The sequence below is a fragment of the Amblyomma americanum genome, chromosome 7 (assembly GCF_052857255.1).
Source record: "Amblyomma americanum isolate KBUSLIRL-KWMA chromosome 7, ASM5285725v1, whole genome shotgun sequence".
In the NCBI taxonomy this organism is placed as follows: Eukaryota; Metazoa; Arthropoda; class Arachnida; order Ixodida; family Ixodidae; genus Amblyomma; species Amblyomma americanum.
Window position 1 is genome coordinate 93,373,958 of NC_135503.1, and position 144,179 is coordinate 93,518,136.

Here is a 144,179-nt window from a genome sequence, read left to right on the forward strand (position 1 = left end):
TCTCTAATTGAAGACAAGGGGTGAGGGAAAGATATTTATGCCGACTAGTGCAGGCCTTCGCGCTATGCAGGATACTCTATGCCACCCTTTATCTCAAATTTCCGAAAGCAGAAAAGGACAAACTGGATAACATGATACGGCAGGCCTACAAAGCTGCTTTAGGACTCCCACTAAATACCTCTACCGAAAGGCTTATGCTGTTAGGAATGCACAACACCTACAATGAAACGAAAGAAGCACATTTAATGGCTCAAACGGCGAGATTCGCCAATTCCAGAACTGGCAGGAGTATTCTTACCAGGCTTGAAATTAACTTTCAACCTACGAATAAAGACGCTAAAGTAGACCTGCCCCGCGACTATAGGACGGCCCTACTAACCAAACCACTTCCCAAAAACATGCACCCTCTACACCATGCAGGTAGAAGACAAGCACGAGCCAAAGCCTTACATAATAAATACGGACAGTGCGCTGGAACAATTTATGTAGATGTGGCAGAATACAAACATACGAATGCCTTTGCAATTGTAGCTGTGAACGAGAATGGTGACCACACCGTCTCGGCAACAATCAAAACGAAATCCTCTGAAACGGCATAAGAGGCGGCTATAGCCCTCGCCCTAGCGCATATTCAAGAAAGCATCATTCCCAGCGACTCAAAATGGCTACCAATAATTTCGCAAAACGACGAACTACAAACACCCCCCTTATAATCCTTAACACCACCCAAATTACTCCCAACTGATTTCGTTCACAGCCCATTCGGGGAATCCGGGGAACGAGGCAGTCGACCGGGCAGTGGATGAGTCTGGCTCCGTAAATTGCACGAAGGACTCCATGATCACATATCATGATCAAACCAATCATTTTAAAACTAGAGAGGAGAACTGTCCCCCCTCCGGACAAAAGCCTGCCTAAAGAACAAGAGGTTACGTGGCGTCGTCTACAAAAGAAATCGATACGCACCCCATCACTCCTCGCGCACATTTATCCAGATCTATACAACCCGAACTGTAAACACTGTGGCGAACGAGCCAACTACGATCACACACTGTGGGATTGTAAAATAGAGCCCCCTCCGGGTGGTCCAGTTACTGCTCCTCTCTCGAGCGGTGGTAGGCCGTGCTGGCTAGCTCTGACCCCAGAACGCAAGTTCTGGCGGTGGGATGGGCTAAAAAAAGTCGTCGAGGGCTGTGTACTCTCGACCACTTAACGCGACCTCTTACCGAGCTCTTTCCGACGAATAAAATGTTTTGCAATCAATCACAGAGCACTAGACCAAAATGAATTTAAGCAAGCTGGCCGCCTTTCCTACGGGCTTCAAGAAACATTCGCCGACCGTGATGCATGTAACGCCAGTAAGTGCGCACTGTTAAAACTACTCTCGACGCAGTTAATCCGCTATAGCATCTTGCTTCTATGTAATGCTTACATAATAAATTTAAATCACGCGCACGCGCTGCCTTCTAAGATCACTGGAGTGTTGACTACTGGTGAACTCCAGTCCCCTTAAAGAAATTTTTAGGTCCTTAACCAAGCGCTGAGTAGGTTCCGCCTTTTTCACAAGATTTGGCGCCTTCTGGTGTGCGGCGAAAATTCGTCCACTATTGGTTGGAAACAAAACAAACCGATGTGGAAGACGCAGGCGCGAAGTGGGCTTCCGAGGTGGCAAGTGTGCGTGCGTGCGTGTCTGTGCATGTGTGTGTGCGTGCGCGCGCGCGCGCGCGCGTGTGTGTGTGTGTGTGTGTGTGTGTGTGTGTGTGTGTGTGTGTGTGTGTGTGTGTGTGTGTGTGTGTGTGTGTGTGTGTGTGTGTGTGTGTGTGTGTGTGTGTGTGTGTGTGTGTGTGTGTGTGTGTGTGTGTGTGTGTGTGTGTGTGTGTGTGTGTGTGTGTGTGTGTGTGTGTGTGTGTGTGTGTGTGTGTGTGTGTGTGTGTGTGTGTGTGTGCGTGCGTGCGTGCGCGCGTGTAAGTTCTTTCTTGACAGCTGCCACCATCTGTCGCATGCGTCTGTCACTAATATAAGCTTCGCAAGCGCAGTGTGAGCTGGCGGTTTGTTTTCAACCAAATCCGCTGGAGGAGAAAGGGTGCACATGTGCAGAGCGGCCGTGTGCAGCAGGCGGATTGCAGCTACATGTAGTCGGCCAAACATGGAGGAAGGAAAGCTTAGAAGAGGCCCTCGCTTTCCAGCTGCACGCTAAAAAGTTCGCCGCAAATCATGTGTTCCCGCAAGAAATACTGGCAACCAGTAGCAGCGTTGGGCGCAGCGGCGTCGTCTGCTGCATTCTGATGCGCATGCGCAAACGCGCTGAGATGGCGGCGAACCTTGCGAGGCAAGGCCTCAAGTCCGCCTTCCGAAAATGCAATGTTACGGCCTCTCCTAAATTCTTTCCTTCCACCATGTGGCCAAACAAAAATGTAGGAAACAAAAAAAAACGCGCTGTTCCACATTCGCGTTGACACACAACACTAAACTGATGACAAGCTCGCTCTTTCAGCCGGTTTTATCAGAGGATTTCTGTACACATTAAGACAGGACAGCGCAGTCAGTTACACCGAAATGACCACTTCATTGAAAAAAAATAACATGCATTAGCTCAGCTAATCCAGGATATACAAAGCGAACGCGAGATTGAGGTCTCCACTGACCCACGGAGCCGGTTGAACGCCTTTGCTTTCGTGAAAATGAACGGCCTTTGCAAAGTTGTCAACGTCAATGAACTCTATGAACGCCGTCGGCTCACTTGTTTTGTTAGGTTTTTGAGGAAAGCAAATGGCACAGTAACCGTCTCACATATCTCGGTGGACACCCGAACCGAGCCGTAAAAGAAGGGATAAAGGAGGGAGGGAAAGAAGAAAGAGAAAACTGAAAATTGAAAGTTGCATTTTGAGGAAAGGCGCGGCGCTGCGCAGCGGCGGAACACCTGTGGCTCGGTGCCACTAGTTGCGCATGCGCAGTTGTGACTAGGGAGCGAGAGAGAGAGAGAGACAGAGAGAGAGATATAGAAAGAGTTGGCGGCAGCCACCTGCGCCGTACGTGATGTCACTCGTGCTCCGACATACGCCGGCTCGCGCGAAGCGCGGTGTTGACTAGCGTAGTGAAGCTTTTCGCTTCAAAACCGCCTGATTTTACGTCGCCCTCTGTTGCTTATAATGCGAGGCTGATTCCAAAGCAGCATTACCCCGCCCATACCACGCACCAGATCTCTCCTAATAGGGCCCGTGAATCAAAACCTTGAACATTGAGTAGGCCGATATACAGAGGCTAGACACTTGTGAGATTAAGCCGAGCTCCCCAGAGCTGCTAAAAATTAAAGAATGCAGAGAAACAAAACAATGAGCGGCTTCGGAAATGGTTGGCGGCCAAGGTCGTAGGTGGCGCCACCCTATACTTCCTTCCGTGAAGTGGACGCCGGGATGACAAATAACAACTGTCTAAAGCAACCTGATGGCATCAGCACGGACGCTGCTACACATCACTTCCGCTCCCACCTGTATAAAGCTAGCATTGAGCAGCACGTGAACGTGCAGGTTAGCGGTGACTCAACGAAGTTATATGCTAGAACTTCTGAAGCGGAAGCGAGGAGTGACGGTGGCATCCGTCATCCTGCAAAGAAATGAAAGGGCCTTTAACTCATGGATATTTCCTTCTAAAGCCTTCCAGATGTGGCGCTCGACTAAATCCTCTGAAAATTTTTATGCTATTTGGTTTACGGGCAAAATATTAGTTCACACCATTGCTAGCAAGAATAATATTTTTTCCTTGGTTGAGCATTTAGAAAAGCTTGCGGTCTAATAAAATAAGTTATGCAAAATCAGGTGTTTCATGGGCACTACAATGTTTTTGTTTATATGTACACAAATTCTAAAAATATTGTGGGATAAAATACGAAGCCAATCGCTTTTCGTTTGTTGGTAGTTAATATTCACACAAATAACGTTAAATTGTTGCTGATCTGGGAATTTCAAGAATATACCATTATCTTCGTGACTTATTGCACTATAATGCAAAAGCTCGCAGGGTGAAGCGGCACTAAGAGAAATTAATCTCCCTGCCTGTATGATGGCATCTTTCCAGGTAAAAAAAGAATAATTACACGAAAAACGCCCATGTCTAATTGTGCAGTTGTAAGGAAATCGCCTGGCGGCATATGCAAAGTGGTATTAAAAACATAACGAACATTATTCGCATCTGAATTCACGTTATTTCTCAATTTTCTCAGATAGAGCAGAAAAGAAAATTCGATGGATGCGCCAAACACCTGATCTCCTAGAAACGTTTATACTGGTGCGCCCCTCCCTCAACCTTTAAAGTCACTCAATAGACTAGGACATTTCTTTTTTAAGAAAAATTCAGGGGGGCACTTTGTTGACCTAAAGTGAGGTCAGGCGAAAACCTTTAGTGCGGTGTTGCTGCTTCTGTCACTGATGTGTGGTTAAGATGTTGATTAAATGCAGAATTGTTTGTGAACCTTAAATGCTGGAGACACTGGAGGGCGTTTGGGAAGCATCCGTCTGATTCGACGCCTTTCCGCAAACACTCTCCAGCGTCCTCGACAAGGAGAACTACATATGCGCTGGCAGGAGGTAGCGTGGTCTTTAGCACGCTCGGTTGCGGAACGGAAAGATGGCGGTTGGAATCCCATTGTGCACATAGATTTATTTTCTTTATCGAGTTCGTGAAGAGCGTGACATCGGACGGACAGGCTCGTGGCCGCGTAGATGAGCCATAAAGGCTTTCGTCTTAATATTTTGTCAAAGTATTATATTTTGTGCACCAAAGGAGCACACTTTTTTTAACAGATCGAGTGCAACACCTGAAACATTTGAATAAAATGAGCCCGACTCGACTTTCCCTCCAGAAAGTGCAGAAGTAAAATGAATTGTTGATACGAAGCGAAGTTCCTACTTCCCGAATCACTTCACTTGGGGAAAAGGTTTATCCAAATGAGATAAGCAGCTTTGCTCAGACTAAAGGCCTGTTCATGGAAACGGCTTTAGCTGGTTTTATAAGAATGACGGCTACTCACGTTTATATTATCTGACAACGTGGAAATATAACCGCATTTTAGAAAAATGCTTGCATCTTCCAGTGTTTTTTTATCTACACGCGTGGGCTTAATTGTGCTGATTGTTCCATACCATTTGCAGGCGCTCGCGTCTGTTTTCTTCGCAAGTGTTTACTGAATGGCACATTTTCCACAAGACAAGCTATTGTGGTGAAGCGCGTTTTGTATGCTTCGCATGGGTTAATGGGTTACCCGTACGATTGTGCACAGCCGCAACGTAGACAGCAATAAATAGGCGTCGAAAGAGGCGTTCGGCCACATCCTGGCTCTCTAACGACCAGGCGCAGACTTCGGTTGTCGAACTATTGTTTACCAAATGCACTGCAGCCGAGCACCACCATAACGAAGTTCGGTAAGGACAAAATTTTTGGGACGACAAAGTATTTTTGCTTCCCACGCAAAATACCGTACGATTCAATGAGTGTAATCCATGTGGGCTTGTGAAGAAGCGGTGTGCAATTTCTCCTTGTGCCTGAGTGTAACAAATGGACAAAGCGCTGGAAGCGTGCTTGTGTACCAGGTGCGTCAGGGAAGGCCGTCAGGGATTTTTAAAATATGGTTTTGTGAGGTAATTACGAGCTTTTCGCGGCATACTAATACAAGTGTTATCGGATATCAGAAAACAGGCGTATCGTGTTAACTATAGTGTGGTGGGTAACAAAATTTCAAAATTTTTAATAAATTATATTAAATTTATAGCTGTTACAGATAGGCACCTGATGGCAATCATAGATTTTTAGCCGGCCCTAAGTAATAGCCATATCAATTTTTAGAATTCTGAAAATGCGATTAGCTCGCCGCTGTGACCCAACAAATTAAATCGCGCAATTCGAATATCAGGCGGGAACTGTCTTAGGCCCCTGATAGTTTAACTTGCTATTCTGATTTCGACAGTATGCTTTCAACCTAAATTCGCTGCGTCATGAATTAAATGGCGCGAGCAAATACGTGCTCTTGCGACATTTAGCAACTGTTTATCAACTTTTCCTTTCCTTTGGCCTTATATCCGCTGTTCATATATGTGATATATGTTCGTGATGCTTAACCGTCCTACTCTTGCCTGTCGTTCTTTTTCCTTCATTTTTTTTTACTCCAGCCACTACGCTTCTTCCGGAACCGACTACGTGAAGCGAAACAAAAATAAGTGCTGACTGATTGTAGTGTTCAGTTTATTCCTTGCTGGAGTAACACAAGCCTGCGTTGAAGACGGGGCTCTTGCAACGGCTTTGCACTGCTTCCTCAGTTCAGTATAGTAAAAGCGTGACGAATGAAACAGCGCTATAACGCAACATAACAAAGGCACCATGCAACATACAAACGAGCGTTGCCGCCTTGCCATAGTTCTTTGTGGCGGCAGTTCTGAGCTGTTAACGATTTATTTGAGCGCTGTGAGCCATCTGCGTTAATGTGAACGTCAAAATGCCGGTGATTTCTGTCCCTAGTCGTTGCCACCACCATCATCAACACCGCTCACGTCCACTGCAAGACAAAGGCCTCACACTCGTCCGATTTACCACGTCATGCGCCAGTCGCGGCCTCGTTATGGCAGTAAACTTCCTAATTTAATCGGCATGTTCAAATCTATGCAGTGCTCGGCCTATTCCTCAATTCCCTTGGAAATTGTTCGTTACATGTATTACATTACGTTGATGACATTCTCCCCCCCCCCCCCCCCATGTCCGATTTCTCCTCTTTATTTTCGCTAATATATCATTAGAGAAACCTTGTTCCATAATCCACACTTGTTTCTGCCTCTTAGTGCTAGCCATGCAATTATCTTTTTGATAGCTCTCTATGCTGTCCCCAAAAGCCTTAATTATAAAACTTAATTATAAGGGTTTTGGTTAGCCTTCACGTTTCAGCACTTTATATAAGTACTGGCAAGTTATAACCGTTTCATGTTGTTCTCTTGAATGATACAGGTGCGCGCCAAATTAATAGCACCCCCTTATTATTCCCCTAGTCATATCACCGTAAGGTTCGAATCCTCAACCACTACCTGGTCTAGATAGACGTAGCTCCTTACTTCTGCCTGTGATCTTGCGTTTCGTCTTCGTCTTGTTTCAAGCTGAACTTCCCAAGCTTGCATCCACTCCAACTCACCTAATTCAGCATCGCCGTACGTAGTCTGTCACTACTTTCAATACCTCAGTAATGAAATTTTGTCTCCTTGCCACCATTACCCTTCTTTTCTTACTTTGGCTCCTTAGGCGTGTTTTTGTACCCTTGATATACGTCTTTTCCCCCTGTGTAGTGCCTTCTGTTAGTACAACAACCTTCGTTACTCCCTCCTGTTGTCAGTGGCGCATTGCCTTGCTACGACTCGCCATTCGCGTAAATTGTGTTGTTTGCCACTGTGGGGTCATTCCTGCCTCATGTCAGCGAGGCTCAGCCAGGTCAAAGAGGATGCATGCTTCATTTCGGGTCTAATGTCCTCAAACTTCATTTTTTTCCTCTGCTCTTAACTTCAAGAATGCGTACCTTGGTATTTTGGCAGTCTTTAGTTGCATTAGTTTGAAATTCAATTGAAAAGTCGAAAGGCCAAAACGCCTTGCCTCGCACACAACACTGTAAAAGAAGCGGTCATTTCAATGCGTATGCTATTAGTCGGCAACCGTACGTCGGAGAATGTTTATGGGTTTATGGGTTTATGGGTTTATGGGGGGGTTTAACGTCGTAAGGTAACTCAGGCTATGAGGGACGCAGCAGTGAAGACCTCCAGAAATTTCGACCACCTGGAGTTTTTAACGCGCACTGACACCTTTATTCAGGGAGAAAGTTCACCGCAATCCAGACATACACCACGCACGAAATATCTCTATAGCGGTGAACTTTTTGTACATGAAGTTTTCGACGAAAGTGCACACTAGAAGAGAACATTTCGCGCGAAATTTAATTACTCGAAGAACTTCTGCTTAAGGTGTCAGCGCTTTTTATTGTGTACTTTACGCTTTATTGCAAGCATGCTACAAAGATCACCATAGGTCTCTGTGTGCAGCTCTTATCCCATGTTCTGTCTTCCTGACAGCAATGAAGTCTCTATCGTGCAATGCATCGGTGCCTTATCAATCACCATCTATCACGCTAACAAGAAGTTTCTGTTGTCTCCAGTCGGTGTAGTATCAGGTCCTAGTGACTTTGCATTATGCAGGCTGTATGCAGTGCTTAAGAGTGCCGACTCCAATGTACGTTACTATGTACTGCTACGGTGATCATAACCGCGCATGAATTCATCTCTTCAGCAGCCAGCCGCTGCTTGCTGCGCTGCTGATAGCCTGACGGTGAATTGAGACACGTGTCCACATAAAACACAGTAAACGTTTGAAACTGAAGAAGACCTATAAAATTTATTTTGTGGAGTTTATTTATACCTGGAAAAAAGCAGTCATCGCGAAATCAGACAATATTTCAGTGTGCACTTCGTAGTAAAGGATGGAAGTCTTTTTCGAAAGGGTAACCCCACATCCCATATGTTTGTGACCTGAGAGTTTTTCACAATTGAGAGCGACAAGCCCGCATGAAATTTCCTGACGGGCCATCAGCCACTTCACTACGCTCTCACGCAGCCCGATGACCGCTACGTGTAGGTTCGAGGACTGGCAACATTTACTTCGTCTTTCCCATTGTCTGCTTTCTTTTGTTTCGTTCCCGTAGTTGCAGGAACCCGGAATTGCCGTCAACGTGGACAAATGGAGAACTTCACCGAGGAAGGGAGAAAGGAGAGCTTTCTTCGCCGCTGACATAGAAGCCCCCTCACGTCTCCCGAAGCCCGCATAGCTTCGTATCGCAGTGCACGAACAGGGATGCAACCGGCGTAGAGCATTTTTCGAGACCGGAGTGGTCGGGTCGAACATCTCGGGCAGCTCAGGTAAGACTCAGCGGGTTTCTGTATGCGCCAGACAGGCGGGAGACAGCGAGTTACAGCCAGCTTGTCTTCGAAAAACCGTGGTTGCAACTTCCTTCAGTCTAGGTTTAGGTTTTTGTAGCGGGCCACACATGACGCAGGGTGCAGTTGCTACTCCAACGCTCGTCAGCTGGTACATGAGATTGCTATCCATGCGATCCTATCACTGCCTAGTAAAGCTCTCTTTGTCACTCCTTCACACCGGGGAATAAGCTGAGAGATTGTTCCTACATCGCTCAACCTAAAAGCAAAATACAGAGAACCTGTCGGAATTTCAAAATACGCTAGGCTGAAGCTAAGCATTGGCTATTATATTGTTACGAGGGGCAAGCCAAGGAAAGCACGACATGACGACAGAATTAAGATATGATTTAATGGCTCAAGGGCCTAGCGCGAGCACTCCGTCCCGCGCCACTGCCCTCTTCTTCGTCTTCATAACAATATGTAACTGTATTCACTTTTCCTGCAGATGCGTTATTTTAGGTAGCTTCTCCTTAAAGGACAGTCGAGAACAAATTGAAGTTGGCCTTATTCGAAAGATCGTCGTGCTTTAACGAAAGAGAGGCGATCTTCACTGAAAACGAAGCTTTTATAAGCTAGGAAAGACGAGAAACAGGTGTCGCCACTACCAACTTATTTTGCAAGCAAACCACGGTGGCGTCAAGAAAGGGCTTTTGCTCAGATCGCTGAGGCCAGGCTACACCATGGTTCAGTTCGATACGGTGATCACGGAGGTCATTCACGCACTGTCTCGACGTAGCGAGTTTCATTCGAGCAGTAGGGAAAAGTTTCTACTTTACTCAGAAATGAATTCATCTGTTCGGGCTGAGCATAAGTCAATATAGCAAGAAAGACGCATACAGTCGATTTTTATTGAAATCAAAAATGGCACGGAGGTGTCCTCAGTGTTTCTTTCAAGGACCAATAAAGCTCTAGCTAATATGAGTGCAATGAACCGCGGCTGGGTGAGCCCCGTTTTTCTTGAACAGGAGACACAGCTCTGTTGACCACTGAGGAGATTGAATTCAAATAACACCACAAAAAGAAAACAGCACACATGTCTTTTTGTTCCGTGCTCCAGTACATAAAGTGAAGGAAAGTTAGGCAAAATAAGTAAAAAACTCAAATCCAGGATCCTTGGAAATTACTTACTGTTGAGTATTGTAAGGTACTGTTGCAGAAATGTTGAAGGTAATGGCGCATTGTTCCAATCTGCAGCAAAACCTTTCTTTTAAAGTTTTTCCATTGCTCGCATCGAGTAGTTAAGACCGCCATAGAAAACAAACTGGGAACGCTTTTGACGACAGCAAAAACGTTAATAGCAAAAAAACTCAAGCCCGCCGAGGGACAATCTGAGGATATATTGATTGTTATAGTTGAATCTTCCGATATATGAAAAAACGGCGTGAGAAGGTCGTCGGTGTTTTGCATCTGGTTGCCTCTCCGAGCAGCAGTGAGATTTTCCGAAAGTTGTTGGGGTGGGGACGCCGCCGTCGAACGTTACATAACAGAAGATTTTCTCAGCAAGCAAGTGCAGCTCTCGTCCTGTCGTGCTGGCTCACTATCCTAGTCCCCGTCTGGTTCGTGCTGCGAAATTCTTATATTATTCATCAACACCAACTGGCACTAAAATCGGGGCTTCGTCAGACGTTACTTGGCTTATTTCGGGATTCCCCTTGTGTCTTCAGTTAATTCCTTTCTGCCGAAAGCCATGATGCTGCAGTAAAAATTCAATAGCCATTGAACAACGGGCGACACGAAAAACGAGCGCTAGCTGGCATGCGATAACGAACACGCACATAACGATGCAACCCAAGCGGGATCCATGTCCCGCTGCCCGAGGTCACACTCTGCCGCACGAACGCTTTTTGGCCATACTACTACTACTACTACTACTACTACTACTACTACTACTACTACTAGCTACTACTACTACTACTACTACTACTACCATTACTACTACTACTATACTACTACTACTACAACTACAACTACTACTACTAATACTACTACTACAACTACTACTACTACTGCGATCATAACTAGAAGCGCACTTTTTCCTGAGGTCAACAACGACAGTAACCTTCGCTTTAACAGCTAAGGCTTTAACAAATTTCCTTCGGAAGGAAATTTCACCGGCGGTCACCTTTCACAGACCCACCACTGTAGCTCAGTGTATTTGGCGTTCAGCTGAGGCTGCGACATTTGCATGGGGGGGGGGGGGGGGGGGGCAGAAACGGACATGCGCTGTGCGATGTCAGTACACGTTGAACATTTCCAGGTGGTCCAAATTAATCCGGAGCTCTACACTACGGCGGCCCCCGTAGCACAAGCGGAGTTTCATAATCATCATGAAGCTTATAGCGCGTAACGAAAAACGCAGAGAATAAACACGACGGACAGAGACACAGCGCTGTATCGTCCAGCACAGTGACAGAAACTCACTGAGATAGTGGAGTGACCAGCGTACTAATCGGAACACTCCGGGGTGGTATTCGAATGCATCCATTTAAGTACAAGTAGCTGTGCCCCCAAAGAGCTGTTCGCGCAGAACAAACAGGGAGGTTAGTCTATCTGGTCCAACCAATTCCAACGGGAGGCCCAGTTACTCTACTTCGCATTGGGTCTCCTGTGTGGGTCTCCTCTTCTGCCATCAAGAGAGGAAGAAAAGTCAAAGATCCGCTTCTGCCTTTATTTTCTTTCAGAAAGTGGGCAATGCGTCCGACTCTGATCACTGCCGTGGTGGTCCTGCTGCGCCTTGCGGAGGCGCAGCTCTCCTACTGGCACGTGCCGGCCCGCTCCGACAGGCCTCAGTTCCGCGACGTCGATGAGGTGATGAACACGCTGTCCAACCGGGGCTACGCTGCCCTGGTGGATGACGACGAAGAGGACACCCCCATTGGCCGTCTCCATCGGAAACAAGCCCTGCTGTACGTCGCCCAACTGAACTGGAGTGTCATCAACATCGAGGCGGTGAGTGTGCGTTGCGTCGCGCGCTTCTTTGACTGCGACTGTTCTTCTGCCGTCTAGTACAGGTAGACCAAAATTTTCACCTTCCTGCTTTCGCACATTTTTGTCAGCCGGCGGTTGCACACCTCACATTCATAATAGTAAGCTCATTGGATTGCGGCTCGTGTTAAAGCTCACCCCCTGTCGAAAAATACGACACAATTTTTCGCCGTCACAACAGATTTTTTGTAGTAGCAACAGCACTATATAACATACTACAGAAAGATACAAGAGTGCTACCAAAAAATATGCAAAAGTACAGAAAAATCATTTTGACGTGTTTTTTTCTACTGGGAGGCCTGAATAACATATAGAGCATGTCGTTGTAAGCATCCACTGCATAGTATATGGCCACGTAAAGCGTACAATTTATTCATGGCCTCCTATAGGTAGAAGTATTTCTTATCCGGTGAAGCTTGCGACAGCGCCGAATGCCTTACAGGTACTGAAGGCAATGAATTCCCGCTAGAGACCGAGTGACAGTATTTTTGGTTACTTTTAACTGCTTAGTTCTCTCTTAGTTTTTACTGCCTAGGAGCAGTTCCAGATGTGACTGCTCTATACTCCACCTAATGCTGAACTGGTGTCTTTTGATCTCAAGGGTGGGTGCAAAACCTGCAAGAGGGCAGGCAAGGGAGTCGGAATTTAGTTTTCTCTCTTCTTAACCGTAGCTTTAGATCTCAACCGTAAAAAAAAAAATTCTTGCTATTCCCAATCTCCATTTTTTCTTCGCTACCGTTGTCAAATTCGATGAAAGAGAAACAAAATGCTTCATTGAAAACCAACAATTTTTCACAGCCTCCAAAAATGCTTTTTCGGAGGGGGGGGGGGGGAAGAGGCGGAGATGGTTTAGGAAAATATAGAGATTGAAAATATGAAATAAGGATATTTAGAAGGAAATTTTAGAAAACGAAGATTAGAAGTAATGAAATTTTGTGCCATAGCAATTTTCATGCTGGTGTGCGTAAATTTTTAGATGGGACCGGTTCCTTTTCCTCTTGCCTCCTCTGGCTGTTGGTGCTGTTGGTGATTATGCCGCGAAATTCGTGACTCAGCGACACGTCTGCCTTCTACTACACATTAGGAGCGGGAGACCTCCGTCAGCCTTGCTTCTCACCAAGTACAATAACTAGCGTATTTTGGGGGGACTAACCATTTTAAACTTAGAAAATTAGGAACTGTGTCTGATTTATTTCTTCAGTGTATGGCTTCCGAGGAAGATATTTGTTTGTTTGGTACTGAGAAATGTCATTTTTTAGCACAAAGTGTTCTAGCCTGTCGCCGTACGGTCCTAGGAGGGGCTTGGTGTAGATATGTGGATCTGCCCAGTTTGTTAGAGCTCGGGCTATATCATTCGCTACCTCATTTCCATCTAGGCCCTCGTGTTCAGTCGTCCATGTTCTTCTGTGCCTTTGGGAAAGTGTATTTAATATAGTGCTCGCAATTCCGCGAGGTTCTCCAGGAAGGTTGTCCCTGCAGGCTTGTTGGCAGTCCGTAACTCCCATCACTTCGCGCAATGGCTTCCCACGATGGCTTTGAGTCCTGATAGGGACAGCTATGGCCGGTGATTCCGATTCCGCAGGATACTTGGCGTAGATCAAAGCCCTGATAATTGGCCTCTTCTGGTTGTCGACCAAAGCTATCGTGCATTTTCCTCGGTTGGCATAGGCATCGATGTCCACGTCGACCGCTTCCAGGTCTTTAATAGTTGTTTTGCCGGGGCTTGGACTCTGGCTTTACTTCTACCCGTTCTGCCACTCGTGGTGCATGTGTCTTAGTATCGGGTTTACCTCAATCCTCTCTCTTGCGGGTGTCGAAATTTGGGACTAGCTCTCACCAGTCCTTAGTGCAAGTCATAGCTCCAGTCTCAACAGGATTTCCTTACCCGTCTGTCTTGTTGTTCGGAGTTGTTTTGTTGTCTGCGAGGTTCAGGGCCATATTTAGGTCACCTTATTATGGTGTCAATGGCCCTTCTATCAGCGATTCCTATCTCTTTATAGGGAAGCCCGTAGGTAATTCCGCTTACGACAAGGCGCCCTTCTATCAGCGATTCCAATCCCGTGATATGGGAGCCCGTAGGTAATTCTGCTTACGGCTAGGCGAAGTGTGTCTTCCTCCTTCATCCATTTCCTTTGCCAGGTTGCCCTTCTAATAATTCTTGAAATGTGGTTGACTGTGGCTTTGAGAGTCTTAATTCTATGATACGCTCTCAATCGCAACCCAAAAAATAAAATCTTGTCTTTTTTAATTTTTGGTCTCGGAGGTAGAGTTCAACTTCTCCCGAGGACTTGTAACTTTTTCTGCACAGCCTGATAAGTTCAATTTTCTCTGGGGACAATTGAAGACCGCTCTCTTCGGCGAATTCCTCGCCCAAGTCTGTACCTGCTTGCAGAGCTTCTTCCATCTGCGCGAAGGATCCCTGTTTAGCCCATATGGTGATGTCTTCGGCGCAGAAGGTGAAGCTGACACCTTCGCGTGTTAAAAGATTTTTGGCTACGTTTAGCACTGCTGTTGTAAAAAGCAATCGAGAGACTACGGAGCTCTGCGGCGTCGGTTTGTTGGGCATGGGTACCGTGGATGACCGGATCTCCCCAGTCCCTATGGTGGCTGTTCACTCATCCCGTTTCTTGGAGGCAGGTGGCGTCAGGTGGTACGGTTTGATTTGGAATTAACCTTTGCAGGGAGCCGCTTTTCCTCCGGAAGGAGCGACAGTTGCAGTGCCAAATTTGTAAGTACTGAGACCGCAGTCGTGGCCTAGTGGTCTGGGCGTCCGCCTCGGCTGCGGGAGGTCGTTGGTTCGAAACCCACCGCCGGACACCCACCGGTAAAAATGGGTACAAGCCACCCCCGGCCCGGCGCCCGGCTTCTTCAGGGGTGTGTGCTTGGAGGAGGCTCCTCAAACCCCGCTGCGCCCCTTCGGGGGCAAACTCAGTTTCGAACAACTCAGCCTGCAAAGGTGGTTCGTGTTTCACTCCCCAGTGAAGAGTTCGACTCAAGACTCGTACGCTCTAACCAGCGTCAAGGTTCATGGTCCCTTCGTCAGAAGCAATTCAGAGTATCACTACGGTCATGGGCTAGTCCGGCTTTTCGGCTGTCCGACTTTGTGAGAGAAAAAAAGGTGTAGTTGCAAATTAGGGGACGTGGTCGTCAGCGTTGCTCATCACTGGTTTGCATGCGCTGAGATCTGTTTTGCCAGCGAACCTTCGGGGGGGCCTGTGGGGGGGGGGGGGGGGGGGGGGATTTGCGGTGATTCCCAGGCGTTTTTGTACCACCTGAGTTATTATCTAGAATTTCGAATAGAATTCTTCTCAGACTGCTGCAAATTCTGAATAGCCAGTGTGGCCGTCTGTTGGGCTTTGAGCTGTAGGGTTAGTTACTCTGTCTTGTCCTGTCGCATTTGATTGATAATCTGCATGACCTGAGTGAGAATGTTTTGTGTGTTTTTCTAAGTTGGAAATGCTGGTGTTAAGATTGGCGGTTTCTGCTGTTGCATTTGGATTACAACGGCCTGTTGAGGCGGGGCGTGTAGATTTTGACATTGTTTTTATTGGTTTTGGATTTACGAATACTACTATTGGTCAGGGTGCGGGTTTAGTCTTCTTCGGACCCGCTTGTAAGAGATGTTGTAGTTCTACCTTATTAAGGCGTTTCTGTTATGATAGTTTGGTTTCTAGTTGTCGATTTTGCTCTTCGAGCCTAGCGCAATCCTGACATGGGCCATACTCGTTTAAGCAGCGGGAAAGACAGCCTGAGCCCAGCTTACCCTTTTGTCACCTTGCCGCTGCTACCCTGGCATCGCCCATCGGGAGGTTGGTGGTCCCTGGTTGTCGGGCTTAATTTGTTGTTTCTTTTGTTGAGGGTGGAAGGCTGGCAGGTACTCCTGCCCCCTCGGGCCTCTGGAGTTGGATCTTCCCGTGGGCCTGAGCCTGGATCTAGACCGGGACGGGAGTCCTGGTTGCCCGGTCAGCTGCCGCTCCTCCCCCTCCGTCGCGAAGCAACGGTACTCCATCAGCTTGGTCTGCCGATCTCTTCTGCTGACGTCTTGCTTGGGAGGCTTCTGTTGTTAGTTGTTGTTTTCGTTGGCTGTGTTGCTGTTGTTGGGTCCGTGCCTGTCTCGAAGTGTTGCTTGCCGGCCCTGTCTCCTGTGGGTGGCTTCCCTGGCAGGCCACGCACTTGGCTTCACAGTCGTGGTTTTCCTCCGGCTCCTGAACGCCGCACTTGCGACACACGTTAACATTCGGGGTTGCGCAGACGTCTGCTCTGTGGCCTTCATTGATACTGACTTGGCAGATCTGCTGGGTCGGTCTAAATGGGTAGCACGTCGTCTCCCCCCGTAGTAGATCATGTAGCGGAGGAGGATGGAGCCCAGTAAGGTTAGTCCTGCCATGCTAGACGTTCCCAGCATGCGCGCTTGAACGATCCCGACCTCCTGGGTGCGCAGTTGTAGGTTGGATAGGAACTCTTTGATAATGTTTGGATCCTCACCGTGAATGACTCCCTTGATGACGACCTCGAGCACATAGGCGTTTGCTGAGCAAGGCTTTCCTTCCAAAAACAGACTCGTGATGGCGCCCGGCGTCTTTCCGTAGGGAGTGCTGACTATGATACTGTTGGATCCTGTGCGGCGTCTCATGGAGATGTCGCACGACGTTTGGTTGTTGCAGACGGCCACGATGGCTCTTCAGAATTGGGTGGGCACACATTTCTTGGCTTTCATGCTCTTCCTGGGCCTCATAGTTACGCTGTTGTCGGTTTCCGGAAAGGACGGTAGTTTCCTCTTCTTCTGAAACTTCTGATTCATTGCCGGCAGGGCTGGCGATGCAGTCGGTTTCTTCGGTATTACGGCGGTCTTAAGTAGGTGCGTCGTGGGAGCATACATCGCTCCTGTGACCACGACCTGCTCTCCCTTTGCTAACCTTGGATGATCCTTCTTGCATATTTTTAGGCGCCAGCCGGAATGAAGGTCGTTCGGTGTCAGGGTACAGCCTTCTACCGCTTCCTGAAAACTCGGGACTTGGGCGTCTAATTTCCTTGCCTGAGGGTCCAGACAGTTAGCTGGATTAGCGGTTGGTAAATACAGACCACTAGGACGCGCCCCGGCTTGTTTTGAGGTATTCATGCTAACTCAGTCGGCTCCCCTAGGCCTCGCCACGCCTAGCGTTGACGCCACCGCCTCGAAATTTAAAATACCCGTAAAAATGTCATAAAAACACTCTCTGCCTTAAAAAGGACCTCGATGAATACCACATGACTTCATAAAGCTCTTCGGAACACCATTTCCGGAGAGTGATGGACTTTTCGCAGTAATTACACTCTTGTTGACGGAGCCCGTGCGAACCGCATCCGCTCCCGTCGGCTGTTCCGTTCATATTGAAGATTTCTCACAACACAGCAGCCAAAACTCCGCAAAACATAAAAAGATACTTTCATCAAGCTTTTGTGACCTAAATTAAAATAAAATATTAAAATTCGACAAAAATTATTGCCACACTTTTAAATCTGGGTTTCAGAAGGATAATGAGCCACTTGGTTCTTGAGACAGACTATTGTCTTTTGATGGCAACTTCATGAGAAGACAGGAAGTCTGTAAGTTGTCAGGGTGAAGAAAATTGGAAGCTCAACTTTAATTCGACGCGTCGAATTGTGTCGGCGCCTGTAGGAGCAGCGGGGCAATCTTCCAAGCAGTAATTAGTATATAAATTGCTATCTGCGGCCCCCGATCATAAGGCTTCTTTTTTATGTGGAGGCTAAGATGCCGGACAGAGAGCCACTTTGTACATACGCTAACCTTGGTCACTGTACATAGTGTACATAGTGTTTTTTTGCGTAAGCCAGAACATAAGTGGAAAACAAAAATTATCTTAGCAATAATCGAGTCCCCACACCAAAGTTCGTGTTCAGCTCTTAATTTCAACAGCGCTAAGTGGAGTAAACATACTATGTAGGTTTCCACATACTCCTCCTGAGGCCGAAATTTCGCGCCCTGGACAGCAACTATCATGCACAAAACCTTCGAATCTTGGCAACAAATTGGCAACGAATCTTGACCACGAGCGTTTGATCATGAACTGAAACAAAAAAAAACGCACGCAGAATGCTGTCCGGTTAGTCGAAACATTCGGGCCGATCCGCTAAATCAGAAGGCGACATGTCAATCAGGCGGTTGAGTCAAACCTTCTGTATAACAGAGCCAATACATCACCTGCGTATTCGTACAACGCTCCTGTGTCACCTGTCACTTCGTTATCTCCTGCAAAATCTGTGGCGGCACTTTTAAGCAGCTCCCTAGCGCGGCTGCAGCCATCGAACGAGAATTTCTCATGGATGAAAATCAAGGCGAGGTGACGTGAACAAAGATAGCGGCGCCAGTGTTCTCCCCCGTAAAGTGCGTATATACGCAGCGCACTGCACAAAAGCACGTTAGACTGTTTCAAGCAAGAAAAAGTTGGGCTGAGGCTTAGCTAAAGTGCTGAGCCTGGATATCTCTAAGCGAAAAGCTTCGTGGCGATGCTCGTGGTTTAGCTTAAGGTTTCATACATAGGGTTACAATTTGGGTATACCTTTCTAGCTTTTCCAAAACGTGTTGTCTTAGGTGTACAAAGCTTGTACAATCGTTATGCAAGGCTCCCACGCTACCACTTCTGGGTCTTCTTCTCCTCCTTCCATGGCGAAAGGTCAGACGAAGGAGGCAGCGCGCGGCGACGACGACGGCTGCGGCAGCAGCGGCCACCTGCGCTCCGCGTGACGTCACTCGGTTTCACGGTCAGACGACGGAGTCGGCGCGCGGTGGCTACGACGGCTGCGGCAGCAGGGACCACCTGCGCTCCGCGTGACGTCACTCGGTTTCGCGCATGCGCAGCTGTGGCAAATCTGTAGTGTGGCTCACGCGAAGCCCGGTGTTGACGAGCCTAGTGAAGCTTTTCGCTTCAAAAACGCAGCCGCCATATTACTGGTTGTCGTGGCAGTGTAACACTTAAATCGAATTTGATTTTATCATGAGTGTAAATTCAACCAAGACGACGCAACGTTTATGCCCATAAACAGATGACTTTGATAGACGCCTGCTGCCTCCTTTAGACCTCTTATAAAGCACGGTGCACTGAGAGGACCACATGCTGAAGGAGCTCGCCTAGCCCAGCGGCGATGCGAGGCGCCAGGAGCCGTCGTCGCAAAGCACGTCATTTCCAAAGAGAACGAAATTTTTACTTTTCTGCGCACGCCTGCTGCACATTCGCGATTCGCTTTTTAGGATTTAGCGGCATACGACGTGTATCCACTCCAAATGAAGTGGTATTAAACAATGCGCTCTGGTTGGGGACTACGCAAACATCCGATAAAGTTATAATTTGAATACAGCGAATTCACTTTAATTTTTTTTTGTAAGGTATTATTATCAGGGTGTAAAATTTTCATCCAGGTATTACTGCCATCTAAGAGCAAAAAAACGAAATCCCGCACGCCGCTCTAAGCCAGCTCGAACCTTTTTTTATTATTTTGTCCAGAATTTTGACGCTAGCCCTTTACATCTTTACAACGTACTTTAACAGGATAATCTTCGCGCCGCGACCTCTGACACTTGCAGGTCAATGAGACGTTCAGGACGGGGATAACGACGCCGGAGACGTGCACTTCTTGCGAGTTCGTGATGGATATCCTCAAGAAGAACTCCGGCACGTTCTCGAGGCCTCTTTTCGTGGCCTTCCTGTGGGCCCTGTGCTACATGCAGACCTTCACCACCACCGAAGTGTGCACGGGAATCGTCAAAACCTACAATGTGAGCGTAGCTCTGGCTAAAAACGGCTGACACCTCCCCCAGATCACTGCCAACAGGAATTTCTGTTGCGATTCCCACTATAGAAACACAACAAAGAAATTTCTGTCGTTAAAACAGAGTTTCTCCACGGGCATCGTCAAAATCTACAAGATGACGCATCTCTGGCGTGAAAACGGCTGACACCTCCCCCGGATGCCTGCCAACAGGAATATCTGTTGCGATTCCCAGTCGAAAAACACAACAGGAAAATTTCTGTCGTCAAAACAAATTTTCTGTAATGTTTTTGACTAAATCTTGCAGTACCATGAAATTTTTCTATTACCAGCAGGATTTTGTGTAGTTATTACAGAAAAGCACTACAGAAGAAACTACAGCACTACTGAAGAATACTAAAAAAAAACAACGCAAAATTCCGTGCTATCGACCAAACTACAAAATATTTTGCCGTATTTTTTACATGCATGTGTCGTTTTTTTTCCTTTAATTGGGTTGCAATTCGCATCCACTCATTCAAGTTGCTAAAGCGGGACAGAAGTGTTACCACTTATTTTTCCGACATAGCCGTGTTCATGACTGCCTTCCGTGGAAACGGCGTCGGATCGTGCTCTGCAGAAAGTTAGTTAAGGCCAGCTCTTTGAGAAAACATTGTTTCTTTATCTGTAAATACAAGAGCGCACCTCGGGCCGCATTGGCATGAAGAGTTAGCCCACAACAGCTTCATGGAAAGTTACAAAAAAGCAGTGTGACATTCCTTGTGTGCTACGAGGTACATTCCTTGTGTGTGCTACGAGGTTCCACGTTCGACGGCGCGGCGTAGACGGAGACCCAGATGACAGGCATCATCAGTTACCCAGCCATGCTCGTTGAGAGTGACAACCAGAACGAAGGGGTTTAAGCCCAACCGGACCCAACCGGATCCGCCGCCGCCGCCGCGGGGAAACAGGCTTTATCCTCCCCAATTGGCGTGGCGGTTCCAGGGGCGGCCCTTCCGAGCACATTCCAGGACAAGGGAACTGTCAGCAAGCCAGAGCGCGCCTTACCACAGCCGACGCTATGCGCTACCTCGAAGACAACATTCTTTCCCGCGGACTCAACACGTGAGGGGGGCGAGACCACGATGCGGTGGTATGTTTGTGCGCCCAAGTGAAAGCCCTAGCCCCCCCTCCTTCCCCTTCGGCGTGGGCGTCCTCACCCTAGGGAGTGTGGAGAAGAGGATATAAAAATCGAGAAGCAGTACGGAAGAGGCACGCTCAGGACGAGATCGTTCGCCAAGAGGGCCTTCAGCGCGGAAGCCCGACGGCGTGCAGCTTCTGCCAGCAACCGCTCGAGCCCAACTCCGGAGCCACTCCATCGCCCCCATGAAGTCGTCGGCACGTAAGCTCGGACGCCCCAGCCTCTGATGTATAATCTTAATCATGTGTAATTATTGAATATACCTGTTTGTTTAAACTGAGCCATACGGTGTCTCTTTGCCTCTCCGTCCCGTGTGGACCTGCGCATTATGGGGGTCATCACACTGGTGTCAGAAGTGGGGTCTCAAAAGCAAATGTCCTCTGAATGCTGTGACATTCATGACTTCAAAATTGTTATCAAAAGGGAATCACGGGACTGATTGTGGGACTTTTACCCCCATTTGAGAGGCTTGAGGCACTGGAGGGCTTGAGAAAAAAAAAATGTCTGTATCTGAGGGAGCTCCCACTCCACAGCCGTCGCTAGGAGCAAGCATGCTGGCATTAGGAAGCGTCATTCCGACGTTTACGGGAGATAAGACAGGGGTTCCAATCTGCGATTTCTTTTCCATGCTAGAAGAGATTGGGAAAATGGGGGGATGGTCCGATGCTCAAATGCTGGGAATGGCGAGGTGTAAGATGGCAGGAGCTGCTCATGATTTTGCATGGCGAGACGAAAAAGTAAAATCCACAAAATCATTTGCGGAATTTAAGAAGGTTGCGTTTGAGCATTTCGACACTGAACCACGTCACGTGCGGGTACAGAGGTTCCGTGACGCCGGACAGATGGTAGGGGAGGACGTGCGTACATTTGCGTCGCGGCTTCAGCGCCTAGCACGCGATACGTTAAGCAGGGAGGAGGAAGGAGACCAGCTAAGGAAGAAATACGCGGAGGATCTACTTAAAGAGGAAATGACCGCTTTGTTCGTGGCTGGTCTGCAAGACCCCGTGCGCCGGTTCGTGCTCTCGCGCAAGCCGAGCAATTTCGACCAAGCCGTGGAGGCCGCATTGGATGAGGAACAAAATGAGGCGTTAACGACAGCCGCAGCGAGAGTACGCGTCATAGAGAGAGCGGTGCTCAACCCTGAGGTTGCTCTCTTGACAGAGCGGTTAGATCGCTTAGAACAGCTGCTATCTCAGCAGGTAGAATGCCAGGTTGAAGCGCGCGCTCAACAGCGCCCATTCGCTGGAAACCGGAGACCGCCACAAAGCTACAGGCGCGGTATGCGAGATTTTGAAGAAATCGTATGCTTCGCTTGCCAGGGTCGCGGACACATCGCCAGGTTCTGCCAAAACGTGCGCCGTGGGGAGCCACAAAGAGAAGCAGGCGAGACACGCCCTAAGCAAGCCTACAGCGGGGCTCCAGATACCGAGACAAAAAACTAGTTAGTCCTCCCCAGCCTGAGGAGCGTGGGGAGGGAGCAGTAGATGATGAGGTGGTGGTAGTTTGTGTGGCCGACGAGGCATGCCCTGTTGTGCGTTGCAAGTTAAATGGTTGTTGTATGGAATTGTTGATAGATACGGGGTCAAAGGTGACATTGCTTAAGGAGAGCAGTTTTAACACGCTTCGAAGGAAGGGGGACCGCGAGGTGTTGGAAGCGTCTGGTGGTATGGCAACCAAATTTGTAGGCATAACGGGGGATCCTCTTGGCATAAGTGGACTCTACCGGTTACACTTCTCTCTCGGCGGAATTGCATTGGAGCACCCCTGCTACGTATGCCCGGACACGGTGTCTCTGCCAAACGGAGTGTCAGGTATATTAGGGCAGGATTTTTTGAGAAAAGGGAAGGTAGTAGTCTCATTCTCTGAGGAAGAGGTTAATGCGGGCGGCTCAAAAGTTACGTTTTTGAACAGGAGAGGGGCTGAGATTCGCATTACCGATATTGACACCCGTCAAACAGTGGGATCATTGGAGAAGGTATATTCGCGGGTTGCCGTCCGGCTGGTCGAGGAGGCGGTCGTCCTTCCTTGGTCGGAGCACATTTTGTACGCGTTTGTGCCTTCAGATGTAGAGAGCGGCGCCGTGGGAGTGCTTGAGCCGGTCGACTCTCTCAGCAATGGCCTGAAGGCAGCCGCGTGCCTCGTGACAGTTAATGACGCCCACAGAGTGCCCCTACGGGTGGTTAACTGTAGCCAGCAGCCACTGAGCCTTCCCAAGAACAAAACATTGGCTTTCTTCACCTCTGCGATAGAGCAACGTGAGCCCACCGATACGGTACTCGCAACTGTAGAGCATGCTAGTCCTTCGGCTGCTCCAAAGGTGTCGTTCGATCTTTCTCACGTAAAATCCAGGGAGAGGGAAGCTCTGGCTGGTTTGCTGAACGACTACTCGGAGGTATTCGCCGCGTCCAACCTGGATTTGGGCTGCTGTGGCGTTATAAAGCACAGGATAGAAACCGGCACTTCATCGCCCGTTTACCAGCGTGCGTACAGGATTCCTTACTCCCAACGTGAGGAGATGGAGCGGCAGGTGCAGGACCTGATTGATCGCGGCATTGTCGAACACTCAAAGTCACCCTGGGGAGCACCAGCACTATTGGTGGAAAAGCCAGATGGCTCGTATCGATTGGTAGTGGACTACCGCAAACTAAATGCCGTAACTCGCATCGATCCATACCCCATCCCCAATATACAGGAGACGCTTTCTATGCTGGGCTCTGCCAGATACTTCACGGTAGTGGACATGGCGGCGGGATTCTGGCAGATAGCAATGGATCCGGCAGATGCCGAGAAAACGGCATTCAACACGCCCTCAGGTCACTATGAATGGAAAAGAATGCCGATGGGTCTGGCCAACAGCCCTGCTGTCTGGCAGAGAACCGCTGATGTTATCCTGGCAGGTCTTCTGGGGAGGCTGTGCTTCGTGTATATGGATGACATTATCATATACAGTGACAGTTTTGAGAACCATTTGCGCGATATTGAGCAGGTTTTGGTGCGACTAAGAGGAGCGGGTCTCAAGCTGAAGCCCTCTAAGTGCCAATTCCTCAAAAACGAGGTGAAATACCTCGGGCACGTTGTTTCAGCTGACGGCGTGCGACCGGACCCTGAGAAACTAAGGTGTGTCTCGGATTTTCCATCCCCGACTAGCGTCCGCCAGGTCCGGCAGTTTCTCGGCCTGATCGGTTACTACCGAAGGCACATAGAGGAGTTCGCCAAGCTCGCTAAGCCGCTCACCGCCTTAACAGCCAAAAATGTCGCCTTTCGCTGGGACGAAAACGCGGAGAATGCTTTTGGGGCCCTGAAAAGGAAGCTAATGAGTGCACCGCTGTTGCGCCACCCGGATTTTAGTTTGCCCTTCGTTATGGCCACAGATGCGTCAAAGTTCGCAGTTGGTGCCGTGCTATCTCAGGTTATCGAGGGCAAAGAACATCCCGTTGCTTTTGCTAGCCGACAGCTGAGCCCCACAGAGCAAAAGTACGGAGCTACGGAAAGGGAGTGCCTCGCCGTTGTCTGGGCAGTAAAACACTTAAGATGCTACCTTTACGGCCGCAAATTCAAGCTAGTCACAGACTGCCATCCTCTGAAATGGGTGATGAGTGTCAGGGACCCTAGCTCGCGACTCGCTAGATGGAATCTACACCTGCAGGAATACTGCTTTGAAGTTGAACACAAGTCAGGAAAGACACATCTGAATGCTGATGCACTCAGCCGCACAGCTGCCGTGGCAGCTATAGATGAGTTTGTCCCCGTAGTCGACCCCGCCGAATTACGCACAGAGCAGTGCAAAGATCCTGACCTGAAGCGAATAATCGAAAGCTTAGAGGGCGCACCGTCTCACCCCGAACAGCTAGGTTATTTCATTGGCAAAGACGGCACCCTGTGTCGGCGCACGAGGCCAACCAGGAAAGGGAGACCAGAGAAAACCGCTTGGGAGAGAGTCGTCATACCTCGGTCGTGGACAGAAAGGGTTCTTCGCGCGTTTCACGATGCGCCATGCGCCGGTCATTTTGGCGTAGCGAAGACACGCAGGCGTGTGGAGCGTTTGTACTTTTGGAGTGGCATGCGACAGGATGTTAGAGACTACTGTGCGAAGTGTCATTCCTGTCTCGAAAGAAAAACCCCCAAGGGACGAAGACCAGCTCCAATTCAGCCGTTCTCTGAGGTTTCGGCTCCCTTCGAGCGGACAGGTATGGACATAATGGGCCCATTGCCCACGACCACTTCCGGAAACAAGTACATTTTAGTATTTGTCGATCACCTTTCAAAATACGCGGAAGCGGTAGCACTCCCAGATCAGAAGGCAGACACGGTTGCAAGAGCATTTGTCGAACAGATCGTGCTCCGACATGGACCCCCGAGGCAACTCTTGACAGATCGGGGAACGAACTTCGTGTCGCAGCTAATGAGGAGAGTTTGCGAGCTGCTTAAGATCGCTAAGAGGCAGACAACACCGTACCATCCGGCTTGCAACGGCGCGGTGGAGCGACTGAACCAAACCGTGGCCGGGTTCCTGTCGCATTTTGTTTCGCGCGACCAGCGGGACTGGGACTTGTGGCTCCCGTATGCAATGTTTGCCTACAATTCCGCAGCACACGAGAGCACGGGCGAATCGCCATTCTTTCTTCTCTACGGCCGAGACCCGGACCAGCCTAGTGAAGTGCCAGAGGGCCCCCGTCGTGTCCCATACGCTTCACTGGACGACTATAAGGTGGAGCTAGAATCGCGCTTGCAAGTGGCGAGGGACATCGCAAAGGAGGCCTTAAAGAAAGCGGCGAAGCGCAGGAAGGAGGTGCACGATCGCAGTGCTAGAGACGCGCCGTTTAATGTGGGGGACAGCGTGTACATTGAAAACTGCCAAAGGCAGATTGGGCTAGCTCGTAAGTTCCAGACGAAGTGGAGAGGACCGTGCGAGGTTGTCGAGAAGCTTTCTCCGGTAAACTTCAGAGTCCGAGACGTGAACCGGCGCTTGATAAGGATACACGCAAATCGCCTCATGTCGGCACCGGTTCAGTATTCACGAAATGAGGAAAGGGAAAGCGCGGATTTTGATGGGGACAGAAGTGAAGCGGAGCGCGCAGATAGTTCGCAAGAAACGCCCTCTCCTGCATTTGTTCGGCAGGCGCCAGAGGTGACGGCCAGAATGCCACCGGATTTACTTCATGCATTGCTAGAAGAAGAAGCGCGCGAGGTTGCCGCGCAGATAACGCCAGGAGAGGCTCCTGCCACGAGCCCTCGCGAGTCCCAAAGCAGACAAAGGGTCACAGACTTACTTAGTATGACTCATGAAGGCCGATATCTGCTGCGAAATCGGAAAGCTAAGTCGGACTAATGGTGTAAACAGAGCGGAGTTTTGAACTGGTTAGAATTGTGTAATGCCACAGCTCATAACATTGCTATGTGCTTATGTGTTAAGTTATCGGAGTTGGTAGTTAAACCTTTCTGTCATTAAGTAACACCTTCACAGGGGAGCATGCGGAGCGCATGCAGAACCTGCCCTGCTTCCTTTCGTTATCTATATTTTTGTCTGTGCCGGGATCGTGCTAGAAGTGGGAGCTCCTTTGTAACTGTGGTAAATTTATTTCGTCCAGTTTGGACTAGAAAGGAGAGGCTTGGGTGCTGAGTTTCATGTTTATCTGTAAAAGAAGATCAGTGCTGCCCCTGGAGACGCCAGTTATGACAGCGGAGGCATATGGTGTTGTGCAGTGGTGTTGAGTGCAGCGAAAAGTGTTTTGTCGGACGCACTGTGCGAGGCGATTCAGAAAGACAAGGGGAGCTGCAGGGACTCAAATGTTCGGAGAACATTCTTCTGGAGGGTGAGCGAGTGTGACATTCCTTGTGTGCTACGAGGTACATTCCTTGTGTGTGCTACGAGGTTCCACGTTCGACGGCGCGGCGTAGACGGAGACCCAGATGACAGGCATCATCAATTACCCAGCCATGCTCGTTGAGAGTGACAACCAGAACGAAGGGGTTTAAGCCCAACCGGACCCAACCGGACCCGCCGCCGCCGCCGCGGGGAAACAGGCTTTATCCTCCCCAATTGGCGTGGCGGTTCCAGGGGCGGCCCTTCCGAGCACATTCCAGGACAAGGGAACTGTCAGCAAGCCAGAGCGCGCCTTACCACAGCCGACGCTATACGCTACCTCGAAGACAACATTCTTTCCCGCGGACTCAACACGTGAGGGGGGCGAGACCACGATGCGGTGGTATGTTTGTGCGCCCAAGTGAAAGCCCTAGCCCCCCCTCCTTCCCCTCCGGCGTGGGCGTCCTCACCCTAGGGAGTGTGGAGAAGAGGATATAAAAATCGAGAAGCAGTACGGAAGAGGCACGCTCAGGACGAGATCGTTCGCCAAGAGGGCCTTCAGCGCGGAAGCCCGACGGCGTGCAGCTTCTGCCAGCAACCGCTCGAGCCCAACTCCGGAGCCACTCCATCGCCCCCATGAAGTCGTCGGCACGTAAGCTCGGACGCCCCAGCCTCTGATGTATAATCTTAATCATGTGTAATTATTGAATATACCTGTTTGTTTAAACTGAGCCATACGGTGTCTCTTTGCCTCTCCGTCCCGTGTGGACCTGCGCATTATGGGGGTCATCACAGCAGAGTTTCTTGGCATTGCAAGCATGCTGTGCCGAATTGAAAGGTGTTCTTTACAATACCCTCCGCAACCTGCCCCGTGTGCCCCTCAGTGCCTCATCGCGTTCCTGAAATTCAGATTTTCTTAGCTTCGCCGCTCCGCCAACTTTTGTGGACACCTGTACATCTCACGACAACTTCGACATTAAGAAACAGGGAGTATCTTAAAATATCTCTGATACCAAACGGAAGCTTGCGTGTATTGATAGGATATAGGATTCTAATCAAAAGGAGGCCATGTACTCTCATCGAAAGCGTAGCTTTTAAAGGCTAGAAAACATCAAAAAGCAAAATGCAGTTGCCGCCATCACCGGCAGATTTCGCAACTAAAATGCGTGTGTCTACAGTTTCGCGTGGATCTCAGAGGGTACGCTACATCGCTATTCGCTTCATCACGGTGGCAACCCGTCCTTTTCGGTAAGGACGTCATGAGTTTGAATCGAATGGAGAGAAAATTTTCAAATCCAATTTTCTCGCCGATAACTGTGTCTTTCGCTGCCGGAAAATAGTCGACACAGGCAGTACGACGAGAGAATCAATTTTTACACAGAACAATAATTAGATGTAGTAGTTCAATGTGTCCCTTTCAAGCTTGTCATAACCCTTTAAAGCCTGTAGCTTTATAGCTTTAAGCAATTCTGTGCACCGTCCGTGTTCCATCGCACACCAATTGTTTGACCATAATAACGTCAGATATTTAATAGCTATACTGAAAATAGTAATATATCACGGCACTCATGGTGCAGCTATGCATGTATACGAAGATGCGGCAGGTGCTCAACAACGACCAGATGTGAACAGTATCCACAGGTTCGGCTCTTTCACCTTTCTTGATTGCTTCCAGTGGCAGTGGATTACCACTGTCGGCGGAGTAGGACAGCCGGCGCTGCGAGTGACAAGAAGGGGACTTTTGATAGTGATAATTGGCATTATAGTTACTTTACTTTTACTTGTATTTTCGTCATACACGTATCGTTTTGTTTTGTTTTTTTATTGCGTATACAGTTTGATGTCCTGGTGCCGTGGCGTTCCATAATACAGTTAAACTGCGTTAATTCTGCCGCCGTTTTCAATGCGGCTCGCCCTCTATTTGTGATGCTTTCAAATTTTACTTCTATTCTCTCTCTCTCTTCAAGGACGACGTGGGCTACGTGATGAGGACCACTAGGTCTTCTCCAAACGAGCTCTGCACGCTGATGTTTGGCAGGACGTGCGGCAATCTTACGTCGCCGGAACACGTGTGGGAAGTCACGGTCCCAGAGAGACCTGCTGCGTCCAGGTCGGCCACCAAGGAACGTCCATCTTCTCTGCTTTCTCCATGGCTGGTAATGCTATGGCATCAATCACGATTGTCTGGAAATGGCGCTATTCATTCTTGAATTGAAAGAGGATAATCTTACGCGAAAGAGACAACGCCGTGGACCATAGGCGAGCGGACTGGCGTGGCACCGAGGCGACCTGTTTATTGGGCTGGCATCCACACAATTCTTCCAAACGACGATTGAAAAATAGGCAGTGATATGACAAGCGTGTTCGGTTGTCGTCGAAGAGCACAATCACCGCCACTGTCAGCCGCTGTAATTTTAAAATTGATGAGGAACCTTACATACAAGGCGCAGAAAGCAACCACGACAATCTCGAACCAAGTAGAAGCGGTGCCGCGTGGCTGTTATCTGGTTGCATCTGCGTCGCACCTCGCGTAACAAATGAAGTGATAAAGCAGACTTTTTGTGGCACTGAGCGTAAAAAAGTGGACATAACAAAGTTAGGGTGGGTGGGTGGGGGGGGGGGGGGGGGGCTTAAGTTTTTTTTTTAAAGGAGCATGGGCCCGATGACTTACAGAGAAGCGAAACCCAGGTAAGAAGACCTAAACTTTGAGAATGCAAATAAAGCGATGGTTAGAGGACGAAGGACACTGATCGCAGCTCTTGTGTTTCGCGTCAATGTATATGGAAACGACTTGTTCGAGTCCTTTGTTCAAGCGTTCCGTAAGGTGCTTGGTCTGCGGGTAATACGTGGGTGTTAACCGTTGGTTTGTATGAATGCAGCGTAAAATGGCTTGGGTAAGGTCGGCCATGACTGTTGTCCTCTATCTGTGATGAGAACTTCGGACGTGTCATGGCGCAGAAGTATCCTGTTCGACCAAAATATTAGCGACTTCTGCTGCAGTACCGCTCGGCAGGGCTTTTTCTCGGCGTAGCGGGTCAAATTGCCGGTCTCGCTGATGATCTACTTGTTGGCACATGTTGACGTTCGACTTAGACGCTTCGTTCCAGTCTGTTAGAAAGGCTGTGCAAGGGTTCCAACTGGCCTTTTCGGTGGCGTCTTTCGTGGCTGACAATCAACGGAAGTTTTCATATGACGCGCGGCGGGTTACCATGTCCAGTACTGCCTGTTTTGAATTCGACGCAGCGTGCGAGTTAACTTTAGGTGCCCGGTTGCCGGCCCGTATTGTGAAACCTGCATAATACTTCTCGAAGACTTTACGCGCAACAAGCAGGTAGTGGGTCTTGTTAGATACGAAGTTTTTTCTCTAAAACGACGTTATTTTGTAGGCAGAAAGATGGGGCGTGAAGAAGCCTTGCCTTCTGAGTACTCAACGAGCTGTTGTAGGTCAGGGTGTGAGTGTTGCTGCTGCGCGGAAGTTGTGCTCCTGACAGTTCCAAGAAAGGCGTCGTCACCGTCATCTTTCTGCGGTACTGCGACCGGGGCCAGTCATAGGCAGTCGACGAAGGAGTGCTTGCGTCCAGACTTGTAAACCACGGTGACGTGAAACTCTCAGAGTCGTAAGCTCAAGCGAGCGAAACAGCCAAAGGAGTACTTCAAGCTAGCACCCCAGCATAACTCGTAATGGTCGCTAACAACTTGGACTGGCCTCCTACACAGGTAGGGGCGGAATTTTGATGTCGCCCGCATAATCACCAAGCATTCTTTTTCCTTTCTTTCAATTGCTAGCCTCTACCTTTGACAGCAAGGGGCTCGCGTAGGTGATTACTCGCTCTATGCCGTTTTTTTTTGAACAAGCACAGCGCCGGGGCCCGAACTGCTTGCGTCGATAAGGACCTTAGTTTAGGCCATTCATCTAAGTGTACGAGGACTGGTGGCTCTTGCAAACGGCGTTGAAGTTCTCTGAAAACTTCCAGCTCCGGCTTCTCCCACTGGAACAGCATGTTGGCCTTCCTCGAACTCGCCAAGGGCTTGGCAATGCGCGAGAAGTTCTTTACAAACCGGCGATAGTATGGCATGATCCAAAAAAGCTGCGGAGCGCCTTCTTGTCAGCAAGTTGTGAGAACACTGCGATAGTTGCTGTCTTTTCCAAATCGGGCTGCACTTTGTCCTTGCCAACGACGTAGCGGAGAAACAAAAAGAACCGGCTAAGCTAAGCAACGGCTTAGTTAAACAAGTTCCTGAGCCGGCGGCTGGGCGGCGGTAGGGCCGGATGCTTCGCGCTGGCGTTTCCTACGCTCTCGCTCCAGCGCCACCCTCCTACCACGAACCTCGCCAGAGACTGCAGTTCCGGAAGCAGTCAGCTTTTCTGTGCATCGTCCCGATGGCGCAATAAGATGGCCATCAGCGATTCATATTTACAGGCCGTCTGAAGTGGCTGCCGCTGCTTGAGTTACGTTGCGTGCGTTCCACTCATCTCAGAATAGTCTGCTCCGACGTTAACAGAAGCAGTAACTTTTCGGCTCTCAGTAACCACTTCAAGATCGGAGGTTCATGCTCTCGAGTTGCATGTCGGTCTCGTTATGGGATCCCTGCTTCGGCGGTTGTTGGTCTTGCGGCTGCGGCGCGTCGTTGTCGTTGTGCACGGCAGCGTCGTCACCTCGGTGTTGTTTCGCGTCACCATACGCATAAATTCTGGGCAAGAGAAACAGAGAAACTTTATCTGAAAGTTTCTATTAAAGCGATTTTATTCATATATCGTAAGGAAGCTCTATAAAAATAATATGTCCGCAGATCTTCCCTCGAGAGGCTTGAATTCTTTTTTTTTTTTGCTGTTAAGGTTTTTTCGGTCGTCAAAAACGTTCCCCAGTGACTTTCTGATAGTCTTAACTACTCAATGCGGGCGACATACAAGATTTGAAAGAAATATTTCGCAACGCATGAGAAGAATGGACCATTACCTTCAGTATGGACCATTACCTTCAGAGTATGTTATAATATTCCAGAGTTGCCTCACAATTAAATTTCATGTCCAAGAATCCTGCACTTGTGAGGCTAAGCTTCGTTTACGCGTCGTCCTAGTGGATGCGGCGTGGCCTTGCGTCGTTAGTGTTGGAGGATATTCGTCGTTTCGTCGGCTAGCAATCTGCAAAGGTTGCTTTCTTCAGTGTACCCTGCTTGGGCTGGGGAGCGTTCCTCTCATGCTTGATGCGTAGTTACGACTTGGCGATGGTAAATGGGACAGGCGGTTCGGTACAAACTCCACGCAGGTAGTCGCCGATCTCCTGCGGGCGCTGGCCTGGGTGTGGTAGGGGTGCGTCAGAAGAAAAACCATGAAGTACCATTCACCTGTATGGCCAGTGTCGAAGACTGTGCCTTGCCTCACCGCAATGAAGGCAGAGTAGAAAGCTGTAGGTCGTCCTCCACTCGTCGCGTTTACTTGTGCCTCGTCGTCTTCCGTAGTGTAGGCGAGCGGTAGTCTGGCATTGCACTCCCGGTACGTAAGGCTCTGGGCGAAGGCTGACAGGAAAGCTTTTGACTGCGAACCGCGGCGGTGCAGTTCATGGCCTGTGGTTGTGATGTGGCCGTCAGTTTCTGGTTCTCAAGCGCCTGCTGGGCACTTCCTCGCGCACTGCATCGATGAAAGTGGTTGTCTGAAGCTGAGAAGAGGCAGAGTGAAGTGGCGCAGGAAATAACACTTTATTGGGCTTACTTGCGTCCACAAAGAGGTTAACAGTTTGGTAGCGGCAATAGCAACAAATGTGCTCGGCGGCCATCGGAAAACCGAATCTCTACCTCTGTCGGCTGCGCTCAGTTGAAGGCTGGCAAAGAACTTTCGAGATGAGGCGCCAAAAGCACCTATGATAATCTCATACAACGTAGAAACAGTTGCGCATGTTTCAATCATTCGAGATAAATCTGGAGTCGCTCCGGCCGTAAACAAAGTGGTAAAGGCGCGTGACAGGGGCTTCGAGCATAAACGAACAAACATTGCAAAGCTTCGCGCCATAGAACTACTTCCGGCTTTTCAACTGCAGCCGCGTCCTCTTATATTGCCTGAGTCAAGGGCTTTGCCACAGCCGCAGGCAGGCAGCAGTGGCTGCAAGCCTTCAATGTTTCCAAGCATTCCACACCCTCAACCGCTCATGAAGCAGGACACGCTGAGGTGGGAGGTCGAGTGTCCTTGCGGGGAGAGCTTTTGTACTACACAAAATAGTGTCCGGTGATAATAATAATAATAATAATAATAATAATAATAATAATTGGTTTTGGGGGAAAGGAAATGGCGCAGTATCTGTCTCATATATCGGCGGACATCTCAACCACGCCGTAAGAAAAGGGATAAAGGAGGGAGTGAAAGAAGAAAGGAAGAAAGAGGTGCCGTAGTCGAGGGCTCTGGAATAATTTCGACCGCCTGGGTATCTTTAACGTGCACTGACATCACACAGCACACGGGCGCCTTACAGTTTTGCCTCCATAAAAATGCAGCCGCCGCGGTCGGGTTCGAACCCGGGAACTGCGGATCAGTAGCCGAGCGCCCTAACCACTGAGCCACCACGGCGGGTAGCGTCAGGTGCCATGTGCGGATTTCAGCAGTGCTGGCAGGTCTATATATCACCCGTCCCACCGCTCGTCCCTTGACTACAAGGCTTTGGAGTCCCCAGTGGATCATACGCGCATTTTAGTGCATGAGGAATAGGCAAGACTTTGAGGTGCAACACGAAAGTTCCGCTGAAGAACCTAGTGCACAAGGTCACAAGGTTTCAACCGGTTTGTGGACCCGTGCCACAAGTCCTAAGTGAACTATGTCATTTGATCGATCTCGCAAATCTTCGATATCCCCTACTTCAAGACGGCATATTGATGGGCGAGTTCATGGTCCATCGTTATCATGTAAACTACGCGAAAAAAAAGACACGCATTAAACTTAGTGCGGGACTAGTGGTCCTGTCTCTTAACCTGTCCCTACGCGCCCTCTTTTTTTCGCGAAGTTTCTTTGGTACCCCTTCCTTCCCTTTGACAGCCAACTCGCTCGGAGATATCACCAGGATAGCAACGTCCTTGGTAAATTCTAGATACTATACACTCCGTCATGCGGCAATCATTAGCCTAATAGTATAGAACTGACAGTGTTTGCTTCAGACACTCTGACACTGTCCTGAAGCCTTCGGTTTTCATTTTTTTGTAACGGCCCTTGCATAACTGTGATTCGGTCTACATTCAGTTTTGCCATTACTGGCGTGCTTTCTCACGAACTGAATTGATCACTGCGTGCTGTTTAATATGTTGTCAGCTCTTGTGGAACATTTCCCTCCGCGAAAAAGACTGTCCGGTGATAATATCAACAGCACCCTAAAAATGCATGCATCTAAAAAAACATGCATCTCAATAAAAATAGGAGCGTGATAGCCATTGGTCTAATCTAGTGAAAACATATTGGTTCCAGGAAAATCCACTGTAAGTAGTTTATATAACGCGATTTTGGCAATTAAATTCAATTTCTGTGTATCCAGGATGCATTGCTCGAGATTTATTAGTGAACTATGTAAATCACACACAAATAATTCTAAGTAGCTGCAAAAATGACGATATAATTGATGTTTTACTGCGATAGCAGTTAAACGCATGATTCCTGCTTCTTTGGTGTTGGCGTCGATGACGTTGTCAGCGTGACACCGCGCCACTCTCATTGTTCAGGTGCAATTTCGGCATGCATAATGTCAGTGCAACGTGCCACGGTGATTATTCCCCATGCAGTAACATTAGTGTGGAGTGACTCAGTGTTGCGAACAAAATGACATCACGAGTGATAACACAGTGACATCGCACACAGAGTGCCAGAGAAGAAGACAAATAATAACGAATAAGCGATATGATAATCACCACCGTGAAAGCTTGTCGCTGTTCCTTACGATATACAGTGCTAATTCTCCTGTGATTTTGTTCTGATACTGTGTCTCAAATTTTCCCGGGTATTGTCCGTCCCCAGTTCTGTCCGATACCTACCGGTTACACATTTGGGGAACAAGCTTTCCATTTGCCCATTGTTCGGCTACTCTGGGGTGAATGCTTGACACCCCTTTGTGCAGTGCAAAATACATTTTTCAGTGGCGGTCCTTGGCCAAGCTGTCCTTGCGTCGTAAAAATTCACCATCGTCACCATTTTTTCAAAGCATACCGCGACGAGTGCCGCCATTGGTAATATGGTCAACTCACGAATAAGCGTACCTAGTGTAAAAGCTGATGCTAACTGCATCCTCTTTTAGTTTTGTTGCTCTAACACTTCCTTGAAAGACCACTTGGTGACTCTTTTTTTGTATGGGCATTTTAACTCATATACGGACACCTTTTTCTTCTGTATACCTCTTACACTTCTCCTTGCGCATAACGAGCTTCAGCTCATAATGACCGAGCAATGGTTATTCTTACTCGGAATAGGCGCCGGAAGCCCGCAAAAAGAGTAACTCAGGGCTAATTCCACGTATACCTGTAACAGACAACAACGTCAACCTGATCTCCATTAGAGGTTTTTACTATGTAATTGATATTTGCTCCAAAGTACAATGAACGACATCCGAAGCATTTTTAACCAACTGTTATCGCTATATACTGACTGTTCAGCGCGAAACACACCCAGAACGTGTTCTAGACATGCGTTTTGCCCTCTGTTCGAGTACTACCTTCTGCATGTTTTGTATCACGCATTAGCCGAATATTAAATTGTAGTTCCGCTATTGCAGCTGACAGTTACATTTGCGAGAATAAACTGTTCTACAGTTGAAATGTCGCAGAGCGACAATCCAAACGATCCATGCTGCTTCCAGGGGCGTCAAGGGTCCCAGAATCCCAGAGGAGACGCCACCATGTGCAAACGTCGCATGCAAAACATTCCGTGCTAAGCTCCGCGCTGTTGCAGGCGCACGGGAGAGCAGGCCCCAAATCGTTCCGCGTGCTGCACCTGTCGGACACGCACTACGACCCGGAGTATGCCCAGGACAGCCTGGCGTCGTGCAATGAGCCGCTCTGCTGCCGGCTACGGTCCGGCGAGGTGCACAACGACAGCGACCGCGCGGGCCGCTGGGGGGACCTGCGCTACTGCGACCTGCCCTTCCGCACGCTGGATAACATGCTGGAGAACATCGGCCGCCAGAGACACGAGGCGAGATATGCTTTTTATTTTCCTTCGACACCGCTTCCATTATGCCTGTGAGAGTGCTTCGTCCGGGTGCCCCATCTATGGCCTTGAGCTTGTTACTACGCTGTCTATCATTATGTCATCTTACCAAGTAGCCACAGCGAGGAGATAGGATTCATTAAAAGAATTGAGGAATTGGCTTGGTTAACAAAGGTCTCACATAGCGCTACACATACGAGAAGGGAACGAGGACAATCGTGAGGCACATGAAAACGAAGGTAACGCAGTGGAGAAAGAGAGAGAGAGAGAGAGAACACACATTATTTGGTGACTTGTGATACGCGGGTGGTTCACCCAGGTCTGGAAAACCATTGTTGCAGACAGCCATTTAGGCCTGGCCGATCAGTTACCACTGAAGTGGAAGCTTTGTGTGAGCCAGCCTCATCTCACACTGTTCCTGGCTGATTTCATCGCTGTCGTGTTCTCTAAATTGTTCGGGGAAGCTCCAGACCATGTACGAGTAGGTGAGGTCGCAGACCTTCCCGCAGGCTGAGCATGCGTTAGTCGGGTATTGTACTGGCGAGATTTTGTTTCTCCATACTGGATTTGGAAGCGTGCGTGCTTTTATGGTTTTCTACATTGTGGCTTCTTGCCTTGTGAGTTCTTTGTCTGGTTCGCCGCACTTCTTTCTGCTTAGTCGGTGGTGGTCTATGATCTCGCCGTATGCAGGTACACACGACAACACACACGATGAGCAGAGGCGTTCCTAATAGCCAGAAGAGCAGCTTGGGCTGGTTGGTTTTCCATCCTGATGGTAACAGCGCAGAACGTAGACGACACACGAGAAGAGAAGCACAGACAACGAGCGCTGACTTTCAACAACGTTTAATTAGAAAGGACACAGATTCTTACACTCGCACAGAAAGCACACGTGTCACACACGCCATTTTACACCATGATACACACGTAGTCCTGCACACTCAGAGCAAGATTACTGCACGCCCAACAGCTGAAGCTCCTTTTTTGTTAACAATATGGACGGCTTGCTTACGCATGGCTCCCTTCGTTTGGCTATCTCGGCGGCCTCAATAGTATCGCGGACCAACTGTTCACTGTGTTTGTTCAGCACTTGACATCGCTTGAATTACGCGCCACATGTTTTGGAAATGCAATCCCTGACATGTATACCAAAATGCCTGCAGCCTTGATCAACGTTAATTTTGTGCTCCTTTAATCTTTCGTTGGTGCACCTGCCCGTCTTCCCAAAATACTTTTTCCCACGTTTTAAAAGTATCGAATACACCATGGCTTCCGCGTATTCCACGAAGCGATTCTGGTGATTTGTTGTGCACCCTTGCTGTGCAAGGTGGTGCACCCTTGTGCAGCTCATGGTGCCACTCGTGGTGCCGCTCATGATGCCGACAACAGAACCGGGTCGTACTACGGCCCACGTACTCTCTCGCGGCCACGTCGCCTGAGATCAGAAGACGGTGTGAGGGGCTCAATTATGTAGTTCACTGAAAATTTGTGCTCCAGGACATGGTAGGGGCCATGGTATTTCAGAAGAAGTTTCTATGAGAGGCCGGGAGCAGTGGAAGGGATCCACAGCCAGACGAGTGAAACGGGTGGGAAAGCCGGGTCAAGCTGACCTTCGTCATGGCGGTGTTTTTGGCGCCTCTGAGTGCCTGCCGTGAGCGACCAATCAATCTGACGGCAGTCTTCTGTGTGCAGGGCAGCTTCGCAAACATTTGTACATTCGGATGTGGCATGGCGGTAGGGGAGATCTGTGCCGATGGGAGCGGATGGATGCCGGCGATAGAGCAGAAAAAATGGGGAGAAACCGGTCGTGGACTGGGTAGCAGTGCTGTAGGCGTACGCAATATAGGGCAGAACGAGGTCCCAGTTCGTGTGATTGGCAGCACGTACATAGCCAGCATATCGCCCAGAGTGAGATTAAATCGTTCGGTTAGACTTTGTTTGCGGATGGTAGGCTGTACAACTCCGATGAAGTATATTGCACTCGGCGAGCAGAGCTTTAACGACGTCATACAAGAAGATGCGTCCACTGTAACTGAGGATCACGAGGAGCACCGTGGCGAAGTATAAAGCGCTCCAAAATGAAGGACGCCACATCACAAGCTGTTGCAGCCGGGAGCGCCGCGGTTTCGGCATACCGACCAGGTTATCAATGACAGCAATGACCCAGCGGTTGTCAGCAGCGTTCTATGGCAGAGGGCCGTATAAATCTATGCCAACACGGTCTAAGGGGCGAAGCGGACATTGTAGGGGCTGCAACTCTCTATAATCGTGATGAGGCAGTTGCTTACGGCGTTGGCAGGACGGGCAGGAGCGGACGTACTTGAGGATGAAGTTATACGTGCCGCACCAGTAGTACCGGAGACGGATGCGAGTGTATACGTTTTGAATACTCCCGCGTGGTCGCATTGCGGGTCACCGCGGAAATAGGTGCAGATTTGGGACCGGAGATGTCGGGGAATGACGAGAAGCCATTTCCGCCCACCAGAGTTATAGTTGCACCGATAAAGTAGATTATCACAAATTGGAAAATGTGAAGCTTGGCGACGAAGAGCGCGGGACGCTGGAGCCGTAGATGAGTTGGAGAAAAAGTCAAGAAGAGAGACAATCCATTGGTCTTTATGCTGCTCGGAAAGCATGTCGCAGGTGGCGAGCGAAGGCGCAGCGGATCCGAGTGCGGAGAAGCTGGCAATCTCGGCCGGTAGCGGGGAACGGGACATGGCATCAGCGTCCTGATGATCGCGGCCCCACCGATGTACGACACGTATGTTATATTCTTGTAGACGGAGAGCCCATCGAGCCAGGCGACCGGAGGGGTCTTTTAGCGAAGAAAGCCAATATAGAGTGTGCTGGTCGGTGACCACGTCAAAAGGACGACCATAGAGATAAGGTCAAAACTTGCAGTTGAGTTCCTCCTTCAGGTGGTGATGGGAGGAAACACCTTGTTGATGATGAAATCGGGTTTCTTGATGACCCGGTGGTTCTAACTCGCAAACATTCACGTTACTCGAAGAAAGGAGAAGGTTGACTATTTATTTAAAACATAAATAAAACAAGAAGAAACAAATCAAAGAGAACACTATTTACATAACTAAGGCCCCGCCGCGGTGGCTCAGTGGTTAGGGCGCTCGACTACTGATCCGGAGTTCCCGGGTTCGAACCCGACCGCGGCGGCTGCGTTTTTATGGAGGAAAAACGCTAAGGCGCCCGTGTGTTGTGCGATGTCAGTGCACGTTAAAGATCCCCAGGTGGTCGAAATTATTCCGGAGACCTCCACTACGGCACCTATTCTTCCTTTCTTCTTTAACTCCCTCCTTTATCCCTTCCCTTACGGCGCGGTTCAGGTGTCCAAAGATATATGAGACAGATACTGCGCCATTTCCTTTCCCCAAAAAACCAATTATTATTATTATTATTATTATTATTATTATTATTATTATTATTATTATTATTATTATTATTATTATTATTATTATTACATAACTAAGCCGTTGATCAGACGAATTCAGCCCTCGTTCAACCCAGAGCGCTTGCTTTTAAACCCTCCATATCCGCCCTTAGCGGGGACAACAGCCATTAAGATTACAAGCGACTCACCTCACCAATCAGTGGTTAGGGAAAGGAAAATAAGGTTTCCGCCAACTAATCACAGATTGGGGAAAGGGTACTGATTAAACATTTGCGAAAGGAGAGGTTGCAATCAAATACACAAACAGCACAAACGCGACCATCCTTTCCCACGGTACCCACGGCACCGCCGTTACTACTTTCCTAACATTGTCATTTGTTGTTGTTTTTTCGCACACGCGATAAACATATGCCGCGAGACGATCACTCAAGTTGTTTACAGAACATCGAAAGAGAAAAAGACAGTCGTTACGGGAATAATGGGTTTCATGGTCACTCGGCTCCTACCCAGCCGTATCTCCTTCATTCCCGAAGCCTCGGCAAGCCCTTGGCAACTCACAGATGTCAACAGCTGCACCTGGTTAGGGTTCTTTCCGGCCAGTTATGCCCGTGACGGCGCGGAGTAAACAAGGTCGTCCGCCGCAAGCAGGGGATGTTGGGACGGGACGGGTTGGCGACTTCCGAGCGCCTCCCTTGCCAACACAAGACCAACAAGTTTGCGGAAAGGTCAGCGAACTCCACACTTGCCAAGGGCCCAGACAATGGCCAAGCACTCTTTTTCCGTCACGGAGTAGTTTGATATGGCTTTAGTGAGAGCGCGGCTGGCGTAAGCAACCACATATTCCTTGAATCCAGATTTGCGTTGGGCGAGCACAGCCCCGAGGCCAGTGCCACTTGCATCCGTGTGTACTTCGGTTGGTGCTTGCGGGTCGAAGTGCCGCAAGATCAGTTGTGCCGTGAGGAGACTGCGCAAGGTGTTGTAGGCGTCGTCCCAGGCAGGCGACCAACTCGAAAAATCCACATTGCTGCCGAGAAGCTGAGTTAAAGGGGCAGCAATGGCCGCAAAGTTGCGAATAAAACGTCGGAAATAGGAACAGAGGCCTAGGAAGCTGCGCAGTTCCTTAATGCAAGTACGTTTTGGAAACGCAGTCACAGCACGAAGTTTGGCGGTGTCGGGGCGGACTCCCTCCTTTGATACAACGCTGCCTAAAACTGTCAGTTGACGAGCAGCAAATCAACACTTTTTTAATTTAAGCTGAAGGTCGGCGTCCGTAAGGCAGGTTAAGACGTGCCTCAGCCGGGATAGATGAGTGGAAAAGTCGGGCGAAAAGATCAAGATGTCGTCGAGATAACAGAGGCATGACTCTCGATTCAGGCAGCGCAGAATGGCGTCCGTCATGTGTTCGAAAGTAGCCGGAGCATTAGAGAAGCCGAAAGGCGTGACCTTAAACTCATACAGGCGAACAGGGGTCACAAATGCGGTTTTAGGGCGGTCGTCGGCTACCATGGCGACGTGCCAGTACCCAGAGCGTAAGTCGAGAGAAGAGAAGAGTTCCGCTCCTTGAAGGGAGTCCAGAGCATCATCAATATGGGGAAGAGGGTAGCCATCCTTTCGCAGCATCTTATTCAGGCGGCGGAAATCAACGCAGAAACCAACAGAGCCATCTACTTCACAAGTAACACGGGTGAGGCCCAGGGACTTTGTGAGACCAGAATTACGCCGCGGCGAAGCATGGTGCCAACCTGTTCTTGAATAACTTGGCGCTCACTGGCAGAGACAGGATATGGGCACTGACACAGAGGGGCGTGGTCACCGGTGTCGATGTGGTGGGCGATAGTCGACGTGCGCGTCGAAGAAGGTTGGCGTGAATCGAAGGATGAACGATATTGATGAAGCAGCGCGAGAAGTTGAGTGCGTTGAGGTACAGGGAGAGAGGCGTCGATTGAGTGAAAGAAAGCGTCTGGAGGCGAAGTGTCGAGTGCAGGAACTGGCGGGCTGAGGGCATCTATGTCGGGAGACGGCGAATCGTCAGTCTCATCGCGATAGAGAATGTAATCAATGATCTGGACGGTACCGATGCACTCACCGCGACGCACAGCGGAAGGATATGTAAACGGATTGGTCACGAACAACGCGGTAACGTCAGTTGACAGAGTGAGGACGGCGTAAGGTATGGGCAAGTGCTTGCGGCACAGAAAGAGGGGCGATGGTGTAAAAAGTACGTTGCCGTAGCGAAACAGTCAGAAGTGACGGGGACAAGAACAGAAGAGCACGCAGGCAGGTCAGCCTCTTCGGCAACGACGGCATTGACAGAAGCAGCACAATCTATAACTGTGTTATGGCGCGAAAGAAAGTCCCAAGCCAAGATGATTTCATGAGAACAGGTTGACAAAATGATGAATTCAATTACGTAGAAAATCTCATGAATAACGATGCGAGCCGTGCACGTCGCTAACAGAGCAATAACCTGCGCGCTTGTGGTGCGCACCGAGAATCCAGAAAATGGGGTCGTCCTCACTTTTCGCAAGGACCGGCAAAAGTTGGCGGCCATGGAAGAAACAGCAGCACCGGTGTCAACAAGAGCCAGAACAGAAACACCAGGCTCTACGGAAACGGCGATCAGATTTGCGGGAGATCAGGGTCGGATTAAGAAAAATGGGGGCCCTGGGCTAATGCGCATGCAGGCCCCTTTCCCTATGCTGACACCCCCCCCCCCCCTATGTCGTTTGCTACGCTACTGGAAATGTGCCATGTGTCATTTTAATTGTACCAAATTGAAAAGAACGAAGTGCGATCAACGGGATTATTATTATTGCCATTATATTAACGATAACCACAAAACTTGCTTGAAACGCGTGCTGTTGTAAACACCAACACATATGTTCACTATACGATTAATCTGCATTCTGTTTTCAGCAAAAGCCAGGCTTTAAGGAAAAGTTTAGCGCACTCAAGACGAACAAGAACGTAGAAAAGACAACACAGCTCAGATGTCGATCCTTCTGAAGCTAGGCTTTGTTTGCACCACTAAGTTTAATCCCGTGAGGAGACGCATGGTTGTATCCAAAGCATTCTTTATTAAAATTCAAGCATCAGACTGCAGTAATTGTTGTACACGTTACTCTATAAATATGCAATAGATATATTAATACTTAAGGCAATACAAACACCGTAAGAATGCCCTAGAATACAGATTAAAATTACCAACTGTAATTACAAAACATTATTTGAAAATATTTTCGTTAAAGGTAAGACAAGCAAGAACGACACCAAAAAACGTGGCACTATCAAAAACAACAAAAATGCAGTTCTTTATAAGCACGCTAAATATCCCAAGAAGAACTAACAAGAAACGAACAACGAAGAGGTGCATGTCTTGAATTACACCGCTCAGCGTTTCTTTGGCAACATGGAGGCTGGGAGGCAACACAACGAACTTATTGGAACTATTCATGTATAGCGCAAACAGTCCTCTTTTAAAATAGCATCTTTCGCGCCTTGGCTTTGGCGAAATCAGATTTAGTCTGTTCGAAGGATAGATCGCGGAGGAGGTCACTTTCAATGGACATGATAGGAAGCGAGTTCACCTTGTCGTCAAGGTGGGTCGAACAAAGGCGATTTTTTATCAACGACAACTTCGAAAACGAACGTTCTGTCTCACAGTTTGCCACGGGTATGCTTAAGTACATTCGCAAAGAAATAGAAAGGTTCGGAAACACATCAATAAGCTTTTTTTCGTGCATCATCTTCATTATTCCCAGGGGACTCGTGTCCTGGCACATAGAGTTGTGCAGAAAGTTCGCAAACTGAACGATTTTAGTGGAAAATGCTGGCTCCAGATCATATTTGTACGTTTTCACCAACTTCTCAGCCTGCTGTACCAGAGAGGCCTCGCTCCCAAATTCTGTCCGCAATTTTAAGAATCCGAACCTTTCGCAGAGTTCAGTGTAGGCAGCCTTTCGCACTCGCAAAGTAGAGCCTAGACTGTCAAGTACAACACTGTAGGCCTCTACGATAAACTTTTTCTACCTTGTAGCGCACTATCGCTTTTTCCGCCCGGGTGCTTACTTAAAGCGATGCGTTTGCCCTCATTCTGATAACATTGATTGGTACTTAGAGTTCGTGCTCTCTCTTCGAAGGTAGCAAAGAGAGGTCGCAAAGAATTAACAAAGCCTTCTGAGATCTCAGCAGGTCTACAGCAGTTGAAATGTCTAGGCCTGGTTTCTGAAGTGCTACGCTCGTTTTGTCAAAACGCTCCAAGATTTCACTCGAGATAATCGCCATGAATGCAGTCTCTAGTTTTGTCATTTTCTTGAAGAGAGAGTGCGCTTCGTTCTTAGTGTCACCGTTTTCTTCCTCGTTCATTGATATAGCTTCAAGGCAACACAAGACTGCATTGAAATTTTTCAGAATGGCCTTACATAACTCAGCGTGACCTGGTCTCAGAGAGACTTTTCAAAACAAGGTGCTGGCCAGTTCCGCCCATGCTGACCAAAAGATACCTCCATCGCTTAGGTGAGGCAGCAAAGAACGCATGCAGTCTCTGAGTTACAGTGAAAAATTTGACTGCCTCAAGGCAACTGTCAACGCTACACGCGCCAACTAAGTTCAGTGAGTGACCAGCACACGGGACGTAGACTGCCAATTCGTTCAGGTATTTGATTTGAGCTTGCAGTCCTTTGTATTTTCCTGACATATTACTCGCATTATCATAAGCTTGGCCCCTACAATAATCAACTGAGATGCCATTGGTCGTCAAGAGGGACATCACGGTATCGAAAAGATACAAGCCAGTATGCGATTCGATTGGAACAAATCCAAGAAAGCGTTCGCACATTTTCCCATTTAAATAGTGTCGTAAAACAACTGACAGCTGGTCAACGTTAGTTAGGTTTGGAGTCGAATCAACAACTAAAGAGAAGTATTTTGCACGTTTCACTTCGTCAACGAGACGTTCCTTGACAGACTTTGCCATATGCTCGATAAATTCATCACATATGGTTTTTGACAGATACGATGGGTGACCTTTTCCTTAGTTCCCGTAGCGCTTGATGTGTTCCTCTAGAAAGGGATCAAACTTGGCAATGGCCTCAAGCACTCCCATATTATTGCCATTTCTCGATTAACCAAAAATTTCCTCACTGCCCCTAAACGCTAGGTTGCGCTCAGCTAGAAACTTAACTACAACGACTACGTGCTTCAACACCTCTGTCCAATAAGCGGTCTCGGTGACAAGATGCTTAGCCAGCTCCTTGTCAATTGTGCTGCTCGAGTTAGAGCGGGCGAGCCATGCTGCCACGCAGTACCGGTGCTCGACGCTATCTTCATGTGCGCAAACCTTTTCTTCTGCTCTTTTCCAATCAGAAAAGCCGTGCGTGATGAAAGCACTGGGGTTGCTTGAAATCGAAAATAGTTTGCAAATGAAACAGTAAACGGAACCTTTGGACTCCTAGTACTTTAATCAGTGTCGCTCGTACGCCTCCCCTTTACAGCCTTTCGCACGAAAAGAGTGTCTCAGTGGTTAAGGCGCTCGACTACTGATCCGGACTTCCCGGGTTCGAACCCGACAGCGGCGGCTGCGTTTTTTAGAGGAAAAACGCTAAGGCGCCCGTGTGCTGTGCGATGTCAGTGCACGTTAAAGATCCCCAGGTGGTCGAAATTATTCCGGAGCCCTCCACTACGGCACCTCTCTCTCTTCCTTTCTTCTTTGACTCCCTCCTTTACCCTTCCCTTACGGCGCGGTTCAGGTGTCCAACGATATATGAGACAGATACTGCGCCATTTCCTTTCCCCCCAAAACCAATTATTATTCGCACGAAAAGATGAGGTGACATATAGTAATAATAATAATAATTGGTTTTTGGGGAAAGGAAATGGCGCAGTATCTGTCTCATATATCGTTGGACACCTGAACCGCGCCGTATGGGAAGGAGGGACTGAAAGAAGAAAGGAAGAAATAGCTGCCGTAGTGGAGGGCTCCGGAATAATTTCGACCACCTGGGGATCTTTAACGTGCACTGACATCGCACAGCCCACGGGCGCCTTAGCGTTTTTCCACCATAAAAACGCAGCCGCCGCGGTCGGGTTCGAACCCGGGAACTCCGGCTCAGTATTCGAGCGCCCTAAACACTGAGCCACCGCGGCGGGCGGGACATATAGCGTTTCTGAGTTTTGTATTGCCTCAGGTTTCGGAAACCGGAAGATTTTCTCCCTGATTTTGAAAATAGAATAGCCCTTTTTCAAGGCATACACTCCGAAAGCTGTAAGTAATAACGTCCAGCCACTTAGCAGGGTCACTTCGGAGAATCTCGCAACGTACCTCTTGCTGCGGGGGTATCTGTACTTCTCTGTTGTCGCAACGAGAAGCCGTCTCATTCGCCCTTCGAGGCACACTTTGTGGGTGGGAACATGATTATTTGAAGCCAAACTAACAGCAAACAAGTGAGTCGGTTCTTGGAGTGTTGTTTCCTGGCGCTCGTCAGTAGAAGGAGGCTCATCGGGGAGGTTTGGCACGTGCTGGTCAGCAGTAGTAGAAATCGGGCGTGGCAGACCGGACACCTTGAGCTCTGTGGCAGGGGCCCGGCCGAGTAGCATAGACGTTGCTGACTCAGGAACAGGACAGGGCTCTGTTAGCGTCGGTTGCTCAGAAATATGGACGACCGAGGTTGACACCGTTTTCACAGGATCCAGACAACCAAGATGAGTCAGACCTTGCTTCTTGCCAGGAAACCGTGGTTATGAATTTGGCAATTCCTCCACAGAAAAACAGTCGGTACTATTGGGAGTTTCACACGGACTCTGGGTAGAGAGATCATTCTGCTCCTCGGAAGCTGCATTCAGCAGGTACTTTGTCATCTTTGGCAGCTTCTTTTCACGCTCTTCTCTTTCTAACTTCAACGCCGCCGCGGTGGCTGAGTGGTAATGGTGCTCGGCTGCTGGCCCGAAAGACGAGGGTCCGATCCCGGCCGGGGCGGTCGAATTTCGACGGAGGCGAAATTCTAGAGGCCCGTGTACTGTGCGATGTCATTGCACGTTAAAGAACCCCAGGTGGTCGAAATTGCCGGAGCCCTTCACTACGGCGTCTCTAATAGCCTGAGTCGCTTTGGGACGTTAAACCCCTCTAAACCAAACCATCTTTCTAACTTCGCCTTTCGTTTAGACGCACCACTTTCATGCTTCCGACCGAGCATTTTCGCATGAATGGATGCTAATTGTTCACCGCACCGGGCACTTCGTCAGTCCGACGCGACCGCAGGTGTCCATCGGTGGCCGTCCCGATGACTGGCGCACGCTGCCTGGATGGTCCGTGGCGGGCCGAGAGTGGTGCGTCCCCCGGGAGCTACTCAGCGGGCGGGATTGTGCAAGCTTAACCGGCGGCTCCGGGCTGAATCGCAGCCCGCGATCAACTTCCTTTCATAGACGCGCGCCGCACCTGTCACTAGCGCCAAAGCAGGCGGTCACATACGCATGGAGTTCCTTGTACAAATTCCCTCCTTCGCCGTCCAAACTCACTCCTTCTCCCGTTCCGGTCTCGTCTTCCTATTGGCTAGGAGCAGTCGTCTATTCTGGGAGGTTCTCGATTTTTCTTTCGCCCCGTCGACGCCGAGCGCGAGAACGAAGGGAAGAGGGGGACTCCTAGCGCGGGCAAAGTTACGCGCCCTCCATCGCCTCTCAGTCATCTTTTTCTACTTCTTTCTGGAAAGTTCGGCGGCCAGTCTGACCTACTTTTTCCGTCGAGCGCGCGCGAGGGTGCGCAGCCACAAGGCAGGAATGGGCCCTAGAGACAGGCCTTTGTGTCCAGCTCTCCAACTTCCCCCTTCACTCTTCCACAACCCTAGCCCGAACAGTGAACATTCCATGCCCCACGGCACGCGGACAAAAGCACATGTGACGTCTTCTTTCCTTTCCTGCCTAGACTCTGCCATCAGACCCATCACCATCTGCTATCGGACTCATCCTCCCCCGGCCAAGTTACCATCACGGTAAAGAAAAGTCGAATGGGAGGCACTGTTGGGTATTGCAGCACATCCTTTCTATGGGAAGGACAGCGGCGGAACTATTTGAGAGGTAGAGGGTGGCGTCGTGGTGACGAGGGGCAAGGGAGATTTAGATCCTCATAATAATAATAATAATAATAATAATAATAATAATAATAATAATAATTGGTTTTTTGGGGAAAGGAAATGGCGCAGTACCTGTCTCATATATCGTTGGACGCCTGAACTGCGCCGTAAGGGAAGATATAAAGGAGGGAGTGAAAGAAGAAAGGAAGAAAGAGGTGCCGTAGTGGAGGGCTCCGGAATAATTTCGACCACCTGGGGATCTTTAACGTGCACTGATATCGCACAGCACACGGGCGCCTTAGCGTTTTTCCTCATCCCACATTACATGTTTTAGGTGTTTCCCCCTTGCCCCTCCTCTCCGGACAGCACTGGACAGAGAGACTGACAGGAAACCACGAAAACTCTTCGAAGCAAACGCACCTTACTTCGCAAGAAAGAGGGCCCCGCCGGGGTGGCGGGGGATACCTGTTTTTGCAGCTCGACAAGCTCTCCCGAAATGATCAGGCTAAACGCATGCTGTTACATTAGGCGGGGGGAGGGGGGGGGGGTGCGTCTGCTCGTTCTGGTTTTCTCGCTTCATACACGTCGCTCGAAGTTCCGTTGCCTATGGTTTCATACACTAAGCAGGTTAGAATAAATGGGCCCCCTTCTCCTACAGTCCGAGGTGAGGCCCTGGGCTGCAGCCTCCTTAGCCCTCCCCCCCCTTAATCCAGCATTGCGGGAGATAAATGACGCCTTGGACATTTCGCTGGTGACGCACCTCAGGAGCTGCGGCATCTAGTTTTCCTCTTGCGAAAGATCCGGGCGTCGACGCATGGGAGAAAGGGAGCGGCGACGAGGAGAAGGTGAACGCTGGCTGGAGGAGGTAGTGCGATCAGGTGAAAGAGGGCGACTCTGTGGCGGCTCGGCGGGAGGTGAGTAGTCACTGGGAGGAGGCCAGTAACCGGCAACTGGGGAGATTGGCGCACGACGACGGCAAAGCCGGGCCACAAGACTAGGCAGTCCGCAAGGGTAATAAATAGGCCGATTGTCACTAGTACGCCAGGGATTACCGAATTGTCGAAGCGGTCACATAAAAGGCGTCGAAGCGTGAGGAACTTCAGGCATAGACGCTTGAGGTGGAGCGTAGGTTGGGCGGTAGTTAGGCGGCCGCGACTGTGCGACGGCGGCAGCGTAGGTCAGGGGTGCAGCGGCAGGTTGCGGGCGGCTGTGCTGGTGCGAGCGGAGGGACTGGTGGAAGGGCCTCAGCCACTTGTTCGCTGATGACATTGCGAAGGTCGGGCACCAGATATGGAGATTGTACGCGGTGGGATGTCAGACGCGAGAGTTGACGTGCAACTTCCTCACGCACGAAATGTTTAATGTGGGCCAATAGTTGCAAGTGGTCGGGAGCAGCCGACAGGCCGGCAAGCGACTCGACATGCGCTGCGTGCTGGCGAGTGAGTAGCCTCTGCTGGCGCAGCTCGTCGTAGCTCTGGCAGAGACTGACGACTACGGCGATGGTGCGGAGATCTCGCAGCATCTGAAAGGCGTCATACTCGTTGTCTTTCAGAATACGCTTGATCTTGTCAGCCTTGGACATCTTGGGCGTTGACGCACGAGCACATGTTTACCACATCTTTAATGTAGCTGGTGAACGTCTCAGCCGACTGCTGAGAGCGCTAGCAAAAGCGGTGTTCGGCGTGCCGCTTGCTCACACCAGGACGTCCGGACACTTCGGTGAGGTTCGCCTTGAAAGCTGTCCGCGTAGAGAAGTCTGCTTCGTGGTTTCCAATCCACAGGTTGGCAACGCCGGTCAAATAAACGATGACGTGATTCAACTTGGTGGTATCGTCCCACCTGTTATATGTGCTCACCCGCTCGTATGAGGTAAGCCAGTCTTCAGCGTCACGATCGACAGTACCGCTAAAGAGGGCGTGGTCCCGCTGTCGGAGGGAGCCGGAACAAAGGACTGGGGAGCCCACCAGCACGGTTTGGTGGATGGCGTCTTCGGGCATAGTGGGTGCCGCTAGCGTGCGGCTGCGGAGTTCCAGGGCGGTACGGGGATGGCAAACCGAACCTCCACCATAATTAACGGAGGCTTAGGTCAGCGCTCAGGCGGCGGCGAAACCACGGCGGTTAAAATCTCTGGTCTGTCCAGGTCAGCAACTTCTCGCTTTGAGCGATAGCAGTGCGACTGGGCTAATAATGCCCTTCTTATTTATTTATTTATTTATATATATATATATATATATATATATATATATATATATATATATATATATATATATATATATATATATATATATATATATATATATATATATATATATAACTCTATTTGTCGTTTTTATTCATACATTTATTTATTTGTCTATCTCTCTGTCTGCTTGTTTATTTGTCCGTTTGTTTGTTTGTTTGTTTGTTTGTTTGTTTGTTTGTTTGTTTGTTTGTTCGTTTGTTTCAGGATGCAGCAATCCGCAATTTCTGGAGGAGAAGCAACGGAGAAAAGCCCGCAAAAGAAAATATTTAGGCGTTCCAATTCCAAACGATTCTAGATAAGCAGCTATGCTGAAACGTTTTTGCGTTCACACATGAGTTTTAAAAATGGTTGCTGACTGCCGCCTTCGTCTTGAGGCTATTTAACAATTTTTGGTGGAGGTATGTTTATTTATTTGCTTAATTTAGGCACAAACACCCAAAAGGAAATGTTTTAATGTTTTAAAAACCTTATGCTACTTAGCACGTACAGGGGCTGTTTTCTTTTTTGTTTCTTTTCCTGTCTTGTTCTCAACACGGCCGTAGTAGTCGGCCCTAATTTTTTAAGTTTATTTTATCTAGAACATGCTGCCCCCGCATTGCAACATGGCACTCACTATTTTCGGCGCGAAACAAATGGCAAGCCTGAGAGAAAGGTTCGGCGTTTTCAGCTGGAGTTCGCGTACTGGACCGGCGACCTTCCACCGCACGACCTCTGGAGGGTGACCCGGACCAGCAATTTCGAAAACTTCCAGACAACGACAGCGGCCATATTTGAACGGCTGGACGGCCTTAAGGTTTACCCGGTGGTCGGCAATCACGAAGCTGTGCCTCCGAACCTGTGAGCCACCATTTCTCTGCCATTCGCCAATTCTTCACAGGAAAGGAGGAATGCGTATGAAGCACGTTTACTCAGACGCCCATTATTTTTACACTGAAAGATTAGTGTAGAGAGAGAGAGAAAACTTTATTAGATTTTCGTCACTGAACGTGGTCCTCTCAATTCAAAAGCCCACGCGCTTGCTGCAATGCACAACCCGCGATGGACATGCAGGACCTTGTGGCCGGATAAAGCGAGGAACAGCCAGTGTTCCCACCAGGACTAATGAAAATGATCGCCTCTCGCTACATTCTTACACCTGAGAGATCACAGCCGTATCCGTAAAAGAGTGTTTCCGTGCCTCTCTAGGATGCCTGACCCTCTTTTACTTGCCATATGTGAACAGTGAAGCTGATTTGCTCATTGCTTTCAAATTTTCTTTTGGAAACTAGTTATTTCTCTTTTAAATTTAAACCGTACTGAAGGAGAAAACAAGGAAACTTTATAAATATCTCAAGGCTGCAACATCCCCTCTGTTCTAACACAGGCGACCGAGTTGCATCCTTTTATAAGAAACTCCTCTGCAGGTCCTATACGGTGCAGCATTGCTGGTGTCTGCGTAGCAATGGAGGAACCATTCTTATCCTCAAACGGACCGCCATTCTTTGCTTTCTTGAGCTATGGATCTTTCTGCATTATATCCTGATCCGGTTACTGTATCGTTGTCACAAATAGTAAGAAAACACTAACTAGAGCGACAGCAACCACCGGCCACCATATCCTTCCGCCCAGTATTTGTAGTAGTTCGCAGATGAATTGAAGGAACATCAACTAGCTCCACTACAGGCCTCGCGCGTCCCGCTCGCAGGTTCCCGGAGACCGACCATGCTGATCCGGAACAAGCGGAAAAATCAAGGTGGCTGTACGACGCCCTAGCCGCTGACTGGGATGTCTGGCTGTCACCGGACGCCCTGGCCACTGTCAGACGGTGGGTCTCCTTATTAACCCTTAATGCCGTAATGCGCATGCGTGCAAATGCTCAAGCGCGAGTGCAAGCCAATGTCTAGTGGCTTCACCTCGATTAAATCCATAAAATGAAATTATTTTTCAAAAAGAAAGCGCACCGTAAGTGTTGTACGCCCGTTGGACTCCTGAACCGTGTCGTGAGGATGGAGGAGGAAGCGAAAGAAGGCAGAAATTACTTTCGGTTTACGCAGTTAAGCGAAATACGAATTAGGTGCGCTTCAGTTTTCATTTCAGTCCTTGTGTTCGTATCCATTGTTCGCAAAAGGAAGTTGTTCGGATAGCAATAATGGAAATGGTCACTTTCTACTTTACAATCTTATATCCCTGGGAGTCCTGATATCAGTCCTGGCGCAGTGGTGCAGCTGTTAAGCAATGCGCCAGTGCCCTGCGATGGCAGGTGCTGCGATTTCTTGGGATTATGAGACCCAAGTTGCGCTTCCCGAGCAGCCTCTCGCGACCACTCATCATTGAGTACTCGGCCTAGTACAAGGGCTCAGTGCTCCTACCAGTAGGAAACAGTGCTACCATCTCTCTGCTCTGGCCTAAGCTCAACGTGTATCTATGACGAACGAAGCAAAGCACCTTACCACAGTTCGCGGTGACTAAATCAGCATGCTCGACGGAAAATACCTAGGTTAGGCCTCCTATAGGAGGCCAAAGCGGCGCCGCCTGAGAGAGAAAGACGAACGGAAAGGTTCAGAGGACCACCACAATGACATGGGAACCGCACACCCACGTAGATGCCAAGGACAAGACTACAATAGGCGACAAAAGTCTCTGGACCCCGTGGTCCGCAATCGAAGCCAATATCTCTATTATTATCCCCCCCCGCGCCCCCCGGGGGGTCTACACTTGTGGAGGTGAAAGAAGAAGATCTTGACTTTCACCTTGACAAGTGTGGTCTCCAACCGGCAGCGAATAAAAGACGTATTGGCTTCGTTTGCTGATCACGCGGTCTACAGACTTTTGTCCCCGATTATACAATTAAAAGTAAGGTATTTGTTTTTGGTGAAGGACATTTATCATTTCAAATCTATTCTTTGTGCCTAAAGTCAGCTCGCAACTCGCTGGCGCCGCCACGTCCTGGGCAATCACGCTAGCCTTCAGGTTAGCAGCTAAGATGCCGCACCAGTCTTGAGTTGATCTTTCATTCGAATACATACGGACAGGTTTCTGAACATGATGGGGAAGAGCAGCACTGACTGCTACCATCGTCATCATATCTGTCAGCCCGCTTTATTGCACTGCAAAGCACAGGCTACTCCCGCTGACTTCTAATTAACGCTCACATGCGTCAGCTGCGACCACTTCTAGTTCATTTACTAAATAAATGTGCTAATCTCAACTATGCAACTAATTTTACTGTCGCACACTGCTGCGTTTACCTTCTCTTGGAATTCATTCCTATATACCAAGCGGCCATCCGCTGTCTGCTCTTCACATTACACGCCCTGACCATCGACTGCATGCTGCACCAAAAGTTGCTGACAGAGCAGTTAAATACGGAGCACGTGCAACAAATAAGGAGCGAATTACCCAAATTTCCGATGCGTTTGAACTTCCGATTAATGGCCAGAGCATTTTGTAGCCAGGCAACAACTACTGAGGAAATGTAAGGAGCAAGCCAGTCACGGGCAGCTTTTACTTGTGAGATGTTTTAAAAGTTTAGTCCCTAGTTTGCTGGCCTCGATGCACGGCTCCCACATCAGTGACCACAAACTGCGAGAGAGCATTGTGTAGCAGCCCTGCCATTGCGTTGGAAAATGCACCCATATGACTGTCTTGATTTTAAATGCTGTGCATTGCACCCCTGATAGAGAGGGAGAAAGATGACATGGATGGGTTCATTACACTGTTTCATCGTTCTTTTCTCGCTTTTTTTATAATAAATGACCCTAGATATGTGATGTGAAACTCGTCGCCATTTTTCAAGCCTCAAAATAAGCGCTGATTCATAATCTCTTCTCGTAACCAGGGCAGGGTACTATGTGGCCAAGCCGAAACAAGGACTTCGAGTGATATCTCTGAACACAAACTTTTGTTACAACTTCAACTTGTAAGTATGTCCTTCCGGGTTCTGCTTGCTTATATTGAACGTTATCGGCGACTTATCGCTCTAAATGTGCTTCTTTCGTTTATTTATGGGGAGTTGCTACGAGTAGTGGAAGCGTTGCAACGCGAAACAAAAGAAAACGCGAACCTGAAGCCAGTGACTCATTTTTCATGGCCACGAGCAAAGCGTTCTACAAAGACAGAATCGACAGATTGCTGCGCGCCAGTAGAGCAGTGCTCACGGCAAGTTAATATTAAACATTTCGTTTTTGGAGTAAGGAAATGGCGCCGTAACTGTCTTACTTCTCTGTGGACACCTCAACCGCGCCGTGATGGGAGCGATGGAGGAGGGAGTGAAAGAGAGAGAGAGAGGAAGGTGCCGTGGTGGAAGGCTCCGATATAAATTCCATCACCTGGGGATCGTTTAACGTGCAAGTCGAGATATGTAGTAAAGGTCTCGAGTTCACCAGACTTCGCTGTTTAATCGCATGCTTTGCTAGCATGCTGCAAGAAAGTGAGCGCGAAGACAAAAGAGCTGATCATCATGTTTTAATGGCAGGGTGACAGGACAGAGTGTGGCACGGTTCGTTAAGCAGCTGCTGTACTTGTCCACGTTGCAGCTGGCTCTTCGTGAATTCCACGGACCCCGGCAGCCAGCTGAGGTGGTTGATACAAGAGCTTCTTGACGCCGAGAGCGCTGGCGACAAGGTAGGAGAAGCAATCCATGGAGGCTGATTCGATTTACGGCGGATTTCTTTGCATCCAATAACATGTGCACATGCGCTGCCTAGTTTAATGCTGACTTCATATGAAAACACCACTTCGAATGGCTGATAGCGCGCGGGCTCTGGCTATATTGGCTTAAGAACTTCATGACAGAGCCCATCTAGGGAATAGCGTCTTTTGCTCGTATGCATGTGCCCGTTGACAAGGCTGCTCTAAATCTTAAAACCCTCAACAAGTGCTTCCCCTTCTTACGATTTTGCTGTCGCCGCTACCGCTACTAAGGAGGTCTACACAACCAGCCCAGTTCACTGCAGTCTGCCATCATCACCCTTTCATATTCCCTCTTTCCTTGTGTCTGTCTACTTCTCCCCCCTCCTAGTTTGGAGAAGCAGGGAAGAGATCGTTTCTCAGGCCGACCTCAGAACTCTTCCGCTAATTACGGATTTCTCTCTTTTTCTCTTGACTAGGCCGGCCCTAATAAAACAGCCGCGGCCTACTGAAGCGAAAGCAAAAGCAGATTTTTGTGCAAAATCTGCGAAGCTATAGCTTTTAAATCCTCAGAAAAAACTCTGCGTCTAGACTAAGCCGAAATTTTCGTTTACCGTAGTCATTTGAACCACCTTGCGATGTGGTCTAAATCAGAGAGATTGTTCAGCGTATGTGCCCGTCATAAATATAGATGAGCTCCTAGCGATGCAGTTCACGTAGCAGGATCTGAGCACCATGTTCTCACCGGGCTAACCACAAGCACCGGGCTAACCACACGCTATGCCACCTCCAAAAAAATTATCTGTGGTATAACTACTGTGTGAGCCTGGTTAAAGAGCGAAAGCTGTGGTGAATCGGGCAGCTAGACGCGGCTTGGCTCCTTGTAACGTTGACTGCGTTCCGGACAGCTGCCAGCACCTGAGCTCGTCGAAGCGCCTGCGTCTTCATTCCCGTCCATGTCGCCCGTTCATGAACGCCTCAATACATGACTCGGAAGATACGTTTCTAAGATATCTCTGCATTCACCAGACGCGCGCCGTCTGCTGTACCATCGCCGTTCATTGCGTGTTGGGGTTTCAGTGAACGCCCGAAGATGGCGCTACGCACGCCACGCACGAAGGAAATTCACCGGAAACGCACTTCGCTACTCGCTTAATTTGGATACTGTAATTTTTATCCTTATAATTAAGTTATCCATGCACGCCCCAGTACACATCTTGAAGATGCGTTACTTAGACATCTGTGCATTCACTACACGAGCCTTCATTCACTTCCAAGAGTCGAACAGTCGTGGCGGAGTAGAGTGCCGTCACTCCGCCACGACTGTTCGACTCTTCGAAATGATCTGCCTATACCCCATTTCTGTGCATACAGAGCCTCGTGTTGTAAATACCACGGCACAGTGGAAGCCGTCCCGACTCGCATGGCGCAGGCCCGGGTTTGGTTCCCGCCCACTGCACTATTTTCTTTTGTTTTTTTATTAATTGAGGCCGCTTCAAGGTAATATCGGACCATTCAAGGTCATTCGTGCAGACACAGCGAAATCGGTGCCGCTAGGCTAGTAAAGGTTTCGCTTTAAAGAAAACACCGGCGCTTCATCTGCCCCTATGCAGTTTGTTATCAACTTATTCTATGTCTTCATAACGCTAGAAAGAACTAAAAAAAAACATTTGACAGAAGTCTGTCTGGTTGGGAAATTGAATTCAGTAGAAAGACGACTGCGGTGAAAGCGTCAGAAAAATAAAACCTACTAATCCATCTAAATTCAGCTGAACCGGTCATGCAATTTACAGTTGAACGTGAGCAGCATGGCAGTATGCGTTTTCTCGTTCTACTCACAAGGCACGACAAAGGCTTGCGGTTCTCGGTATGCAGGAAGCCAACCCACACGGGACGTTACCTCCATTTGAACTCGAACCATCCCACTCCCCACAAGGCATCTGTCATTGCATTTTTATCGAAGAGAGCCAAAACCGCATGTTCTTCACATGCAGAAAAAAGAAACGAGGAGAACGGAGTAGTCCCTGATTTTCAAAAAAAAAAATGTGTACCCCAGTTCATTCATCCGACGCGTAAGCCAAAAACAGAAAAGAAAAACAAAAACAGCTCCGTTCTTCCCCTAAACATGCTCCAGAAGCGGAAACGCGTTTGCATCCCATACGTGAAAGGCGTGAGCGAGACGCTGGCTCGCATTCTCGGTAAAGAAGGGGTGCTAATAGCGCACTAACCGACTACCACCATCGGACGCCTTCCCGCCCGCCCGAAAGACCATCACCATGAAGAAAGGGCCCAAGGCGTTGTGTACAAAATTTCCTGCTCGGTCTGCCCGGCCTCATACGTAGGGGAAACGAATAACTTCGCGGAAAGGATCAGGCAACACAAAGCGGACGTTCGACAAATGAACCATCAGCGCAGCGCTGTGGCCGAACACTGCGAGGCATGCGACCACCGAATTGACTTTGACCGCACTATTGTACTGGAAACCGAAGCTAACCCGTGCAGGAGGCTTCTACTCGAGTCGTGGCACATCCAACGGACACGGAAGAATGTTAATCGCTCCCTGGGGACACTTCCCTCTTCTTACATCCATGATTTGCGGCCACTGACCCGGAAGTATTCAACACCAGGGCTTAAAAAGCCAAGCTGTGCCTCGCCTGTAGTCACACCATCAAGAGAGAGCGGAGCCGGTCCCGAAACGTCGTGTTTTTCAAAAAATTAACTTGGTTGGCGTCAGTCATCTTTATACAAAATATAAAGAACTCCTGAAGAGGCCTCTCCAGTGTTTTACGCCTAAAACATTTGCTCCTTCGTTTTGCGAAGAGCTCTCGGTCCAGCCGTTATACTTTGTTTCCGCTTCGTGCCCTCCGATATATTCCGCTCGAAAATGCCTGAGATACATTCTTCTTATCGACGTAACTCTTCAGCTTCTGTGCGCTCACGTTATCGTTGGTATTTTTTTCTTCCTTGACTTTTTGCAGAGCTAGCGTAAGTACTGCTTTCATACTCATTTCGACACAGGTTCCAGTTAGTAATTTGAAACTGTTTGCAAAACTGTTCCCCCTATTTAACTGAATCAGTGCTTGTAAACTGCACAAATATGAGAGAAACAATGCTTCCCACATGTCGAAGTCAAATAAAGTGCAATCTTTTATTTTGCCTCAACTTCCTCGTCTCTATGGAATGCAGAATGTCTGGGAGGCTCCCGCAGCACCTCACGAGATTGCACGCCTCAAAAGATAACTCGAACGATTCACAAAAGTAAAAGCTGTTCCGAACTCTTTTTCCCACCTGCTTACGATATCTATTCCGCTCCACCAACCAATTCAGGTGCACCTGATAGGCCACATCCCTCCCGGTCTACCCGATTGCCTTGACACTTGGAGTGCCATGTTCCACAGAATCGTGGAAAGGTGAGAGTTTTCCAGACTACTCGTGTTTTTAACTCTATCTACTGCTATGGCGTGATCAATAAGTTTTCACTGATCAAGTGATGGAACTGCAAAAGTTACGTTCCAGTGAAAATCCTGAGTGTTCGTCTTGTCCAGAGCTCATCAAATTTCGCCGCCATTCACATGAACGGCTACACACTTCAGCAGTTGGTGCACTATAGGCTTTGCATATCAGCGCACAATGATGAGAGTGCCTGACGGCCCCGACAGCGCACTGTAGTGGTCAACTCTTCTTCGTACACAAAGCACGTACCCTTAAAGGGTTCCTCACTCTATGATAACATTCGAAGGTCGAATGGAACAAGGCACCGGCTATTAGGTGGGTGATTAAAAGTACCGCGCTCTTTTTTGGGGGGAGGGGGGGGGGGGGGTATCTGCATTCAGCGGTTAGTGCTCTGATTTTCTAAGCGCGTCGGGGGTGGTTTCGAGTGCGCCGAGAAGTGATTTTCTTCCGAGAAAGAGGGCATGGCAGACTTTTATCTGAATGCACCATTTTTGAGTTCTATCGCTTGAGAAAATTACAGCCTAGAAATCAGACCTTCCTGACCCCCCTGTGTAGTATAAATCGGTCTCTCTCTCTAATGCCAGGGCAGGTTGACGTGGCTTTCTCTCAGTGTATATCTAGACTAAAGGTTTAGCAAATGTATTTCGTATATATATATATATATATATATATATATATATATATATATATATATATATATATATATATATATATATATATATATATATATAGTAGTTGCGAAAACATGAGGTACTTGACTGCTTAAAATAGTATACATCGAAGTATACGCTTCATTTAAGGAAACATTTTTATTTTACTCGACGTTTCGATCGGAGGACCGATCTTTTTCAAGAGAGACCATACAGTGCATGGGCGCGTGTTTTAATAGCATGGGACTTGACTTTTTAAGCCTTCTGTGCGTCAAAAAAAAAATTAACGTTCCCCTATGCACCTTGGTTTTGGTGACTGTTGGCTTCCTTAATATATATGTATATATATATGTATGTATATATATATATATATATATATATATATATATATATATATATATATATATATATATATATATATATATATATATATATATATATATATATATATATATCTAGGGAAGCACATAATTGAACCTGAGAGGGTTGCTAGCTCGTACTCATTGTCCAGGTTAATGTTCGAAAGTCCTCGTCCTAAATTATTTGCACATTCCCACTAAACATTTCTGGGCTGCTTTCTTCGCGGGGGGGGGGGGGGGGGGGGGGTGCAGTTACAAAACTTTTCTGAAAATTCATTGGCAATTTCAGCACCTGACACCTAATTTCAAATAGCCCTTCCTTGTCTCCTTTAAGAAATGAGTGTCGAATGCTGAGGAAAACAGGATGAAAAGCGTTCGCTCCTTGCCCTGCTCCCGTACAGATTTTCGGACACCGTGGCGGGGCAGTTCTACGGCCACACGCACTACGACGAGATCATCGTGTACTACTCATCCGAAAACCGCAAGCGGCCATTCGGCGTCGCCTTCGTCGCGCCGAGCGTCACCGCGTACACTTTCCTGTACCCCGCGTACCGCATCTACGACGTCGACGCCCAGTCCAAGGTGGGGCCCAGTTCTCGTGCATTTGTTTCTTGGCACCTTTCTCTACAGTTACAAATTTACCGAAATAAAAAATGTGTTCATTATTTGTTTTTTGCAGCGGTATAGCTCTATCAAGTAGGCTTTCCAGAGTCTCTGGCGTATGCAGTTGTCGTCGCATTGTAATAGTCGTTTTATGGCGCAGATAAAACTCACCGGCATTACTACTCCAAGGCCGGCATGCTTTGGCCATTCACCTTGTTCTTCGCTCTGTTTGGTCAGAGCTGCCCCGGCACCCAAGAAGAACATCACCACCAGTACAGCTGCAGGATCACCTAAACAGCACTAAACCAACCAACGTACTTTAGTTCGGTGGCATTTAAAATGCGAATGCTGAACAATAACATTATGCCGTCTTTGGTCGTGTAATCCAGCTAAGCAGAGCTCCTCACCAGGCTTTGACACATCAGATAAACGAGCCCAGTGCGTAAATCGGGCCCATATGATCTACTCTGCAAAACATCAGAGCCATGCGTGCCCTTGAAGGAGGTTAAGATTGTAGTCAAAGCCTCATCGCGCTCTCTTTCGACGAAGCCTAACTTCTCATCCACTACGCTGCCACCCAATGCCTCGCAGTGAAGGCACATCAACACTGTATTTCGTTGGTCCGTTGTTCTGATTCACGGGCGAATGACGGAAGACGTCTAACCTTTTGCTTGAAGCGTTGCTCTCGCTTTTTCGTTGTGCCGTCTGTTTTGGTACGAAAAAAAAAGTATATTTTAGGTTCTCACCTTGGTCTGTTTACGTCTCTGAGTGGCGTGGTTCCTAGTCTCGCCTTCGTCTGTCGTTCACCTCGTTCATTTGCTACTCTTTACCGTGAACGCGAGAGAACCGCCTCGCCAGACAGCGGCCGCGCGTTTCTGTGTCCCCACCCTTATAAAAATCGCATATAGACTTTCTGTACACTTCTTATGGACTCTATTGCCTTCCTATAGATATTTCCGTCTGTCTGTTCATAGTGTATAGAGTGCCTATAGGCAACTCTATTAAAAGTGTATGGGCATAAACCTATAGATTGTTTACAGATCGTCTAAACGACGTCTTCAGAAAGTCTATAGACTGTATAGACAGAAGTCTAGCTGTGGACTGTCTGTAGGTTGAACTTTTTTTTGCAGGGGCGGCCTCCAGTATTAGTGATAAATTGTCTACGCATGCCGAAACGCCGGGAAGCCAAAAGCAAAAAAAATATATATACCTCGACAAGCGGGAACTTCACGTACACAACTGACGAACTGCGAAACCGACATGAAAAGGGCGCTGCTGAAGCGAAGGGTGGAAAAATCATTTGATTGTGACGGCTCTAACTCTGCTGTTACTGAGTCCTTGAGAAAACCTTTTGCGCGGCCGCTTGTAGCAGATCTAGACGATGCTTGACAACCGCCGGAGTACAGCAAATTTGCGACGAAAGTGCGATCATGGGCCCTTTAAATAATTGAGAGCGGAGTGAGGAAGGTGGTTTGTGAGCATAGGAGTGTCGAAACTGGCAAGGAACTGAGTTCATCTGAGGTCAGTGGTAGAGACATTTGTCCTCCAGTGGACGTAAGTGGATTGATGATGATGATTGTGGTTTTATTTTACTCGCACAAAGGTAGCTTGGAACGAGCTCCATAGCTAGCGCCTTTTGCGACTGCTCGAAGCAGGACTAAAGACAGAATCCTTGCAAGCGTGATGACAATGACGATACAAAAATCGAAACACGTTGGCACCATAAGCAACAATTCTGACAGTTTATTATCATCGCAGCCGCCGTTACAACGCAACTTCCGGCTAATGTGGGAAAGGCTGTAGGCTTTATTTTTCCTGCGGTCATGTATTGCTTAAACTAGCAGCGTATAATTCGAAATGCAGATGCGTATTTTCAGCTCTTTTATGACTTTATAAATTTTTTGCGCGATTAGGAGGAACACGTTGAGAACCACAGGAAACGTTATGGGCGCTCTTTGGTGAATGCCTTACATACGGTCGGCACGCCTGATCCACTCACCACACGCAGCTTGTGACGAGACACGAGACGTACTTCATGAACCTGACCGACGCCAACCAGGACGGCGCAGTGCCCCAGTGGAGACTCGAGTACAGCACCAAAGACCTGGGCTTGTCCCACGCTGGCCATGAGGACTGGGCCACGCTTATCAGCGCAATGGAGGCCGACCGGTCCCGGTTCGACCAGTATCTAGGGTGGGTGCATATCATCTGTCCTAGAATAATTCCAGTAGTAACTCTGTCTCGCAAATTTTTTTTATGCCAAAAAGTTACACAGCAACAAACATAAAACTCTTACTTGTAGGCCACCGCAGCGAGCAACAAAAAGGAAAGTTGCACATAACGTCAGTGATCGGAAAGGTAGAGGCATGAATTGGAGAACAAACGCGAACTGATAATACTGCAGCAAAAATTAAGCGGACTTATTTTCGGTGACAGAACGGATACCACGTAAAAGGAAATAATCGAGGACTACAAATCGTCATATATAGTGATAAGATTAGGAAGTATTCATGGGGTTTTTTTTCGGTGAGCCCAAGCGAGAGCAGTCATCTATGGCGGGGGACAACAGCGAGGCCAATAGGTTAAAAACGACGTAGTTGCCTCAAGCGAATGGCAGCCACTCGTCATTCGGTCGCAGCGTTACGTTCGCACTATCTCTGTTTCCTCAGTGTAAGCGGCAAGTTTACATCTGGACTATCCGGATGACTGGCTGGTAGCGCGAGCAGGCACATTATTACCACATGACATGTGGGCTGCACAAATCACCTGGCCAATGCCAGCGCGCTGTTCCACTTCACAAACAACCATCCCGGTATCCGTGGCGCCGCTTTTGTCATTCGGTACCCCCGACCACCCCATGCTGTGTCCTCTTTCCTCCTCTAATCTCTTTCTCTCTAATAGCCGCGTGCGGTGAAATGAAGATGGTCGATAGGATTGAAAGTAAAGTTTCCATTAAAAAGAGGTTTAACGTTTGTTTCTCTACGCCGGCGGGTCTCCGCAGGTACACAACACGTCTGGGCGACAAGGAGTCGCATTGTGACGAGGAGTGCCGGGAGCGACTGTTGTGCCGTTGGAGAACGGACAGGGCGCACGACTACTCGGCCTGCCCGCGGGACCCCACCGCCGCTGGGAGTGACACCCTGAGACACTGAGTGGTCCTCGGGGAAGCTGGCCTGTCCGAATGGGGGGGGGGGGGGGGGGGGGAGTTATCTCCACGCGTTAATAACGATTTAATAACGACGCTTACTGTGACAGAACCGCGTAGTCACGGCGCGTCATTAGTGCGTCGATGCAGTGCGTACAGCGTTTGAGCGGTGCACTGTGCAGCTTGTGCAGCTAGAGTTACTCTATAAGTACTTAGAGTTGTGCGTAGGTCCACCATATTGCTCTCCCGAGCATTAAAATTATGAGGGAAAGGCGTGGCTCATGTATGCATGAGGCAGACTTGGTGCAGCGGTAAGAGCGAGTGCAGGCTCAATCCGCTAGATTGCCGAACTTGCTTTATTCTAGGCCGATTCCTGCTGCATTGAATATCACAGCTCGCTAGTAATGCGTCTGCTGCAACGAGGCCTACCTCAATAAGTTATCAACTAAATATTCGCCCAGTGGATGGGTGACGCTGTCTGTTGTAAACGCCACAAATCACAAACTTTTTGTTTTTAACAATTACCGAACACTTGAGATAAAATTGCGCGCTATTGATAAGAATACATCGTTTTCAATGAGCATGTGCTGTGGAACAAAAAAATGCCGCAAAGCCGAGAACAGCGGGTGTACGGATTTACTATCAGCAACAAACTGGTGCTAAACGGTGCAAATTAGTTGGCTTCTCCGCAATTCATGGATACTTTTCAAACATGGGATCGCATTTGGCCAATAGAGGCGCGAACGGCCCAGGGGAAACAAACGCGAACTCTAGGTACTTCTTATACAGTTACTCTATGTGCAGCTATAGGGAAGTGGCATCTAGTGGCAGTCGCTGGAAGTGAAGCCACGTCTGCACATAGGCAGCACCAACTCATATCATACCCGCCAGATGGTGCATGAAATATGCATTGTTTGCCACACAGCGCCTAGATCGACCATAGACCACCTTCACCACGCGACGTCACGAAGAAGCGGTAGCGCTGATGTCAGCAGCGACTTTCGCATGGTAGGCAAAACAGGTTCCGCTTGCCCGTGCCTACCGCAGCTGCTGCAGCTACCGGCGGCTGCTTCAAGCCTGTGCACTGCAGAAGCAGCATGCATTGACCAGCTGCGTCACTGCTGGATCCGCGTAGTAGCATACAAAATATTAAATTAGCCTCAATAGGTTTCTCGCGCATAAATGCCGCATTCGGAAACTGGCTAACAGGCATTGGGCCACGGTAGTAAAGCGCGAAGTCTGGGAGTCGATAGGCACTGCCACTCAATGCACTTAATAGCATGCAAGTTACTGCGTTCATTCACCTGAACATCAGCATAGTAGGCTGATAATTACGCAAGGAAAAAAAAACATAAGTAGCTTCACACGTATTTATCACCTTGAGTCGGAGTGCACGGGGCGCCGGCAGCTTCACTCGCCCCCAAGGAATGCGTTCTTTTGTTAATAGCACAGCATGTTTTAATGGCGCGTTTTACGGCATTTAATATTTACTTGAAACTGTTTCTTGATATGACGATGCAATTATTTGATTAGAGTAGAAAGAAGTCGGGTAAGTTGTGTCAATTCTGCGCGGTCGCATTGGTGTGCTTAGAACAGCGTACCTTAAGCGTGCTAAACGCCATATGCTTTTTCATTGCATCATGCATGTGTCATGTTTCATGAGGTAGTACATGATCGCGAAGTTTGTTTGGAAAGAAGCAGCCGCAGCCGTGCTACTAACAGACACGTGGCGAGATTGAGAGGGGACGCGGCAATGAAAAGTGTTTTCGTTATTCATGCATGCGATATGTAACTAAACTTGGAGCAAATATGAAATTCCTACGCGTTTCAGTAATTCCTTTTATTTATAGGTATACCTGGTGCAGTTTTGGGTAATTAAAATTAACACCGTCGTCAAGTCCCCCCAAGGTCTCAAATAACTGAGTAGATAGTGCGCAGTTTTTTTATGCCAGCATGTACATAAAGCCCTGTGCTGTACGATGACGCGATTAGTTCTTTTTCTATATGATCAGTACTTATGCATGCATAGTTACATGAAAACGTTTCTTACAAAAAATAACTAACACAGTACTGCACGTGTACGGGAAAAAATCGAGAGATTTATTACGCTCCTCAACGTCTCAGGAATAGTTTGCGACAAATGGCATCATTTGATTTTCATGCGAATTACGAAGGTGAGTGATCCAGTCGCAGAAAATGTGAGAGGTCAGAAAACGAACCTTAAGGTTTATTCCCTCGTTTATGGCATCTTCGCTTTCGTTCTGGTCAAAGAAATGCGGCACTGAAATCAAAGAAATTACCTCACAATTTTTGACGACCACACTTCTAAAAAGCGTAATTTATAAATTTGTACTCAATATTTTGCTATAATTTTTTGTCACGTAACTAGACTTCAGGGCTAGGAAAGAAAATAATTCTAGAAATCAAAAATTTTCACCAAATCGACCAGCTTAACAAGAGGACAAGTCGGCCTGGCTGGTGCGTGGTCATGCGGCTAAAAACAGCGCTAAGCGAGACAGGAGATCAGGGACACGACGCTGTCCCCACTTTTCGCACAGCGCGACACGTACGTATGTCAGCAGACGATGAGCGCATGTCTGCTCCGACGAAACAAGGCCAGCACTTCCCCTCACTACTGTCCCGAGGTAAAATCTTTCCGGCTAGTTCAGAGTGTCAAAACTTGATTTATTTAATGCCTAGCGCATAAACAAACGGCAGGAACGCTTTCTACATGTTTACTACTAACCATATATACAATACACAGTGGCAAACTTTCTCTTTATAGGCCGCACGTGGCCAACGCGAGCTCGTGTACTTCGACAAATTACTAAGTTGGAAGCATCGACCATTGCTATGATTCGCAGAAACTGGAAACGCACCTACAAGCCTTGAAAACCCGCGCTCAACACCTATCGGCGACGCCACTCCTCGACCTTTTGCCACCACGAGCTCGCTAGCGACTGCAGCGCCACCTCGTTTGTTTACAAACATGCAGGAGGTCTATACCGGACAAGGTAGGCCTCACAAGCGAATGCGAACAGGGAAGGGCGGATATCCCCACTGATAAAAAGCACAAGATTGAGATTCCGCCAACATGAATCCGACCTTCCATGAAGGGAGAAAAAGGGATCGAGCGGAAACCTTCTAAAGGAAGTACGGAGGACGGGCGGACGTGGTGTATACGAATGCAGCTGAGTACAGGTACCGGGAGTCCATGACTACTGTGGTGGCCAAAAAAGACAAGAGCATAGAAGCGTGCTGTACTATAAGGCGCGGATCGCGGCAGAGGAGATTGCGATAGCTCTTTCTGCAATCTAGAAAGGGGTTAAAATATTATTAGTGACTCAAAGAGCGCTGCACATAACTTTATGAGGGACATAGTCTCTGCAGAAGTGGTTAAGGTCTCTGGAAACGGGATAAGTTGCAGCTCAGTCGGTTTTGCTGGTCTTGACATCCGCACATCAAGCTCTAAGCGGATATGAAGGAGCACACGAACTTGCCCGAGGACTCACTTGCTGGGCGAGCTCAGGCTCTCCTCCATACGAACCGATAGCAAAGGATAAGGATAGCATGCTCACCTATCGTGAAATCGCGTAGTACTACAGGTTAACAAGAAAGGAATATCCGCAAGTGAATCGCAAACTTAGTAAAGAAGAGGAGACAGCTTGGAGGAAGCTCATGTTGGGGTATTTCCATACCCATAGATTTATAGCCAACTATATCCACTTAAGTTCAATGCTTGGTATAAACACTGTGATGGATATTCGACCACGGTACGCATGATATGGACATGCCCACGATACAATGGCAACACACGCACACCACACTCATGGGCCGCTCTGATGCTCAACCCAGACCCAGTAGTCCAAACAAGCATCGTAAATCAATTTTGGCCGCCGCCGAGTGCCAGGGGATGACGGCCGACGCCTAGCCAGAGGGAAGAGGACAAAGCCCTGCGACCCTCAGATTGATTGGCTTTGAAATAAAGTTTGTACATCCACTGCCGCTCTCTTCGTCTTTACAGCTGAGGTGAAAATTGTTACAGCAGTTTCTGCCTGCCGTGCGCGTCGTTCTTGCATTTGGCGACCGAATACAGCATACCGCACTAATCGAAGAGCTCTACCCCACTCAGAATCGCTGCCCATTCGTATCATCGAGATTCATAATCGCACTGAGAGTTATTTGCTCATCTCTGAATTCTATCCGCTCTCTTCTATTCGCACGAGGCGTGAGATTGGCGCGACTGCAGCCAGTCGACAGGCCCATGCACAATCTTTTTTTCTCTTCGTTATGTCGCATGTATACATATGCACATATTGCCCAGCCCTCCCGAGGAAACCTCCTGTGCACCCAAACGTCCGTTACCTCGCGTGTAACCTGTGCGCGTCTGTAAAGACATTTTTCTGCCGTAAGGTGTTATATTCAGTGGTTTCTTGGCTATGGCGCTCGGCTCCTCAGCACAAAGGCGCGGAATCGAATTTCCGGTCGCCTGCATTTCGACATAGGCGAACTGCACCAACCCCCCTCCCCCCGCGTGCTCTGGGACGCACTAAGAACACGATATAAAAACTTCGGAGGCTATAATTAATGTTGAGCTCTGCCCTACAGCGTCTCTCATAGCCCATGTTAAACTTCGTGGCGTTAATCCCGCATTACCATACTGTACTGTACTGTACCGTACCGTACCGTACCGTACCCAAATAGAAACCGACAGCAGACTCCGCCGGGATGTTTTTTTTTTTTTTTTTACTGTAGACCAGTCTATTCACTGCAAGCTGGACATCATTCATGCTTTTTTTTTTTGCGACCCGTCTGGGGTTACAGAATACTCTGCTTCACATAGTATAGTGCTTATGGGAGTTTGCCGTTCACGGCCGCATCGCCACGGCATGACCTTACAAATTTTTTGGAGAGTCTTAGACTGTCCATATTCTCCACAAGCTGTTTATATACAATCTATAAATTTATAGGCTTAATTTTTTTTTACTTTTGTAATGTATATCTGTGTCTATTGGGCCTTGGGTAGGCGATTATCTATAGACTACACACGGTTGTTCGCTCAGTGTCATGCAATAAACGCGCAGAACAACTGGTACATTCTCAACATATTTCTTGAGTTTCAACGTTGAGGATCTGGATTGTTCAAATCGATGTTTTTATAGTATCGTACGTGAATAATATCGACTAAAAGGCGCCACAACTTTTTTCAAATTACACGGAACTTGCATCGAAGAAAGGATGATCCGAACAAATGTCCGATGCACTGTGTTCTGCGGGTAACCGCAGCGGAGTCGACATCACTGGTAGGGCTCTTCGCGCGTACGCCACCGCTGAGCGCTGTGTAAAAGTGGTAGATCGTTAACTGGTTCCACAACGTGGCCCGGCACCACATTTTAGAGCCAGTGGGCCGCGGTTTGATGAGCCCAAGGCGCAAGTTCGAATCAACTGGAGAGTTTCGAAATGACGGGTTCGGATTAAAGAGATTCCACAGTAAATTTGTTTCATTAGCTCTATACAGTCAACAGCTCAAGTAAGTGCGGTAGGCGCAGAGACAACGCACTGTTATTAGCGTTGATACATGTGTCGAATAAAACAATACTTATACCATGTGTGATGAGAAGCTGAAGCTATAATTAAGCCACTAAACTTCACAACAGTTGAACAAGACTCTTTGGTAGTTACCTGCTAGCAAGAGTGTGGCACAAAACTTCACATCACTATAAATGGTGCGCATTATCTCGTCTTAAACCTAACAAAACAAGGTGCTTTGCAAGTGTCCCACAGTCTTCTCATTTCTTCATATTATAAGCAACCATTCACCCGTCACATACTATATTTCACTCATCACACAAGTGAGACCCAAAATATGCTCTACAGATAGCCGCGCCGAGTATAGTCGCAAGACACCATATCCAGCCGTATTCTCAAGACCAGTCCCCTCGTGCTATGTCACTTTGTAGAGACCTCGCAGTTTAATTCCGTCTTCATACCACGCAGGACCACCCTACTGCGCTGTACACTTAGACGGCACCGTCATGGGGGCGCCCGCCCGACACCCGAAGGCGGTGGTGAAGTTTCTCCTCGCGAATATGCCTCCGGACGTGAGCGGCTCGTTGCACAGCTCGCGAGCTCCCGGTTCCCCGCACACCGTCAGGCACCAGGACATGAAGAAGAGGCGGTCGTCGGAGCGGCGCTTGCGCGCGACATCCTCTGCAGACGCCTCGCGTTCGCGGTCCTCCTCCCAGACGGCGCTGTATGCGTTCCAGAGCGCCTCCAACGACGCGTTCCTCAGTGCGAGGCTCCTGACGATGGAGTCGAAGGACGCCATCGACGTTCGTACCGCGGCCGCCATTTCGGTGCCGTTGTGGCATGCGGTCAGCGTTTCCACCCGCGCCTCGTACTGTCGGCCTTCTCCGGCCTCGAAATAGTTGGCGGCTACCAGGGCTGCCAGGACAGAGCCCAGCGCGCCATACTTGACTGGCAGCTGGAGGTCGGGAGCGAAGAACGGCACGTTCCAAGCGATGGGCTGTGAGAGCACAGGCACGAATATTTCAGGAATGGAAGCACCGTGAAAACACCAAGAAAGTATCGAAGAATATGATGTAGCGTGAAGGTGTACCTGCCCAGAACAGGTGGCAAGTAATGTCCTATACACACCGCTCGTCAAGAATAATGAACAGACCATTCTGTAAAGCACACTGCGATATCCCTATTACACTGTGACATCAAAACGATCGCAGAAACTATAAATGAGTTCAGTACTAGCTGCTTGATATCTCCTAGCAGTGGTGGCAAACAGCCTCGAATCCATCGATGCGGATAAAAAGAACAGAAATGTTACTGCAGCGCTGATAGCTCGGATACCACATTAACGCTTACCCCAGCCAGCCAGCCAGTCAATAATTTAAGCGCCCCAGTGACATTCATTTTAATCGTTTTGCGCGGCAGAGGAAGTGAGTCGCAACACCAAGAGAAAAGCCACGCCACACGGTAACCACACCTACCTGAACCAAATAAGGTGGAGCACCCCTCCTAGTCTCGTCGTCGATGCCATCGAGGGGCAAGGAGTCCCACTCAGAGGTGGCGACCAGGTCTTCGAACAGACCGCAGCACTCGGCGGCACGAGGGGCAAGCGCGCTCGTAGCGCCCTGACGGCTGCAGCAGCCGGTCTGCCAGAAGCTTCTGGGGAGCCGCTTGTCGGACGCCCACCTCCAGACGAGCACAAAGGGACGATGCGGCGAGTAGAACGTGGTCCACTTAGTGGCAGTGGTGGCCATCTGGCGCAGCAGGCTGATGGCAAGGCGGTTGCGGGTCAGCAGCTTGGCACGGATGGTGCTCTTCTCGCGCCCTCCTGATCCCATGAACTCGTTCAGAAACGAGTCTGTCACCTGGGACGCGCCGCGACCAACGCGACACAAGGAACTTGATGGGAGGAGATGCAATGGAGCCTACCTATGGAGGAGGAGTCTCTTTCCTCCACAGGGGAATTCACTTACATCACAACACCCCCCCCCCCCCCCACACACACACACACACACAATTTTGTGGTCCTAGCGCCGTTGTATACAACAGCAGCCACAGTGCTAATGGGTGCTAGGAGAACGCCTTGACTGAACGCGCGGCTCCGGCGGATTTTGCTATGGGGAACCTGCGCTGCCAAGGTGGCACTGCAATTGCTCCATTCGGCGACTCAAAGCTGCTTTTGTCAGCCGCTTGGGACGCTGCAAACGCGGAAACACATTCTGCGCGATTAGATACCCGCGTTTGGCTGACAGCATTCATTGCCTAGCTTCTCTCATCATTATCATCATCATCATCATCAGCCTTACTACACCCACTGCAGGGCAAAGGCCTCTCCCATGTCTCTCCAATTAACCCTATCCTTTGCCAGCTGCATCCACCATTTGCCTGCAAACTTCTTAATCTCATCCGCCCACCTAACCTTCTGCCGCCCCCTGCTCCGCTTACTTTCTCTTGTAATCCACTCCGTTACCCTTAAGGACCAGCGGTTATCTTGCCTTCGCATTACATGCCCTGCCCAAGCCCATTTCTTTCTCTTGATTTCTACTAGGATGTCATTAACCCGTGTTTGTTCCCTCACCCACTCTGCCCGCTTCCGATCTCTTAACGTTACACCTATCATTTTTCTTTCCATGGCTCACTGCGTTGTCCTTAAGCTGAACTCTTTTCGTTAGCCTCCACGTTTCTGCCCCGTAGGTGAGTACCGGTAAGATTATGCTGTTGTACACTTTCCTCTTGAGGGAAATTGGTAAACTGCCACTCACGATCTGCGAGAGTTTTCCGTATGCGCTCCACCCCATTCTTATCCTTCGTTATCTCCCTCTCATGATACGGATCAGCTGTCACTACCTGCCCCAAGTAGACGTATTCCGTCACAATTTCTAGGCTCTCGCTGCCAATTGTGAACTGTTGTTCCCTTGCTAGGCTGTTGAACATTACCTTGGTTTTCTGCACGTTAATTTTTAGGCCCATCGATCTGCTCTGCCTGCCTAACTCATTGATCATGATTTGCAGTTCACCTCCTGAGTGACTCAGCAAGGCAATGTCATCAGCAAATCGCAGATTATTTAGGTATTCTCCATTTATTCTTATTCCCAACTGTTCCCAATTCAGGCCTCGAAATACCTCCTGTAAACATGCCGTGAACAGCATTGGCGAGATTGTCTCCTTGCCTGACGCCCTTCCTTATTGGAATTTTATTGCTGACTTTATGGAGGACTATAGTAGCTGTGCAGTTGCTATATATATCTTCCAGTATTTTGACATAAGGCTCTTCTACCCCCTGATTACGCAATGCCTGTATGACTGCTGAGGTTTCCACTGAGTCGAATGCTTTCTCGTAATCAATGAAAGCTATATATAGAGGTTGGTTATATTCTGCGCATTTCTCTATCACCTGATTGATAGTGTGAATATGATCTATTGTGGAATATTCTTTACGAAAGCCTGCCTGATCATTTGGTTGATTAAAGTCTAACGTTGCCCTGACTCTATTAGCGATTACCTTAGTAAATACTTTGTAGGCAACGGATAGTAAGCTGATCGGCCTGTAATTTTTCAAGTCCTTGGCGTCTCCCTTCTTATGAATTAAGATAATATTTGCATTCTTCCAAGCTTCTGGTACAGTCGAGGTCATAAGGCATTGCGTATACAGGGTGGCTAGTTTTTCTAGCACGATGTCCCCTCCATCCTTCAACAGATTTGCTGTTACCTGATCCTCCCCAGCTGCTTTTCCCCTCTTCATTGCTTCTAAGGCTTTCTTTACTTCATCTTTCGTTACTGGCGGGATGACGCATTGCTGTGCACCGCTGTCTTTCTCATTAACGCTCTGATTACATTGGCTACTGTACAAGTCTGTGTAGAACTCTTCGGCTACGTTAACTATCTTATCCATGTTGCTAATGACATTGCCCTGCTTGTCTCTTAATGCATACATCTGGTTTTTACCTATGCCTAGTTTCCTCTTCACTGTTTTTAGGCCACCTCCATTCTTTATAGCATGCTCGATTCTCTTCATATTAAACTTTCTTATGTCGGCTACTTTGCGCTTATTTATTAACTTTGATAGCTCCGTTAGTTCTATTCTATCGGGCTAGGGTTGGATGCCCTCATGTTTTGGCGCTTCTTAATCAGATCTTTCGTTACCTGAGATAGCTTCCCGGTATCCTTTCGAACTGTCCTACCGCCTACTTCTACTGCGCACTCCGTAATTATTGATGTCAGATTATCGTGCATTGAATGAACATCAAGATCATCTTCCTCAGTTAAAGCCGAATATCTGTTTTGCAGCGCTATCCTAAACTCCTGTGCTTTCCCTCTTACGGCTAACTCGTTAATGGTCTTCTTCTTCACTAGCTTCTTCCGTTCCCTCTTCAAGTCTAAGCTAATTCTAGACCTTACCATTCTGTGGTCGCTACAACGCACCTTTCCGAGGACGGCCACATCCTGAATGATGCCAGGTTCAGCGCATAGTATGAAGTCGATTTCATTTTTAATCTCACCATTGGGGCTCTTCCAGGTCCACTTCCTGTTTTCTCGTTTGCGAAGAACGTATTCATGATCCGTAAATTATTTCTATCCGCGAATTCGACTAATAACTCTCCCCTGCTATTTCTAGAGCCTATCCCATAGTCACCTACCGCGTGGTCGTCAGCCTGCTTCTTGCCCACCTTCGCATTGAAGTCGCCCATCAGTACAGTGTACTGCGATTTTACTTTATTCATTGCCGATTCTACGTCCTCATAGAAACTTTCAACGGTCTGGTCATCATGGCTGGATGTGGGTGCGTAGGCCTGCACCACTTTCAGCTTGTACCTCCTATTCAGCCTAATTACTATAGCTGCTACCCTCTCGTTAATACTGCAGAGCTCCTCTACGTTGCCAGCTATATCCTTATTAATGAGGAATCCCACACCTAGTTCTCGTCTATCCTCTAACCCGCGATAGCACAGTATGTGTCCGTCCTTTAGTACTGTATACGCCTCACCTGTCCTCCTAACTTCGCTAAGCCCTATCACATCCCATTTAATTCTCGCTAGTTCCTCAAACAGCACTGCTAGGCTAGCCTCACTAGCTAAAGTTCTAGCGTTAAACGTTGCCAGGTTCAGATTCCAATGGCGGCCTGTCCGGAGCCAGAGATTCTTAGCACCCTCCGCTGCGTCACAGGTCTGACCGCCACCGTGGTCAGTTGCTCTGCAGCCGCTGGGGACTGAGGGCCGAGGGTTAATTGGTTTTTTCATAGAAGGTTGTGCCCAAGTACTACACCAGGGTGGCCAAATCCTGCTCTGGGGAGAGAGTGCGTTGTCGGTTCTGGTTACCGAGATCAGGCCGCACTCCAGGCCTCGTTATGCAATTCCATCGACACGCGGATTTTTTTTTTAACCCGGTGGAGAATTGCGCGGCACCAGGATTTGAGCCCCGGTCCTCTTGCACGCGAGGCGGATGTTCTACCTCTACGCCTTCGCTGCGTCCTCTCGGCGTAGCCCTCTCTCGGCGTAGCCCAGATAGCTGACGCACGGCACGTGCGCCTTCCACAGAGCGCGGAGGCTCACGCCAATAAGCGCCTGAAGGTTGCGCGGAAAAATACTAAGAGTACTACCCAAAACTGCTCGCTCTTCGCGCTAGGTAGTGTGTTATGGCGCTGCAATCGGCACCGCAAACTTCAGCGCAAGTTCCCGACAGTGCGCAGCTCTAAGCTTCCTGAGACAGCGCAAAAAAAATTAGCGGAGACGAGCTTCATCAAGACAAGTGTTCCGAAATAAACGCGCGTGGCCAGGTGAAGCTTCTGGTGGTTGCGGTGACACTGGTGCAAACGTGGCATCGAGGTCCACCTTGCTCCGTGTGCCAGTGGCGCTCAAGCTTAAGACTGCATACGAGCGTAACCAAAACAGTGAGTAAGAAAAGCAACCTCGCTGCTGTACTACACGTAATTGCGTGAAGTAGAGGACAACAAACAATGTGAACGGGTGAAATACTTTTGTCTTCTGTTTATTGAGACCCAGGCCTGTGCTGTTTCCGCACTGGTGCACGCGCCTACGAAAAAGGTTTAATGTGCCTCCCTGATGCATACAGCCTTTGCCAAAAGTATCCAGGCTGCATGGTTTGCTTCTCATTCGAATAGCAGAACCCTTACGACTTCCCTAAAGGTCAAGATGTTTAGAAGGTGAGGACAAGGGTTCTCCTTACCATACAGAGATTTAGAGCTTGAGGGCTGGCGTAATAGCTTCAATAAAAAACTGCGAAGCAAACCGTCTAGCCTGGTTACTTTTGCAAAGACTGTACTATATTTTGGCGCCATATTGCCTGAGAGTAGATAAAGGAAGGTAACGCTTACAAAAAAAAGTTGTTTATGATCCTCTCCGTGCTGAGGTACCTGCTGCTCATCCGCCCAACCACCTCTGCAAATAGACTATCCTGCACGTAAGGGGTTGAGTTGCGGAGTAGTCCGCAACGAACCCTTATGGATCGCGTCGGAGCCAAATAGTTGCCGGTTTAAAATCGTTGCCATTGGAAACGTTCAATACAGAGAGCCGCCAGGACCAGGAAGTGCAACAGTCAAGTGACAGCACCTTCATGAACCACGTGGCTTCTCTGGGAATCTTAGAGAGGAAGTGCTGATTGCACAAACTGAGCTGATTGACTATAACAGCTGATTTTGGGGCGATGTGGTTCATTAAATGTTAGCGAGAGACATACAACTGTCCGGATGCTAACATTCAACTAGCATATGTGTGTTCTTTCTCGAATACATGCATTTGCTTTAGTATGAGGACAAACGAGACACATTCACTAGCTGGAGCTAATTCCTTTTCGTAATACCCGCCGCGGTGGCTCGGTGATTAGCGCGCTCGGCTACCCAGCCGAAGTTCTCGGGCGCGGTGGGCGCGTTTCGATGGAGACGAAACGCAAAAGGCGCCCGTCTGCTGTGCGATGTCGTTAAGGACCCCCGGTGGTCTAAATTATTCCGGAGCCCTCAACTACGGCACCTTTTTCTTCCTTTCTTCTTTCACTCCCACGTTCCTCCCTTCCCTGACTGCGCAGTTCGGGTGTCCGCCGAGAGATTTCTTTTACTTAAAAACCAAAAAAATATAATGCCACAGTAAACCAGAAACGTGCTGTAAAGATGCGTCTACAGAAAGTGCTAGTACCGGGTGAGACGTGCACAACCTACCGCTAACATTTTCAAGGTGATAATCCCAAGGATAGCCAGACTGGAAAAGTTGTTGACCTGTTTAAGTGAACGACCGAAGATGTCTCCAGTTTGCTTGAGCAAAGGAAAAATGCAACTCCACCCACAACGTCATGTAGCACTACCATACGTTGAGCTAAGCAGGTATAACTTTCTCCAGTCGACGCGGAGCCACAGCGCGGTCAGTCTAGGAGCCGTACAATTCCCTTCCACAGCGCAACGCGTAATTTTAATGACCAGATGTGAATTATCAAAAGACATGGCCGTACTGTTTTCACCTCATTTCATTTGTTCGCGTTTTTTTTACCACTCAAAGCCTAAGGCTTTACAGAGGGGGAGTGCTGAAAAATGAAGATACATATGAAAAATATAGAGGACTAAATATACTGTACAAAATATACAACGTTAGAAAGAACCTGATTATAAAACGGTAGCTAAAGCAGCACGAAAAAGTTGATCATCGTTGAAAATTGGAGGGCGCACTTAACCTCCACGTTAAGTATTAAGCGGAATTGGTCATTCTAAACTTTACATATATAGATCTCTGGGACTCCTCACACCACTCCTGGCGCATTGGCGCAGAAGTTAAGCGAACCAACCGCATTGTATTGTAAGACGTTTAGTTCTTTAAAATTCAGATGCAGACGGTCCGCGCTAGATGGCCTCCAGCCCATGGTTAGCGGCGACCTTAGCGGCATACTCGGTGGCCAAGGTCTGAGTACCCGGGCCCGAGCTGACCAGAACGGTCACCCATTGCTCACTGCCCTGCGGTGGCAGGTGTTGCCCCCGGTTGGGCTTGTGCGACAAAGGTTGCTCTTCCCGAGTAACCCCTCACGACCGATCATTAACTGCCACTTGCCGCGGTGGTCAGTTTGTTCACAATCTGGCGGGCAGGTTGTGATGACGTCACAAGGTCATGTGACCTCGGTGGCCCACCTCGATTGCTTCTCCGGGGATTTTTCCCTCACAACGCCTACGATGCCAGATTTTCTGCAGAACAGGAGCCTTGACGCTATCGCGTTAATATCCACAACTCTCGTTCCTCGTGCTCACCCCGTTCACGATAGAGCGCGTGTACCAGTAGATGTCTTCCACGCCCCCCATAGGCAGCGAGACGAAGTTGTGCGCCGTGCCAGAGAACCACGTGGTCAGGTACAGGCAGGCGGCTTCTTGTTCTTCAACGGCCGCCGTGTGGTTCCCGTACATGAGCTCGATGCCCGGCGAGTAGGAGAACATGACGCACGTCTGCAGTGCGTACCAGCTCACCACCTGGTTAGCGACCGCCTCGGGTTTCTCGATGCTCTGGTTCTTCATCTTCCCCTGCGACAAGGCAAAAAAGGTCTAGTGGAAAGGGACGCCACCTGTGACCGCCCCTGCACTGTGTCGCGGCGGCGTTGCATAGCTGCTGCGTTGTCAGCGCCGTCTACTATTCCATGGGATACAAGAAGCCCTAATCCGAAAGGGGACACTTTATCAATACGATGAGTGTAGAGTACACTTTTTCTTCCGTTTTAAAACAGTTTTATTTCCGGACAAATAGTAATACCCATGAGTCATAGCAACCTGAATGCAGAAGTAATAACAGGATTCGTTCTTGCGCGGAAACTCAACGTTCACCTTCATATGCCGAGCTATTGGTACGGGACCCTGCTTGATGTGCGCTCTGTACAGTGGCACGGACCTAGTGCCGGCTGCGAGTGCCGCCATCTGTCAGTACTGGCCATTACTGTTATATGTCCTAAGTTGTCAGGAGGCAAGCCCCTGCGGAGTCATTCCCTTCTCCACGCCTAAGCCACGAGGGAGGGGGGGTCTCGATCGAGAACGTCCTATCTCTCGCCCTGCTATTCACGTGTTGCTATTCAGGAGCAATGGATGAAAAAGAAATTCCCGAATGGTACGTTAGTTTTGATCTTTCTGTTGCCACCTTTTGCAAGACAAGGTCCTTTGAACTTCTTAACACAGAAAACAGACGGCTCTTCCCAATACTTCTTGTTAAAAAGATACGCTGAAATGACCCTGATATCGATGAAAAACGTGAGTAAATAATGATTATTAGAACGAGAGCAGGACAATATACAGGCAGTAATATCTTACTTCAATCACTTCAGCAGACAACAAAGAATTGGAAAGTTGCATCAACATAGCTCCGGAGCCTGCGATGAGGGCGAGAAAAGAGCAACTCCCAAGGAGAAACTCTGCACGGTGGAGTTGCAAATAGAGCAAATAGTTTTGTGGCACCATTTTTATCACTATATCTGCGCTGTAAAGCATCCCTTAAATTTTCAGCTGCCTTAACAACCAGGCAAATCTTGGACATCAAAGGGTTAAGATGTGAGAAAGAGAGATAGCGTTTCTCATTTCATTCAATCATCACGTTGACCAAACGATCGTCGAATTTAGCACGCAATAGAAAGCCCCATGTGCGCCGGCAGTCCCGTCAGTGCCACTCGTCCACGGAGCGAGGACCTGCCTTGAGGTCGAAGAAGGTCGTGAACAGTTTCGGGCACCTAATCTCCATGGCCACCGGCACATCCCTCTGGAAGTGAAAGAGGCGGTACATCGAGCTCTGCCATTGTTGGGAGGTCAGCCAGGGGGTCACGTTGGTCAGGTCAGAGGTCGTAGTGCACAGTGACTCGGAGGCAGTGTCCTGAGCAGCCTCTGCCAACTGAGGCATGATCTGCGTACCACACAGCGCACAGGATCGCAAAAACGCACAGCAAATACGCTGAACCGTTGTGATGGCAATCTACCCCAAGTATACGCAAGATGTCTGGGATCTGACATGCGCCGTATTTAAGGCAATGATTTTACGCTTCGCCTTAACTGTGAACAAGGCTCCCATGTGGGAGCCAAAACATCATTTCATCTTTCTTTTGGTGGGTGCCTTTTATTATTTTCTTCATTTTCGTCAGGACTGCAAGAACGTCTTCAGCAGCGGACCAAGCGCACTATAGAAGGCCAGAGCATCAACGCTAATAGTGCTACTAGGTCTGCACCCAGATAATTAACGATTCTTGTTACTTTACTAACGCAACCAAACTTCAATTGCCTCTCTCCAATGTTTTAGCTAAAATCACGGGCCCGCTATGGTTTAAATCGACCGCATGATGAGATCAGTGACAAGAGTTCATCAGGAGGGCAATAATCCTTCCCTTTTGTAGTGACCGTGGGCTTGCGTCGATAATACCAGTGTCATACGCGGACAAGAAAAAACAGTAAATGCATAATGTCTTACGTTTGTTAATGTCATCATTTTAGTAGTTGGTGCTACACGTCCACAATTAATATTATTATATGAAGGTCACGATGACGATAACGCTCGCAAGGCAGTGAAAATTTCACCTAATTAATGACCACAATACCTCTGGAATGTTGTTCAAATGTAATATAAAAATTATTTTGCAGAATATACCGCTGTTTTGCTTGACAAACCGAAAAAGTAGCCACAAACTCGCATGACAGCACACAAGCCGAGCGTACCTGTCACCATTTGCTACTGGTTAGGAAGTTGTGACTAACAAAGTTGCATGCTTTTCTGTGTGCGGGATGAGGACGAGAGTACGCGCTGCTCGAGCGAATGATTTGTGGCGAACTCAGTAGGTCGCGAATGGCAGTAAGGCTAATGCCATTAAACTTATGTGTGTGGCAGCGCGCGGATGCCATTAAATATTAAGGCAGCAAGTACTTAATGCCATTGAATTTACCCGTGTGGCACGAATATAAGTCAAATGATGACCCTCGTTAGCGGGCCGAACGTTTAAGCATAGCGCGAAGCAGTCGATCTTTAACACGTGGTTTATCTACCGATGTCTGTAATTTCCACTGACTTTTCAAATGTGCGGTGAGAAGTCGCATCTCTTGTGAATATAAAACGTTTCTTAAACATTTTCAGAAACATTCAGCGGCTTGGGATCCATTTTGCGCCTCACTTCGCCGACACGGACATGGATTTTCCTGTGGCCAACAGGAGGGATTCGTCATTCTCTACTTTACATTCATAGATAGCGGGGAGAGTCCTCAAGCAATTCCTGGCGCAATAGTTCGGCGGTTAACCGATGTGCCACTGCCCCGGCAGCTTGCTGTTTCAGACACAGCCATCGTTGGGACTTTTTGAAACCCAGGTTGCTATTCCCAAGCAACCTCTCGCGACCAGTTTTTAATTTAACCGCCACCTGCCACGCTGGGCAGTTTGCTCACAATCCAGTGGGCAAGTTGCCACCTGCCACGGCGGGTAGGCTGTCATGACGTCACAAGGTCACGTGACCTAGGTGGCAGGTGGGCTGCCCTCTTTCGTCGCCATGCACATGACGCCGGGGTTGCCGCTGAACGGAAACCTGAACGCTTTCGCGTTGAAGCCAGTCGCTACAGAAAACGGCAGCGCTTCTCGGACGTTTTTCATATGGTCTGGGCCTGCCCTTCCAATCCCCACCCTTCTCAATCCTTCATCTCCCACCCTTCTAGGGAGGCGGCACTGCTCAGCGGCCATGACCTGCAGTCCCAACGGACCTTGGTCGCCAGGGCGCGAGCGGCGCTAGACGCCATTGGGGCTCCGGAATAGGGGCTCCACCTAGATTTGTGAGGACCTGGGCCATAGGGCCTGGGCCCAAACACCTCCTTGTAAATAATAAATGTTTACCACCACCACCAGCGCTTACGTCCCCATCCCCCCTCCACCCGCCGCAGGACACCACAAATTGTCATTTCTAGGGGCTAACAGACACGAACCACAGACAGCAACCGGGCCCCAGGGCAGCTGATGTCACGAGAGCTTTCATTGTAACGCTGAAGTCTTCGATCCAGAATGTGTGACGCATGGGAGCTCGAAGCAGCGCTCAAAGCAGAGAGAAAAGGATGAACTGAAAGGCAGGGAGGTTAACTAGGCGACACACAGTATGCCACCCTACACGTGGAAAGAGGGACGAAGGGAGAGATGGAAATGGGTGAGCGGAAGTTAGCTTCTTATTCGCGTGTCCGCAGTCCGCCACTAACTGGGGACATTCTGAAAGTTTAGAGCCTTGAACTCAATCCTGAGACTTTGAAGAATTTTAAAAGCAGCTTCACAGCTGTCCTGAGCAGTGCTCAAGATTGCAAATAAGCGAGTTAGCTGAATTTTGATTTTGCTTATCCAGAAAACTGCTTTCTCCATCACATGCCACATATAGTACTGGACTGGGAAGTAGGACGAAACACATTAAACGGGCGCCGTTCCTGCTTCGAGTGAATCAATTCGGGCTAGCTAAGCAATCTGCCAGCCGTCCGTCCTGGTTAGCTTAGCTGGCAGACTAACTACAGTGGCGCAGCGCTCGTTCTTTGCACCAGGACGAATTATTCGTCACATACGAAGTTTTTGTGGAAGCTCTCTAGCTGTTCTTTGTAGCCACAAAGGCGGCGCTTGAATTCTTTAACCGTGGTTCGTGCTAATGAGTAATCACTCCCTCATTCCTATCCAGTTCCATTCACCCTCTGCATCGACGGTATGCACCACTCCGGCACCGTCGGTAGTCAGTCAGGAATGCGTTGTCTTAAAAATTATTCGGTCGTGCGTTTCCCACGCGCTCACGCCCCTCAGCGCGTTCCGTGGCCATGACAAGTGAAGACCGACCTTCTGTTCGACGTCGTAGGTGACGCTGGGCGGCTGCACGGGTTCCTGGGTGCGGTTGACGAGCGTCAGGAAGAGCAGCTCGAGGTAGGAGTTGAACCGGCCCTGCTTGATCATCTCGTGCACCCGGCGATAGAGGGGAAGGAAGTGGTCGGCAACCTTAACGCGGACCACGTACTCCACACTGCCATCCGGTCTGCCCCTGCGTATGGGCACGGGAGAAGCAGTGGCAGTGACATGCAATGCTACAAATCAATGCGACAGCATCAAAAAATCTCATTCGCGATGGTGACGAAAACGTTCAGTATTTCAAACCAAAAAGCGCTTGGCTTACGGCATGACTGGTAGGATTCCTAGTCCGGAACACCGTTGGCAACAGTTGCTGCCTGTGCAGTTTCGACGAGGGCTCCTTGCTCCTCGAGGTCCGGGTTAAACGCGGCCGCCTCCCAGCCCTCCCACGTTAGGCTGAATTATGATGGCAATACTGCTATTTTTCTGACAAGTCCATACCATAAGGTATAATTCTGCCTTTTGCCCATAAAAACTGCGCAATGCCCAAAGAGAATCGGGCTCTATGGCGTGAAGCTTAGCTAGATAATTAAACGACATAGCTTGTAGCGCCTGAGGTGACACTCTTCTGATTTATTAAGACCCTTAGAGGGCCCTGAAAATGTCAGCTTCTCAAGGTGTAAATGCTGTAGCATCTCTCAGTATAATGATAACAGAAAGGAGGAGACCAATTAAGTAAGAGAGTATGTAGAGGGATCCAGGGGAAGAAAAGCTCGGGCTGAAGCGTGTGCACGCTCGCTTTCCTCAACCCAGAAAGGTCGGCATCGGCGTTGTCCGGCCGTGTCACGAAAAAGCGCAATTGGTCGAGAGAGCGATCACGTATAAATAAAAGAAAGATGGTTTAGCAAAACGTTCATTTGGGCGAGTTGGTAGATATTCATGATTTGAACAGCGCGAACTACAAGGGACAAGAAAAGAAGGGAAACAGGACAAGCGCTGACTCGCAACTAAAAGGTTTATTCAATGAAACCTTCTTATATGAAGAAACAATCAAAGGGAAAAAAACAACACAAAAGACTAAAAACCATGAAACGCAACATTCGTCAGGTGCTCCCGAGATAATTCATCTCCCTATCGCAAAGGAACACAGAAGGTTTGCTGACGCACTTCTGTTGATCCCCTTCGATGTGAAAAGCCTCGACAACTTCTCGTGTCGTCTGATCACTGTGGGTGTATAGCACACGGGTTTGATTGAATAATGCAGTGCATTTTTTCTTTTTCTTTTTCATGACTTTACATTCTAGACAATGTTTGACCAAATGCGAAAGGTCATCACCATTGTTTAAGTTGTTCCTGTGCTCTTGTAGGCGCTTGTTAAGGCAACGCCCTGTCTGACCAATGTAACGCGCTCCACAGGAAAGGGGTACACTGTATACGACACATGTTTTACAGGCCACAAACTTATCCCTGTGCGCAACGCCACATCCTTCTTTTTTTTCCTTGGCCTCTTTCTTTCTTTCAATGGCAGGGCATATCTGTTTGAGCTTGACGGGGGCTGTAAGGAACACGCCAACTTTGTACCTACTTGCTACGTTCTTTAGTCCGTGGGAGACGCGGTGAACATATGGCAAAACGGCAAATTTCTTCTTTTCAGGCTTGACGTCTGTCGTAAGCGGAGTGGCCAGACGCTTTAATGACTGAGCGTCTGGCCACTCCGCTTACGACAGACGTCCAGCCTGAAAAGAAGAAATTTGCCGTTTTGCCATATGTTCACCGCGTCTCCCACGGACTAAAGAACGTAGCAAGTAGGTACAAAGTTGGCGTGTTCCTTACAGCCCCCGTCAAGCTCAAACAGATATGCCCTGCCATTGAAAGAAAGAAAGAGGCCAAGGAAAAAAAAGAAGGATGTGGCGTTGCGCACAGGGATAAGTTTGTGGCCTGTAAAACATGTGTCGTATACAGTGTACCCCTTTCCTGTGGAGCGCGTTACATTGGTCAGACAGGGCGTTGCCTTAACAAGCGCCTACAAGAGCACAGGAACAACTTAAACAATGGTGATGACCTTTCGCATTTGGTCAAACATTGTCTAGAATGTAAAGTCATGAAAAAGAAAAAGAAAAAATGCACTGCATTATTCAATCAAACCCGTGTGCTATACACCCACAGTGATCAGACGACACGAGAAGTTGTCGAGGCTTTTCACATCGCAGGGGATCAACTGAAGTGCGTCAGCAAACCTTCTGTGTTCCTTTGCGATAGGGAGATGAATTATCTCGGGAGCACCTGACGAATGTTGCGTTTCATGGTTTTTAGTCTTTTGTGTTGTTATTTTCCCTTTGATTGTTTCTTCATATAAGAAGGTTTCATTGAATAAACCTTTTAGTTGCGAGTCAGCGCTTGTCCTGTTTCCCTTCTTTTCTTGTCCCTTGTAGTTCGCGCTGTTCAAATCATGAATAAATAAAAGAAGTTTTGCGCAAAACAAAAAATGAAAACGTGGTCAAGAGGAACCCCACCGCGGTCCTTTGGATCGCGAACAAATGCAGACTACAGGCGACTGGTCTCACTTTAAAGTGACAAACTTTGAACCATTTAGATAGCACTGAGAAGAGTTCGACACGATGCTGTCGCAGTGTATTGTCAAGGGTATGAAGTAGGTTAGGATCGTTCAATTTTTCTGCACCTTCCCTCAGCTGGCCACTTTCTTGCGTTCGTCCGTTTTCGGACGCACACCTCAGTAGGATGACAATAAGCATCCCCTTCATAATAAACGACAGCACGACAAAAAGCACAACTCTTTTTCTAAACCTGCAAAGCATACTTGGCCCGTTTGGTAAGAGGACTGTTAATCATGTTATTCAGTTGCGCTAGGTAGAAAAAAAAAGAGGCAGCAGTAGTAGTATAAGTAGGGGATAGCCCAGATAGAATACATGAGCGAGTGACAACTTTATTTACCCCAAAAAGGAAGTGGGCAGTATGGAAGAGAGAGAGGTCCTAGGCTGGGTAGGCCTCTGCTACCGCCTGGACCCAATCTAGGATCTTGTCCTGGAGATCAGGAGCTGGTCTGCGTAGGGCGGCCTCCCACTGCTCCTTTGAATTAATATTGACGGATTTTGGCGGGGATGACGAACACAGCCTCATCACACGATGTGGTCGAGGTTGGCTCTGGCCGGGCGGAAATTACACGCTGAGGAGGGGTAGACAGCTGGGTGGATGAGGTGGCGGAAGGTAGGAATGAGAATAGTTCGAGTCTGAATGCTGACGACACAGAATTTCCCGACATCTCGCGATACCGGTATCTCGCGAGAGCGAGAGCTTTTGCGTTGAATTTTTAAGGAAGCTGTCATAGTAGAAGCGCAGCGTCCTGTACCGTATAAAGGAACAAACGAGTAATGCGAAAAAATTGCAATTTTATTCCAATTCTATTCCAATTCCATATTTTTAAATTTTTCTATTTCATTTTAAGTGCTAGTACTGAATATCACCGCTGTTATCGTTTCCTATTTCATCGCATTCGATGACGCCACATCGTTTCGATCAATTGCGAGTTTTGTAACACCGCCACTTTTTGGGCGGCGCCGGGTTTTTGTTTTTATGAGCCAGCTAATGTTTTCGCATTAATAACCTACTGCATGCCCTCCAGTAAGGTTTTTGTCTGGGCGTATAACATTGATCAGAACGCAATTTCTTCCTCATTCTGCACAGGGATGTCTCATGATTATAGAGATTGTGAGGCTCCTCAATTATGACGACGTTCGGAAATGTGACTCGTTTATTTTAGTTTCTGAAGGTCATCTGTTTTCTTCCTTATGTTAGCCTGAAACACTCAGCATACGCCTTCACAAGCTTGAAGAAAAATTCGCTCGATTAATGAACGTTTGTCCGTTTCACCAAGAACTCAGCATAATAATAATAATAATAATAATAATAATAATAATAATAATAATAATAATAATAATAATAATTGGTTTTTGGGGAAAGGAAATGGCGCAGTATCTGTCTCATATATCGTTGGACACCTGAACCGCGCCGTAAGGGAAGGGTTAAAGAGGGAGTGAAAGAAGAAAGGAAGAAAGAGGTGCCGTAGTGGAGGGCTCCGGAAATATTTCGACCACCTGGGGATCTTTAACGTGCACTGACATCGCACAGAAAACGGACGCCTTAGCGTTTTGCCTCCGTAAAAACGCAGCCGCCGCGGTCGGGTTCGAACCCGGGAAGTCCGGATCAGTAGCCGAGCGCCCTCACCACTGAGCCACCGCGGCGGGCCCAAGAACTCAGCACGATTTGAATTCGAACGTAAGAATACGCATCATATGCTAATCATCTTGGCCAAACGGCAGAGTCCGGACGCCTATCTGAGGAAAGTTCCCCTATAACTGCTTCACCGCCAATATGTTCGCTGCAGCGCCAGCGTGACTCAAGCTGTGTTTCTGAAGGTTACGTGAGGTTAGACAAGGTTAATATGTCTTTGCGAGGTCTACACGATACAGCACAGCCGTCAACGTCAGAGTTTGAGCGACGCCCGCACTTTATTGTATCATCAGCGTTTAGGCCATGACAACAAATAAATGGCTGAAGTTCGACGTTGCTTGAACATAGCTATAAAAGCGGAAGCTCTGTTAAGCATGCTTTCAACTGTCTCATATCAAATGTCAAGGTCAAGGAGTCAAAGTCAGGCACCCAGTGGTCATAGTCATGTGATGACGTGATCATACTACCATAGCTTGGGCCATCTCATCACGCCGTTAAAATCGGTTTGACCTTGCGCGGCATTGAAGGTCACTGTGTCATCCACATCGAAATCGGAAGTTGTACCCCGAAGAGTAGAACTCTCGCCCTAATCGGCGTCAGCACAAGTCGAACCGACACACACTTCACATACTCGCTGCAGCAACGCTGAGATTGGGTGCGTCGCTGCAAAAGCCGTCGCTGACTATTCGCGGCTGGGTGTCTATACCTCGTTGTTTGGTCGATCAACTCGTTCGGCACTGATGACTTTCCAAAGTCAAGCACCACCTAACTTTTACCGCGCAAAACACTAAACGCAAAAGATGTCAGACGAGGACACAAAAGAAATTTGGAAAAATTTAGCGCACGAAATTTAAGCAGCAATCTTGAGTCCCCAACATGAATAAAGGAAAGCCACTCAAGCTCATTAGCAGGAAGACCCATCAAGGTTAAGTGTGCATGAGACTCGTCCTTAGAACTGTGCAGGAGAAAAGCCTCCAACATCCTTTTCTATCTCTCATAGAACAAAGAATAGTGAAAGAGAGAGAGAGAGATCTCCACCAGGTCAGTGAATGTAGGAGTTAACAAACGGCATCAACCACCGCCGCGCTTTGTTTAGCCATCTGGAAAACAGTATGCTCTCAGAAAATCATTAAATTCATTTCCAATCCCCGTTTGAAATGTCTATACCCAAATTTCAAGCCAGTTTGCTATTTTTTCATATTCTTTTTACTACTACCTGCGCTCTCCTCCACCCGCCCTTCGCTCCATTTCCTGTTCCCTCCGATATGTCAGCGGCTTGAACAAGCTGCCTAAAAAAAAAACTGCGGACGCCTAGACACTGCACAGCCTGAGTTGCGATAGCACGGCTCGTAGATGCGTTAGTCGACACTTCCGGTTTGATGAAGCAGATGGTTTGTGGTGTCGCATGACATGGCATGCTTGTAATAACCACGCATCAAGGTGCCATGCTTAACCATACACCTCATCATACACACTCAAAGGGAACAAGGAAGGGGGAAGCCTCACGGTGCTTAATTGCCAACGTTTCGACAAGAGGACTTTTCAACGTTCATCAATGGCTGTGTTTAATAGGGTCTTCATTCCGAGAAGGAAGGTGCGGTGAGGGGGGAAGAGGGTGTGATGTGAGAAGGATGATAGAGTGGGGACCGTGAATCCTGTCCAGGCATGATGGCTGCTAAAGAAGATTAACACACCAACCATGTGTGATCACGTGACCAGACATATGGCATCGACCCAGATGCGACACCGGACGCCGCCAAACGGGCCGGCGAGCTCCTTGTGCTTCGCATATCCGCTTTTTCGTTACTAGCCCTTTCTCTCTTCCCCAACCACCGCCACGACGAAAAAGGGATGCTGCTAAACTATCAAGGCCATAAGCCAAATAACATGATCACATGGCACGATTTTTAGTCGGCACGTGAACACAACAGACCTCCACTATCATTGGTCAGAACGAGATCTCGTCTTTCCGAAGTAGTTTTTCATCCCTTCTTTGTTGCTTCAAACGGCGCCCGCATCCACAGAAGGCCTGCCGAGCTCATGGACTGGTGTAATTGCTCCCGCTAGAAACTAAGTGAAACAGCAACAGGCGGTGTGGTTGCTTTAGTGAAGCTATGCGCAGAGTTCTATCATTGAACACGTTTAAATCCAACATAGAAACCCGGTTTAGTTGGGATGGTGACGACTTCAACAGCACTTCTGTTAGGCCTAGTTGATGCACGATAATACTGCAGAAGATCGATGTGTGCGAAACATTAGACAATCCACGTACACGAGAGACACAAGGACAGGCGCAACCCTTGCGCCTGTCCTTGTGTTTCTCTCGTGTACGTGGACTATCTAATGTTTTGCGCACATCGATCTTCTGGTGGTGACTGGAAAGCGCAGCCCAAAGGACCAAGGAAAAGAACTTCTAGGTTGACGACATGGCACACCTCTCTGGTCGCGGCAACCTTTGCGCTTCGCATTAAAGTAATAGACAACACAATTATACTCCCTGCATTGACTTAGTGGTTAGAGCACTCGGCGTCTGAGCTGTATAGTAGGCGGGTGTAATTAAAACATGTTTTTCAACCGCAGAACAATCTGGTAAACCCGCTACAGATGGTTTTAACGAAGCAAGGGCAACTTTGGACAAAGAGCGTCATGACTAATGTGCTTCTGGCCTGCAGGCGGTAGCTTACAAAAATTTATTTAGGTAGCCTGTAAACTTTCCATAGCAAATTCAAATCCTATAGACTCTATAGACAATCTATAGATTCATGGCCATACACTTTCAGTACACTTTTGTCCATAGACACTCTATTATAGACTATGAATAGGCAAAAGGAGAGAGAGGCATTTTAATTATTACAGAAGAGGTGCCTGGTAGTTAACCTGGCATGCTACTTCAGATGAGGGTGGAGGAAGAGGGTCAAGTAGAGGGAAAAGAAAATGAAAAAAAAAGAAAATATGAAAGGGAATTCAAGCATATACAACACTCGCAGAGTTACATTCGCAAAGGGTCTTGAAGGGGTGTCTGCGAAACCCGTGTCTTTACAAACTAGTATACGGCATCTGTCCCGCGCTCAGCTGAAGCCGCATCACTTGGGGGTCCAAGGACGTGCTCCAGGCACAGGGCGCCGTGCTGGCGGAGTCCTAAAGTACTTAGCAATGCCTTGCGGTGTGTATTGAAATTCTGGAAGCAAGAGACCAAGTGTTCAAGATCTTCGAGCAGACGGCATGTCGGGCACAAAGACCTGCTTGATGCACCTATTGTATGAAGAAAGTATTTTGTACAAAAAATATACAAGCGAATTTGGTGCCGGCAATTACGGTCACGCCTATCTAAATTGTGTGACTGCGAAAGTCACACGTGGGGTCGATACGGAGTCTGTATTGACGCTCCAGATCACACCGCATAGAGCGTTGCGACCGCCAGGATTCAGGATTCAGCGCTGACGTAGCTCGCAGGCCTCGGAGTATAGCCTGTTCAAGTCGACGACGAGCTGGTCCTTAATGCGCGATGACTAAGAATCGTAGTGCAGCGCGACAGTCAGTGAAGATAACCCACGCTGTTGGGGGTGGTTGCACAATGTAAGTAAAAGCTGCTCGGTAGTAGTCGTCGAAGTGCGGGGACCGAGTGTCACCGAGATTGTGGTGCGTGTTGATCTATGTCTAGACGCCAACTGCTGATGAGACGGGCGTGACAGAGCCATCAGAGTAGAAGTGTCAGTGCGCAGTGTAGCATCCAGAAATGTGCTCAAGGGCAAAGTATTCAAGTGCTGGTCCAGGGGTGCTTTTAATGTCAGGTGTTGTTCTCCTGATTTGCCATGCAGCAAACTTCAAGGGGGGGGGGGGGGTGCAGGATGACCTGACAGCGCGCTGGTACTGTGACGGGAGAAGATCGGAGCCGCCGCGGTGGTTCAGTGGTTCTGGCGCTCGGCTGCTGACCCGAAAGACGTGAGTTCCATCCCGGCCGTGGCTGTCGCATTTTGGTGGAGGCGAGATGCTAGAGACCCGTGTGTTGTGCGATATCAGTGCACGTTAAAGAACCCCAGGTGCTAAAAGTAATCGGAGCCCTACGGAGTCCTACACTACGGCGTCGCTGATAACATCCGTCGCGTTGGGACTTTAAACCCCATGAACCTCACAAACCTAAACCAAAAGATCGGAGACTTCGTTTATGCAGTAGGCTGCAAGTTCTTCAAATGGCTGCAAGTGCGTGGCTAGGTTCACGATAAGGAAATATCTATAGGAAGGCAACAGAGTCTATTAGAAGTCTATGTAAAATCTATTGGCCCTTTTTATAAGGGCGTGGCTAAATGCCCAAACTTTTCTAAGCATTTCACCCTTGTGAAGCCAAACACCAGACCAGGGGACATTTTGTAGTCATTTGGAATCCAGTGGCTGCCCGACGGCACCGGCGAAAAATGCGGCATCTCCCGCGTACGAGACAGACGCTCAAACCACTGTAGGCATCGGTGCTTACCCACGAGCGGCGGCGAATTTGGGCCGTGGACGGCACGTCGTCTGGTGGCGCGGCACGCGCTCGAAGTTGAACAGTACGGCCCAGTGCAGTGCCTGGTCCATGTATACGAGCGCGCCGAGCAGGTCCATCTTTTCCGGCACGTGGGGCCACGTCAGGTTGGCCTCTCGCAGCAACTGAGCGATGGCCTCGATGTCGCGGTCGCCCCGCAGCACCACGTCCTCGCAAGAGTCGTACACGAGAGCCGCCTGCCCCGCAACGCCGGCGTAGACGCGGCCCGCGCGCCGCCGCGCCGCGCCCTCCACGAAGGCACGCCTTGCCCGCTCCTGCACGCAGCAATCGGAGACGACAGGACCTACGTTTGGCTTTGTTTGTAGCGCACAAACCTCAGAGGCTTCTAGGACACGCCAAGAAACATTGGTGGCGTCCTCACTTTGTGGGGGCTCTGCTCGATCGCCTAAAGGATTGGATATAGCTGTAAGGAAAGAAAGGGTTCAGTATCGCCCTCTCGCTTTATGTACACCTGGACTGTGCCGGGGAAGAATTGAGGAGCATAAGGGGGAGAAAATGATGCAAAACAACGCTGTGGATCAGGCGTGCGTATCTTGTCGTGCACAACTCTATCGTCGCGTCCAGTCGGTAATCCGCGACAAGCGTCGCGAAGCCTCACCGAAATAGTTGAAAAGTAACTTCCATACGGCATAGGACTGAGTTCATCTCATCGTCTAACGTAATGTGCTCGAAAGAATGAGTGCTAATACACCGCGCCGCGGTGCTACCACAGTGAACCTAGTCCTAGTGGATTCAAAGCGATGGCAGAGAACGGCCCGCTTCTCGTCACTGTAGCATAGCCAGCTGCGCTCGAAATAAGTGGTAAATGGGCTGCTGGTGTGCTGCTGTAGGCACGCGAAGCAATGCAGTCCCTTTCGGTCTGGTTGCACACACGTCTCTATATGGATACCCTGCCTATATGCTTTAGAAATGCGCAATGTGACCGCAGGTCTGGGTTGGTGTCAGCGCATCTATAGACGTGGAGACGGTTCATTCCAGGTACTAAATTAATCGGTGCGTTCGAGACAGCGCCCAACCACCACGAACCGACCACTCTGGAGCTATGGGGAGCCATGATCGCTTTTACTGGCCTCCATAGAACTGAAAGACTGCCATGAGCTGACCATTCATGGCAGGTCGCGTAACATGAATGGCGGCCAACTCATGGAATGGAAAAACTTCGGACTTTTGTTACGCGCGTGAAGACTCGGCGAACTCAGCGAGGTTTATCACTTGCTGAAAGATAAATCTTTCACAAATGCTGCACAGTGTTGAAGAGACAGAGCCCACAGCACGTCTAGCACCCCATGATGCACATTGGCATTTCTCGCGCGACTAGTGGTATTCCGCGGAAGGCCCGGGTGCAGAAAACGTTGGTAAGATAAAGGTGAAAAGTCAAATCAAAGCGCTAGCTGTAAGCCCAATCGTTCTACTACCAGGCGAACTGTTTTCGCAGCGATAGCTAGATCAGGAAAATTTCCGCTCTTCACGTCGTCGTATCAGTGGTAGAACACAGACACTTCACTGACATCCCCACTCCGACGTCACCAATATTGCGCTAGCAGCATTCATTCATTCGCTTTATGCGTGGTGTGTACGAGCGCTTAGGGCCGCACTAAATGTACAAAAAAGTTGCGTCGTATCGCACCGTCTTTGTCAAAAGCAACCAGCCAAAATTGTCTGCCTACTTCTCTTATAACGGAGCCCTTATGGATTCATTAAAGATCAAAAGGCTTGAGAAATTAGTACAAGGGTTCTCCTCGCCTTATATTTGGGGTGTCATCGCTTGGAGGTGGCATAAGTAAACCATTATACGACTGTGAAGCAAAGTAAGCTGCCTGGTTACCTTAGAAAAAGAGGGTACGTACAGGTATAAGCAACCTTTTTCCGTGAAGTTTCGAGACTGATTTATTTTCTTCTCTAGAAATGATTCCCCATGACAAAGGTTGGTGCGCATGTGTTGCGCCATCTTTTCGGGATAACCTGAGCTATTTACGTTAATTGCTGTGGCAGCCGCTAGATGGCACTACATATAAAAATATACGTTGTCACTAGCCGTTCGCGCATTCTACTCAGAGTGAATGTGGAGAGATGGACGTCCACCTCGAACAGAGTGTGAGCATAAATTTCTGTGTGAAGCTTGACAAGACAGCCACGCAGACGTATGAGCTCCTTCGTGACGCTTACGGCAACGAGACATTATCGCGGGCTCGAGTTTTCGAGTGGCACAAGAGGTTCGTTTCGGGGAGAACGTCGGTGGAGACGACGCAAGGCGTTGCGCCCTTCAACCTCACGGAATGAAAACAACGTGGCTCAGATCAGGGAAATCATACAGCAAGACCGCACCATTACAGTCCGCACGCTGTCAGATGCTCTCGACGTTAGTAAGACAACATGCCACCAAATTTTGCGTGAGAACTTGGGGAAACGAAAGCTGAATGTCAGGCTTGTGCCGCACTCCCTCAAACAGGACTACAAGGACACGCGGGCATCAGTGAGCGCTGAGTTGCTCTCAGAGGCAGAGAAGGATGCTGCATTCGTCGACAGCATCATCGCTGAAGATGAAACATGGTGTTTTAATACAACCCTCAAACAAAGAGGCAGAGCGCCGAATGGCGGTCCACAAGCTCTCCGGCGTCGATAAAGGTGCGGCGACAGAAGACCAGAACAAAGACGATGCTGTTTTTTTTCGATGCTAGCGGTGGCATACACCACTAGTTCGTCCCACAAGGGCAGACGGTGAATCAGGAGTTTTATATCCGCGTGCTCCAACACATGCGTGATGCATTGCGACGCCATCGCCCTGACTTATAGGCGTCTGGACAATGGAGCCTTCTCCACGACAACGCGACGCCGCACACTGCTCTCAGCGTGACAAAATTCCTCGCCAAGCACAGCATTACTGTACTTCTTCATCCGCCATACTTGCCTGACTTGCCCCATGCAATTTTTCCTCTTTCCTAGTGTGAGGAGAGCCCTAAAAGGTCGCTGGATGGGGAGCGCGGAGGCCATCAAAAACGCCACGACAAAGGAGCTGACAGCCCTGTCAAAAGAAGCGTTTTCCAACTGTTTCAAAGACCTCAAGAAGCCTTGGAAGCCGTGTATAGACAGCAAGGGAGACCTTTGAAGAGGTGCTGCACAAATGTTTTCAATGTTAAACGCATTTTTTTAATGAACTCAGTCTCGGAACTTTACAGACAAAGGTTGTATATAGATTTCCGTCAGCCTTCATCTCTAGCCCACGCACCACAGGCCAGCCGGATGCTTCGGGCCCGCCAATCGAGATCATTCGCGCGGCGAGTACAGTAAATGTTGATTTCACGCAATCAGTTTATTCAAACTGTCATTTACTGCAAGCTATTTAACGTAACACTCGGAGCTTTCCGAAAACACATTACAGCGCATTACTTCGCGCTTCTCATCCACTGAGCCGTAACAAGGCTCAACTCAATTACTGCAGCCGCTCTACAAATCGTCTGCCTGCCTGAGTGTAAAAGCGAATGCTCAGGCCCGGTTTGCGGCGGTCCCAGCCGCCGCACACGTATTGGTGCATGTCGTGGCACGGGTCCGCGCCGCTGTCCACGCTCAAGTCCAGGATCTCCTGCAGTTGACCGCACGAGTCAGACTCGCACCGGACGGTGTCTTTCGCGGAGTCGTCCTGGTCGCCGATGAGGCCCGCCAGGGACGCGGCCCTCCTGTGCCTCCACAGCATCACCCCGGCCGTCACCAGCGCGACGACCAGGGCGGCTGAGCACACCTCGCCGAAAGTCAGCGGATACTCTGGCTGCGAGGCGCGTGACGGTCGCCGAAGGGCGTTCTTCTTCGCGTCGGCCTTCTTTTTGACGCTGCCGCTGAGGTGGACGCTCTTCAGACCCTGGAGCACCCGGTCCTGGAGTAGGAGAAACCGCAAAGCACGTCAACGACAGAGACAACGTTGGACCAAATGTACGAATTGGAAAAGAGGTCTGTTCTGAGATGTGTGCAACGTGAAAGACCAACCCGTACATAAGCTTGCTGAGGGGTCGCGAAGAGCCACACCGCAGTAGTCTCGAAGTGTAATTGCGAGTAATCAGCCTCTTATGAAAATAAATTACAGGACTGCACGTAAGTGCGCTTAAGAGCAGAAATGCGAAAGCCTTTCGTTTCCCTCTCTTCTTTCCCTCCGTTTTTCATTTTTGATTTATTATTTTTATTTTTACAAATTTGTTGATTTTATTTTATTTTGTTTTTACTTTATTTTTATTCTCCCTTTTTATTTGTTATTTTTTCTGGCTTTTTGCATTTTTTGCTACTCTCAAACGCTGCAACTTGTCTGTCCATGACCTTGAAAATTGCGTTAATTCAATTACATTGATTACATAATTACAATTTTTTTCATTAACCACACCATATTTTTGTTTTTTTTTCACCAACACATTCACACAAAACGACGCTTCGAACGAGTTAAACTCTCCGCAACCCGCTCTGATGGCACTTTAATCAGTAAATTAATTTAATTAACAATTATAATTGGTCAATCTCATCACTGTACATTACACACTCATTAATGTATTTCCCAACATCATAAAAAACTTTTTCACATTCATCCATATAGGGCTGCATTTTCGTGCCGACAAATTTGCTGACACATTTTGCCGACAGGACATAGCCATTAAATGCTTTCGCATTAATAAATTTTGCCCTTCGGTCTACTCTGTTTTCTGAAGTGACCTTCTACTGATTTTAACTTTCTTCTTACAGAAAGAGTTCACGTAGAAGTGTTTTTTTTCTAAAATTTCGAAAAAAAGAGTAGACGCACTTTTCTTCGTTCCTTCTTAAACACAAAGCTAAAAACATTGATTGTGCCTTTCTATGTGTTCCCTTCTGCCTTTCTACTTCCTTGGTGTATGGACTTGGTCTTTTCTTGTGACTTAAAGAATTCCACTCTTATTTGACTGTCTAGCGAGGGCAATGCGCGCCACATTCTTTGCTGTGTCCTCGCGAAAGCACAATTACATGACTAACAGGTTACTACACAAAAGTTAAAATAGTATACCGCTGGTTATTATAGGTAAAGTTGGTATTCATTACCATACACAGGCAATGTAAAGAACAGCTAATCATGGACAGCCTGCTGGACCGCATGCTACCAAGTGCGTGAGACACAGAGGGGTGGTGCCGCTCTGTCTGCGCGCACATCCCAAACAGCACCAAAGGAACGAAACGCATACAAAAAAGGAAGTGACGAATAAGCAATAAACCAATGTATGGAAAAAAAAATAAGAAAACAGCGCCCGTCTCGCACAATTTTTTTCTGTTTCCTGGACTTCATACTGCATTATGTTTCAACTAGCCAAGATGTCCATTGTGCTAAGTGCGTTTACATTTCTAAACTGTTCAGAAAGCATTGAATTACGCGAATTACCGCGCCGTTAGCTGATCATAAAGCTGCTTGTCGCGTTATGCCTGGAACTCAAGCCTTTAGCAACAATTTCATGCGCTGTGGAGCCAGGCCCAGCAGCCAATGCCATGAAAGCTAACACAACAGGAGACGGCCATTGTACGACTTGTCCAAGACTCCCAATGTCGACCTGTGGCATTCGCAGGCAGCCTGAAATGAGTCAAACACCTTGCTTCCCTCGAATTGCTCAATTTTATAGAAACAACCTAAAAGTTGAGAACCAGAACAGCGCACTTCATGCCCCAAAATAAGAACATTTCTAGCTGGCGGCTTGGTATAGCGTGATAGCTTAGCAGCCAGAAGATCACTGGTGTTAACGCTGCTTTAAATCTTTTCTTACAAATAGTTATGTTATGTAGGCTTTATTTTTAGCAACATTTATGTCTGTTTTTCTGTTTGTGAATGTATTTTTATTTGAGCCTGGTTTTTGGGAGGATATTTAGCGGAGATCCAACGGAAGGACGTCTACTTATTTACCTTCCGGACCTTAGGCGTTACGGAAGGAAGTGGGGATAACAAGCAAGTACAAATCGCAAAAACAGGAAACAATAGATTATGCATAGCTACAGGTACACACTCAGAGACAATCACTGATAATATAACGAAACGCGGTACTATCGGTGATTTAAGCAGTATCGTGGGGAAGGGGATTCCAGCTGATACAAGTTCTCGGTATGAATGAATCGTGAAAACATTTTGTGCATCAATAAGTCCGAACTTTATGGCGGGGATCAAAGCGTGCAGAAATATAGGATGGTTTTGTTAGTGACTTCTTTTTAAGACAAGGATTGTGACAAATATTCTAAATAGTACATAATGACGGGCAATGACCAATTTTCGTTTCACGGGAAGTTCAACGGCAGTGGCCTCGTTATTTCCTGAGGGCAGTGAACTTTCATCTGAAAGAATATTAGCATTTTCAAAAGGAATAGCAGCTAGTCGAGAGCCTGACGCAGGTATACTTCTGCAAAAAGCGCGCTTTCATATACTCAACGCAGCACTTACGTTTTAGGCTGAACGTTCCAAACGCATTGTGAGCTTGAAATTGAAACGCACCACAGCTCCACAAGCTGACTCCATAGTTAAAAAAGCTTTAAAAAAACGCCTTTGGAACAACTGTATTCTCTTCTCTTGACTTTCAACTGTAGGGCATTTTGAGAATTCCGCGATAGTGAAGGATTTAAATGTATGTAGGCTATAGGTAAAGACTGCCAAGTTTTTTTTGTACCAACTTCTATAATGACGGCGTAATCGACTATTAAAATTTAGGCTTCTTCTTGCAGCACCGGAGGAGTGCAGAGAAGATCGGTGTGACGTCACCGACGATAAGATTCAAATTTCCGCTGCCGTCAACCACACCCTGCCATGCTTCGTTAGATATTGCCAAACAATTCTCGGTAGGTATTGCCTTCAGTGACGCTGGTTTTGTTTTTTCAAAGCAAGCGCTTATGCGTTGTGAATGTGCCGGTACCGTAGAAGACGTCGGCATGCGCCCCCTACCTGGAGTTGTGCGCTGCGCGTCTTTCATCGGCGACTACTTCACCATTTGATATGCTAGCCCAAAAGGACTGCGCACACTTTAACTGCAAGTTTCATCCATTCAACCCCTTTAACCTCTTCGAATTCTAAATATTTCGCGGACCTCGACGCCTCTTAGTGACATTTACTTGAAGACGGAAAGCTTCCGAGAGAAAGAAGCGGAAGCTTCACGCATACCAGTTTTGGGTTAAGTGACACCGGTTTATTCTTTAACAAGTGGCGCAGACCTGGAAGCTGGCTCCGCTCGACTCCGGGGACATTGCCCGCCTCTGCTGGTCGCGGCGGCGTCCGGTCATAACCAAGTCGAGCGAGGTCTGCGTGGGCGTGGCCTCCAGGGGCACCACCTGCTGCCCTTCGGGGTAGCCCAGCAGCGAGTCGTCGGTGCTGGCTGTCACCGGCGAGGACGAAGACGAGACCTGTTCGTCCTGCCCAGCAGCAGGCACCGCAGCCGACCCGCCGCTGCAGGGATAGCGTGCGAAGATCTTGCGCGACCCTCAACGCAAAAGACGTGGACACAGGATTGACAGGAACCACAATCCTATGCCCAAAGGACTGTGGACCATCTTTGTACGCTCGTCCTACCAGAGACGCTTCTTCCACGGCCATGGACAACCTCGGCTAACGCTCCAGCAGTTATTAAAAAGAACGCACTAAACGCTTCCGTGGAAGTGCGTCCTATATTGGGTCCTAAATTCAGCGCTGTTTTCCCTAAAGTCCTGCCGGTTTGTCGACTTTACCGAAGCAGTAACGTTCCACGCCAATCTGCAATAATGGATAGTAATGGCTTTAGTCAGATACAACTCAAGAAAGGAGCGGCAGATGCCCTTCAAAGGAGGCTCTTCAGGTAATGCCGTCGACAGATTGCAATGACATTGCTGTTAATCCTGTAACACGCATGGTGTCAGATCGCAGGCGCCTGGCAGGTGCAAGCAGATTAACCGCGGTGTGATGACCACGCGCCGACGCCATTGGTTAGAGGACCGTCTTTGAGAGGACTTTGGCGATTCGTTCTGAGCTGTATCCAACTAGCGTGCTAGCGTTCCTCCTCTATGTGCCATGTTCCAAGGCAGCAAGCCTGCCGGAACCAGTTTTCACACCTGAACCGAACCCAGAGACCGCCCGCGTCATGGTGTAGAGTCATTACTTAATTATTTGCAGTATAGCATTTCTTTTTGTGCACCTGTCTGCGTCCCATGCCTTTGAGTTGGTTCGCTTTATGTCGCGTCAGAAATCACATACCGAAACGTCTACAGTTCACACGACGCCTCGTGAGGCAAGGTATTCCAGCAGGGGCCGTATTCCGAGTCTGTCTCATAATAAAAATCGTCAATCTGCCGCAGCGGCCACACCTGATTGGTCGAAACGCCGGAAGCGGATGTCGGTTCGGTTGCGGCTGTGAGCGGCGGCAGGACGTCACTGCGTTGCTGTTGCCGCAGGGAAAAGTCCAGCGGCGCTTTTGCTCTTTGCCGAAAATGGAACGCGACCAATGCGAGAGAAGAAACATTCAGCCACGAGTTTGGTTGCCCATCGGATTCCACTGTAAAGGGGTAATATTAAAACGGCTTTATTTGCCCCAATGGACTTCGACAAACAGAAACAGTAGTTCAGATACTCTTTTCTGCACTGTAAATGCCGGACGTGTACTTAAAGGAGAAAATATTGTACGCAATAAGCATGACTTTTCGGTGACAGAAGGCGGCTGCTACAGCCGTCGATCGCCGATGGTAAATAAAAGGCGGATAGCTTGTTCGCACAACACGGCGTTTTACATTTATCTTGAGGGGAAAATGGAACGGAGAGGAAATTTTGTGGCATGCACTATCACTCACCGCACAATACGTGCTCCGTGCCGTGCTGAACCAACACTCCGTGATGAATTGCCGTCTGCAACTTCGCTGAACGCAAGTTGGCACTGTGATCGGACGGTTGTGCAGACGGTAATTTAAGTTTTTCGTTCCTTTTATGCAGGCACTGCAAAAACTGCGAGATGCCGCGTTTAGGTTTTTAATTTTTCTGCAGCAAATAAATAAAAGGGATCAACAAAAAAATCTTGCTGTGTTTTTCTTCATAGATGCGTTGGGAGACTTCGCAGACGAAGTTTTCATCAGTTCGCCATGGTACGAAGCGCAGGCATGCCCACACTGACGCCTGAAAACTAACTTGCAAGCTAACTCGCGAGCTCAAGGCAGAGCCACATCACCACGGATATCGAGAACAGGAAGGGACGTCGAAAAACCACCTCTGGCATGTCAAACGCGTCAGCGTAGCAGCGCGTCGCTGTATGGAGACTCAGCACACTGATCTCCACTAGGGGGCTGGATGCCGTATCGGGCGCCCGAAAGTGAAGCCACCGGAAGTTGGGCAGCTTGTCCCGGAAGTCAGCCTTTGGCAGTGCATGAAATCGGACCTCAGCACGGTTTTTCAGTTTCAGTTCTCGTTTTCCACTTAGCATTTTGTCTTTTCGACATTCTCGTCTTTTTTCATGACAATGCCCACCTGTTGCGCCGCCAACTGCATAATAATAATAATAATTGGTTTTTGGTGGAAAGGAAATGGCGCAGTATCTGTCTCATATATCGTTGGACACCTGAACCGCGCCGTAAGGGAAGGGATAAAGGAGGGAGTGAAAGAAGAGACGAGAGCAGCAAAGTCCTCGGGAAAGACGTTTCAAAAATAAGGGTCCATTGCATCGCTATGGGACGACACTAGCAGACGACAGAACGTCGCTACACACAGTACGTACGGAACCTCGTCTGCTCAGCTCTGTGTCGTCCCGTTGCGCTAGCGTCGCCAACTCTGCTCTTTGTTGTGATGTATGTTGTCGCGCTCTAAGCCAAAGTTATGCAATCAATGAGGGATAAAGTTAGGAAAGAATAGGCGGAAACCTTCATTAGGCAGCTGACTTTGCAGTGCACCATTTTACCGAATTATGTTTACACCGAACCGGAGCGAGGACGAGGCCACAATCTGGTGAGGTGCCGTCGGTGTTCTGCTGGTTCACATTAGAGCATCCAAAAGGTACATGGTACTGCTTTTTCGACGGAGCGTATCGAGTACTGTTTCGTGCTGTAGCAAATTATGCCTGAATGGGCTGTTATTCGTGTGATGCTTGGAACAGTTCACTTCAAACTGCGCTTGTCACATGCGCTGCTGCATTCGTCTTTCTCGTCAGTCGTTTCTCTCGTGCTGTGTAGGTGAAACGTGGCTGTGCTATTGAGTTAGATTAAAAGCACGTCTGGTAAATTACACACTAAAGCGATAAACATTACCTGCCGTCGATGAGAAGAGACATCGTCCGCCACCAACCCGAAACTGAAACAGCGGCAGTTCGAGTTTCAGGGTTTCCACGCCATTGCCTTTTCTTTGCAACACGAAAATTTGTTTTTAAGATGACCTAGACTCATCGTCATTCCACTACTTCCCCTGATTACGCTCGTAAGACAAGAACCAGATCAGAAAGTAGTGTTTAATGCACGTACCCCTTTGCCGCGGCATGGTGAGACCTGCATGCCTGTTTACTTCGGTTTCTCTGAAATTACAGGGTTCCCCAAACGATGCTCACATTTCTCGCGTTCAGGTTGCTTGTTCCCTTCATATAACAGCAGATATTACACGGAAACAACGCAAATAACTGAGAACGAAGGCGCGAAAGACGCAACTTTTTGCATTGAAATGTACAGGAGACCCAGCACTTCCGAGACATGCCGCCCAACTTCCGGTGGCTTCACTTGCGCCCACTTCAGAAAGCGGGAATGCGGCATCCAGCCACCTAGTGGAGATCAGTGACTCAGCATACGTGCACGTGAGTGGTTTCACGCTGGCAGACATATTACACACGATCATAATGCAGGACGCTTCAAAAGCTAATAGAGAGTTCTATAATAGGAAATGAATGCTTGCACGCAGTAAACGAAAGTATTTTGCGGGTCATTATGCTTTATATTACATCGTTTAGCATACGCAGACGAGATAACTCCGGTGATAGCGGCGCCATCCGGTTTGAATGAAGAGAACAATTTATACAACAAACCGGTGCTCGTTAGGCCTAGAAGCTACCGAATCATCCAGCGAAATAAAAAATAGGCCAAATTTATCGTCCATTCAATTTGTTATATGCAAAATAAGACGAAGGGAAAGTCCCGTACCTATAGTTTATATCCAGTTCACATGCCGAAAGACGGTGTAACAGCGACGAGTTCATTTCGAAGCGAGAGGCTCCGCTTCAGAGCGCGTCGCCATGTTGGCTGTCCTTGAGCATCTGCTGGTAGAGGAGCCTACGCTTGGTGTCTGACGGCACCGTCCGATTTCTTTGACCCTTTTCGCTACATCCGAACCACCACATCCGCTTCCGGCGTCTCGACCAATCAGGTGTAGCCGCTGCGGCACATTATGACGCTTTTTTATTATAACACAAACTCGGAATAAGGACCCAGGAGGTTTTTGTGTCTAAGAAACCCGCAGGTCGGAACTAATTGTCGCTTTTATGAAGGTCACTGATAGGAAAGAGAAAATTCGCCTGTGAAAGCATGCAAATAGTTCTATCCTTTGGTACAAGAAGCATTAACCGCCTCCAGGCTTCACTATTAAGGACAAGAAAAACGAAACCTTTTCATGATATCAGAGTATCATTGGCAACAAACCTCAATTTAACAGCAGCCCCATGTCTGTGGCACCACTCATTATCCGTGTTAAGTATCTGATAGTCCCGATAAAGCAGCCAGTGCGGAGGGCCCTGTCACCTTGTGCCAAAACCACCCTGAAGGCTAACATTCATACCGCAACAAATGCGCGGGGACATGGGAGAGAACCACGGTACGCAAGCTCCACCCTGAAGGATCTAACTGCAGCAGTGTTGAAAGCTCTTTGTTTTAGCCGCGCCAGTTCTTGTCCCTCGTTGGCCTTCGTGAAGGTAGCGCGAAACCACAAGAATTGTTAAAAACATGGATGAGCCCTCAAAATATCGGCGCTCCATGTCAGATTTAAGGGAACTGTCGAGATAACTGGCCGTACAGATTTCAAGGGAATTGTGGCGCCAAAATGTAGCCCAGATACCTACACGGTTCTACTGCTGTGACTTCGTACACCGCAAGTCGATTTCACGCCGTGCACATGGTTAGCTTTTCAGCCGTGTGGTGGAGCACTTATAATATCCTTGAAGCAATAGGTATGTATGCGCTGAGGAGAGCCCTCGTCTTCCTCTTTGATGTTATTTTAAGCTCTCTACTATACGGCGCAAAAGGCGCCCGTCCTGCAGAAAATCCGGCTTCGTCGTCGGAGGCACTGTGAACGAAAAATCCCCGGAGAAGAAATCTAGGTGGGCCACCTAGGTCACGTGACCTTGTGGCGTCATCACAACCTGCCCACCGGACTGTGAGCAGACTGAACACCGTGGGCGGTGGCAGTTAAAGTACTGGCCTAGAAAAGCGGGTCGGGAAAAGCAACCTTGAATACCCAAGTCCCACCTGTGGCAGCACCTGCCATCGCAGGGCAGTGCCGCACCGCTCAACCACTGTACCACTGAGCCAGAAGTGCTTTAAGGACTCCCAGGGATCTATGAATGTCAAGTACAGAAAAACCAATTCCGCATATATGGCCGTTAACCCATTAGCTGTCGCATCATAGCCTTGAGGCAGAGCTTAATTGTGTGCGCTGCAATTTTTTTTACTGAAGTTGTACATATTTTCACAAAACATTGATAGCAAACATATAGCTTCAAATATACACTGCAAGCATACCGACCATCAAGTCTCAGCACCTTAAAATCGTCAACACGACAAAAATAATTTCACTCTATGCACAGTGCGACATGCCCAAGTACGTTCGGCGAGAAACGCTGCCGTCGTGGATTGACCTGCTGCTCGAGGCCCTTCTAGCAACACCTCCTTGAGTTAGCTTGGGTGGGGTATCTCTACTACATTAGCTCGTCTGCGTGCCGCCGGCCCTCCTTGACTTAAGGGGGTGTCCGCGATCGAAACCGAATGCAATGGGCAATATATTGTGGTACAATCCATTATTTGTTACGCGCTATAGGAGATCCGGCGCCCAGCCGCCGCGGTGTTGCAGTGATAAGGGTGCTCGGCAGCTGACACGAAAACCTGAGGTTCAATAAATGCCGCGGGAATCTCATTTCTAGGGGGGCGAATTGCTAGAGACCCATGTATTGTGGGACTTTGGTGCACGTTAAAAAACTCCAGGTAGTCGAAATTATCCGGAGCCCTCCACTACGGTGTCCCCATAGCCTGGGTCACTATGGGATGTTAAATCCCATAAAACCAAAAATCCGGTTCCATACCATCTGCACCAAGAAAATGCTATCAATAAAACGGAAATAACGAAATTGTGGTTTCGTTGGCAGGGAAGGCCAGGGAGCGACCGCTGGAGGGACGGTGATCATTTCCTCTGGAACCTGCATGCCTAGGCATGCCTGTCGGCTGCGTTGGCAGCCCCTACTGCTCTCATCTCTGGCGAGCTCCTAAAACGGCCCTACTGGATCAACACCGCCTATATTTTACGAGGCGCCCGCACGACTTCCTCGCCCGAACGACTGCATCGCTAAGCGGCGGCGGTGAGCAGCGTCCAGTCGACCCGTGCTCCCAGCTCGGTGGTTGGTGGCGTGACCGCTTCCTGCGCGTTAAACCTGAGAGCTATAGGGGCTTTCACGGGGGCGTTCCCGGCGTTAAATCCCAAGAGTGTAGGGACGAGTTCGTTCAGTAGAATGACTTGGCTTAATTGTTTTAGAGTGAGAGCTCTACACACCTCGAGGTACAACTTCCGATTTCGATGTGGAAGAGAGAATGGCCTTAAATGCCTCGCAAGGTCCAACCAAACTTTCTGCGTGGTAGTGTGGCACAAGCTATGGTAGTATGACCACGTGATCATATTGTGACGAAGTATAAGAAGACGAACTGTGCAGTGGCGCGGGCAGGAGTGCACGCGCCAGGCCGTCCGACATCAAAATCATCCTGTAGCCATCTGTCATCTCATCTGATTCATCAGCTTAGAGTCACGTAACATTTGGAGGAGGTGTGGGGGTCCCTTCATCGCCATCCTGGTCCCGGAGCTTCGGCGTCCTGTGCCTGCCGTGGACGTCGGTCGTGTGTACCTGGTCTCATCCACCATGGCGGCAAGCCCTTCACCTCCTTCTTCTTTATTCACCCATTTTTCACGCCCATCGTCCTCTACAGCATCTCACCTTCACTGCCGATCTCCTCGTTCGCGATCGGGACGATCCCACTGCGGCCCCGGGTAGTGTGGCGGACTAGAAGACGACGAGCTGTGCAGTAGCGCGGGCAGGAGTGCTCGCGCCAGGCCGTCCGCCATTAAAATCATTCTGTTGCCATCTGTCATCACATCCCATTCATCAGTTCGCCGTCATGTAACGATGTGACTATGTCAACTAGGCACTTGACCTTGATCTGTGACCTTGATCGTTGACCTTGACGTTTGATTTGAGACAGTGGACAACATGCTTAACAGACCTTTCGATCGTATAATTAGGTTCAAGCCACGTTGAACCCCAGCCATTTTTTTATGTATGTGCGCTTTGTACTTGGACGGTAAGTGTCACGTGATGGGAGGCTACAGATACCGGTATCCTCGTCAAATAAAGGTTGTTCAGCGTTATCATACATCGGCACCATGGAGGATGGCTCAATAACACTCACAATCACGGCCACTCGCCATCACAACCACTCACTCGCATTCACAATCATGTAAACTCAGACTCGCAATCACTCACTCACTCAGTCTCATGACCGCTCGCCCTCACAACCACTCACTCACAGTTATGTCCTGATAAAAATGGGGGCGCAAACAAGCCGGAGACGTAGAAAGAAGACAACAGGACGGGAGCCTTTTTCACAACTGGTTTATTTGGAAGGAAACGAACCCTTAAGCACAAAACGATACTAAGGGCAGCGAGAAAAACGTTAACATAACAGGGTTAAAAAAGGAAACAAAGAAGAATAAAAACTAAAACTTGCGCAGATAGCCTATTTCCTTCTTAGAAGCGAGAGCCAAGGTTTGCTGACGCAGCTTCCATGCGAGGCTATGCGGAATGCTTCCATCACCTCTCTGGTTCTTTGTTGCGGGTGAAGATACAACACATGAGTGGTCTCAGAGAGAGAGAATAAACATTTAATTGCAAAAGGAAGACCGGAGCGGACTTGTTGGTAGGGTCATCAGTCCAAGACTCCAGTGGCTTCCGCCGACGCTTTGGCGATGGCGACTAGCGCCTCCTGGTCTTCCAGGGTGCCGCTGGCCAGCGTCGCCTCCCACTGCTCCAGCGCCGCGTTGTGCGGCTTTAAGTGGTTCGGTTTATCTGAGCATGTCCATGTAATGTGCGTGAATGTGGGAATTTCGCTACATCGAGGACATGTATCTGCGAATAATGTTGGGTGAATGCTGTGTAGGTGGTGGAGATTGGGGAATTAAAGCGTTTGGATGTGTCTTGGGTGGTTAGTGTCCTCCGGGGAAAGTTTCTTACGTGGCGGGGGGTAGAGACGCCTATTTGGGCGGAGGGTCTCTAGGCGGGTTGAAAAATGGGTTCAGAGGGGGTAGAGAGTACAGTCAGTGTGTCCCGCTCGGTTGGTGTAATCTCGAGCTAGGGCAACTGCCCTAATATTGCCGTCGAGACCTGCATGTCCTGGAGCCCAGGTGATGACATGATCATACTGGAGATGGCCGCCCAGTACCCGGAGAGCCGTGCGCGGGAAACATCCACTCGTATAGGCTCTATAGGCGGCTTGGGAGGCTGTAAAAATGTGAGTGCCGTGGTGTTGGGTGCCGCTCATTATGATGGTGATGGCTATTGCAATGGCTTCTGCGGCCGCCGGATCCGGTGCCGTGAAGGACGTTGCAAGAAAAGTGGTGCTGCCATGATGGACAGCAGCGCAAGCATATCTGTGGGGCTGTGCATAAGAAGCCACATCCCCATACATAGCCGAGGTGTCTTGGCCGTATTGCCTGCGGAGGCTGCGAAGACGTACGGGCCTGATGGCGTGGGGCCTGTGACTCGTGGTTCATATGGCAAGGGATAGGGGTCCATGTAAAGGCGAGAGGATGGCAATTCTTGCATTCCCGGAGATGTTCACTCACACCAGGCGAACAATAATTTTTGTGCTCTCTAAGGCGAATATTCAAACACCGCCCGGTTTGGCCTATGTACACTAACCCACAGATGAACAAAATTTTATACACCACACCAGTTTCACATCGCACAAATTTCACTCTATGCTTCCCTTTGGAACGGGAACTACTATCAACACTTCCCGCCTTTCCTTGTACAAGAGAACAAAGTCTTCCTAATCTCAGGGGAGCACATAGCGCTACTCCGACATCATATCTTTTTGCAACATGTCTTAACCCATGAGATAAGCGGTGAATGCAAGGCATCACAACGCGCTTCTTCGAGTTCGCTTCAGTGGGGGATGAACGGCCTTTGACCCACATCATTAACTTCATACAGGACTGCGAAATGACATTGCTAGGATAGCCTGCTTTTATCAATCTGGAAACTTGAGCATTGAAGCTGTCGCATAGAACATGAAGGCAAAATTTTGTTAGGCTCGATTTGAGACAAGAAACAGCTCTTCCGTTCTTCACTAGTTCAGAATGTTCGGAATTGTAGTTGAGCAGTGTTTTTTTTTTTACCTAGGGCAGTAGTGACAGAAAATATGCCTAGAACTGAAGTACAACTTGAGATCCAGAAACTGTAACTTATTGTCTATTGGAATCTCGACGGTAAATTTGATACCAGATCCACACTCTTTGAAGGTTTTCAAAATGTTCACCATGCTGTTATTGAACCCCACGTTATCAACTAAGATCAAGTAATCATCGACATAACGAAAGATGCTTTTGTGTCAACCTTCCAATATTTGGCAGAGAACACAATCCGCTTCGCTCAATAAAATATTTTTCGTTTTCTATGTTTCCTTTTTTAACCCTGATATGTTAACTACGTTTTGTCGCTGCCTGTAGTATCGTTTTGTACTTAATGGTTCGTTCTCTTCCAAATAAACCAGTTGTAAAAAAAGGCGCTCGTCCTGTTGTCTTCTTTTTGGGTCTCCGTTTTGTTTGCGCCCCCATTTTCATCATAACAGTTTCCAATTGGCTCAACTTTCCATTCTGCTTCCCATTCAAGTCCACTCGCACTCACTCACACTCATGTCCACTCACACTCTCAACCACTCACTCACACTCGCACTCATGTCCACTCACACTCTCAACCACTCACAAAAACCTGCACTCATGACCACTCGAACACACAACGACTTAGTCACACTTATGACCACTCACTCTCACAACCACCCGCTTGCACTCACAACCACTCACTCACACGCACGTCCACTCACACTCAACCGTTCACTTACGCTCATGTCCACTTAAATCGTAAACGTTCACTGAGCGCTAAGTTCAGGTTCGCTTTTTCGGGCTCCACAACAGGTGCCCCACCGTCCGAGACGGTATAACAGGCGAGATCCTGCAACACTTGACTGAATGGAGGAAAACTGAAACTTTATACAGGAATTTACATATTTACAAAAGAATAAACAGCAAGCATGATTACATGGGACTGGCTAAGGGAAAATCTTCCCTCCTTGGCATCGCCGAAGATGCAGGGAGTCTAACCTTCTTCCAAGCTCCGGGGCCCGGTTTTAAAGACCTCGGAGCCTGACCCATCCCTTGCATCACCCAATCACAACAAACTAACACATGATTGGTTTACAAACTGCATGGCACGCCTTCAAGTTCTGGCAAGGTTCTAAACCCTCTCCCTAAAATATACAGCACGAAAAGAACATCGAAATTGCTATAAAAATGTAATTCCGGAAATGGACCCTCGAAATGATTGGCCCGCCAGGTGTATGCGACACGCCCCATACTTCCATAGTATTACTTCAACTCTCTCCCTCAGAAGGAGAAAAGCAAAAACAACCACGAAACTGTGCCCGCACATGCAATCGGTTTCGTGGAAGCTCGTCAGCCCTGGCGTCGTTCCGCAATTAGAGCTGTCATCGGACTCCGGCGGGCTGCCTCCACTGTGGGCGACTGCCCGCTCGGTCCCGACTTTCCCAGGGGGATTAGCGTTCCCGTGAGCATACGCGGCTTAGCTTCAACACCGATACTCGCTTGTTGGGGTTGTTTCAAATCTGGCCGCCGCGGTCCATCCGTCATTCCCACTGCTCCCCTCCTTGACAAGACTACTGCTTTTCAAGATCTTCCCACGAGATGCCCTTCGCAAGGTTGCGTCGCGTCCGGTGTCTGCCAAGACGAGGGGGCTTCTGGCGCAAAACAGTGCGAGGACAAAAGCGCGCGGCCGTCGCTGTCAGGGGTGCTTGACCCCAAGACGGGCGCTCCTTTTCAGGGCGCTCATCCGCCGCCCGTCACCGAAGGGGGGTACAAAGGGGGGCTGCAGCGGGGAGGCGCCGAGACCGGGCAACTGGCCCTAATGCGGTATTGAGCCGCCTGGTGCTCTGTCTCTCTTTTAATTTGGCCAGTTTACACAGTTTCGATGATCGGAGGAAGTGGTCACCTATCACGCATCTTCCATGGACTGAACCAATGTTATGCACGTGTGCTTCCGCGCTTGCTGCTGAGACGGTGAGCGTCAGCTAAGATGCTTAGACACGTTTTTGGACGGTGTCTAAGTAACAATAAGGAGTTTGCCTTGATAGTGACGTGTCCGTGAGTATGCATGAACACATCAGAAGCACGTGGCGTCTATGAATACTTTTCGCGGCGTTGCAATTAAATGGGGGGTTGTTTTGTAAAGATCGAGCAAGTTCCTCATGCGAAGGAAATTGGCTGGAATTGCCCCAAATACAGATTTTCTCCGCGAAGAAAGGATCCAAAAAGAGCGGATGTTGTCAATTCCTTTACAACAGCCTCTTGGGCTTAATTTGGTCTGGCGTCGTCTAGCCAAAGCAGGTATGCATGACCGATATGTGGACACATCTGCGTTGTAGTATGTTCTCTGCGACGCACATAATCCCTGTCTGAAGGAGGCTTGAGAAACCAGCGCGGTATCTTCTTCGCTTGAGGACAGTGCGTGCCGAGACCACGAGCGCATCTTCGTAGGCATATGGAGTGCTGACACTGCTCCTATAGTTATTCTCGTGTACTCCGCTGCTTTTTTTTGGTCGAGGAAACGTTCATGGAAAAATACGTATGCAGATAACTTGTGAACCATTTTGCAGTGTATGCCATTCTAAAACGGTAGGCCATTACTGAGAAAAAACCTTACCCAGAAGCTTTTAAAAGAAATCATATACCAAACGTTTCAAAGGATTCTTTATGCTGCCCAGATATCACTGGGGGCAGAATTGCTGAAATCGGAGACCGCAAACAGCAATTTTTCCACTCACAATACTGAAAACTTCAAGATAAAACAGAATCGCATTTCACACGCTCGTTTCATGCGCCCAGTGCCGAATATTAGGCCTCACAAATTACAAACACGCTGTGACGTTCCTTGTGTGTGCTACGAGGGTCCCCGTTCGACGGCGCGGCGTAGACGGAGCCCCCAGTGGCGGCGAAAGCACAACCGGACCCCCTTTCATGTTTCTACTGTATATGGCTGCAAGCAACTTGAGTGAGATTGCTTTTGGGCCTGCCGCCGTGGACCGCACGGAGACGACCCAGATAACAGCGGCATCATCAATTACCGAGCCATACTCGTTGAGAGTGACGACCAGAACGAAGGGGTTTAAGCCCAACCGGACCCCCTTTCCATAGTGTCGGCACGAGACGAACGCCGCCGCCGCCGCCGCCGCGGGGAGACGGGCGTTATCTTCCCCAATTGCCGTGGCGGTTCCAGGGGGCCTCGTTTCGGCGGGCCTGGCCCCGTGGCAAGACGGTGGGCATCATCAATCAACCCTCCCGAGCACATACCAGGACAAGGGACCACTTTCCCGGCCTTTTAGTGACCTCGCGTTCCGGCCTTGAGGGGCGAGTGTCATTTGATGGAGAACGGAGGCCGGTGACCCGCGGGAACCGACAGCGGGCCAGAGCGCGCCTTACCACAGCGGACGCTATGCGCTACCTCGAAGACAACCTTCTTCCCCTCGGACTCAACACGTGAGGGGGGCGAGACCATAAGTGCGGTGGGGTGTTTGTGCGCCCAAGTGAAAGCCCTAGCCCCCCCCCCACTCCGGCGTGGGCGTCCTCACCCTAGGGAGTGTGGGGATAAGAGGATATAAAAATCGACAAGGAGTACCGAAGAAGACACGCTCAGGACGACATCGTTCGCCAAGGGGGCCTTCAGCGCCGAAGCCCGACGGCGTGCAGCTTCTGCCAGCAACCGTTCGAGATCAACTCCGGAGCCCCTCCATCGTCCCCATGAAGTCGTCGGTACGTAAGCTCGGACGCCCCAGCCTCTGATGTATAATCTTAATCATGTGTAATTATTGAATATATCTGTTTGTTTAAACTGAGCCAGACGGTGTCTCTTTGCCTCTCCGTCCCGTGTGGACCTGCGCATTATGGGGGGTCATCACACTGGTGTCAGAAGTGGGGTAGGATTTTTTGAGAAAAGGGAAGGTAGTAGTCTCATTCTCTGAGAAAGAGGTTAATGCGGGCGGCTCAAAAGTTCCGTTTTTGAACAGGAGAGGGGCTGAGATTCGCATTACCGATATTGACACCCGTCAAACAGTGGGATCATTGGAGAAGGTATATTCGCGGGTTGCCGTCAGGCTGGTCGATGAGGCGGTCGTCCTTCCTTGGTCGGAGCACATTTTGTACGCGTTTGTGCCTTCAGATGTAGAGAGCGGCGCCGTGGGAGTGCTTGAGCCGGTCGACTCTCTCAGCAATGGCCTGAAGGCAGCCGCGTGCCTCGTGACAGTTAATGACGCCCACAGAGTGCCCCTACGGGTGGTTAACTGCAGCCAGCAGCCACTGAGCCTTCCCAAGAACAAAACATTGGCTTTCTTCACCTCTGCGATAGCGAACCGTGAGCCCACCGATACGGTACTCGCAACTGTAGAGCATGCTAGTCCTTCGGCTGCTCCAAAGGTGTCGTTCGATTTTTCTCACGTAAAATCCAGGGAGAGGGAGGCTCTGGCTGGTTTGCTGAACGACTACTCGGAGGTATTCGCCGCGTCCAACCTGGATTTGGGCTGCTGTGGCATTATAAAGCACAGGATAGAAACCGGCACTTCATCGCCCGTTTACCAGCGTGCGTACAGGATTCCTTACTCCCAACGTGAGGAGATGGAGCGGCAGGTGCAGGACCTGATTGATCGCGGCATTGTCGAACACTCAAAGTCACCCTGGGGAGCACCAGCACTATTGGTGGAAAAGCCAGATGGCTCGTATCGATTGGTAGTGGACTACCGCAAACTAAATGCCGTAACTCGCATCGATCCATACCCCATCCCCAATATACAGGAGACGCTTTCTCAGCTGGGCTCTGCCAGGTACTTCACGGTAGTGGACATAGCGGCGGGATTCTGGCAGATAGCAATGCATCCGGCAGATGCCGAGAAAACGGCATTCAACACGCCCTTAGGGCACTATGAATGGAAAAGAATGCCGATGGGTCTGGCCAACAGCCCTGCTGTCTGGCAGAGAACCGCTGATGTTATCCTGGCAGGTCTTCTGGGGAGGCTGTGCTTCGTGTATATGGATGACATAATCATATACAGTGACAGTTTTGAGAACCATTTGCGCGATATTGAGCAGGTTTTGGTGCGACTAAGAGGAGCGGGTCTCAAGCTGAAGCCCTCTAAGTGCCAATTCCTCAAAAACGAGGTGAAATACCTCGGGCACGTTCTTTCAGCTGACGGCGTGCGACCGGACCCTGAGAAACTAAGGTGTGTCTCGGATTTTTCATCCCCGACTAGCATCCGCCAGGTCCGGCAGTTTCTCGGCCTGATCGGTTACTACCGAAGGCACATAGAGGAGTTCGCCAAGCTCGCTAAGCCGCTCACCGCCTTAAGCCAAAAATGTCGCCTTTCGCTGGGACGAAAACGCGGAGGATGCTTTTGGGGCCCTGAAAAGGAAGCTAATGAGTGCACCGCTGTTGCGCCACCCGGATTTTAATTTGCCCTTCGTTATGGCCACAGATGCGTCAAAGTTCGCAGTTGGTGCCGTGCTATCTCAGGTTATCGAGGGCAAAGAACATCCCGTTGCTTTTGCTAGCCGACAGCTGAGCCCCACAGAGCAAAAGTACGGAGCTACGGAAAGGGAGTGCCTCGCCGTTGTCTGGGCAGTAAAGCACTTCAGATGCTACCTTTACGGCCGCAAATTCAAGCTAGTCACAGACTGCCATCCTCTGAAATGGGTGATGAGTGTCAGGGACCCTAGCTCGCGACTCGCTAGACGGAATCTACACCTGCAGGAATACTGCTTTCAAGTTGAGCACAAGTCAGGAAAGACACATCTGAATGCTGATGCACTCAGCCGCACAGCTGCCGTGGCAGCTATAGATGAGTTTGTCCCCGTAGTCGACCCCGCCGAAATACGCACAGAGCAGTGCAAAGATCCTGACCTGAAGCGAATAATCGAAAGCTTAGAGGGCGCACCGTCTCACCCCGAACAGCTAGGTTATTTCATTGGCAAAGACGGCACCCTGTGTCGGCGCACGAGGCCAACCAGGAAAGGGAGACCAGAGAAAACCGCTTGGGAGAGAGTCGTCATACCTCGGTCGTGGACAGAAAGGGTTCTTCGCGCGTTTCACGATGCGCCATGCGCCGGTCATTTTGGCGTAGCGAAGACACGCAGGCGTGTGGAGCGTTTGTACTTTTGGAGTGGCATGCGACAGGATGTTAGAGACTACTGTGCGAAGTGTCATTCCTGTCTCGAAAGAAAAACACCCAAGGGACGAAGACCAGTTCCAATTCAGCCGTTCCCTGAGGTTTCGGCTCCCTTCGAGCGGACAGGTATGGACATAATGGGCCCATTGCCCACGACCACTTCCGGAAACAAGCACATTTTAGTATTTGTCGATCACCTTTCAAAATACGCGGAAGCGGTAGCACTCCCAGATCAGAAGGCAGACACGGTTGCAAGAGCATTTGTCGAACAGATCGTGCTCCGACATGGACCCCCGAGGCAACTCTTGACAGATCGGGGAACGAACTTCGTGTCGCAGCTAATAAGGAGAGTTTGCGAGCTGCTTAAGATCGCTAAGAAGCAGACAACACCGTACCATCCGGCTTGCAACGGCGCGGTGGAGCGACTGAACCAAACCGTGGCCGGGTTCCTGTCGTATTTTGTTTCGCGCGACCAGCGGGACTGGGACTTGTGGCTCCCGTATGCAATGTTTGCCTACAATTCCGCAGCACACGAGAGCACGGGCGAATCGCCATTCTTTCTTCTCTACGGCCGAGACCCGGACCAGCCTAGTGAAGTGCCAGAGGGCCCCCGTCGTGTCCCATACGCTTCACTGGACGACTATAAGGTTGAGCTAGAATCGCGCTTGCAAGTGGCGAGGGACATCGCAAAGGAAGCCTTAAAGAAAGCGGCGAAGCGCAGGAAGGAGGTGCACGATCGCAGTGCTAGAGACGCGCCGTTTGATGTGGGGGACAGCGTGTACATTGAAAACTGCCAAAGGCAGATTGGGCTAGCTCGTAAGTTCCAGACGAAGTGGAGAGGACCGTGCGAGGTTGTCGAGAAGCTTTCTCCGGTAAACTTCAGAGTCCGAGACGTGAACCGGCGCTTGATAAGGATACACGCAAATCGCCTCAAGTCGGCACCGGTTCAGTATTCACGAAATGAGGAAAGGGAAAGCGCGGATTTTGATGGGGACAGAAGTGAAGCGGAGCGCGCAGATAGTTCGCAAGAAACGCCCTCTCCTGCATTTGTTCGGCAGGCGCCAGAGGTGACGGCCGGAATGCCACCGGATTTACTTCATGCATTGCTAGAAGAAGAAGCGCGCGAGGTTGCCGCGCAGATAACGCCAGGAGAGGCTCCTGCCACGAGCCCTCGCGAGTCCCAAAGCAGACAAAGGGTCACAGACTTACTTAGAATGACTCATGAAGGCCGATATCCGCTGCGAAATCGGAAAGCTAAGTCGGACTAATGGCGTAAACAGAGCGGAGTTGTGAACTGGTTAGAATTTTGTAATGCCGCAGCTCATAACATTGCTATGTGCTTATGTGTTAAGTTATCGGAGTTGGTAGTTAAACTCTGTCATTAAGTAACACCTTCACAGGAGAGCATGCGGAGCGCATGCAGAACCTGCCCTAGTTCCTTTCGTTATCTGTATTTTTGTCTGTGCCGTGATCGTGCTAGAAGTGGGAGCTCCTTTGTAACTGTGGTAAATTTATTTCGTCCAGTTTGGAAAAGAAAGGAGAGGCTTGGGTGCTGAGTTTCATGTTTATCTGTAAAAGAAGATCAGTGCTGCCCCTGGAGACGCCAGTTATGACAGCGGAGGCATATGGTGTTCTGCAGTGGTGTTGAGTGCAGCGAAAAGTGTTTTGTCGGGCGCACTGTGCGAGGCGATCCAGAAAGACAAGGGGAGCTGCATGGACTCAAATGTTCGGAGAACATTCTTCTGGAGGGTGAGCGAGTGACGTTCCTTGTGTGTGCTACGAGGGTCCCCGTTCGACGGCGCGGCGTAGACGGAGCCCCCAGTGGCGGCGAAAGCACAACCGGACCCCCTTTCATGTTTCTACTGTATATGGCTGCAAGCAACTTGAGTGAGATTGCTTTTGGGCCTGCCGCCGTGGACCGCACGGAGACGACCCAGATGACAGCGGCATCATCAATTACCGAGCCATACTCGTTGAGAGTGACGACCAGAACGAAGGGGTTTAAGCCCAACCGGACCCCCTTTCCATAGTGTCGGCACGAGACGAACGCCGCCGCCGCCGCCGCCGCAGGTAGACGGGCGTTATCTTCCCCCAATTGCCGTGGCGGTTCCAGGGGGCCTCGTTTCGGCGGCCTGGCCCCGTGGCAAGACGGTGGGCATCATCAATCAACCCTCCCGAGCACATACCAGGACAAGGGACCACTTTCCCGGCCTTTTAGTGACCTCGCGTTCCGGCCTTGAGGGGCGAGTGTCATTTGATGGAGAACGGAGGCCGGTGACCCGCGGGAACCGACAGCGGGCCAGAGCGCGCCTTACCACAGCGGACGCTATGCGCTACCTCGAAGACAACCTTCTTTCCCTCGGACTCAACACGTGAGGGGGGCGAGACTATAAGTGCGGTGGGGTGTTTGTGCGCCCAAGTGAAAGCCCTAGCCCCCCCCCCCCCCCCCACTCCGGCGTGGGCGTCCTCACCCTAGGGAGTGTGGGGATAAGAGGATATAAAAATCGACAAGGAGTACCGAAGAAGACACGCTCAGGACGACATCGTTCGCCAAGGGGGCCTTCAGCGCCGAAGCCCGACGGCGTGCAGCTTCTGCCAGCAACCGTTCGAGATCAACTCCGGAGCCCCTCCATCGTCCCCATGAAGTCGTCGGTACGTAAGCTCGGACGCCCCAGCCTCTGATGTATAATCTTAATCATGTGTAATTATTGAATATATCTGTTTGTTTAAACTTAGCCATACGGTGTCTCTTTGCCTCTCCGTCCCGTGTGGACCTGCGCATTATGGGGGGTCATCACAACGCCTTGAACATATACATTGAAAGCTTGTACGCAGTTGTTGACTTGGCAGGGCAGCCTGTGTTCCGCGTATATTATGCAGACGGGAGCCTTTTCATGAAAAAAAAAATTTTGTACTATGAGGGAGCTGGCACACTTCGACCTGTTTATGAAAAGTTCCCCTGCGCCTCCCTCCCTCACCCATTTTCTACCCCAACCCCCCTCATGTTCTCTTTTCCTCTCATTTTTCGCTATGGTGCCCGTCTGGTGGTTTCTCTTCGCTGCTTTCTCGGTATCGGCAGTTTGAACAGCAGCACTCACTTGCAGGATACTTTTAGGTGAAAAGAAAACAGTCGCCCCTAGCTTGATTCTTTAGTTTTCATTCGCTGTACTGCTTTTATTTAGTAGTTTTTTTTTCTCGAGCGAAAGTGTGACAGTACTGACAGACATTATATTTTAGATCCCTTTCTCGAGTATAGACGAATCAAGTTCCAATTGTATTTCCTACCAATCGAAAAGGGCGCGTCCAATCTGGTTCCCACCTCATATTCACTGCCGAAAATTGCCGCAACGTTTCGTCACCATCGGCACGAAACCAGCATTTCTGGAGCAGATTAGAACATCAAATACTACCATTTCGGCTATCTCCTCAGCGTCATGGCACCCGATGCCTGATGCTATGCATGCAAAGAATAAAAACCACATGCTTAATTTGTGACGCAGTGCTCCTTCAAGTACATGAAAGAAACAAGAAGCTCTGGCGTTACCTAAAAGTGCGTTTTGTTTTTTGTGTCGTTTCCGGGTTTCAGCCGAGCATGTGCAGTTCACGAGACGGGCCAAGTAGGCCAGGCTCTTCGCGTCGGCAATGGAAGGCTATACCGGTCACGGTTCCGGTCCCATAAAAAAACATTTGACCAGAGCAGAGCTCTACAATGCACACACCCGGGCACAGAAAAAGCCTACGCGCCCACTGCAGTGCTCAATATCCCACTTTACGCTAGTTATTGCTGAGAAGCGGGTAGTCATTGTTTTAGCAGCAAGCATTGAAACTGCGTAGGTGTACTCTGGGCGTGTAGGAGGCGTGAAAAGAGACATCTACCTTCCTAGCAGTGGCAATGCGAAATTCGATTAAAGGATCTGACACAAAACCCTTAGCGGCTCATTGCACCAGAAAAGCTTTTGCGCCCATTCCAACGGTGTACTAGTAATGCAAACAGCAACGAAAGATTGCTGTTCCCACGCCGGTGGAATCCGCTGGTTTGGGTCTCCAAACATACCGGCGTGATGTATTATGCTGTCTCGAGTGCGCTCGGCAGTGAATATTTGCTTCGCTCAGGTGTCAACAAGATGAAAATAGCTAAGCGGATACCGTCGTTGCGAAACACTAGCGGCAAAGTCCTCTGTGGCGTCCACCCACCACTGACACCCACTCGCCACACACGTCCACTCACAACCACTCGTCATTCATGTTCACTAACCACTCCTCTCTATTCACACTTATCTCCCCTCTCACTCACTCGCACTCACACTTATCTACACTCACACCTACTCATTTGCACCCACACCCATGCCCACCCACTTACATCCACTCACTGTGAGCGTTACGACTCAACCACTGAGCCTCCGCTCGTCGAGATTCGCTACACGCCCTAAAAGTGGACCCATGCATTTTAGAACGCTGCTCTTAGGCGCCCTGCGTTCCACGTCGTAGTCGGCGTAACCTCTCAGGAACGTATTAGGAAAAAGAAATGCTGCCACAGGAAGATCTCGCAGGGTGGCAACATAACACGCCACCTGCCAGTGGTGGCATGTTAAGAGCTGCGCTCAAATTTCGCATTACCGACTGGTGTAATCGTCTGTCAATTTTTAAACGGTGTTTCTCAGTACTCCTGCATCGGGCACTTGACATTTCATTCAACAGTTGAGCCCACTATGCGAATTCGAGGAAAGAATCCATATTTGAATTTCTTTCTTACCTGCCCTGGTTGGGTGATTGCGCTGAGCCGGCCTTTGTGGCACGCGAACCACTGGCTTTGGGCGCTGCGCTTTTGCGCACGACGCTTCGCCGCGGTGACTCCGCAACGCCGCCTCCTTTAGGGATCCTACTGTTCCCTCCCGCAGGCCGAGTAGTTCGCACCTCGCGGGAGCCGCGGGCTGACTCCGGACTGCTCGCGCTGCCCGGAACCCCGGCGCCCCGGGCCGATCTCGGCGCGCTGTTCTTCGGCGACCCTTTGGTAGTAACGGCGGCACCACGGCGCGCGTCGTTCTCGCCAGGTGATTTCGAAGCGGCCTCTTCTCCAACGCCGTGCACAGCCTGCACTCTCTGTGGCGCGGCGGACTTCGCAGTACCGCCACGGACTTCACGAGGGCCTCCCTGGTCGGCAGATGGCGCGGCGTTCTTTTTGGCGCCCCGTGGACTGCTTGTCCTGCCGGGTGATGCCGGGCTTTTCGCGGCTCGCGAGGAGTGCCTCTTCTTGGATGAAGCAGTGGCGGAGCCATGGCTACCTCTGCGAGCGTCACTACGAACGGGCGACTTGGAAGCATTCCCCCCTGTACCCTGTGGTGCGTGCGTCGCGCTCGGTGATTCGAAGGCCCGCGCGGGCCCTGGTGAGCCGCTTGCAGTCGGCGACTTGGTAGTGCCGCCAGCGTCGACATGTTCAGCTCTGGTGAGACCGGGAGCTTTGGAGGCGTCGTCCTTGACGGTCGGCTGTTTACGTCTGGCCATTGTGTGAACCGGTACTACTCTCGCCTTTCGAAAGACGTGGCCGCTTCCTCCGTGAATCCAAAACACGCGGGAATAGCGAACACCAAGCGCGAAGAACAGTCTCCGCGGACGGCTTGGGAACCAAGGGACTGTCACAGGACCGTTGGCTGCGCGCTAAGAAGGATCGCTGCGCCGTTGACTTCTCTGTGCTGTTAGGGAACAACGCCTGTTCGACGCACTTGGCTTCTCGTCTTCTTCTCCTTCTTCATTGAGCTCTGGTGCCACGAGCGCGTGCTCATCTTGGACTGGCTTCGGTTATACCAGGGGCATAGCTTTCATTTAACTCGTTGACCATTTTTACGAGGCATTAAAATATCACGCGACAGCGTAAGGCGCTCGTTCTGCTGAAAACCCGGCGTCGGTCGTCGTCCTGTGTCAGTTGGAAGAGATTCCAGAAGGTTAAGATTCCACTGATTTCTGAATGTTTGAGATAGCTCATGCACAAAAAACATCATATCATTGTAATGAATACCATACTGGAAAAAAAGCGATAGCATAGTGGTCCCGTGCAGTGGCCAGCGAAGCTTTGTGTTCCTGTATATGCACCCGCAGGGAGCTCCCTGCGGTAGCATATACAGGAACACTAGCGAAGCTGACCTTCCCGCGCCGCCGTGGGTTCGAGTCTCAGTCACGGCAGTCTTTGTTTATTTATGTTTTGGCCAAGCTCACGCTCAAGGTCAAGCTTCACAAGAACTCTTTGAGCCGGTTTGACCTCATGAAGTAGTGATTTCGCCCTAAAAGTAATTAGCCGGAATTGAGCTTGAACCCAGGCCAGGCGGGCACTCAACGCATAGTGCACGAACGGTCGTTGTGCAAGCGTGTTGTAGGGGCACCTAGTGAACGCGTTCTGGTGTGTATGACTTAGTACCGTGTGCTTGGGATGTGTACTGATGCGAGAGCAAATAACACACACACAAACACGCGCACGCACGCACACACATGTGTTTCACCTAAGACTTTTTGAGTTAGAACTGCGCTGTTTTCGGCATAGCATTGTAAGCGGTGTAGTACAGCTAAGACGCGCTAAGTAGCAGGCTGGTTAACTAATATTTAATACTTAACCTTTTAAATACTATCGTTAGGCTCCTTGTAGCCCACCGTAATATCCGTATCAGTGGTAAAGTTGTTGGTCCGCTTGCACTGTTTATCTTCCTTGCAACAGGGGTGCCCACCGCCATAAATGGTTGGTCGAATTGACTGACTGATGGCTGACTGAAGCACCAGAGACGGCTTTGCGACGGATTAGGATGCAAATATTAAAGGAGTACGCTTTATGTACGAAAATTTACATTACATGCAAGTTGATGCACAAGAGACAATTTAGGCGGCAAAAAGGTTAAACAAAAAAAGGTGGTTAACACTAGGGGCCTGAGGCCCCTACTCGGCATAGCCGAAGATGCATTACATCTGACCGTAGCCCAGAACAATTTTCCAGGCTCCGGGGCCCGGTTTTAAAGACCTCAGAGCCCAGCCCACATTTTGCAACTTCCAATCAAAATATACTAACACCTGGTTGGTACTAACTGCATAGCACGCCTTCCAGTTTCTGCAACGTTCAAAACCCTCTCCCTAAAATACACAACACAAAAAGAAAATGGCATTGCGGGAATGGGCCCTCATAATGATTGGCCCACTAGATTTACGTGCCACGTCCCATGCTTCCACAGTATTACTCAAACTCTCTCCCTAAAAAAAGTAAAAATAGAAACACACGAAAATAAATCAAAACACTCTCACGCCTGAAAACTCGTGACCCAGGCGGCCCCCAGCATTAGGGTAACTATCGATCTACACCGAGCTGCTACTGCCGCGAGTAACAAGCGGGAGCGTTGAATCCTGCTCCTAACTGCTCGTCTTCGGGACGACTGTTGACAGGCGTCCCCCATGTCGTTGCTGCCAGCCTGCTTCTCGAGAGCTGTTCATATGCACCGTCTTCGGGTGTCGGCACCTGCTAGCCGCGTCCGCGCTGACGTCCAAACCACCCCGAACAACATCAACTGCACAAAAGGAAACCTGCCTCCAGTATAGACCTCCTTCACCCCGCGACGTCACGAAGAAGCGGTGGCGCTGATGTCAGCAGCGACTTTCGCATGGTAGGCAAAACAGGTTCCGCTGGCCCGTGCCTACCGCAGCTACCGCAGTTACCGGCGGCGGCTTCAAGCCTGTGCACTGCAGAAGCAGCATGTATTGACCAGCTGCGTCACTGCTGGATCCGCGTAGTAGCATAAAAAAAATTAAATTAGCCTCGATAGGTTTCTCGCACATAAATGCCGCATCCGGAAACTGGCTAACAGGCATTGGGCCACGGTAGTAAAGCGTGAAGTCTGGGAGTCGATAGGCACTGCCACTCAATGCACTTAATAGCATGCAAGTTACTGCGTTCATTCACCTGAACATCAGCATAGTAGGCTGATAATTACGCAAGGAAAAAAAACATAAGTAGCTTCACACGTATTTATCACCTTGAGTGGGAGTGCACGGGGCGCCGGCAGGTTCACTCGCCCCCAAGGAATGCGTTCTTTTGTTAATAGCACAGCATGTTTTAATGGCGCGTTTTACGGCATTTAATATTTACTTGAAACTGTTTCTTGATATGACGATGCAATTATTTGATTCGAGTAGAAAGAAGTCGGGTAAGTTGTGTCAATTTTGCGCGGTCGCATTGGTGTGCTTAGAATAGCGTACCTTAAGCGTGCTAAACGCCATATGCTTTTTCATTGCATCATGCATGTGTCATGTTTCATGAGGTAGTACATGATCGCGAAGCTTGTTTGGAAAGAACCGCAGCCGCAGCCGTAGGCGTGCTACTAACAGACACGAGGTTGAGAAGGGACGCCGCAATGAAAAGTGTTTTCGTTATTTATGCATGCGATATGTAACTAAACTTGGTGGAAATATGAAATTCCTACGCTAGTTTCAGTAATTCCTTTTATTTATAGCTATACTGGTGCAGTTCTGGGTAATTATAATTAACACCCTCGTCAAGTCAACCCAAGGTCTTAAATAATTGAGTAGATAGTGCGCAGTTTTTTTTTTATGCCAACATGTACACAAAGCCCTGTTCTGTATGATGACGCGATTAGTTCTTTTTCTTGATGATCAGTACTTACGCATGCATAGCTACATGAAAACGTTTCTTACAAAAAATAACTAACACAGTACTGCACGTGTAGAAAAAGAAAATCGAGATTTATCACGCTTCTCAATGTCTCAGGAATAGTTTGCGACAAATGGCATCATTTGATTTTCATGCGAATTACGAAGGTGAGTGATCCAGTCGCAGAAAATGTGAGAGGTCAGAAAACGAACCTTAAGGTTTATTCCCTCGTTTATGGCATCTTCGCTTTCGCTTTGGTCAAAGAAATGCGGCACTGAAATCAAAGAAATTACCTCACAATTTTTTTCGACCAGACATCTAAAAAGCGTAATTTATAAATTTGTACTCAATATTTTGCTATAATTTTTCGTCACGAAACAAGATTCCAGGGCTAGGAAAGAAAATAATTCTAGAAATCAAAAATTTTCACCAAATCGACCAGCTTAACAAGAGGACAAGTCGGCCTGGCTGGTGCGTGGTCATGCGGCTAAAAACAGCGCTAAGCGAGACAGGAGATCAGGGACACGACGCTGTCCCCACTTTTCGCACAGCGCGACACGTACGTATGTCAGCAGACGATGAGCGCATGTCTGCTCCGACGAAACAAGGCCAGCACTTCCCCTCACTACTGTCCCGAAGTAAAATCATTCCGGCTAGTGCAGAGTGTCAAAACTTATTTTATTCAATGCCTAGCGCATAAATAAACGGCAGGAACGCTTTCTACATGTTTACTACTAACCATATATACAATACAGTGGCAAACTATTTCTCTTTATAGGCCGCACGTGGCCAACGCGAGCTCGTGTAGTTCAACAAATTACTAAGTTGGAAGCATCGACCATTGCTATGATTCGCAGAAAATGGAAACGCACCTACGTACAAGCCTTGAAAACCCGCGCTCAACACCTATTGGCGACGACACTCCCCGACCTTCTGCCTACCACGAGCTCGCTAGCGACTGCAGCGCCACCTCGCTTGTTTACAAACATGCAGGAGGTCTATATGCTCAGGGACTTCGCTCTTCCACTCAACGAAGAAAAAAAAAAGTCGCCATTGACCGCCTCCGCACAGTGCGACAACGTGACTAATACCCCTGCCACACGGGCACTTGTAAGGCCTTAGAAATTAAGGTCCTTTGCCCCAAAGACGCGTGACGCGCATCTACACGGCAAAGCGTCGAGACCTTTGCGGTAAAGTTCCGTAGCAATAAAGGCGGCCGTCAGCGGCCTTAAAGTTTGTGGGTTTCTCAGTAGGCAAAGGCCACTACCCACCGCGGGTTCGAGCTTCGCGCGAGCCAAGGGCCCCGATCAGCCGTCACCACACGCACCCTGGGGCACCGCTGCGGCGGCGTTCAACCTCTGAAGAGAGGAGAGCGGCTCGCCGCAAGAAACAGGCCTCCAAGTTCACGAAGGAGACGTTTATTGACGCCGTCCTCCAGCGGTACATACACACACTCAACAGTCACCCCGTCCCGGGGCGCGCTCAGAGCAAGGCTCCGGTGCGCGCTCGGGGCAACAAGAGAAATGCGCGCCGCTAGCACGCCGCTGCAGGAGATTGTCCCCGCGGCACTGCTGTGATCTCTCTCGTGTCGGCCGATGGGCCGTTTGCGAGAGAGAGTGGGCAGTCAACGCAAGGTGCGCCTGTCAGAGGTCGTTGGACCCCTGGACAGGCTCGAGCCGCGGTGGATCGAGGACCCACGCAGGCGAGCTCGAGTATGAACTGGTCCGAACGGCAGAGGCCGGCCCGGACGAACAGTAACGTACGCACCTTACGCTGTCTCGGAGGGGTCTCTTCTCTCTGGGCCCCGCTCGGAAGGTCGCGCGACCACCCCAAACGGGTCCCGAATTCCCGCCAAAAGTCACCAATGGCAAAGGCCCTTGGGAAGCCGGGGGCGGAGCTGCGGCCGAATGACAGCGATTAGCCACCAGCCGTCTCTCCGCCGCCCGAGGCGGGAGAAAGGGAAAGAGGGCGACGTGGAATGCCGCGCAGACGCCACGGCGGGAATCTAGCAGGCTTCCCACATCCTCCTCTCCTTAAATGCCCTCCTACCCATCGGCGAAAGCATGCGGCAAAATAAAAAAACAAAAAAATTATTCCACATAAAACTACCACACTTCAGTTCCAGCCATAAACTCAAAAGACAAACAAACAAGAACAGAAAACAAACAACACTTGCATACGTTCCAAGGAGACAAAACTAACTACACTGTACACTGTACACAAGGCCAGCTTACAGGTGGCCTGCAGCCTCATAATGTTCGATGGCGCGGCCCATTGGGCCTGTCGGCGGCCAACTCACGCTTTTGCTGCCTTCAGGGTCCTGGTGGACGATTTATCGACGGCGGTCCCTTGTCCTCCACAAGGTCATCAAAGTTGAGCATGGGGACGTTGACGACGCTCGACGATCCCGAAGAGGACCCGCACGGGAATGGGTGCTGTCCCCCCTGCCCCCCCTCTCGGCGTTGCCTTTGTTCTTGGGAACACGCACGTCATCCCAGGCACGCACCGGCACAGAAGCGGACATTGATCAGTCACAACGACCCGCTTGTCGGAATCGTTCCGAGGCGCCGTGGCAGGGGTCAAAGGACACACTCTTCAGACGCACTCTTCGCGCTCCCCATAGCCACACAAAGACCATGCCGCGAGACACTCGCTCCTTAACGAGCAAACCACTCCCCAGCCGGAAGGGGAGACTTTCGCCGACCCCTCCGCGAACCAACCGGTCCCGTGTTCTTCCTCGCCGCATCCGTGGGGTCAGAACATAAATGCAAAGAAGGCGCGCTGTACAAAAAAAAGGCCATCTCTGCGCTACAAGAAAAGTGCAATCGCGAGTAGGCTGAACTTTACATATGTACAAGTCTGGTTTAAAAAAACTGAACGCCAACGCAAACGTATATTACATATGTACAGATCTCGGAACGTTAGAAGAAACAACGAATAAACTGGAAACAAAAACATGCTACAGACTGACTAAAACAAACAAACGACTAAATAACTGCACAAGGCTGGAACTGAGCATGCGGAAAACAAAACAAAAAAGAAATCGCCGTGCTTCACCTGGGGTAGGGCCCGGCGAGAAAGCTCGCCGGCTAGCTGAGGCTGCGTGCCTTCGGTTGCGGAAGAGTCCGCCATCCGGCATCAATCACATCGGTGACCGTCGCCTCAGATTGTACCGGTGCTCGGTACGGTTGCGTTCCGCAGCACCAGTTGTGCCTTTGCGCTTGCTTGTGATACCAATGGGTACCGACGCAAACTCGTCAGACCGTGACGCATAGGCCTTCAGGTCTGCGATGTGGGCACAGCTGGTTTTCCCCGAAAGGGGATCCTCCAGCAGGTACGCGAGCGGCGACCAGACTCTAACCACTCGGTACGGACCAAGCCACTTAGGAGCGAGCGAGGCTGAGAACCCCTTGCTCGCATCACTAAGAACGTGGTTACGCTTCAGGACAAGATCGCCCGCCTGAAAAGTCAGGCTGCGGTGCTTGCGGTCATACTGAGCCTTCTGTTGGGCTCTGGCTGCCGCCAAACTCTGCCTTGCTCTATTGAGAGCCCGACCAAGCCGGTCCCGAAGCGTCGACGCATAAGCAGAGCAGTCTGCCCGCGTCTGCTCATCCCCGAGCTGGCCCTGCACGACGTTTGACATCGGATTCGCCAGCTCCCTCCCGAAATTGAGGAAGGCGGGAGAGAAACCAGTTGAGCGATTCTCAGCGGTTCGAATGGCGAACGCAAATTCGCTCAAATGGTCTGCCCAGTCCTTTTGACACTCGGCAAAGGCCGCCAGCATTGGCTTGAGCGTTCGGTTGATTCGCTCGGTCAAGTTGGACTGGGGATGGTAGGGTGAAGTGGTGTAGTGCTCGATTCCGAGGGAACGGCACGTGTTACCGAACACCCGAGCGGTGAAATAGGACGCATTGTCCGTGATCAGTCTTTCCGGAAAGCCGAACCGACAGAACACTTCCTGGAGTTTATCCAGCACCGCTCGTGCTGACACTTTCCGAAGCGGGTACAACTCGACCCATTTGGAAAAATGGTCAGCTACTACCATCAGGTGAATGAACCCCTGCTTACTCCTGGGGAAAGGCCCCATCAGATCGCAGGTGGCCATCTGCCACGGACGCACACTGTCAATTGGTTTCATCATTCCGGGCGGCTTGCCGCCCCTTGACTTCACCGCTTGACAGACATGGCAGGAACGGCAATAGCGGAAAATGTCACGCTTCATGCCGGGCCACGTCACCGATTGACTCAGTTTTGCAAAAACTTTGGAGCCACTCAGGTGACCGGCCAGTGGTTCGTCATGAGAAAATCGCAACAGTGCGCCTCTCAGACTTTTGGGGATAACCACCTTGAACGGGTCAATGGACTCATCATCGGTGGCTATGTATTTCAGCACGAGCCCGTCATGGCCCAGCAAATATGAATCCCCCGGGGCTCGCCGCGACCCACGCTGGCTTTCACCCCCTGCGCCCGCTACAATACAAGTAGCGTCCCGGCGCTCCGTCTCCCTGAGACCGTCGCTCATCTCGCGACACATGGGGTCATTTTGCTGGGCTTTCAGCAGCTCTTTCCGGCTGAAAACGATTCCAGTTCTCCCAGAGGGGGGCCTGGTCTCGTCCCCCTTCAGGTTTGCAGCCAAAATTTCCGCTCGCGACGGCGTCTCCGAGGCGCTCACGCGGAGCTTTGCCTCCCGCCCGCTTTGCGAAGCGCTGCTTGCCTGGTTAGCGGAATGGGTTAGCCCGTTTGCGGGCTCCCCCTCCTTGCCGCCCGGCGGCTCGTCCGCTTTTTCGCCCGCTCCGCCTGCTGGCGTCAAGGCGCCGCTGGCGAGTGGGGCACGGGATAGCGCGTCAGCTACCACGTTCGTGCTCCCCTTTCGATACTGCACCGAAAAGTCGTAATGCTGTATCAGGAGAGCCCAGCGCGCCAGCCGACCCGCAGGCTCGCGGAGCCGCATCAGCCAACTGAGCGCACTGTGGTCTGTCTGCACCACGAATTGCGTTCCGTCAAGGTAGACGTCGAATTTACGCAGTGCAAACACGATGGCGAGGCACTCCTTCTCGGTCACGGAATAATTCCTCTCCGAGGGCAGCAAGGAGCGGCTGGCAAAGGCCAGCGGCTGCAGCACGCCATCGAAATCCTGTAGAACTGCTCCTAAACCCAGATCGCTCGCGTCAGTCTGGACTACGAACTGTCTGGTCAGGTCGGGTAGCCTGAGCTGCGCTGTCTCGGCAATGGCACTAGACAGGAGGCGAAAGGATCGCTCTTGCTCAGGCCCCCATTGCCACGCGGCAGTCTTTCCCAAGAGCTTGGTCAAGGGTGCCTGCACGCGGGCACAGGACGGGATGAACGACCGATAGAAATTGGCCATTCCCAGAAAACGGCGGAGGCCGCGTACGTCCTTGGGCACGGGAAACTCGAGTATGGCTCGGAGTTTGTCCGCATCGGGCTCAATGGAGCCCTCGCCCAGCGTGAACCCTAGCAACTGAACTCGGGTCCGCGCTATTTGGGCAGCGACTGCGCTCCGGCCTCAGAGGAGGCTTGGGCGGGCTGCGGGCTGCACGAACGCAGGAGGCAAGGCGCCCAGTTCGATGAGCGGCGCGGTTTCCACAGGAAGCCGGGCCAGCGCCTCACCGTTCCCAGAGCAGAATTGACTGCTCGCGGGGCACGGCTGCTGCTGTGCAGGACGGCCGGTTGCGGCAGCGTCGCACGCACCGCTTTCGCACTGGGTGCAAAGCACGCACAGCGGAGGCATGTGATCGACGGGTGCACCGCAGGGTGCTCCCGATACAGCTCCAATGGGAGCTGCGTGATCAACGTTGGGGGTTGTAGCGCCGTATGCCCCAATGGGGGCCGCGGCCAACCACGGTGTTTGGCTATTCGAAGGAACAGCAGCCAACGGATCAAAGGACGCTACGTCTCCTAAGGGAGCCGACACGTAGCTGCCGAGTGCCCCGATGGGGGTGGCAGACATGGTGCGCAAGCGTGATCGTCAAGGCGACCTGCTCGGCAAATGTGCTATCAAAGGCTAAGAGCCAGTGACTTAGCACGTTGGGCGCCAGTTGTGGGTTTCTCAGTAGGCAAAGGCCACTACCCACCGCGGGTTCGAGCTTCGCGCGAGCCAAGGGCCCCGATCAGCCGTCACCACACGCACCCTGGGGCACCGCTGCGGCGGCGTTCAACCTCTGAAGAGAGGAGAGCGGCTCGCCGCAAGAAACAGGCCTCCAAGTTCACGAAGGAGACGTTTATTGACGCCGTCCTCCAGCGGTACATACACACACTCAACAGTCACCCCGTCCCGGGGCGCGCTCAGAGCAAGGCTCCGGTGCGCGCTCGGGGCAACAAGAGAAATGCGCGCCGCTAGCACGCCGCTGCAGGAGATTGTCCCCGCGGCACTGCTGTGATCTCTCTCGTGTCGGCCGATGGGCCGTTTGCGAGAGAGAGTGGGCAGTCAACGCAAGGTGCGCCTGTCAGAGGTCGTTGGACCCCTGGACAGGCTCGAGCCGCGGTGGATCGAGGACCCACGCAGGCGAGCTCGAGTATGAACTGGTCCGAACGGCAGAGGCCGGCCCGGACGAACAGTAACGTACGCACCTTACGCTGTCTCGGAGGGGTCTCTTCTCTCTGGGCCCCGCTCGGAAGGTCGCGCGACCACCCCAAACGGGTCCCGAATTCCCGCCAAAAGTCACCAATGGCAAAGGCCCTTGGGAAGCCGGGGGCGGAGCTGCGGCCGAATGACAGCGATTAGCCACCAGCCGTCTCTCCGCCGCCCGAGGCGGGAGAAAGGGAAAGAGGGCGACGTGGAATGCCGCGCAGACGCCACGGCGGGAATCTAGCAGGCTTCCCACAAGTTGCTTAAAGGAGCAACCCAGACGGCAGCGCCAGCTAGCGAGCTCAAAGAATAAAAAATTGACACAATTTTTAGTTTTGAAACCGTAAAAAAATATCTAATTTATCTTATTCAATGGTTAATTTTGTGTTACAGTGCACTTAACCGTAGAGGAGGCTATGACTAAAGACATCCACACTGCTAAGAAAGGACTTGAACGGTTTTCAGCAGCCGCATCGACACACACGTGCCTGCGCATCTCGCTTTGCTGTTTTTTCTTCGTTTGCTCTTTGTTGTGTGCGTGTTTTGAGTTTGCTTGTGTGTACAAAGACACAAGCAACAAATCACGCTTCTCGAACACAACGAGGAGCCGAACGGAAAAGTGCGCCTACCGTGGTCGGACCGAGAACGATGAAAAAAAAAAAGAAACTTTGTTTCAAAATATCCCTTTCTCACCGTCAGAACGCTCGTTTATTATCGTGATAGCTACTTTTTCCAACACAAACGAAAGCACTCTTAGCTGAAGTGCTACCGTCTGCTTTAATTTCATAATGTTACTAGCGCCGCTTCACACACAGCGGTGACTTTTGGCATTCACGGAGGCCGCGTTCTAGCTCCTTTGAATTTGCCGTGTAGCAGCGTCGCTGCTTCTTTTCGGTATTCCTCCTGTAGTGCAATAAGACAACTTTACGGCAAAGGCCGAGAAGAAGTCCCGTGTGACAGGGGTATAACAGCCCTAACCCCCCCCCCCCTTCCTCCCCCTCCCCCACGCCTTTCGCATCACAGCTTTCGTTCCTTTGACCCCCTTCTCCCCTCCTTACTTAAAGGCGCTAGCTAGTGCCCTCAGTCACCCCTGATGAAGGAGCCGAGTCGGCTTCGAAACGTTGGGTTAAAATTAAAGTTTTTGGTTGGAAATGTGCAGTTTATTATAAGCCTTCAAACCCAACCAGACAGTCAAATCTGTCAAAATGTTTAGTTTTCAATCTGACCGTACGTTACGCTTAATTGCTCCCAGCCAAGCGCGAGTGTCCAAACCCGCCTCGTCCAGCGGTGTTGGCCTTTCGAGAAAAAAAACTCTGCCGACTTTCCGACCTCTCTTTGATCGCTTCTTGCCGACCCACCGACGGGGATTAGCGAGGGGAAACCGCCGCTTCACGGCGCCGATGCCAACAGTGAAGGACGGATGGCTCCCACAAAGCCGCGGGCATCCACAGATCCCTTACATCAGTTTTAAGAATTTCGAAAATGCCGTTAACCTCGGCGCTGCGGCCCAACAAATTTCGGCAACATCGCGGCAAAATACATGCGCTTTCGAGCAGCTGACAGGCAAAGCAACCTCTCCAGTGCACGTAACTCGCTGACATAACCCATATATATATATGGGCATGTTCAGATAAGAACGGTAATCGAGGTCCCATGACCATTTTTTGTTTTCAATTATATTTTTATATGTGATGGGTAAATGTGTCTACACAAAGGAATGAACCTTAGTTTTGCAAGGAACTTCATGGTTTTCTCGGAAAAAAATTGTACGTCACAAGAGGTGGAGTATGTCGTTTTTGCCACTTCGCAAAGTTGCAAGTTTGGAGCATCACTGCATGCACAATAAGTTGTTTTCGCGCATAAGTATTTTTTCAGCACTTTATTACAACTTGCACTATACGATTAATATAAAAAACATTTTCTTGCTGTGTCAGTCTTCTGAGTAAAAAATCGCAAACTTCGCTTCCGGAGCTGTGCGGTGCCAAAAAGGCACTTTTCAGGGCAGCCTTAGGGCAAGATGCGTAAAGATCTCCCGACTGAATCTTTTTCTCTGTATTTTTCAGCTACTTTTAATCACTTCAGGCAAGTTTTGTAGCTGTACACTTGACCTATATTTTTCAATATGGCCTCAAAATTGGCAGAAGTTCAAAAACTTCAAAAAAGTGACAACTTTGACTCGAATTTAAAAAAAACACCATCATCGAATTTTATTAAAAAATGCCCTAATAATACTCAATACTCGATAATTTTAAAACACCAAAAAGTGTTGCATTATTTTGTTTTGAAGTATAAAAATAAATGCAAAACTGAGTTCATGTTTTTGTTACCTAGAATTGCTTATTACTGCCTCTTAGAAATAGTAACTGTCAGAAATTTGATTTAGCACTCACTGAACGTGGTTGCATTTCAATTACCACAATATGCGAACCATCCTGAATGTTTGTACAGCTTCTACTCGCTTGTTAGCGGCGTTCTTAACGCGTCAAAATGGGAATAAATTCGTTATTTCACCTGATGAACTGACTGCTGGCGGTCAAACGTTTTTTTTTTTGTATTCTCTAATTTATCATCGTAAGGTACATTGGTATGTAATCGATTTTTTAAAAATATTAGATAATTTGTGGGTTCCTAGAAAAAATTTTATATATAAAAATTTATATTAATGTATTTCTGAAGCCGACGTTTCCGTACCTGCATCTGTTTACCTCTGTGTTCAAAGGTTCTACAGGGCAATGTCAGGAGACAGAACGTCGTCTTCTGAGAGGAACAATTTATCTGCGAGATTTTTAATCAGGAGGAGTTTTAATAGGAACGCAATTTACAAATGGGATGCCGCTTTATATGCAGATTGCAATTCAGAAAATCGTAACAAGAAATTAACGGCAGCAGTTGAAGTCGGTATGCGCACAGTATATTGTCCAGCACGAAGCACAAACCAGATCACAGTCTCTTCCATTCCGAAGCAGCGGTGGAGGCCACGTAGGATGCACTGCCTTCATTTGTTTGAACGTACTTCCACATATGGAGCGTCTGAACTCCAGGCACTTTCTTTGCCATTTTCCATTCTTCCTTCTTCGTTTCGCGAAAGTCTGCAAGCTCCCTCTGTGGGAGCTCCAGAATGGTGATGTTCTTTAGCGTTCCTTTAATTGCGTCTACGAAGCCGCTGGCTGTTTGTATGGACTTACTTGCAGGCTTCCGCAAGTAGTGGTGTGATGCTCGATGTTTGACAAGCCCACCAACGCCGTCGCAAGCATTTTTGCCGTGTCCAGTGGCCGAAAACATCCATTTCGTCTCTCGACATTCACTGCGTTGTAGCTCATGAAACTGATATTTATTCTTGAAGTGAGCGGGAGCCCCGTCGCTCACATATGTTATCTTGGTGTAGATTGGCGCGTTGTCTTCGAGGTGTGCTTTGATTTTTGACAGAGCCAAGCATGCATGAGCTGAATCATGAGACATATCGTCGGAAATTACGGCATAGTTCCCAGTCGATTTTCTTGACGTGACAACGCAGGTAAACACGGTCACCTGCTTTTTCTGCCAATGGTAAGCTTGTACTGCGTTTGGAAGCACAACTGTCCATTTTTCGGCGAAATCAAAATGCAAAACAATTGCACCTCTCTTGCAGCTATGTTTTTCTTCATGTATTGCTCTTGCTTGCACAGATCTAATATAGTTGTGGGGAATCCATTTCATGGTCATTCTTAGACATTCTCTCATAAATGATGAAGCGGTCAGAGTCTTTTTAACGAGCTCACCGTATTCCCATGAAGCAATCAACACCTCGTCCTCGCTGCTCATTTCAAAATTTTCCGAAGTGAAAATGCCATCTTGTGGACAGTGCTCACAATTGCTAAGGAAACACGACGCAGTAGGTTCCTGGCATACGCAGAGGCTCTGCATATCTTCGGGAGAAAGCGACCTTCCGGACGCGTTCTGCAGTCCCACGAGGCACAACTGAAAGTTTGCACAGCACACACAAACACACACTTGCCACTGTGGCGAGCATTTCACCCACTTAGGACGCAAGGATATGAATTTTGTGAGGCCAACCTGGGAGGCAGGGTGAGCTTGCTTGTAGAGGCGGAATGCTTCTCGCAAGGACCGCGTCATGAAGCGTTTAGGCATCCATTCTTTCTCTCCTTCCTTCTCGATTCTCACAACATCCTTTTTGTTCGGAGTCTGTCTAGAGCAATCGAGTTCATCCATGGTGTAATATTCTAAAACGGTGGTAATGTATTCCTGTTGTAGTTTACATCTTGTATATCTCTCCTGTGTTGACCATACGCCTTCCTCATCCACCATCTTCTTCGATTTTTGGATAACGTACCTCGTTGCCTCTGGAATAACTTCCTGCACATATTTCACGGTTAGGTTGCGTGGTAACAGTGTCAGCAGCTGGCAACGCTATTGAAAGGACGTGCACCTATTGTAGGCAGCATGTAGGTTGTCCTCCCAACTGCTGCATTGCGCACACTTTTCTTCTGACGCACGCGAAGTCTCTGGGACATTATATGCTGCCTGTATCCCCGATCGTATTTTCGTCACCATAGCTCTTGCCACCTCTTCCTGCTTTCGCTTTGCATAGGAAAGTCTGAGGCGTTTTTTTAGAGCGCTCGGTGGCTTTAGGGGCGAGATTTCGGAGGTAAGGCTGACACTTGAATTTAAATTTTCTACGATTTCTTCCCCAGGGCGGAATTCTTCTAATGTTTCGGTTGACTCTGCCTGCATATTATCTATGTCTTCCTTGAACCGACGGTAACAATTCTGACAGATGAAGTCACTTTCTCGTACTCGGAGAGCTTCTTCGGGAAGTAGGACTTTTTTGAGAGCAGCGACATTGAGTGTCTTTACACTGCGAAAATTACGTCCTTTTTCAATTCTCTGTTTGTGCCTTTTTGAGTAGTCGGCACAAAACGTTCGCCGCGGAAATCTCTTCATGAATGCAAAAGCTCACCGCTTCCGGAGATTATCGCGAGACAGAAGAGCAGGTGACGGATGCAGGGCCCAGAGCTGCTTTTCCAAAAAGAGGATATGGACAGATGAATGGATTTTTAACACAGGCTGCCCACCGTCGACACTGATGTTCTTTCGGTCTGGCGTACGAGCTGAGACTGATATACCAAGTATGCTTGTCGAGGGAGCGCTCCAGCGCATAGAAAACACGTGAGTACAGAAAACGACCCCACCGGGTCTACCAGGCCTGGAAAACGACACACAAAATTCGAGATCCGAACAACATCCGCTCACAAGGGTTATCTCGGTCGAAGGTCGAAGGCTGAGGCATAACTGCTAGGCGTTCGGTGCGTTGCGATGAAAAGATGATAGCGGCGGCTAAAGCCTCGGTGCTGCGGCGGCACACATGATGCTGTGAATTTCAGGGTCGCGCCGGGCGTTATATAGCTATAGGAGCGGCTGCAAAGCGCGGTTCATCCCTGGAGCGGCGGTAGCAGTTAAAGTCACCTTGAAAGTGCGACGGGTGCATTAATTGTTTGCATAAACTACTCCTACACACACGTCACTCCAAAATAACGTGTTGGAATATGCTTACAGTAATTTAGGTCCCACCGTTAGAACAGTACGAAAGCGAATAGGAGCTTTAGACCTTTGATTGTAATAGAAAAAAATGCTTACAAATTACACTTATGAACTCAGCAACTTTAGCGTTTAAAATTTACTTACAAAATACCAATACTAAAACCAGCTTCTGACGATTGCGCATTCTAGGAGGGAATACTGAGCAGTCGTAGGGATTGAAATCATAAAGTCCGTTTTGTATTTATTTCCATACTTTAAAACAATATAATGCAATACTTTTTTAAAGCCTTAGAATTATGAAATGTTGAGTATTATTAGGGCAAATTTTAATAAAATTCGATGATGATGTTTTTTTTAAATTCAAGTCAAAGTTGTCACTTTTTTGAAGTTTTTGAACTTCTGCCAATTTTGAGGCCATATTGAAAAACATAGGTCAAGTGTAGAGCTACAAAACTTGCCTGAAGTGATTAAAAGTAGCTGAAAAATACAGAGAAAAAGATTCAGCCGGGAGATCTTTACGCATCTTGCCCTAAGGCTGCCCTGAAAAGTGCCTTTTTGGCACCGCACAGCTCCGGAAGCGAAATTTGTGATTTTTTACTCAGAAGATTGACAGAGAAAGAAAACGTTGTTTTATTTCTTCGTATAGTACAAGTTGTAATAAAGTACTGAAAAAATAATTATGCGCGAAAACAACTTATTGTGCATGCAGTGATGCTCCAAACATGCAACTTTGAGAAGTGGCAAAAACGACATTTCCACCTCTTGTGACATACGATTTTTTCCGAGAAAACTACAAAGTTCCTTGCAAAACTAAGGTTCATTCCTTTGTGTGGACACATTTACCCATCACATATAAAAATATAATTGAAAACAAAAAATGGTCATGGGACCTCGATTACCGTTCTTATCTGAACATGCCCATATATATATATATATATATATATATATATATATATATATATATATATATATATATATATATATATATATATATATATATATATATATATAGCAGAAAAAAAAAACCTGGGTGGCGCTGGTGAACACTCTCAAGGTTCGCTTACACCCAATGAACATAAATACCCACGAGAGCAGCAGATTGGACAGCCGTCGCCGTAGCTCAGTTGGTAAGAGCACCGGACGCGATATTCGGAGGTCGTGGGTTCGGATCTCACCGGCGGAATGGTTGTTTTGTCTGCTGCTTTATAAGTAATTTTCTTTAAGCGAATTATTAATCTAAGTACTATAATATCCCACTGATAAGCTAAACACATAAAAAAAAGAAAAACATTCCCCTATGCACCTTGGTTTCGGTGACTGTTGGCTCCCTTCATAAGTTTTTCAAACGGGCCCCTCATTTCCTTTAACTTATCTGCTATATATATATATATATATATATATATATATATATATATATATATATATATATATATATATATATATATATATATATATATATATATATATATATATATATGTATGTATGTATGTAACGTAAACCGTTCAAGTACACTTGAAGCCGTGGTGGCTGAGTGGTTTATGGCGCTCGGCTGCTGGCCCGAAAGACGCGGGTTCGATCCCGGCCGCGGCGGTCGAATTTCGATGGAGGCGAAATTCTAGAGGCCCGTGTACTGTACGATGTCAGTGCACGTTAAAGAACCCCAGGTAGTCGAAATTTCCGGAGCCCTTCACTACGGAGTCTCTCATAGCCTGAGTCGCTTTGGGACGCTAAGCCCCCATATACCAAACCAAACCAAACTTGACGAAACTTTTATTTACGAACGGTTTCGAACGGTAGACCGTTCTTCATCAGGGTAAGATAATTCTGACCACAAAGGTCCGCGTTTTCGGAGCACCGAATGCACGTGGAGAGGAGAAAAACGCTCTCCTTTGAGCAAGCAAACAGATCACGCAAGAGACAAACAGCGAGCGATGAGACTCCTCCCTTCGACTGAGGGAAAGGAGGATGGTGGTCAAATGAACAGATGGAAAAAAAGAAAAAAAAAGGGGGGGGGGAGAAAGCGGAGGTCAGAGACAGCGGGGGCGGAGAGGGGTGAGTTGCCCGCAAGGAAAAAAAGGCGCTTCCTTCGGTGGAAGCGAGAGGTTCGAACACGAGGAAAGAAAATAGCATAAACAAGAAAACAGCTAGAAAAGAACAAAGAAAAGGAAAGCAGCACTGCGTGCATATGCAGCAGAGCGCGAACCGCTCCCCACGGGTGCAGTTGTGAACAGTTAAAATGCAAATTAAGGCGGCGGTGCGTACGCAACGGCTTAGCGTACGCAAGGATTTTGCGGGGACGGTAGTGCGCATGCGCAGAACGCAAGCTGAATCCCTGCGTCTTGCGCGCGTACGCTAGCCAGCGGACTTTGCGTTGCGGCGCTTGCGTGGCTTGCGTACGGTAACGTTGACAAGATGGCGGCGCCCTGCTCGCCCGCTTCGGAATAAATACATGTGGCCGCTGGATTCTCCGCAGCAATAGCTCGCTCAAATGGTAGCGGTTCGCTTTTATTTCGCCTACTCTTGACCACACGTAGCGGTATAAGCGATAACTGGCCCATGTTTTTCAGATAAATGGACGATTTTCTTGCTGTTAAGCCTAACTAGGTACAGTGTACACTGTCGTTGGAGTGAACTCCCAACGATATATGAGACAGATACTGCGCCATTTCCTTTCCCCCAAAAACCAATTATTATAATTATTATAATGGCTGGGAGACTATGATTGGCAGCACCCGAACATTCTGTTTCATCCTTTTTCCGGGTTTTGAACAACTTTTATTTCGTTAACGACAAAAAACATGTTTTTCGATGTCTCAGAGTGCAGAAAATGCTTAAAAAGTCTAAGCTGACTTTCACATATTACTGAAAGAGGATCATCAATTTCGGTTTCGAAATCAAAAAGCGTATGCACTCCGTTCTATCATGCCATTAGGACCTTTTATCTGCTGCATAACCAGTAACTTTTGGACGGTTTACAACAAAAGGAACATGTTCGAAACATCCGTATTGCACGTATTGCAACAAGTGCTTGAAGTGGCTATAAATGCCGCAAAATAAGTATTTACACTGCAGGATGCATGGTTTTATATATTGTACTGTTGCCAATGGCAAGAAAACAACTTCGGACTATCCTTTATTTCCACTGCCCCAACTCAGGTGCTTCAGTATCGATGGCAGATGCCGGGGCTAGCAAAAATCTTTTCCTTCCTTTTTACTATTATTTTAATAAGAAACCACTACCACCACAAGCAAAAAACAAAATAGTCCATAAGATAGAATAAGGACTGGAGGAAGTCCGGAATTACCTGAGCTCCCAACTGTAGCCAGGTGACCCGTGGCAAAGGGGGACTGTATATGGCGCTCAATGGGTGGAAGCCGGAGACGTTGCGGTAACTTGCCTGAGGAGTCGCTGGCCCGCTGGGGCACATCCCTCATATCTAAAGTCAAATGAGCTACTACTACTGGACCCGCCGCGGTGGCTCAGTGGTTAGGGCGCTCGGCTACTGATCCGGAGTTCCCGGGTTCGAACCCGACCGCGGCGGCTGCGCCTTTATGTGGGCAAAACGATAAGGCGCCCGTGTGCTGTGCGATGTCAGTGCACGTTAAAGATCCCCAGGTGGTCGAAATTATTCCGGAGCCCTCCACTACGGCACCTCTTTCTTCCTTTCTTCTTTCACTCCCTCCTTTATCTCTTCCCTTAGGGCGCGGTTCAGGTGTCCAACGATATATGAGACAGATACTGCGCCATTTCCTTTCCCCCAAAACCATGCAATTATTATTATTATAAAAAAGCTACTACTGGGGCTAGATGGAAATGCTTAATTGAAGGTATTGGTGAGCGCTATCGAAATACGGAAATTCTGTGTGTTCGTCCCTTTTTGTATTTTGATAGCGCTCACAATACCTTCGAGAACCTCATATCTAATGTTCTTAGAACTTTGCAAACCGCGCGTCTGTTACAATCTTGCTGCGGAGCATTACGAGAGATATTTCGATCGGGTGAAGCAGATCTTCGAGGGCAGCCTAGCTGCGCTGTTCCTGGTCATTTTTCCGACGAGCCTTCGCCGAACGGTACCTCCTTGAATAACGTTGACAAATTTCAAATAAGCCCATGTCCCTCTTCTCTATTCTTTTCGCTATAAACACAGCTCACTAGGTTCCTGTGTGATGCACGCGCGCACAGTGACTTTGGGAGTAACACAGCACGCCTGACTGACCGGATTTCTCCGAATGACAAGCACGTGCGTTGATGAAATGACAACTGGAACAACGGGAGTATCAGACATGGCGAGCGACGTGTGAATATTAAAAATAAACTGCGCTTGAAGGCACAGACACGTGCGCACTTACAAGGAAAAATCGCATGCGTCGGTGCGATGAAGGCGGTGGAATTCTTTTTTTACTGCAGTTTCAAGAATTTTCGAGAAAGAGGTTTCTTGTTGTACATCTTCGCAGCTGCGTTCTTGTCTGTTATGTCAAGTACATGATTTGTTAGCAACGGTTTGATGAACTTCTTGCTATCCTTGTTTTCAGAGGTCAAAACAGGAAAACCCGCGATTTTATTCACACTGTAGAACAAGCATGTGTCCAGTGGCCTTTGAAGATGCGTTCGATCTTTGAGCATGATATCGACGAACTTCTTGAGACCCTGTAACACTCTTAGGTGCGCTGACGTCGGTTAAAAGAGTCCACCCCTGTCTTGGTGGGCAGCCAAACTGTCTACAGTAGCATTTCCTTGGATGGAAATGCAAGCTACAAACTACAGAATAATTTGATGTTGTGTTTGGCTGCCAGTTTTTTCTTCGAATTACCTTGAGCCATCTTTCCCGGAGTTCAAAGTCGGCAGGAATTTCATGGAACGAAACGCCGCGCTTCTCGTTTCGCTGACTGGACATGCAAAACGGAATGCGACAGCAACGCATTTTCGCTCGCTACTCGCTCCAGAAAGTGTAGTCATCGACGAGTCACTTGTCAGACGGTAATACTAAACACACCACACAAATAATATAAGGAACAGCGCACCAGTGGCATACTTTTTGTTGCAACGGCAGTCACAAGAAAATTCTGTGCTGTCTGCGTGTCGTCTGCTAGGGGGTTATCTGACAGCGCCGCCATACGGCGGACGCGCTGCTCTGCGGCGGGCAGAAAAACCCTTGACGCTTCAGGCATGTTCTTCAGGAGGCATTGCTCTATCTTCTATAAATAGTTCACTGTCGTCATAGCAACGACACTGGGCGAAGTAATTATAGTAATCCTCCAATTTTGTGCGATTATGTTGTTTAGTTCAATTTATTTACTCTTTGAAAAAAGCAGGGAATTTTAATACATTCATTACTGCCATTAATATTTCAGAAAAAGTTTCCTCGGCATAAAGCTGCGGAGCTTTGAATTGCTCGCAGTGGGCAGAGCCGCAGAGGTTTTTCAAACGTTGCCGCGTGACAAGGAGCGCCGTGTCGAACAATCGCGCGCGTTTTGGTATCAATTTAGACCTCGAACTTCTCGCCCATGTGCGGAGTGAGAACCCGTTTCAAGACGCAATGCAATGGACAAATATTGCATCAAAAATGCAAGATATTGCAGGAAGATCGTTTACTGTTCGCGCCGTTCGTGATTGAACGGAGCTTCTGCTGGGGCACTACGCGGCCAAAGACAGAGCAGGTCTGAACAAGTGAGTTTGCTACCAAAGCGTGCTGCACTGAGTATGCTGACTTTGGTTTACATGTATCTGTGATTGACTTGCAGGTCGGGGAACAGAGGAGCAATATCAAGCGCGCGGGGTCTTGCTGCAGGAGGTGCTCGATCTCGCAAGGGAGCACGGAGTGAAACTCCAGGCTCGCCGTAAGGCATATCCTGCCCCTGCCGCAACACCTCGCGAGGCGAACTGCGCCCCAGCAGTGCAGAATTCTCCCGCGCAAGCCCGAGACACATACGCCGCGGCACACTTCGATGGGAGCACCGGTGACGGTGCGTATACCGCATGCAGTGTCCGCTGACGATTATTTTGCCTTTTAAGTCAGTCTTTCATTGGATTCAGCATCTGCTACGCCAGTACCCTATGTTCCCCTTGTCGACAGCGCATCGCAAAAAACGCCGACGCAGCGTACGTCAAGTGTGACGCTCAAAGAACCGACCGCGTGCAACTTCCTTTACCCATAAACAGAACTCAACCTTACTTGACAGGAGTTGATGAATGTTCCTTTAGAGTCATAAGTAAACTCCTTAAAAATAATGTGTCCAAGTCGCATATGCAGCCTGCGATTTCTTGAAATGACAGTTTTCCGGACAGAAAGGGGCCCCTCAGCTTCCTTCATGTCCACTCATAACATGATCTGGGGAGTGCCAGTTTTGCTGCCTAAATCGCATTCTATCTTTGTCTGCTGAGATTTTCTGATACAAGTATGAGAATGCTAAATTTCGAGAGAAAGTTGACAGTATGGATGAATGCATAAAATAGGCATGCATGATACATTATTGGTACACCTAAATTTTTCTGTTACGAGTTTTTCTAGGTTTTCGCGTTGATAACTTGTTATTCTTCAACAAAAACAAATTCCAGTTGCAAACGATTCATTCGAGTTTCCAGCGTCTGAACGTCATGATAATTCGAAATTCAGTGAAGCGAAATGCAATATCTTTTCACAAACAACTGCTAGCCACAGAGGACATCAGGAACTCAAAACCCTGATAATTCGCGAGCATCTTTTTGTCTGGATGTTTCTGCAGAGCACTTGCAAGGTTATATGGCACAATATGACTGTTCACTTACTCAGCGACCATCACTGTACTTTCTCACCATCAATGAAAAATGAACAAAAATTTCAGCTTACCTTAACAGGTGGGCTGAAACTAGCAGCAATAAGTGGAGTATGGTATACCAATCATTGGACAGCGGCTGCAGCTGTAACTCATCTTTCTTGTGTATGTTTTTTGCAGGTGACGATCAAAGAGAAAGCACGTCCCAGGCGTTCAACCAGATTCTGAATTGCAACTTGAATGACAGTGACACCGAAGACGTTGCAGCTGCCTGGCCTCTCTACCAGCCCTGCCCATCAATATACAGGGCAGGCTGAAGCAACAGCTCCTGCACCACGTCCAGCTGTACTTCTAGCGTGACACGTTACAGTCACTCAGCAAACGAATGGATATCGTCATTAAACCCGCTGACAAAGGAGGCGGCATAGTAATTCCAGACAAAGAAAAGTACATCCGGTAGGGATATCGTCAGCTCAACAACTCCAATTTCTATAGGTTACTCCCATGAGATCCCACCGTTGAGCACCGGAAAATCACAGCAGAAACCTTAAAACAACTTACAGATGAAGGCGAGTTACCATCACGAATAAGTAAAGCACTGACGGCATTACATGCTTCTCCAGGCCGCTTCTACTTGCTCCCAAAAATACACAAAGAAAATCACCCGGGTCGACCGATAGTTTCCGGCAATGGCACACTCACAGAACCGATCTCCAGCTACGTTGATTCTCTTATCAAGCATATCCCTCCCAAACATACATCCTAAATTCGTGACACTAATCACTTCCTGAAAGAATTATCTCAACTTACCACTCCAGAAGGTGCCTTTCTAGTTACCCTTGATGTAGTGTCTCTGTACACCAACATACCGCATGATGATGGCATCCAAGCTCTGGTCGCATCCTATGGAAAACACAAAAGCGCTGATGCTCCTAGCGAAAGTACCATCGCTTCACTTACTAATGTGGTCCTCAAACTCAACTCTTTCGAATTCAATAACTCATTTTACCTACAAACGAGTGGTACCGCTATGGGAACGAAAATGGCGCCAAACTATGCCAACACATATATGCATAGAATTGAATCGGAGTTTCTCCGCTCATATCCAACAAAACCGGCTTTTTACAAACGCTTCCTAGACGACATATTCATGGTATGGACGAAAACCGAGGACAAACTCATCCAGTTAATTTCAGCATTTAACAACATACATCCAAACCTGTTTCACACACACTTACTCCACAAGTCAAATTAAGTTCTTGGACGTCTCAATTCGAATGGAGGAGGGTATCCTAATCACCAGTGTCTACAGAAAGCCCACTGATAGGCAACAGTACCTTCACTACAAGAGCTGCAACCCACGCCACTGCAAAACTTCAATTCCATATTCCCAAGCCATCAGATTCAAACGGATCTGCTCACGATCAGAAGACTTCAAGGAAAATTCTAACCGTATGTGAGAGGTTCTGAAGAACCAATGCTATCCGGCCTCTATTATTGATGATGCCATTAGGAAAGCGGAAGCAAAAAATCGTAACGAAATGTTTGGGGATTCCCCATTAGCAACTGCAAATGGACACCGCTCTAATCTCGTCTTAACCTTCACAAACAACCTTCCTAATGTCAACAAAATTCTAAAAAAAACATTTCAACATAATCGGACAAAACGATCGACTGTCAGAAATTTTTCCAACAGTTCCACGGGTTACCTACAGACGACCAAAAACTTACAGAATATTATGTAGTTCTCTCTACTGTCAATAATCCCGGGAAGGCCTGTGGATTGCCTACCTTGCAGGAAGGATCGATGCGTAGTTTGCCAGCACATGCGGACAACAACACTAGCTCAAAGCACACACTACTTCAAACACTCCATCCGTGAAAACTTGAATTGTGAGAGTAGTAACGTAGTGTACATCCTCGAGTGTGGCGATTGTCAGATTGGCTAAACCGAGAATTCCTTCCGAATGAGATGAAACAACCACTGCGCGCACATCAGATCTCTTCCTCTCCTCCCCCTGTCAAAACACCTTTGCCAGGAAGGTCACGGGTTTCACAAACTAAAAGTTACGCTGCTACGGCTTCCAAAATACCCGTGAGCAACGAGAATCATACTTTATATATATAAGTTTAATACTGTGCAGGCCGGTATGAATGAGAACCCTGGTACTCTCTCCACACTTCAGAGTCCTAGCCCTACTGCAATTCACAGCCCCCGATTGCATCGCCCGAGGTCATGCCAATTTGCGTGCTTGCTTCCACATGCCGCCATTCTCCTCCCCCTGCCATTCTTTCTTGCCCATGACTAGGGATAACAGCTGAAATTATTGTGACAGCAAACCTTGCTGCCTATTCCACCCCCCCCCCCTCTTTTTTATTTTTCATTATTTTTTCCTGTTTCGCAAATAGTAGAGCGTGATGCTCCATATAGAATTGTTGGACAGTAACCCATTGCAATAACGGACACTTGGGCGATTTCGCGCCTTCGTTCCCCTTTTCTTTCTGATACTCTCCTCTCTCTCAGTTTCTAGGAAAGAGCCCTCGTTTTTGTATCCGCGACGGAACGCGGGGCGGAGGCACCCTTCTGACGTGAGGCAGCGCGGAGACATTTGCGCTTTGCGGCACCCGGCTGCGGGATCGGTTTTCTGCAGAGCGTTTGGCCAGCCGTACCGCCGCCGTAACTTGCATTTTAACTGTTCACAGCTGCACCCGTGGGGAGCGGATCGCGCTCTGATGCATATGCGTGCAGTGGTGTTTTCCTTTTCTTTCTTTTCTTGCTGTTTTCTTGTTTATGCTGTGTTATTTCCTCGTGTTCGAACCTCTCGCTTCCGCGGAAGGAAGCTTCCCCCAATAATAATTCTTGTCGGCGCCTTTTTTTCCTTGCAACTCACCGCTGTCTCTAACTTCCTCTTGCTCCTTTTTTTTTTCCATTTTTTCTTCTGTTCATTTGACCACCCTCCTCCTTTCCCTCAGTCGAAGGGAGGAGTCTGATGGCTCCCTGTTTGTCTCTTGCGTGACCTGTTTGCTTGCTCAAAGGAGAGCGTTTTTCTCCTCTCCACGTGCATTCGGTGCTCCAAAAAACGCGGACCTTTGTGGTCAGAATTACCTTACCCTGATGAAGAACGGTCCACCGTTCGAAACCGTTGGTAAATAAAAGTTTCTTCAAGTGTACTTCAAGTCTTTACTTTATATATGTATATATCTGTGCATGCGCGCGTGTGTGTGTGTGTGTGCGCGCTAATTAAGCAACAGAAATTACGTGGAATGAAAAGGCAGTGCTCAATTCCAATTTTTATATCCCCGCCGCCCCGGGTGTCCAGTCTGCAAGATCAGCTGCAAGGCGGATAATCACCACCTGCTGTGGATTTGCCCGGCGCTGAAGCCGACGAGAATTCAGCACCTGGCGGCAGTTGGTCTCTCACCGAATAATCCGGATTCATATTTTGCTTGGACACAGGGACCATATCATCATTCCCTTCTTGATTTTATTAGATCAGTCAACCTTTTTTCATTTATTTAAGCATCATCATCCCTCATTTCATTCCCTTTATGCCCTGAGGCAGTAAACATTGCATTAAAAAAAAAAGGCAGTGTTATGGTGCTCCATTGTACTGGAAGGAGGAATGGTGTGTACGTTCAGCTGAATGTAGTGGCACATTATGTCGTGTAGTGCAACCTAGATAGTGACTGGTGATTGGCAGTCAGTAATGTGGTCGGTAATTGTGGATTGGTACTCGGTGAGAAATCAGGAAGGGAATAAGAAGAGAAAAAAAGAAGGTGCTATCGCGTCTACACTCTTTGTAATGTCATGATTAACATCATGGACATAAAAAGTACACTATGGCGGGCTGCTCAGAGCCCTGCTTAAAAGCGGATATACTTAAGCGTCTTCCTAAACATGGATCGGATGGATGGATGGAAGAGCGTCGCCTTTGAAACGAGTTGGTGGCATCTGCCACCATGCTCTGCTTTTTTATTTTTGTTTTACAGTGTTGTAAATTGTTAAATTTTGCCATTTTCTTTAAATACGTTTTCCTACACTTCTAACCTTATGTCACCTCTCTGCTATTGAGCCACCAATCTTCCAATAGCTTTTTGCTAACTTTCACCGCAGATTTATATACATAACCATTGTTATCTCTAAATCCTAGGGCATCGGGAAGAGTGACAGTGCCTGCATCGACATCCGGATGGATATCAGCGGCTCTGCGACATAAGCGCTACCAGCGTCAGCCCTCGTACTTTCCGCGACTCGTATTACCAAGCCATGGAATGCTAAACCATGCCCGTATCGCGTGCAGCGCGCCCATGAGGGGTGCCACATTTGTTCCAGGCCATGCGTGTATCACCTGCGAATGCCCTCCCAGAAACAGCTCCCAACGTGCAAAAAAAAAAGTAATGTCCTTGTAGCTTCGT

The 144,179-nt window shown here is 49.0% G+C and overlaps 2 protein-coding genes across 2 annotated transcripts; one reads left to right on the top strand and one right to left on the bottom strand.

Annotated features, from left to right (window-relative positions):
* Positions 1–11,676: 11,676 nt before the first annotated feature.
* Positions 11,677–62,469, top strand: LOC144097336 (sphingomyelin phosphodiesterase-like). Its single transcript, XM_077630078.1, has 12 exons — positions 11,677–11,942; positions 19,561–19,752; positions 28,696–28,884; positions 35,643–35,885; positions 50,279–50,448; positions 51,296–51,415; positions 53,429–53,509; positions 54,126–54,213; positions 57,547–57,629; positions 59,083–59,263; positions 61,293–61,477; positions 62,286–62,469. The coding sequence occupies exons 1-12, from the start codon at positions 11,685–11,687 to the stop codon at positions 62,434–62,436; spliced, it is 1,941 nt and encodes a 646-aa protein (XP_077486204.1). The 5' UTR covers positions 11,677–11,684; the 3' UTR covers positions 62,437–62,469.
* Positions 62,470–68,196: 5,727 nt separating this feature from the next.
* On the bottom strand, positions 68,197–80,930 carry LOC144097938 (uncharacterized). Its single transcript, XM_077630534.1, has 5 exons — positions 80,741–80,930; positions 77,609–77,815; positions 76,192–76,458; positions 69,434–69,817; positions 68,197–68,955 (listed from the first exon to the last, which is right to left on the bottom strand). Exons 1-5 carry the CDS (start codon positions 80,852–80,854, stop codon positions 68,434–68,436), a joined length of 1,494 nt encoding a protein of 497 aa, XP_077486660.1. The 5' UTR covers positions 80,855–80,930; the 3' UTR covers positions 68,197–68,433.
* Positions 80,931–144,179: the final 63,249 nt, after the last annotated feature.

Excerpts from the sequence above, each read along its gene's own strand:
- LOC144097336 (XM_077630078.1), top strand. The coding sequence starts at position 11,685 with ATGCGTCCGACTCTGATCACTGCCGTGGTGGTCCTGCTGCGCCTTGCG. Across the intron at positions 57,630-59,082 it reads TTCCACAGAATCGTGGAAAG|ATTTTCGGACACCGTGGCGG; the intron begins GTGAGAGTTTTC and ends GCTCCCGTACAG. Across the intron at positions 61,478-62,285 it reads CGGTTCGACCAGTATCTAGG|GTACACAACACGTCTGGGCG; the intron begins GTGGGTGCATAT and ends GGGTCTCCGCAG.
- LOC144097938 (XM_077630534.1), bottom strand. The coding sequence starts at position 80,854 with ATGATCAAGCAGGGCCGGTTCAACTCCTACCTCGAGCTGCTCTTCCTG. Across the intron at positions 76,459-77,608 it reads CGACCTTCTTCGACCTCAAG|GGGAAGATGAAGAACCAGAG; the intron begins GCAGGTCCTCGC and ends GCCTTGTCGCAG. Across the intron at positions 69,818-76,191 it reads CGCGCTCTATCGTGAACGGG|GTGACAGACTCGTTTCTGAA; the intron begins GTGAGCACGAGG and ends GGCGCGTCCCAG.